Here is a 117,335-nt window from a genome sequence, read left to right as displayed (position 1 = left end):
GTGGAGCAGAGGTCCTCCCATTTCTGATCCAAGTAGAGTTCTCACTGTCAAAATGGGGAATGTTCCCAGTAGGGAATTGTTCCAATGGAGAATTCCCCAATGTGGAAATTTTTAACATTCACAAGTCTGAGAAATTTCAAGATTTACAATAGTCACTTAAATCCCTTTGCCTAGCCCTTACTGCTTGTCTGCCTTGGAATTAATATAAAAAACTGATTCCAAGACAGAAGGGACGAGTTAAAAAAACCAAAAAATCTTTTTTAAGAGCTGCTAAAAATATTTTTGTACAAATGTGTCCTTTCTCCCTCTCTCTGATTTTATTGGGCTATAGTCCCTGTAGTGGTATTGCTGGATCAAAGGGCATGCATGCATAGTTGGGCGGCAAAATTAGGCCCTTGTCCAAAGAATGAACAGCTCAGACAATCTCCATGGTGAGGGAGCAAACTTTATTGAGAGAGTGAGAAAGGTGGTGGAAAGGCCCTGGTGATGGAAAGGCTTGACAGTGGAAAGGCCCTGAGAGATTTTCAGAAATATTTTTTTTATCAGCCTGGGATGTTTCATTTCATTTGGAGTACAATCAGTCTTTATTGAACCTAGAGGTGGAGAAATTTATTTGCCCCCCCCCAAAAAAAATATATATATATATATAGTTGCTTATATTTTCATCCATAAGATTAAATCCCTAATAGTATTTGATCCTTCTAAAGGAATCAGAATGAGGAGATTCCCCCCTGTTGTGATATGTGACATTATTATAACTATGTCTCTCCTCTTCCTTTCATAGCAAATTCCTATCATCAAAATAAGTGGTAGGGACTTATGAAAAGGAATGATATCCACATCCAGAGGAAGAACTGTGGGAGTAGAAACACAGAAGAAAAACAATTGCTTGAGCACATGGTTGGATGGGGATATGATTAGGGATGTAGATTCTAAATGATCACCCTAATGCAAATATCAATAATATGGAAATAGGTCTTAATCAATGACACAAGTAAAACCCAGCGGAATTGTGCATCAGCTACTGGAGGGGGTTGGGAAAAGGGGAGGAAAAGAACAGTAATCATGTAATCATGGAAAAGTATTCTAAATTAATTAAATAAACGTAATTTTTAAAATAAGTAAAAAATAAGTGCTAGATGTTTTATAAGTACAAATATTAAACATATTAATTAATAAATTGATACCAGAATATCTCTGAGTTAATCTGTGCTGAAACTATAATATAAGGATGATATTCTCCTCCAAATATCTCTAGTATAGAAAACCCTAAAGAAAGTGAAATTATTTTCCCATTTTTAAAGTACTTGTACAGAAGATTTTTATGTCAGGTAAATAGCAAATGGTATGTAAAACTGAAATTCTCTGAAGTTTCAGGGTTAGACAAACACATTTAAGAGATCATACTAAATGGTATTAAGTCTTGTTACTGGAAAATTTTGGCAGATTTTAATCTGGGAACCTCGAAAAGTGATTTGGAACCAGAGAAACAAAGCCTCCTTCACAGCTGTCCTGAGAATGAAGCCAATTCCAGAATGCCCAAGAGAAGATATCCAAGCCAGACCCAGAGATACTTTCTAGATGTGTGACCCTGGGCAAGTCACTTAACCACCTCCATTGCCTATCCCTTACCACTCTTCTGCCTTGGAACCAATACACAGTAGTGATTCTAAGACAGAAAATAAGGGGGAGAGAGAGAGAGAGAGAGAGAGAGAGAGAGAGAGAGAGAGAGAGAGAGAGAGAGAGAGAGAGAGAGAGAGAGAGAGAGAGAGAGAGAGAGAGAGAGAGAGAGAAGATATCCAAGAGGCACACTCAAGAGAATTCCTACTATCTGAATTGTTTTCTTTCTCTAGGCTAAGCATGCAGTGCATTTGGTTCTCTCTTCTTTTATTTGCGTCCCTACAGACCGCAGTGGGCCTGAAATGTCATTTTCCAGCTTTCCAGAGCTGTGGCTCATGAAGAGAAATTTAGCAACTCCTGGCTATGCCACAGCAGCCCTCAACTGTGCTCAGTATCCCTTTGAGACTCTCCCCTCGGGCACCTGGTAGTATTCCCTCATATCCTCTTTGCTCCTTTGGCTACTTGGCCCTTGCCTATTTAATGACTTCATTAAATCTGCAGCCTCTCAACTTTCCCAGTTCCATCAGGGATGGCAGCTATCGAGCAGCACAGGGACACCTCCAACCACTGGATGCCGCTGCTGCCCCCTTCCATTCCCAGAAGCCACTTGGAAACCCCGGCTCCACCACCTGGTACGGGACCCCATGCCCATCCCCCACCCCGTGTCCCTGTTTAGCATGCGGGCCTGGCCCTGTGCTGTTTGACATGGGGTTGTCATGATGGGGGTTGCCATGCAGGCAGTTTGGGGTAAGGATGCAGACGGGCTGCTCTAAGAATGTAGAGGGGGCTCTGCAGACAGCCAGTGGGCCAGGGGCCTTCCCTCCTTTGCTTAGAATCCGGTTCCTGAGCGCAGTTAGCATATCTATAGCATTCTTTGCTCTGCAGTTTGCTCCCTTTCTCTAGGGCTGGCTCTCAATCCACTAAGCTACCCAGCTGCCCCCCAAGCATCACTTCCTACATGAGGCCTTTCCTGGTCTCCCTGCCTGCTGGGAGCTGCTTCCCCCTCCTAATTTACCTTGTATTCCACATCAATATGTCTGTGTAAATAGACATGCAGACCTGTATGTATACATGTGCACAAGTACACATACATGTACAAGTTGTCTCCACTGCAAGAATGTAAGTTCTTAGAGGATGGGGACTTTCATTTTTTTTAAGCCCTTAACCTTCCATCTTAGAATCAATACTGTGTATTGGCTCCAAGGCAGAAGAGTGGTAAGGGCTAGGCAACAGGGGTGAAGTGACTTGCCCAGGGTCACACAGCTGGGAAGTGTCTGAGGTCAGATTTGAACCCAGGACCTCCCATCTCCAGGCCTGGCTCTCATCCACTGAGACACCCAGCTGCCCCCAACTGTTTCATTTTGGTCTTAGTAGCTCACTACAGTGCCTGGCAGTAGTAGATACTCATGTTGATTTGTTTTGTTGTTGTTGTTCAGTTGTTTCTCAGTTGGACCCAACTCTTCATGACCCCATTTAGGGTTTTCTTGGCAGAGATACTAGAGTGGTTCACTATTTCCTTCTCCAGTTTATTTTATAGAAAAGGAAACAGAGGCAAACAGGATTAAGAAGCTTATCCAGGGTAATACAGCTGGTACATATCTGAGACCAGATTTGAACTCAAGAAGATGAGTTTTCTTGACTCCAGTTCTAGCACTCTATCCACCTAACTTCCCCTTAATAAATTCTTCTTGGGGGGCAGCTGGGTAGCTCAGTGGATTGAGAGCCAGCCCTAGAGACAGGAGGTCCTAGGTCCAAATCTGGCCTCAGACACTTCCCAGCCGTGTGACCCTGGACAAGTCACTTGACCCCCAATGCCTAGCCCTTACCACTCTTCTGCCTTGGAGCCAATACACAGTATTGACTCCAAGATGGAAGGTAAGGGTTTAAAAAAAAAAGATAGAAGGTAAGAGTTTTAAAAAATAATAATAAGTCTGTTAGGCAGGGAAAGGAACCAGAATTTATTAAGCCCCTTCATCCGCTATGTACCAGGCACCACTTTACCAATATTTTCTCATTTGCTATCTTAAACTAAGTGGTCAAGGGATGAGAATTCCTGAAATACTGACTTTCTGGAGGAGGGTATAAAAATTAAATTAGTTTTTCTACTAAAAGTATTATATTTTTAGAGGTTTATTAAATATTATTAGTATTAAGAATTAAAGAAAAAATAAATAAGTATGTGCTTAGAGCACAGAGCCCATTCACAGCCACTCACATCTTGTCATGTGTGTAGAGAGACGCATGTGCTTAGAAGCAGAAGCTGAGAGACCAAGTAGGTGGTATAGTCAGTTTAAATACAATTTTTGTTCTCGGCCCAGATAGGAATTCAGGTGATATTATAGGGAATTCTGGGAACTTTCATGGACTTCTGGGGATTGAAGTCTGGAGTTCAAATCTCCATTTTTACAAGGGTCCAGAGTTCCTGGACTGAGGATCTAACACAAGGCCCCACTACCCACTGTACTATGGTGCCCTAAAACTATATGAGGAAGGGAAGGGACTGGGCCTTGGTACATGGCTGAACAAATTTTAATACAGAATTTAATGGAATATTATTGTACCAGAAGACATGACAGACTTGGAGAATTCAAAGAAACTTGCGAAGACTCATACAAAGTGATGCTGTGTGAAATAAGGAGAGCAGGAGAGCCATTTACACGATGCTCTTTTCCATCCTGTCACATACTCAGTAGATCTGGTGGGAAAGGGTCTTCAATCCATTACATTCCCAAATTTCTCTTCTGAGGGCAGAGCCAAGATGGTGGCTTAGTAGTGGCAAAAGCCAAGCTTCTTTTCTAATTTCAAAGCCTTAAGGATGCTGGAGGCCTGAACAAACCTGGGCTAAAAGAGGGACACATTGGAATAAATGGAAAGAGGCTGCCTCTTTAGCAACTCTAAGTTTACTTTTCTTCCTGGGATAATCTAATGCTTAGATTCTAAGCCCTTGTCATAATTATATAAAATTTTTCAGGCCTGTCTGACTCTTTATGACCCCAGTTGGGGTTTTCTTGGCAAACATCCTGGAGTGGTTTGCCATTTCCTTCTCCAGCTAATTTGACAGATGAGGAAACTGAGGCAAATGGGATTAAGTGACTTGTCCAGGTTCACACAGCTGGATTTGAACTTCCTGACTCTATGCACAGCACCATTTAGCTGCTTCTATAAACTACTAGAAAATGGGACTCAGTTAGGGATTAGGAAAGGGAGGGAGTAGAGTTGTTTCATTAGTAATCATAAGTTCTTTTCTTATCTGAGGAGGGTCTAAACCTTTAGTCAATTCAAAAAGTATTTAGTAAAGACCTACTATGTGCCAGAATCTATGCAAAGCTCTGGGGAACGGGGGATAAAATAGTACCTGTCTTCAGGGTTGTTACAAGGAACAAATGAGAAAATATTGGAAAAGTGGTGCCTGGTACATAGTGGATGTTTAAGGGGCTTAATAAATTCTGGTTCCTTTCTCTGCCTGATAGACTTATTATTATTATTATTATTATTATTATACCCTTACCTTCCATCTTAGAATCAATACTATGTATTGGTTCTAGGGCAGAAGAGTGTAAAGGGCTAGGCAATGGGGGTTAAGTGACTTGCCCAGGGTCACCCAGCTAGGAAGTGTCTGAGGCCAGATTTGAACCCAGGATCTCCCATCTCTAGGACTGGCTCTCAATACACTGAGCCTCCCAGCTGCTTCCTATTATTATTTTTAAAAAACTCTTACTTTCTATCTTAGTATCATCTCTAAGGCAGAAGAGTGGTAGGGACAAAGCAATCAAGGTTACATGACTTGCTCAAAGTCACACAGCTAAGAAGTATCTGAACCCAGGTCCTTCCAACCTCAGGGCTGGTGCTCTTTCCATTAGGTTACCTAGCTTTCTCCCTAACAGATCTATTACAAGGAAAGAGCTTTGTGAATTTTAAAATAAAGATGTCTCCCAAGTCTTAAAATTGCACTAAGACTTTTGGAATACCATATAATAGAAAAATTCACGTAATTATAAAATTGATTCCCATTTGGAGGAGTCTGCCTGGAGACTGGGGGATAGACTAAATGACCTCTTTGGGGGAGTTTTTCTTTTTTCTTTTTCTTTCTTGTAGGAAAGCTGATAAAAGTCTTGTTTACCTAGGTAGGAGGAGCAGGGGTCACCTGGCCCTGGTGACCCAGGTGACGTGATCACCTCTGCATTCTCTTGGATTAGGTAGGGTGGAGACTGTCCTAGGAACTAATTCTGGAAGGAGGTGGCCTCTGGAGTGTCACATAACCATGGAGCTGGCAGAGGCCTTAGCTTGATTCCTTTTACAGGAGAGGAAAGCCTAGGTTGGCCAAGATTCTTTGCAGTCCGTTCTGTACCCTCTGCACACATGACTGCCAGCATTCTTTCATAAGGCAGCTGACAGTGGAAAGAGCTCAGGCCTGAGAGACAAGAGGCCAGAGAAGGACCTTGTGTTCCTGCTCTAACATAAACTTCCTTTGTGATCCTGGATGAATTATTTCCTCCCTCTAGGCCATATCTTTTCCTCTATTAAATGGGTTCACCCAGTGAAACCAAAGACATGAGGAAAAGAACCAGATGTATAAAAATAGTTATAGGCCAAATAAAGAAAAACATGTATTAAATGCTTATTCTGTGGTCAGGCATAAAGTGCCAGAAACACTTTTTATGATATCAAAGAACTAGAAACCAGTGGTGCCCCCACTGATTGGGGAATAGCTGAATACATTTAAAAAAATATTTTAATTCATTTTATGAAACATTTCCCAATTACATTAAAAATTTTTAATAATAATTTTTTTAAATTATGAATCCCAAATTCTTTCCCTCCTTCCCTCTCCTTCTCCTAACCCTTGAGAAGGCAAGCAAATATGGTATTGATTGAAATGTGAAGATGTACAAAACATATTTCCATATTTGGCTGAATAAATAGGGGTCCACAGATCTAACAGGATATTATTGTATTATTTATAAATATATGTATATATAAAGAATTCAGAGAAACTTGGGTGCTGGGAGGTTTGTATGAAGTGAACCTGAGTGAAATTGTGGTTGCTTGTCCTTGAAGAGAACCAATGATGTCACAGACTGATATCTTGACTTAAACTTGAATTGAATTTAAGTGAGCTGCACAAATTTGTTAGCCTTACTCTTTCTTCCAGAGTTATTGAAGTCCAGTGGCAAGACAAAAGTAAGACTTACGATGGCCTGGGATACAGTTCATGACCTTAGCTTTTTCAATGTCTGACCAAGCTCTCATTCTTCATGGCCTTTGGAATAAATTATTTTCATCCACCTATTTTTATTTTTATTTTGCTGGGAGATATCTTCACATGCTTTGGGTAGACATCTCACTAACTCATTGTACCCTCAACCTGGCTTAGTTCATCAGTTGAGATGGTTTATTGGATGTGACTACTGAGTATGCTATAGCTTCTTGAAGTCACAGGTGAGAGTTGAGTGCCAGGTGGACCCCAAAGGTTGATGAACAGCCCTGAAAAGGGCTCTGTGAGCCCTCCCATTAGAGGAGTTAGTCCTCCTTGAACACTCATACACCCCTGAGTAAAATAAGGAGAAGCAGGAGAACCATTTACTTACTTTGTAAGTTGAGAGGAAAAAACCAAGGTAGGGAGAGGGATGGGGAGTATCAAAAGGGAGGGAACGGGAGGGGGGAGAATTTAATAGAATTTAAAGAAAAATAAGAGGGGAATAAGAAGGGAGGGGTGGGAAGGAAATTAAAATAAGGGTGGAGAATAGGGAGGTTGATTAAAAGCAAAACACTGGTGTAGAAGGAAATAGTGAAAGAAGAAAGGGCAGAATTAAAAGAGGAAATCAAAATGATGGGGAATGTACAAGTGGTAATCATAACTCTGAATGTGAATGGGATGAACTCACCCATAAAATGGAATTAAATAACAGAGTGGATTAGAAACCAAAATCCTACCATATGTTGTCTACAAGAAACACACATGAGGCAGATAGATACACATAGGGTAAAGGTAAGAGACTGGAGGAAAATTTATTGGGCTTCAACTGAGAAAAAGAAGGCAGGAATCACAATCATGATATCTGACAAAGTCAAAGTAAAAATAGATCTGATTAAAAGAGATAGGGAAGGTAATTATATCCTAAAAAAAGGCAGTATAGATAATGAAGAAATATCAGTACTCAACATGTATGCACCAAATGGTATAGCATCCAGATTTTTAAAGGAAAAACTATTGGAGCTTAAAGAGGAAATAGATAGTAAAACTATACTAGTGGGAGACCTGAACCTTCCTCTATCATATCTAGATAAAATAAATAAGAAAGAGGTAAAAGATGTGAATGAAATCTTAGAAAAATTAGAATTAATAGATATGTGGTGAAAAATAAATAGGGACCAAAAGGAATACACCTTTTTTATAATAGAACATGGTACATTCACAAAGATTGAAAAAAATAAAAATATGGCAAACAATTGCAAAAAAGCAGAAGTAGTAAATGCAACCATTTCAGATCATAATGTAATAAAATTATAATTAGTAAGGGTACACAGAGAGGTAAATAAAAAAATAATTGGAAATTAAAATATATGATTCTCCAAAATTGGTTGGTTACAGAACAAAATAATAGAAATAATAATTACAATGAAAAGAATGACAATGAGGAGATATCACATCAAAATCTATGGGATGCAGCCAAAATCAGTACTCAGGGGGAAATTCATAATCTCAAGTGCATATATCAACAAATCAGAGAGGGAAGAGGTCAATGAATTGGGCGTGCAAATTAAAAAAAAAACTAGAAAGAGAACAAGTTAAAAAATTCCCAGAAAAAAACTAAATTGGAAATCCTAAAAATCAAAAAAGAAATTAATAAAATTGAAAGTAAAAAAATTATTGAACTAATAAATAAGACTAGAAGCTGATACTTGTAATAAACAAATAAAATAAAGTACTGGATAATCTAATTTAAAAAGTACAGAAGAAAATCAAATTAACAGTATCAAAGATGAAAAGGGTGATCTTACCTCTAATGAAGAGGAAATTAAGGTATTTACTTTGTAAAAGAAAGCATCTTTTGGAACCAGGAAGAATCTTCCTCCTGGGGTCAAAGCTGGCCTCAAATACTTCTAGCTGTGTGACTCTGGGAAAGTCACTTAACCCTATATTGCTGCAGTTTCTTCATCTCTAAAATGATTCAGAGAAGGAAATGGCAAACCACTCTAGTCTTTGCCAAAAAAAACCCCAAATGGGGTCATGAAGAGTCGGACATAAATAAAAAATGACTGAACAACAATAGGCTTCACAATATTGTGGAAGGCATCCATAACCCCCCAAAAGATTAAGAAACTCTTCTTTAGACTAATATGGAAACTGACCAGTGTCACTAGGGAGAAGAGTAGTTGAGGGAAAGCAGTTAGCTAAGGTTTTGTAGGCTGTGCCATATTTTTTTTTGTAGTTATGTTTTAATTTTTATTAGTTACATGTAAAAACAATTTTTTACAATTGTTTTCTGACATTTTGTGATCCAAATTCTCTCCCTCCCCTCTCCTCTCCCCAGATGGTAAATAATCTGAGAGTTTATACTGGTGTAGCCGGGAAACACACACTTCCATGTTTCTCAGGTTGGGACAGAAAACACACATTGTGCATACAAGAGAAAGCTCAGGATGAAAAGAAAACGAAAAAAGGGATGCTTCTAGTGAAATAGAAATAGGAAGTCTGTGTGACACTATTACTCTTTGTTGCTGCAGTGACTGATGTACCCTGGCTTATGACTAGAGGGCAGCTGCTGGTATGGGGACACACCTGATGGTACTTAGTTACAATGGAGGTAGAGGTACTACAGAGATAGGGAGAGATGGAGCCACAGAGGATACTGCTACAGGGGAATGCTCTGGTGTTTGCCTACTGATCTCTACTGATGGCTGATGGATCAATCTATTTCCTAACCTCTTCCTCCCTCGATCCCTCGCTTAACTGCCCACTTCTGGAAGCCTTTTGGCTTCCTCCCTCCCCCTGATTGGACTGTAAAATACTCTAGTTTTCTTTCTCAGGTAAGTGGTTTATTGTGATAATAGGATGGGAAACTGAGGTAAGAGGGATGAGAGTTTCTCTAAACTACAAAGAGAATTTAGGAGGGTTATGGAAATAATCGGTCTTATCACAAACTGACAGAGAGACAGAGAGATGGATGGAGGACAACTGTTTAAAATCTTCTTTCTTTTTCACAAAGCCACCAAGAAAAGTCTCTTTCAGCTTGGCTTTCCTCCAACTCTTGTTCAGTCAAATCTCAGAGAGAGCAGAGGTTTCCCCTTGATCAGAAAGCCCAAAGTCAAGCCAGCCCTACAAGGGTCCTTCACTCATGGACTTCAGAAGCTAACCGGGATTAAGTTCCTGCTTCTTCTCCTCTCTCTCTTCATGCCTCTACCACACTAGCTACACTGGACTCTGCCAATTTGAGGGTCCTCTTCTGACCAGTGGGAAACCTGGGGCTAGAGAGACTGATGGGAAGCGCTGGCTGTTGAGTTGGGAAAAGCCCCACCTAGTGGACAATCCATACATATCACACAGGAGATGGGATAATTCAGTGAGTGTCTGTGTCTGTGTCTGTGTGTTCTGTAGGCAAAAAGAAGGCAGTGTGAGGGCTGACTTGGGCTTACACTACTGAAATACTCCTAGAGTTATGTAAGGTACATTTAAAAGGCACTCAAAGCCCACCAGTGCCACGTTATTTGTTTATTTTAAACCCTTACCTTCCATCTTAGAATCAAAACCATGTGTTGGCTCCAAAGCAGAAGAGCGGTAAGGGATAGTTTATGGGGATTAATTACTTGCTCAGAGTCACACAGTTAAGAAGTGTCTGAGACCAGATTTCAACTCATGACCTCCTGTCTTCAGATCTGGCTCTCTAGCCACTGAGTCACCTAGCTGTCCCTTCACATTATTATTATTATTATTATTTTAAAGCCTTACCTTCCATCTTAGAATCAATAGTCTGTATTGGTTCCAAGGCAGAAAAGAGGTAAGGGCTAGGCAATGGGGATTAAGTGACTTATCCAGGGTCACACATCTGGGAAGTATCTGGGGACAGATTTGAACCCAGGACCTCCTGTCTCTAGGCTTAGCTCTTAACCCACTGAGCCACTCAGCTGTCCCCCACATTATTTTTTAATGGGAATATTCTGTGACTTTAGGCAAGTCACTTTACTAGTGCAGTATGGCACAGTACACTTGGAATGATGAATTTGGAGTCAGGAACACTTGAGTTTGAATCCTACCCATAATACTTCCTTGCCTAGGACACAGGTAAAACCCAGTGGAATTGGCATCAGCTACAGGAAGGAGTGGGGGAGGGGAGGGAAAGAATATGATTCTTGTAACCAAGGAATAATGTTCTAAATTGACTAATTAAATAAAATTAAAAAAAATATTTCCTTGCCTTATGACCATGGATAAGTCATTTAACCTCTATTCGTCTTAGTTTTTTCATCTGTAAAATGAGATCGTCGTATCTATAGCACCTATGTCACAGGGGAGAATATTTATCAAGAGTCCTAGGTATGGTAGCTAGGTGGCTCACTTAGAGATGGGAGGTCCAAGGTTCAAATCTGGTCTCAGACACTTCCCAGCTATGTGACCCTGGGCAAGCCACTTAACCCCATTGCCTAGCCCTTACTGTTCTGCCTAGGAACCAATACACAGTATTGATATTAAGACAGAAAGTAAGGATTTTTTAAAAAGTCAGAGGTATGATTACTTATCTCTGAGTTTCTGTTTCTTTTCATCTGTAAAATCAAAAAGATAATGCTCATAATACCTACTTCATTGGGCTCTTGTGAAAATCAAATAAGATAATGAATGAAAACATTGTTTACCAAAATTAAAAATGTGAATATTGAATTATTAAAATAAAACATTTATAAAAACAACACTGATGTCCATCTTTACCAGTGTACATCATCATCATCATCATCTTCTTCTTCTTCTTGGTTATTAGTGTGGTTTTCTGTGAGTTCCCTTCACTTTTGTCCTCCGCAGTGGCACAGCCAAGCCTTGGGTACTGGGCTAAGCATACAGTAGGTATCTAAGAAATACTTAAGGAATGAGTAAATGAAGACGGGACTTGGAGTCAGCAGAGCCGGGATCTAGGCCTAGCTTGCCTGGGACCTTGGGGAAGTTGCTCCCTCTCTGGGCCCGTTTCCTGCTCTGGGGATAAAAATGGGGATAATATATACTTGTGCTACCTACCTCACATGGCTGTTGTGAGGAAAGCCCATTCTAAACCAGAGAATGCCATAAGAATACGAGTTGTGCCCCAGGACCCTGGCCCCTGTCCTTATGGGTAGTCTCAAGATCTTTTCTGGGCTTTGGCTTCCCCAAGGTGTGAATGGTTCCAAACGGGAACTTGCCCAGGCCCCTTCCCTCTGCCCCAGCCTGGCTGATGCCTTATTTAGTCTGGCTTGACTGCTGATGCTTTTCTTGGGAATGTCTATATATAGGGGAAGAAGCCAGCACCATTTGCTGCTGTCCATCCTGACCTCTCCTTGGCATCTGAATCCCCTGACCCCCTCCTTTTCCCACCTCCCCATACCCTGCTCAGCTGCTTTATGGGGCCCTCTTCATTCTTCTCTCCATTTGTCTTGATCCCCAGTGGGCTGGCGGTGTCACCCAATGCTAGAAGCCTGCTACTTTCTAGTCTGTGGTGTGTGGATAAGCATGAAGCTGTCAGTGCTGCTCTCTGGCTCCCAGGCCAGGGTAGGACTGACTTCTGTCACCCCCTTAGCTCAATGTGTGGTCTGGGAGAAGAGAGGACCTCCCCTTTGGCGGGGAGTTTTCTCCACTGTAAAATGAAGAGGCTGGGGCCAAATGATCTCAAAAATCCCTCCCAGCTCTGCCATTCCTTGTTCTGCTCTCTCTGGTGCCCTCCATTCTGAAGTTCTGAAGGTTCCTTTTATCTCGCTCATTCTCTGATTTTAGAGTTTCATTCCCCTCTCACCCCCAACAACTCTTAGCCATCAGTAGTGTCCGCAGAACCCAACAATATGCTTCCACTGAGAAAAGAGAGGGATCCCCTGCTTCTTGTGCTCCCCTCCTTCTCTGTCCCACCCCAGCTTCGCTCTCTGGGGCAAAGTTCTTTTTTATCATGGCTAGCTATAGTCAAATCCTTCTCACAGCTTGTTTTGCCCCAACATGGGACAGGTCGGGGGTCCAGAGTGAAGGCTCCCTGCGTGGGAGGAGGGGTGGGGCCTCCCCAAAAGGGTCTTGGAACATCAAGGCAGGCACCTGCTTGAAGGTTTAAGTTTACCCAGGGTGCCTTGGCTAAATTAGGTAATAGGATCAGACTTGGGGAGGGGCAGGGGAGGCCACTGAGCTCTGGGAGCTAATTGGATTGGGGAAGGCTGGGGTACAAGGGTATCCAATCCCATGGAGCGGGGGAGGGAGGAAAAGCAGGAGCCCCTACAAATATTGGGGACTGAGGTGGTGGGGAGCCTTTGGGTGTGGAGCGGAGAGGAGTTGGGACTGTCTGCAGCAGGGGACAGAGTGATCAGTCACCATGGTAAGTGGGGCCCCCCTATTCCCCATCCTGAGATCTTCACCTTCTACCAGAAAGTCTGAGGGGAGAACTGGGCCTCATCCTTCTCTCCCTGGACTTTGGGGAGAAGCCTAGGCAGCCACAGGCTACTGGCCCAGATGATGGGTCAGGCAGGGCAGATTTAGTGCCCTGAGAATTCCCCAGCCCCCTTCCCACCCCACCATCTTCCCAAACCCAAATCATTGAACTTCTTTTCAACTGTCAAGTGAGGAGACTGTACTGCTAAGGCCCTTTCTAGCTCTAAGCCTCATAGATTGAGGAACATGTTAAGAACATGGCTATCCGGAGAGAAGGGGCAATTTCCCCAAAGTGTCCCTAACTCTCACCTGCCCTTCTCAACATAGAAGCAGTGTGCTAGAATTGGAGCTGGGGGACTTGGGTTCATCTTCCAGCTTTGGCATCTAAAATGTGAGTGACCATGGTCAAGTAATGGAGCCTCTCTTTGCTCCAGCTTTTCACCTGTAAGATGGGGCATTAGAATGTAGGACTCTGTTTCCTTCTCTTTCTAAGCCCATGATTCTCTTTCTGAAATTTTTCTTAGAATGAGAGATTAAAGTCATCTTGGTCTCCTCTTACCATGGAGGAAAGAGACTCTTGGGGATTTAGGACCCAGAGCATCTGCCCCCTTTTGCCTTTTGGGGGCATCAGGCAGCATGGGGTCTCTTGCCCCAGTTTTCTCCTCTGGCTTTGACTATTTTTGAGCAGGGAATCCCCAGAGATTTTGGATCATCTTACAACTGTGCCTGGGGGGCAATGAGACTGCCAAGATGAAGGCAGAAGGAGCCAGAGCCAGGGGGCAACCCTAATCCTTGGGCAGGGGCTTTAGGATATGAAAAGGCAGAGCTTATGATAGAGGTAGAAGAACTTTAGGTTTGAATGAAAGGACCTGGGATCAAATTTTAGCACAGCTTGTTTCTATTAGGACTCAGTTTCCTCCTAATCAGGGTAGGGGGCTAAAGTGTTGGGCTCTGTTGGTCCTTAAGGTTTTATTCAGCCCTAAATTCTCTAGGCCTTTAAAGGACTCCTTCTTTAGTGTATCATACCCCCACCCCCACCCCTTCCCTTCTTGTCCTCCTCCCCCTTCTTTGAGGAGTAACTGGAGCCTGGGCCCAGCTGTTCTTACTGCCTTGGCCTAAGAATAGCCAAGTCCTCTTGCCTAGGGTAGGACGTGGTGGGGGGAGGGGAGTTGGGAAGGGTGGACGAAGGGGTCCTTTGAGTCCTCATGCTCAGGAGGGTGGAGATCCCGGGTATAGGACTAGGGTTAGACTTCTTAAATCCCTTTAACAGACAATAGCAATAAATGAATACATTTCTGGAGCTAGAAAGGACTTTGGCGATCTAGTCCAATTCTTTCATTTTTACAGATGAAAAAACTGAGGCCCAGTTTCTGTGCCTAAGAGCCCCACATCAAGTCAATGTCAAAACTGGAACTCACATTCGGGCCTCTAGACTCTAATTTCAGGACTTTCCCCACTAAACTGAAATGCCTCTAAGAGCCTCCCAAAACTCCTGGCAGGGATATGGGGTGATCCCCATTTAGCAGAGGAGTTAACTGAGACCCCTCAAAGTTAAGCATTTTAATTAATTAGACCCCATTAAGGCAGAATGGGATAGTGCATATGTACTGAAGCCAGAAGTCCTGGGTTCAAATGCCAACTCTTCTACAATATTTCCTTATGATTTTGGGCAAATCACTTAGTCTCTCAGTTTCTCTTCTATAAAATAAGGGGGCTAGGATTCAACGATGGTGAGGACTCTTTCAACTCTAATACTGTCATTTTTTTCAATAGTTGGCAGCTGAGATCTCTTAGTCTCCACTCCCAGTTCTAATCTTTACTGCCCTCAGCCTCAGCTTAATGGATGAGGAAGGGGTCGGGATGAGAGTATCAGTTAGTTCTCTGTTCTGCTGTGTTAGAGAACAGTGGTATGGCTTGACCCTTCTGAACAGATGGAGTCCTTTGGAGTCTAGCATGGCATTTGTATGGGGTGGGAGGGAGTGGCAGTTGTGGTGAATTTGTATATAAATGCCTCACAACGGTGAACTAAAGACATGGCAGGACAAAATGTCAGATGCTGCCAAATTGGGGGAGACTTTGAGTATAGTCCCAGAAAGACCATACATCTTTGTCCAAGGACTGGTCTAACTACTAAGTAAGCAGAAATGTCATCATCAAAAGATTGGCCACCAGAAGGGGATTTTGGGGGCCACAGAAACTCATAGGGTCATAGAGTTTAGACCTAGAAAGGACCTTGGAGACCCTTTAGTCCAATAGCCTCCTTTTACTGATAGGGAAATAGGGACCCAGAAAAATTACACAGTGAGCAGTAAAATAGGGACCTAGACCCAGGTTCAAGAGTGGGATTAGCCCTTTTTCTTGGGAATTCCCATTTTCCTTTTTTCTTCCCGTTCTCCTTCCCGGAGGATCGGTACCTGACTTCCCTTGTATCTTGCAGACGGACCAGCAGGCAGAAGCCCGGTCCTTCCTCAGCGAGGAAATGATTGCTGGTGAGTGTGTCCTGGTGGGTGGGCAGTGGAAAGGACTGTTTTTGCCTGGGGAATAAGCTTTAGGCTGTGCCAATCCTGAGGGTAACATATCCTTCTTATTTATTCCTCTGCCACTCCTCCCCTCAGAGTTCAAGGCTGCCTTTGACATGTTTGATGCTGATGGTGGTGGTGACATCAGCACCAAGGAACTGGGCACAGTGATGCGGATGTTGGGCCAGACACCCACCAAAGAGGAGTTGGATGCCATCATAGAAGAGGTGGATGAAGATGGTGAGCCGGGGCTCTCCCAGGGGAGTTGTGAGCCCTGGGCGACTGTGTCTGAGCAGGGCTCTGATGCTCACTCTCCCCCATCTAGGCAGTGGCACCATCGACTTTGAGGAGTTCTTGGTCATGATGGTGCGCCAGATGAAAGAGGATGCGAAAGGGAAGAGTGAAGAGGAGCTGGCCGAGTGCTTCCGTATCTTTGACAGGTCAGGCCTGGTGCCCATTGGCCAGGATTCCCTGGGAAGGTATTTGTAGAGATGCCCCAGAGTTCAGGCTTGGCCCCAGTGGGGCAGGCTGGGTGGGGAAGGTATAGTGTATACATGGGGGATTGTGGGGATGGGAAGAGAAGGGGCTGGAAAGGAAGTAGAGTGACAGGCTGGGCTGAAGTGGGCTGACTGCTCTTGGGGGATGTGAATCAAATGATCTTTAAGAGCCTTTTGAGCACTGCAACGTATGTGTGGGCAGTTCCCATGTCACAGCTTCTTGAGGGGCTACCTGAATGGGCTCCTGGTTTCCTTCCCCCATAAAGGAATGCCGATGGCTATATTGATGCTGAAGAATTAGTGGAGATCTTCCGGGCTTCAGGAGAACACGTGACAGATGAAGAGATTGAGTCCTTAATGAAAGATGGAGACAAGAACAACGACGGCCGCATTGACTTTGATGGTGAGGGCATCCCTTCTCTGGGGAAGCAGCTGGACAAGACAGGGTCAGGGTGGGAGAGTATAGGGGAAGGGAGGAATGAGGAAAGAGGCATCGACGAAGTATCTGAGGACAGACAGGGAATGGGAAGCTCAGAGACCCGAATTCAAATCCTAGCTCTATCTCCCAACTTGCCCTGTGACTTGGGAGAAGGCATTTTCCTTCTTCAGGCTCATTTTTGTTTTTTTGGAAAACGAGAGGAGTTGGACTTAATTTCTAAGGTGCCTTCTAGCTGTGACATATACACACTGACAAGCACACATTTTCACTACGAGGAGTTTCCAGTCTAGAAATGGGTCCCAGAGTGATGGAGTGTGAAGGCTACTGGATTTGATAATGTGGGCCTGAGCTGGGCACTGCCACTTACTGTCAGACCTGGCTGACGGGTCGGACCCGAGGCAGATGAGACAGAGAGATTGAGTTATGCAGCAAGAAGTGCAGTGAGAAAGGAAAGGAGATGGCCAAAGGTTCCCACTGCAGTGGAGAAGGAGGCAGTCTTTTATGGGGTGGTAGTCTGGGATTGTCTGTGTCCAGATGATTGGATAGCCCTAAGGGGCTTGGCTTTGGGGCAGGGGGCTTGAATCCTTAGTATGGTACAGACAGAAGTCCAGAACGTCAATCCATCACAGATTTGTCAGGCCACAGCATGGGAAGTAACAATGCTCTCTGCTGTGGAACTCCTTGCTTTGTTCTGGAGTTCCAGCAGGTGCAGGGGAAGAGGGTGCTAACAGGGGTCCCAGAAGCTATCACTTCCTAAGTGCCCTAAGGAGAATCACTCCACCTCTTTGGGCTTTGGTTTTTCTGTAAGCTGAAGGACTTGGACTACTTTGTCTAAATTGTATGAATGGATAAACCTGGGCAAACCAGGTCTGTGTGGGCAGTGCAGTCGGGCTCTGTGGCCTTCCCCTCCACTCTGTGCTCACACTCCTGCCTTCTCTGATTCCTCTCCTCTCCCCTTTATCCTTGCAGAGTTCCTGAAGATGATGGAAGGTGTGCAGTAAGAATCCAGCAGTGTTCACGGGGCTCACTCTTGTTTTGCACCTCCTTCCTTCACCCCCAAGGCTTCAGCCAGAGATTCAACTGGCTGGCTCCTCTCTCCCTGCGACCATCCAGGGCTCCCCCAACTCTTCCTCCCCATCCACCACCCTCTGCTTCCCAGTCTGTCCCTCATGTGATGTTCCTTCTCCACTTCTCCCATCCTGGGCTGATCCTGATGTGTAAATGTCATTCACTAATAAAGGAAAAAGATTTCAATCAGAGTGGGGCTCAGGGCTCTGGGCTGCTCGATCATCTTCTAGGCATAGAGAACACTGGGCACATCTAATTCGAGTCACAGTCTCTCTCTGCATCAGTTTACTCATTGGCAGGGTGAGATCCATAGCACTGGGGGGGACTGGGGGAGGATAACACAAAGCCCTTTGCAAATCCTAAAGGCTTTCTTTATCATAGAAATGTCAGCTATTGCAAAGAGAGCAAGTTGAGGTTTCTTGCAAGGAAAACCCCTCTGGGTTAGTGCTGTCCCTAAGCTCCAGCTAAGGGCATTAGCAAGCCCAAGGGGTCATCTCTGGAGTTCTCAGAGTCCTCTAGAGAATCACTGATCCCAGAGCAGTTCTGGGGTCTGGGCTCTAAAGCTAGTGTCAAAGGCGGGATCAAACCCAGGAGGGCCGGGGGATCGGGAGGGGGAAGAGGAGGAAAGCAGGCGAGTCACACCAGCCAGCCAGCACAGAGGGAGCTGGTGGGCAGGCGCTTTGTGGCTGTCCCCGCCTTCTCCCCCATTCCAGGATGGGTAGGGAAGGGGCTGGCCTCTGGTAAGGGCGGAGGCTGATAGCTGGAGAGCCTGGGCTTTGGGACTCCAGGCCGAGGCCAAGGCCAAGGCCAAGATCGCCAAGAGTGAGGGAGGCATGCGGGGCGGGGGGGCAGGGGAGAGGGCCCGGGAAGCCCGGGAGGCTGTGGCCGAGTGCAGGGCGGCGTACGAAGCGCTCAACAGGTTCACCGCGAGCTACAGGCAGTTGGTCCTGGGAGTGGGCAGCTCGGCGGACGGGAGGAGGCTGCGCCGGGCTCTGGAGGAGAGCGGTCGCAGGGGCTTCGAGCTCAGTTTAGGTGAGCGGACCCGGCGCGGGGGCTGATGAAAGGGACAGGAGCAGGCGAGGCGCGGAGCCGGGAGAGGGTGGCGGGGCTTCTGAGCCTCGGAATGGGAACGGCGCAGCGTTTGGAACACACTGAGTTCGAATCCCTACTGCTGCCTGTTGCTCCGCTATCCCTTCTGTAAAAGGAGAGTGGACCACACGACCTTTGTAGGATACTTGGCCACACCTACTGGTCCTTCTCCGGGTCCTAGGACCGGGTCCTTCCAGACTATGAAACTGAGGCCATTTGTTAAGTTCTCCCCATGGCCACAGCGCCCCCCCTCCCCCTCTCCTTCTCTAACTGTTGCTGCCCCTGCTGTTTGCCTTCTCTCGCCCTCTCTCTCCCTGTCCCCAAATAGGCCTCCGGAACCAGCTTTTGGCCGAGTTCACAGAACCGGGAACCAGGCAGGAGGAGGTGAAGATGGAGCTGGAGCGGATCTGGGTGCTATGTCTGTCTGCCCTGGAGATTTTCCTGCAGGATCTGGGTCGGGCCCATGACCTCAGCCAGCTCTTCCCCATGCCTTCTCCAGCTCCAGGGATCCAGTTGGTTAATACTGGAGTCACATCCTTTGGGCCTAAGGGATGGAGCCTGAGAAGGCCCAGTGGGAAGGCCTCTGAAAGGGCTGGGGAGCTGCCTGAGGAGCTGGCCCAGTGGGGGCAACGCCTGGAAGAGATGCTTTTGGAGATGGAGACCAAGGTCAATGTACCAGTGTGGAGTGTTGAGGCCACAGTGGGTGGTCCTGGAGCAGAAGAACCAAGCCCAGAGGGCTCAGCTAGGAGGAGTCCTCCGGGCTGCTGTGCCCAGGCTCCCCCTGGGCTTCAATGGCATTGTATAGTGGCATGAAGGAGCCTGGCTCTAGTGAAGGGGCATCTCTCCCCTTTCCCTTGAGAGGTCAGTAGATGTCAGTCTTCTACATCAGGGGAACCACTTTCAATGTACTTTCCTTCCCAGTTCAAATCCCATGGCCATCAGGATGTATGGCAACCAGGGGGCATTAGAAAGATCTCTTAAGCCCAAGGGAAAGGGCTGAGGTGCAGCTACAAATATAAAACAGCTGGGAGGCAGGATAATGATGAAAGAGCATAAAAACTACACAGTAAAAGACCCAGGTTCTGGGTCCATTGATTTAACTATGTTTGGTTTTCCCTTTCCCCATCAGTGGTATAGACCGGCTGATCCAGTTCCAGGATTCCTTCTAGTTCAAAACATTTCATGGCCTATGTTCTAATGTACCATCTAGCTCTGACATTATGAATGTGTTTGCTTGAGACCAGCCCAGACCCTTGGGAATTGTCTCCTCTAGGACTACATTTGGTTTACAGCTCACCAATTTCCCATCCTGCCTCTGGAGAATCAAACAACACAAAAACAGCTTTTAAAAAACAAAAACAAAATTTATTTATACATTAATGTTGAGGGCTGGTCTAGAGTTGAACAAAGAAAGAAAAGAAAAACATCAGAAGAAAAGGAAAACAGTCTGTGATAAAGAATTAGACAGAAGAGAGAAGACAGGCCTTGAGGAAGGAAAAGGCTACATGCACACACGCACGCGCACACACACGCACACGCGCGCACACACACACACACACACACACAAGATGAAGGCGAGGGAAGCTGGGCAGTCAGGGTCAGGGCTCTTGGCTGGTCACCTGCTTCATGTAGGTTTCCAGCAGGTACTTTTTAAAGGCTGGGGAGAGAAGATGAGTAAGTAAGCAATTGGCTCTGGGGTTCCAGGAACATGCTAGCGATTTTTAGCAAAAAAGGAGTTAACATGAAATCCAAGTTTTAGAAATGGACGAATCTGGCCCTGATCTCCAGTTTCTTCCTTGTTCTAGACTGCTCCTTTCCCCTCTTGTCCATTTCTAAGGGAGCTGCCTACAGTAAAGGTGTCATGTCTGTACTCTACCTTTGCCCTATGAGCTAACCAGACTAAAGTCGGTTTTTGATCCCATACACACCAAGCTCCCTCCCCTAAGGTTCTTTTATTCCATTTCCTTAAGAGGATAAACATTTTTGTTAAAAGCTCTCCTGGGATTCTTGTGACATCTTTCTTTTTTTTTAAACATTATTTTATTTGGTCGTTTCCATACATTATTAACATCTATTCTTAAAATACCACAATGGTGAGATTAATCATTTCATCTAATTTGCCCAAAGTTCTCAAGGAGAAAGAGTGAAATCTATATAGGGCAGGGTTTTTTTCCCCTTTAAATCCTCTAGGGCCATGTTAGCAAAGACATGGCATTCATGCCCTGGCAATCCTGAGGGTGTTGCTTTGTTCCGCCTCTACACCTGGGGACAATGTTTACATGCCCTGCCCCTCTGTACAGCCACCCAAAGTGAGCACTTCCTCCCTCCACTCTCTGGGGAAATTGGGGGGCAGGGGAGGAAGGTGGAGGTGCACCTCGTGGGCACCTTGGAGGTACAGTTTGGGCACAAGATCTCTAAAAGGTTTGCCAACACTGCTATAGGACAAAGGTTGGAATTCCTGTTTTAGCAGAGGACCTACCTGTAGGGTTTGTCCAAAGCTCAGCAGCATGTGTGTTCAATGGGCTATCAATATTGGGTTCTGTAGGTAGAGACAACATGTTAGGATGGAGGGCCCAGAGAAAGAACTGTTAGGGAAATTGGAGATCTGTGGGAACCATGCTCAGAAGTGTTAGTAATGGTTAAACTAACTAGCTTCTGACATTCTAAGAGTTATAAGATGATAAAAGGAATTAGGTGGCTCAATGGATAGAGAGCCCAGAAGTCCTGGGTTCAAATCTGACCTCAGATACTTCCTAGCTGTGTGAACCTGGGCAAATCACCCCCATTGCCTAATCCTTATCACTATTCTGCCTTGGGACCAACATACAGTATTGATTTTAAGATAGAAGATAAAGATTTTTGGGGAAAAGATAAAAGGAAATGATGGGAAGGGTAACCCTAAACTTCAGAGGAAAGTCCAGGGTGGGGCAGGGGAACATCCTCACAAGCTAGCAGGCATCACCTCCCAGCAGGCTCTGGATAGAGAGTAGGATGGTCCTGACATCATACAGAGCTGACCACTTGTCTTTGAGGATGTCCAAACAGATATTGCCTTGGGTGTCCACATTTGGATGGTAGCAGGGTGTGACAAATTTCACTGTGGGAGCATTATATGGATAGCCACTGGGGAACTCCAGAGAAAGCTTGTACCTCAGATCTTCATATACCTAGATGAAGAAACACCCAAGTAAATTAATGAGTGGACTGGAATGAGGGATATTTAAGCTTCAGATGGCATTCTGGTATAGTGGGAAGAACACTTTAAAAGTCCAAAGGCTTAGTTTTAGTTGTTCCCCCCCCCCCCCCAGTTCATGGAAAAATTTGAGCTTTAGTTTTTCATCTATAAAATGGGGATAAACATGGCATGCCCTACCTAATTCACAGAGTTGATGAGATGATCAATTGAGTTAAAGGATGTAAAAGCTCTTGAATTACAAATTTTATTTTAATATTTTATTTAAAAAAATATTTTCCCATGGTTACATGATTCATGCTCTCCCCCCTCCCCTTTGTGGGGCCAACAAGCAACTTTATTGTTGAATTACATATTTTAAGAGATCATTCACTATTTTGGGTGGGGTTTTCTCCTCTACCTCTTCAAGGGGTTCCCCACACCCAACCCTTCAGTTTAGCTGTATATAGCACAAAGCAAATGCCACTGTGTCCTGTTCATTTTCAATCTTTGGTACTCACTGTCCCAGCTGCACCATGGATGGTCCCAACCCATTTGAAGAGATTGTCTGACTCTGGGAAGGCAGAAATTCCTTTATCTCCAGACATCTGCAGATGAAGAATAACCAGGGTGGGGTTGCTGAACATGCAGCCTTAGATGATCCCAAGGGTCCCCTTCTAAAGGGGAGGGAGAATAGTTGGGTGAAGAGGCAGCAGCCCAAGGTCAATTTGCTCATAGCTGATCCCAATAAAATACAATCTGCCTGATTAGGGTGTTTTTGAAAGAGTGGGGTGGTAGAAACAGGAAGAGCTGGGAGATTAGCAACCAGCCCTTCTGGGGAAAGCTAATGGTAGAGTTGGTGTTATAAAATCCCACGTTTTCTCCAGGTGCTCCCCTCTAAAAAATGGGAGCTTGAAATTCGAGGTCCCTTTTCAGTTGAGTATCTTTCCCTCTATGACGGAGGAGGAAGAAAGGGCAACAGCCTTTTCTGGGTGGGTTTGGGTTGGAGCCAGGGAGATTGGAAGGGGCCTCCTGGCTGCAGGGACTGACCACGGGAGGCACTCACCATTAGGGTCATCAATTCTTGTTGTAATCTGCGGGGAATCCGCAAAGGAAAGGGTTCGGTTACTGAGCATTAAGACTAGAACAGGCTTACCCCACTACCTTGTTCTCCCCGCACCCAGTCTGAACTTCGGCTGAATGGAGTATCCACCCCTCACGCCAACCTCCAGCCTGCCTTCCTCTTCCCCCTCCATCCGACCCCCCGAATCTGCCTCCCTCCCCTTCCCTCACGCCCCAGTCTTGCCCTTCCTCTCCCTCCGCCTCCCAGCCTGTTCTCCCATCGGACTACCCAATCTGCCCTCCCTGCCCCCCACTCTACTCTCCAGTATGCCCTCCTCCCTCCCCTACTCCTCATCCTGCCCTCTCTGCCACCTGCCCCTAGCCCTCCTGGTTGAGGGAATAATTCTCACCTCTTGCCCACGGACCCTCGGGCCGCGCCCGCCCCAGGCTCGGCTCCCTTACGGGAGGCGGCGGCGGCGCTGGCAGCAGCCGGGTCGCGGTTCTGCGAGGCCATCAGGGACTGGAGATAAAGGAAGAGAAAACTCTCAGGCGGTAACTGCGGGGCTCCAGGCCCGCCCGCCTGCGTTTGAATTGTAACCCTCCGGCGGCGGCAGCCAATCGGACATACGCTTGGGTTTGATCCAGCCAATGAATCACTCCGATATGCTTCGTCACCTAGAAACTGGCAAACCCACCCACCAGAACGACAGGAATGGCCAGCAGCGGCTCATTTCCAAGAAGACGATTGGTCGCTGAAACTGTCTACTAACTGATGAACTTATGGATGATTGGTGAATTCTGGAGGAGGCGGACCCTTAAAGGGCTACAGAAAAGCACACGTGGGAAGCAGGCAATTCAAACAAGTCCTGCCTGGAATGTACAGTCTGTTTGGGCTCCTAATTTCCTGTCCCACAGGGCAGGGTATGGCGTTCTGGAAGGTACTCAAAGGGTCATTTAAAACAACGCCCTCCGCTACCCACGAAAGTTATTAATTCTGGAGAGGGCTTTAGTTTTTTCATCTTAGGATGTAGAGTTGGAAGAAGCCTTAGAAATCAACCCAGATTGACTCCTTATGTCTGATGTTTGTGTGTGTGTAAGGTGGGGGAGTTGGGAGAGAAAGAAGTGAAGAGGGTGGTAGCAACTAGGAGCCCTTGGTCCTTTTTGTCCAGATGATACTCTCTACCCCTCAGTTAGTTCCTATTCTAATTGCCCTCCTCATTCTCAGTCTAATCATCCAGAATCTTTGAGCCTCCCTCTCTCACTCCCCTTCCATTCAGTGACACTAACCTCCTAGCTATCCCCTGAATAAGACACTTCATCTTGGCTCCAGGAATTTTTACAGGCTGCTCCTCATGCCTGGAATCCTCTCCCTCCTCATCTTAGGCCACATGGCTTCTTTCAAGACCCAGGCTAAAACTCACCTTCAACAGAAAGTTTTTCCCAAGTCCCTTTTTAGTGCTCCCCTCTGTGGCTCTCATTTGCAGTTTACATGTTGCCTACCCCAATAAATTGTGAAGGGTACACTTCCAACACTTTCATTTGTCACAGCAGTGGCCCCTAGATTTAAGCTGGAGAGGCCAACATGACATGGTACATAGTGCTAGAATTGGGAGACAGAAGACCTGTGTTCCTATCTTGCTTCAGAAACTTACACAAACTATGTGGTCCACAGTATGTATATCTCTAAAGCTAGTGTCTCATCTGTAAAGTGTCCATCATACTTGCACTACATCCTAGGTGATGGAGGAGGAAGTACTGGAAACAGGATCCTCATACTGAAATTTTACATTTCTCACCAAGTAGCACTTGTTAACTATGAACTGCTAGATCTGTGGTTTCAGCATTAGTCAAGTAGGGACTGCAGAATCTGTTACCCATTCTGTATCATTAATCACCTGTACTGGGTCTATAATGTTCTATCTTGGGCATCAGCTTTGTGCCTGTTCTATATTATTAATTACTCATATTGTTCTTTACTTTAGTTCTGAATTGTTAAGATATTAATTACCCACAGTGGACATCTACCATGCTGTACCCCCTCTCTCCCTCATGTTCCCATTCCAGAAGGGTAGTGAGATATCTCCCACATTGACAAATGACAGGTGAGACCATGGGGAAACATGGGACAGATTCACTAAAGGCTCCGGTAGTCCAGGGAAATCCCCTCAAAACTGCACATGCTCCTTATTTCCTTTCTGGTGCCCTCAAATTCACCTCTAATACCCAAACCACACCTCCACCTGAATTCAGCCATGCCCATTTTCCAGGGTTTTCAGGAAAGGTTGTGACTTCTCTCAAATGGGAGATAACTGGCCCCTAGTCCCTAATAAATATGCAAAACCTGATCCACACCTCAGATTGTGACCCCACACCTGGCGCTACTATTCTATCAGTTCTAGAGCTGCTACTCCAACAGCTCCAGATACTAGGCTACCCTACTAGCCCTCAGCTAATCCATCAGTCCCAAGGCTATTGATTAGCCCCCAGGCTATCCAACCAGTTATTAGGCTATTTCATCACCTTAAACCTATATAGATAAAATTCTTTTCTTGCTTCAGGAGTTTGAGCCTCCCATTCTTTGAGCCAGACCCTGCTAAAATGTGGGTGTTTCTCCCACAACATAGGGTTATGAGGAAAGGGTTTTGCAAATCTTAAAAGCATTATGTAAATATGAATCGAGATCTTAGAAATTCCTTAAAACTGTAGAATGGGAGTTGGAAGGGACCACAGATTGGTTTACAGCTCAACAAAAATCCCCTGTTCGGCATTCCTGAGAAGTGGTCATTTGCACTCCTCTTGAAGACTTCCAGTCATGGGAAACTCATTTCATAGATGAGAACACTGTATGAAGCCCAGAAGGGAAGTAACTTACCCAAAGTTATAGTTACTTAATGGCAGGAAAAAGTGCTGTATCTCATGAACCATGGCTAGGTTTTAAGTGTGTATCCAAATTCTGCACTTTGAGGTATCTTGTAGAACTACTGAGTGTTTATACCTGCAGGGACCTCAGAGATCATCTAACCTAATCTCCTCATTATACATATTGGAACACAGAATCAAGAGGGGAATTGCACAATCACACCCACACCCACACACTAATAGAACTTGGTTCTGCTGCTCAAGATCAGTGATTAATGTTCATACAGTAAACAAAAATAATTTTTTAGTTAGGTACCCAGAGACTGGGTTCTGTGTCCTTCTAGTTACCCCTGATTCCTATTCACAGCTTCTTTTTTTTTTAAACCCTTACCTGCTAATATAGAATCAATACTGTTCTAAGGCAGAAGAGTAGTAAGGGCTAGCAACTGGGGTTAAGTAACTTGCCCAAAGTCACACAGCTAGAAGTATTTGAGGGCTGAATTCAGGATCTCCCATCTCCAGACCCAGCCCTCTATCCACTGAGACACCCAGCTGCTCCCCTCTTCATAGCTTCTTTAGAGAGGAAGCACCTCATTTTTATGGACCATTTCTAGAACAGCAGAATCACTCCCTTGTTACAATGGAGGGCAACCCACCAGAGATACCCAAAATTATTCCATAGGTTTATTTGACTAACAAGTTCTTGCATCTGGACCTCCTCTCTGTCCTCTATCAGAGGAATTAGGAATCTGTTGTTTGTCAAGTGCTCTGGGGAATGGGTTAATGAGGCAAGAAGGAATACCCATTTTCCTTCTGGCCTGCATTCCTATGGGGTAGAAGTGGGAAGAGACAAAGTAGGCCATGTCTTATTGCAGTTTGGTATAGTGCAAAGAGCATGAGATAGATCTGAGTGAGGACATGTGAGTCCCAGCTATCATTTTCAAGTTGTCTTTCCAGGCCTGTTTCCTCATGGAAACTACCCTTACCACCCATCTTAGAATCAATATTGGTTCCAAGGCAGAATAATGGTTAAGGGCTTAAGTGACTTGTCTAGGGTTACACAGTTAGGAAGTGTCCAAGGCCAAATTTGAATAGAGATTCTTCTGACTTCAGGTCTGGCACTTTTTACTGTGCTATCTGGGTGCCCCAAAATACCGCTATTTCTACTACCTACTGTATAGGGATAATGGACCTGACATAGCACTTGATTTTTGTATGTCTCAGGTATTAGTTTTATCATAATTATCTGTGTATGAATTAAACAAAATATGTTTGAGAAAATGTGTCAGGGATACAAAGACAAAAAAATTCCTGTCTTCCAAGAATGTACACATTATATGGGGGGGAGGGAGAAAGAGTATGGTGAGAAACCTATGAATAGTAATGCATCTCTGATTTCATTACAGTATGGGTAAATGCTGGAACTCATCCAGGACTTAGAAATTACTAAGTCCTATCTAGTGAAGAGGTAGGATTTGAACCCATATCCAAGCCCAGTATTCAGTCCATTATATCATGATACCTATACTGAAAATAAAATTTGAGGAAAGAGAAAATACTAATAATTAGGGGGATGAAGAAGTCAAGGAAAGCTTTGTGGATAGTGATAATCTTAGTGTCTTAAAGTAAGAGAAATATTACAAAGGCTAGATATGGTTTTTTAAATGCCCTTCTTTAGACTGAGCTTCTTCTGGTGTCTTATTTAAACAGGTATCTGGCCCAGCACCTCCACAGTACTCTGCAGACAGGGAGTACTTGAGAAATATTTATTGAATGAATGTAAAGCACTACAGAAATGTAAGCTATTTACTATTACTAGTATTGCTCTAGAGCCAGGGCCTCCACTAGCCTTCCTTTCAACACCCACCTTTTCTCCAGAGCATCTGGTGGCTCTTGTCTAGACATACTATTCTCAACAGCATGTTGTACCATTTGCATTTATTACAAATCATTCAACTTTCCAACCCAATAAAGTCACAAAAACAGAAAACCAAGTATGCCTTTCTGGGGGTGCTGAACAGTGACCAGCTGCAAACTAGTTTGGGTCCTAAGTTTAAGATACCCTTGGAGAAAAGGCTCAGGAGCAGCTGTGTAGCCAAAAGTCAAAGGTGGGGGCACCTGTCTGAGTCCCATCTGAGGGCCACTTGAGGAAAGCTGCCAGGGGCAACCAAGAAGTTGGCATCATGTCTCAGGAGGCACTTCACTAGGACGATGTTCATTCTCAGTCCTGAGTGTTTCCATGTATTTCCTCATCTTCTCTGCCATCCACGAAGGAGGGACAAAGGGTTTTAGTTCTTCCATCTTCAGGTCCAGGCAACCCCTGGAGAGGCATTAATTAGGGGAAGGGAGGGAAGAAGAAGGTAGTAAAGATGAGGGATCACTGTCTGAAGGTGGGGTTGGCCATTGGGGACAACACTAGGAGGATCCTGAAGCTGGTTCTAGGGGTTTCTCACCTGTAGTCATCACTGGCAGCTAGGTCTCTAATATCTTCTTCAATGAGGAGATAGGCCTGTAAGGCACAGAAGAAAGGAGAATGGTCAGAAATAACAAGGGCTGTTGGGCTTCCCTCACTGCTTTCAAGATGGCAGAAGGGAGCTCTCTGGAGAAACTCTAGTCTAGTGAAAGGCAGCCACATAGGTTATATCATACAAGAGAAATTAGATTCATTCTTCTTGATCCTAGAAGGAACGAGAATACCTATATGTGAAAATTACATAATTAATTAAGTAAAACCCTTCCCTTCCATCTTAGAATCAATACTGTGTATTGGTTCCAAGGCAGAAGAGGAGTAAGGGCTAGGCAATGGGGGTGAAGTGACTTGCCCAGGGTCACCTAGTTAGGAAGTATCTGAGGCCAGACTTGAACCTAGGACCTCCTGGTTTCTAGGTTTGGCTCTCAATCCACTGAGCCACCCAGCTATCCCTGGGTGTATCCCCTATAGATACATTTTAATTCAATGTAAGGAAACCATTTCTAACAAATTGGTTTTTTGTTCTGGTCTTTTTCAGTCAAGTCTGACTCTTTGCATGACCCTTTTGGGGTTTTCTTAGCAAAGATACTACAGTGTATTTTTTGTATTGGGGCATTTAAGTAGCCCAGTGGATAGAGCACTGGGCCTAGAGTCTGGAAGATCCACGTTCAAATTCTGACTCAAATACTGTAGAAAGGAAAACTGTGGATCAAACTTTTGCATTTCTGCCCACTGAGTTTGAGCAACCATCTTTTGGAATGTGATGGGAAGGGGAGTGACAGCTGGAGTAAGAGAAGAGGATTGTGGGAGAAACTGCTAACAGAAAGGGTCTTTGCCCTCTGAACTCCATTGAGTATGGAGCAAAGACCTGGAGCTCTAGATCCCAACCTGTGGAAAAGCCTTGCTTCCATTTCCCTTACCCCCTCCCCCTCCCATCACAATCCAAATGATGGCTGCTTGATTCACAGTTTTCCTTTCTGTAATACTCACTAGCTCGGTGACTGTGGACAAGTCACTTAACTTCTATCTGCTTCCGTTTCCTCAACTGTAAAATGGGGATAATAAAAGCACCCAACTCCCAGGGTTGTTGTGAGGATCAAATGAGATATTAGCAAAGCACTTAGTATGATGCCTGGCACATGGTAAGGATCATGTAAATGTTAGTTGTTTTATATGTGTGTGTGTTTTCCTTCAAAGAATTTAAATTCTTCAATGGCAAAGGCTCTGTGGTTTTCTGTCTGTGTCCCTAGCATGGTATCCAGAACAGGTATTTAGTAAATGCATGTTAAGTGACTGAAAAGCTCTCATTCTTTAGCACTTTAAGGTTTCCAAAGAGCTTTATGAGGTGATAGTACAAATATTATTATCCATATTTTATAGCTGAAGAAACTGAGGCTCTGAGAAGTAAAGCGACTTGTCCAAAGTTACCAGCTACAAAGAGCCACAATTCACAAATGGAATTAGTCTATATATACAATAGTGGAAAGAGCACTAATTTTAGAGATGGAGGACCTGGGGTCAAATCCCACTTCTAATGATTACTATTTTTGTGGTTTGTGAAAGTTACTTACATTGCTCTGGGCCTTAGCAATCTATAAAAAGAGAAGCTGATATGAAATCGCTTCTAGAATTCTCTTCTGGCTCTAGATGAACAATCCTATACATACCAGCTGGAAACTTAAGACACCTGTCTTCTCCAGTCAGAAGCCCTTCTTTCACCTCCCCAACCAAGACCTGAAAATTGATCCCCATTCCTGAGACCCTTTCTAAGGAGCCCCTGGAGACACTTACCATTTTGCCACCAGTAGCCCTCATGTGGTGTTGTTCAGCTAGCCAGTGCTTGTCCTGGGGGTCAGCTGCATACTGTAGGGAAGGGAACCACAGGGTGGGACAGATCAGCCTGGTCTGGCCTGCCTTTTCCTTTTTCATGTCTCCCAACCCCTTTTCTCTTTTTTGGATCTCATGGATAAACAGAGCTGTATCTTGGTCTCAGATAGCAGCAACACATGGTCTTTGGGATTAGCAGTTTTCATCAACTACTTTTTTTTAAAAAATCTTACTTTCAGTCTTGGAATCAATACTGTGATTTAGTTTCCAAGGCAGAAGGGTAAAGGCTAGGCAATGGGGGTTAAGTGACTTGCCCAGGGTCACCCACCTAGGAAGTGTCTGAGGCCACATTTGAACCCAGGACCTCATATCTCTGGGCCTGACTCTCAATCCACTGAGCCACCTAGCTGCCCCCTTCAAAGCATAAAGATCAGATCCAGTGGGGACCAGGTCACATTTTCCCTTCAGTCCATGTCCACCTTTTCTAGCACGGGTGGTCTCAAGTACCAGGTTGCCTGCTGAGGTAGGATGGGTTGCTGCTTCTGCTCACTCCATTTCCATGAAGGTTCTGGCCTGTGTTTTGCTATGGGTGTGATAAGTTTCTCAGGTGTGCTATGCTAGAAGGGTTTTTCTGCCATGCTTAAGCATTGCCAAGTCCAAACACATACCTATATAAACTGTATAAAGTGCGTTTCTAAAGTCATTCAGTCACACAAGAAAATTTTAGGTAAATTTAAAGATAAAATAGTTAAGAGGGAGGGTTAAAAAGGAAATATAAATACTTATTCAGCTTTCTTTGAAGAATAATAAAATTTCATTTCTATAGTATTAAGGTTTGCGAAATGCTTACAACTCTATGAGATGATTAGAGTAAGTATAATTAATCCTACTTTAGTGATACAGAATTTGGTGCTCAAAAATAAAGGAACTTACTTACCTATGACCACATAGCTAATGTGGGAACTGGGATCTGAATTCCTCTCCTAATTCTAAATTTCTTTTTTATACTACCAGGCTGCCTTTCCATCCATTAAAACAACAACAACAATTTAAAAAATACCTTACCCTTTTTTTAGAATTAGTTTTAACAGAAGAGGAGTAAAGGCTAGGCAATTGGGGTTAAGTGACCTGCCCAGGGTCACAAAACTAGGAAGGATCTGAAGCCACATTTGAACCAAGGACCTCCTGACTCCAGACCACATGCTCTATCTGCTCTGCTATCTAGCTGCCCCATGTCTTATTATTTTCATAGAATCTTAGACTTGGAGCTGGAAGAGACATCAGAAGTTAACTAATCAACTCCTTTTATTTTATAAAAAAACCAAACTAAAACAAAACAAAAACTTTTACCTTCTGTCTTAGGAACAATTTTTTTAATTTTTTAATTTTTTATTTTTCAAATTTATTCAAATTGCATGGAATCTGTATGTCATTATTTTTTTTTTAGTTTTTTTTTTCCTTAGGAACAATTTTAAATTAGAAGAGTGGTAAGAGCTAGGCAATGGAGGTTAAGTGATTTGTTCAGGGTCACACACCTATGAAGTGTCTGAAACCAGATTTGAACCCAGGAGCTCCCACTTCTAGGCCTGGTTCTCCATCACTACCCAGCTGCACCCTTTTCATCCATTCCTGTGAGGTTTGTAAGGCAGCACATACTTACAAGGTATCAGTGAGAGTATCTCCTATGAGATGATGCTAGTGTCAAACCTTATAGCTCTCCCTTTTTCTCATCCTTTCTCTAGGAATCCCTAAACCCTTTATAATCCCATTCACAACACAAACTAAACCCAACTAGATTAAGATAAACAAAATAAATATTTTCTAACCACTATGTTTTACCTTTGTCTTATATTTCCAATAGGATCAGATTCTCACCTGAATTTAGTTTTCCATCCTGTAGATAGGGTTGGGGGAGAACAGGTGATAATAATGGCAGAGAATAAGTTTTGAGTGAAAAGATACTGGCCAGGAACAAAGTAGGGAAGTGCCCAGGTTTTTTGGGTATGTTCAACTGAGGCATATGCTGACAAGTTGTTGAACTGAAGAAGCTGGCTCTAGCCATTCAACATTTTCATAAAAATTCTAGATCAGAGCTGAGACCTTGGAAGTTCAATGTAGAATTTCACTGATAAGGAAACTGAGGCCTGGAGTGTGAAGCAGCTTGCCCTAGGTCCAGTACTGAGCTGATAGCAGAGGTTGATCTAGAAGCCAGGTTTTCTGTTCAGAATTCTTTCTACTGTAACCTGTGCTGCCAGGATAGCAAATGCTCCATTGGTGGCTCCCTTATGTCACCTTTCCTGGCAACTGTTTCCTCCTATTCCAGAAGGGAATGTTTCTAGGTAGTCTTGATACTTACCTTAAAGAGGTGTGGATGCTTGATATAGATCCGCCCTCGGGTACCTCCCATGCCAAGGGCCCTGAAATAATACCAATGGAGAGTCAATTTTTTTAGCAAGGTAAAGAGAGGTCAATGTCCTTTTCCAAGACTGTGCCAGTTGTGGGACAATTGTGCTGCTCCCACCCAGAAACATCAAAGACCAAGTTCTTACTTGTTGGCCCTAGAGCCCAGCACAAAGGTAGTGGATTCATTCAGTCGGGCCGGATCCCACTGGGTAAAGAGCAGAGAGTTAGGAGGTGAGAATGTTAGGCGGACAGATAATTGCACCTTGACCTTTAATCAATCAATTACAATAGATTACAATAGATCTTTATAAAATCACAAGCCTGTGAAGTAGGAAGATGTAAATATTATTAGGGCCCACATTTTAAGGATGAGGAAACTGAACCTCAGAAAGGAATTGATCAGTTCCACAGCTAGTAAGTGCCAAAGTTAAAACCTGAATCCATGTTCAGTATGTTTTATTTTGCTTGTGGTGCTTCTTGAACCCAAAAGGGGATCGACTTGATGTTTTCTAGCTAAAGGTTGTTCTCAGGAGATAGAGGAAACTTCCCTCTAGATCAAAGTGTCCCTGTTTAGTGCAAAAGAGACTAATTTATTTTTAATAACCTTTACTTTCTGTCTTGGAATCAAAACTATGTATTGTTTTGTATAGTAGTAAGGGCTAATAATGGGGGTTAAGTGACTTGCCCAGAATCACATAGCTAGGAAGTATCTGAGATCAGCTTTTAACCCAAATTTTCTTGTTTCTAGGCTTGGCTCTCTATCATCTGAGTCACCCAGCTGCCCTCTAAAAGAGATTTTAGATAAGAGATCCTCTACTTCACCTTCTTTAGCTTACACAGGAAGAAATCAAGGCCCAGAAGTGAAGTTATTTTCCCAGGGTCACCTAGCTCTAAGAACTGGGATTTGAACACAAAGTCATGTCACTTGAAGTCTAGTGTTCTTTCCACTGAAGTAACCATTAATTGTAAAGCATTTATTCAACAAATATTTTTTGAGCATTTCCCAGCCCTGTGAAGGAAGATTCATAAACACATTGGTTTCTTGTCTGAGAAGAATTTACAGTTTTGTTGGAGAAATAAGATATGCATAGATAAGACATCACAATAGCAGGCTGGTTTATAGATAAAAATCCTGATTTATAGACAAAAAGCATAGATAACATTCCTCTCCAGAAAAGAAGATATTAATGAAGGTTGAAATAAATCACAGAAAGCTTCCTGGAGAAGACAGAATTTAAGTTGGATGAGTAATTTAGATAGGCAGCCAAGAAAAAGGAAGACATTTTGTGGACTGTCTAGAATTTATGGAGACCATACATTACTAAGCCAGTGAGCTTAAGGTCTGTGGAGTAGACAGTATTCTCAATAGGGAACCAAATCCTGTTCTTGATTTCCACTCAGGATGGTGTACTGGAATGAACATTAGATTTGGAATCAATAAGACTCGAGTTCAAGTTTGGCAACACTATGTAACCTGGGTCAAGTCACTTCTCTCATGGCTTAGCTATGCAACCAATAAAATGGTTAGACTAATATCCCCTACTTACTTGCCTCATAGATTTCTGTGAGAAAAGCGAGCTGTAAAGTGCTACAGAAATGTGAACTATTGACCCACCTCAGACACTCACACATCCCATAGAGGAAAACAAGATTCCCCATTTATCTCCATGTATTGTAGGTCAGAAAGTAACTTTCCAAAGTCTGTGAGGACCAGGAAACAGGGTCTAATTCTGAGCAGACCATCACTGTCACAGTCAAATACTATACCTTAGGACCCTCCCTCCGAATTGGTTCACAGGATTTTGGTTTCCACCTGGAAGGGAAAGAAAGAAGATTTGGTGACTGTTCAGAGAGGTTGCAAAGTCAGTGGTTAAGACTTTAGAACATTACTTTAGCTCAGAGTGGCAGACCATTTCTATCACTATTTAGCCTTGTCACCAGGGTCAACTCTGTTGTGTACTGTCAGTTTCCCCATTTACAAAAGGAGATAAAATTCCTGTACAAATTACAGCCTGAACAAATGGTTGTTGGTACTAATTTCTTCAAGTTAAGCATTTACCTTTCCTTTCTTTTAACAAACAGAAAACTACTCAATTGTCTGGTAGTATATACTACTATAAATAATCTCTTTTTAATGATGTCTTCTATGACTGTTTTCAGGGACTGGGGGGGAGGAATGGGGATTAATTTTGCATTTACTAGTATCTGCATAATGCATCAAAATGTATTATTTATGAAGGGCTTTTCTTTTACCTTCGGTCTTAGTATCAATACTATGTATTGGTTCCAAGGCAGAAGACTGTTAAGGGCTAGGCAATGGGAGTTAAGTGACTTGCCTAGGGTCACACAGCTAGGAAGTGTCTGAGGTCAGATTTGAACCTAGGACCTTCTGTCTCTAGTCCTGGTTCTCAATTCATTGAGCCACCCAAGCTGCCCCCCTCCCCCAATGTATAATTTAAAATAAGAAAAATAATACTTTCTCCTAGGGATATTGTGAAGAGGAAGCAAGATAATCTACATAAACATGCCATTAAAAGTTTAAATATTACAAACAGAAGCCAAGGAGGAATATTAATCTTCTCACCTAATTCTCTTCCCCAATTACTTAAGACATTTGGGATTTTCATTAGCACTGCCCCTTGGATCCAATTTAACTGTGTGGAAAGTCCTTGCCTCCTCTTTCTCATTTGCTTCAGATTGTGATTACTATTAATAGCTGATATTTATATGGCACCTTCTACATTATAAAGTGCCTTACATCCACACTCTGAGTTGATCACCAAAGCAACCCTGTGAGGCAGGTAAAGCAGGCTTCATTAATTTTCTATTTTATAGATGAAGAAGCTGAAGTTCAGATACTTTGATCTGCTCAGTCACAAAGCTAGTATATCCAGAGCTCCTGACTGCAAATCCCATGTTCTTGCATCCAGGCAACAGTTTCCCTCTCCTTCACTCATGTAGTAACACCCCACCTCATCCCCCCTCACTAGATGCCAGCTGGAAAGCCTCAGACCCCAGTTCTTACTTACACCATGCCAGAAGTTGACCTGTCATTTGAAAGGATATGTCCTGGAGGCCGTCCCTTCCTCTGAAATAGAAAATGGCCTGTCAGAAAGGGATTTTGCCTTCAGAGTCTGAGCCAGGTGGGATCTCCTCTGCCCACTATTCAATCCCGGGCAGGCTGCTATGAGATTTTGAAGGTTCCACTATTAGGGATAAGGTCCAGATTCTCTGGGAAGCCTAGGATTTCCCATTTAGGCCTCACTGATTTCTTCCCAGCTACCAGATGGAATAGGGATGGACACACAAATTTTTTTTTTACCTTTTTTGGGATAGGGCTTCCTCGATGGGCACATTCTTCATCTGCTTGCCGGCCTCTCTGGGAGAGGAGAGAGAAAAGTCAGTGGGCAATGAAGTCTCAGGAGAGTCCACCTGACTTCTTGACAATGGTGCAGAGGATATACCTTACAGGCATATGTTATTGACTGGCACCTCATCCTCTCGGAGTTTGGTGGCATCCTCCTGAGGTCCCAGAAAGAGATGCAATCTATCTTATGCTACTCAGCTGCAATGCCATTAAAGGATAGTCAGATTGAATCCCCAGTTGCTGGCACATGCTTAACCCTCCCTGAAACTGGACCACTCTAACCCAGTTATGTTCCCAGGACAAAGCAGCTCTGACCTTCATCCCAGGAAGTTCATGAGTCAGTCTGGGTATCGCTTTTTCCCCGTCTGAAAACAGCAGCTTAGCCTAAGAGGAGATGGCAGAGGTTAGGAAAAAAACCTAGCAAATGAACTATAAAAGAGGTGGAAACTCACTTCTTGCCTAGTTTATATGAATTTTTTAGCACTAATATGCTTTCATTCATCTCTCTGGAACATCCTACCTTTGACTAATACCTCTAAATGATGCTTTGAATACTATTAATAACAACACTGGGCCTAAGTAGGTCCATTCTCTGAAGAGCATACAGATTTAGACATGTCATTTCTTTCTCTCCAAAGAGACAGGAAAGGGAAGAGGACTATAGTCCTTATGAGATGCAATATAAAAGGTTCCTAGACTGGAGTTAAGAGACTTGAGTTCTAGTTTCAATTTTAAAATTAAAAATAACAGTATACATTCTTAATAGCAACTTAGTCTTTACAAAAGATTTTCCTTATAACATGCTTGTGAAGTAGGTATTTCATGTATTATCACTCTCATTTTGCAGATGAGACAACTTATTAGAGAGGTTAAATGACTCCCCCAATGTCACATATAGTGCGTGTGTGGGATCAGGATTAGAATCATTTGATCAAGTCTTTGATTCTAAGTCTAGTCTTTCCATTACATTGTGCCTGATAACTTGTGTGGCTTGTGAAAGTCACTTCCTTTCTCTGTGCCCCAGTTTCCTCATCTGAAAAATTAACAGATTGGCCCAAATTGTATTTTTCAAACTGTGCAATAGTGTTTAGAATGATGATTCTCATTTATTCTCTCTCCCCCCATCCCAATGGAGAGATACATGGTCAAAGGATATAAATAGGCAGTTTCAAAGGAAAAAAATCCAAGCTATCAACAACTATATGAAAAAAATGTTCCAAATCACCAACAATTAGAGAAATGAAAAATGTTGGAAGGATTACAAAGAAACAGGCACATTAGTACATTGTGTAGCTGGGAAATTGGTTCAGCTATTCTGGAAAGTCACTAGATTGTGCATACAAAGCAACATAACTATTAGGCCAATGAAGAGATCAAAGAGGAAGAAAAGGATTGATGTACAAACATATTGGAAACTAAAATATTAATTGTGGAATGGCTAAACAAACTATGATTTATGAATATAATGGACTATTGTACCATAAGAAATGATGAAAATTTCAGAAAAAACTGGGGAGACTTGTATGAGATACAGAATGAACAGAAGTAGAATAAATAATCTATGTAATAATCATATTGTAAAGACAAACAACTACTTAAGATTTAAGAACTGATCAGCTCTAGTCACAATTCCAGAGGATTTGGATGAAGCATGCTTCCTACTCCCTGACAAGAGAGGTGGTGAACTCAAGATGAAGAATTAAACGTATTTTTGAAGACAGTCAATGTGGAAATTTGTTTTGTTTATGTGTAGGGCAGAGAACAACAAATGTCTTTTTTAGGGGAAAAATACAATTTAAACAGTTTAAATAAAAGAAAAACTCTGATGTTACAAGAAATGAACAAGGGTTTTACTGGAAAAGCATATATACTATTTTCTTCTTTAATATGTTAAATTTAACTTATTTACAAATCAAAAGTACTTATTCAACATGATTAACTTTTTAGTTTGAAGACTAGCTTAATTTCTTTTATTCTGAGTTAAGATTCACCTGACCCTTCTATCTCAGGATTATTTCACACCTCCAGGATGTCCAAATTGGTTTTTTAACATTTTTAAATTTTAAAGTGTTTGGAGCCCACATTGGTTTGAAAATTCCCATTTAAATGATCTCCATGGTCCCATGAAGATCCAACATTTCATGGCGAGGCAAGGCAGAAATTGAGGCTTTGAGAGGAGAGGTGAACATTTCAATATTATCCACTAAGCAGTAGCAAGAATGATGAATACTTCAGCTATTCAGAGTTGAAGTTCAGTACCTTGATGGCTGCTTCAGAATATATAAACTACTAGCTTCAGACCTTAACTGAAACTTGTTTGTTTTTGGCTGAAATGGCTTTAACATGTATCATCAGAAAACTCTCAGATGATAGACTTTCAGCATTCAGAAAGGCCCCAGACAGCTGAGATTTCAGCCTCTAGAGTCTCTGCCTCCTTAAGTTCCTACCTGTTCCAGACAACTTCGGCAGGCTTCTTGGATCAGTTGCTCTGCATCGACATCTTCTCCAACATTGTCTCTGACGTTAAATGCTGCTTTCTGAAAGAACTAGGGAGAGGACCAAGGAAAAGGTTAAAGACCCTGCCATTCAACTTGTTTATCTTCTTGCCCATCATCAGTCAGGGTAATAATTGTAAGCAACGGTTCTCCTCACCCATTTCAAGAAAATAATTAACAGAGCTGGGAAGGATGAGAAGTCAATAGAAAAGGCTTGCTCTCCCATGACAAACTGACAAGACTTGAGATTCTTCAAATTTTATTATTTTTTTAAACCCTTACCTTCCATCTTAGAACCAATACTGGGTATTGGTTCCAAGACAGAAAAGCAGTAAAGGATTGGCAATGGGGGTTAAATGACTTGCCCAGGGTCAGATAGGAAGTGTCTAAGGCTATACTGGAAACCAGGACTTCCTGTCTCTAGCCCTGGCTCTCAATCCACTGAGCCACCCAGCTGTCCCTGGCACCTGTCCTTTGAGGGTAGAGGAGTGGGACCCTCTACTAACTGGAGAGCATTCTCACACCTGATCCTGGTCATACCCTTCACATCCCAGTGACGCTGAATTCCTATTAATCATCATTCAAACCTCATTCTACATCCCCCATCACCTGATTCCTCATTCTCATGCCCTCAATCCTCTCATCCAAAAGTTTCAACCTAATTCCATCTAGTCCTTCCCCTATGCTCTCTGGAATGGCTATTCTCTAGGCAATAGACTTCTCTTTATCTTAAATCTTTTCCTCTCTCAGCCCTTCATCTACTAGTTTTCACTGAAACCTGGCTTCTCCCTGATGATATACCCTCCCTGGCCAACCTTTCCAGTACAGGCTGCACCTTTACTCATTCTCCTTGGTTCACTGGTTGAGGAAGGAGTTAGAATACTCTTTATTCCTCATTGCCACTTTTAGGTTTTCCCTCTACTTTCATCATTCTGTATGTAACCTCTTTTCCTTTGAGGTCTATCCACCATCCAATCAAAATCCTGGTAGCTGTTGTCTTACAGATTTCCAAGTAGATTCTCTAACTTCCTCAATGAATGTGATACCTAGCCCATGATTTTTCTTTCCTCCTCAACTCTAGCCCTCATACTGGGGCCATTAATATACATATTAATTCTCCTTATAATATCCCAATCACTCAGTTCTTCAATCTAATTCACCTTCCAGAAGTTATATATAAAGATTGTCATATCCTTGTTCTTGCCATCATCCACAAATGTACCACTACTGTGTTCAAGAATGTGCAATCTCCTTATCCTACTGTAACCTATTGTCTTTTAACCTCTCCCTCTGCCTTTCCTTACAGAAGCTATAACCTTTGCCTGCACTGTTACTCAGAACCCTTTTACCCCATAATTAGCCACTCTCTCTTCTTCCTGTCATGATTCCTTGATTCAATTCTCTACTGGCTTCCTTTCTATTTTGAATTCCTAGTCCTCTTATCATAAGACCAATTATGCTCAGCCAAGGATTTTTCCTATCATTTGTTGCTTCCACTCCTACACATGTGCTGTTGAACAAAGGTTAAGAAAATCATGTACCATTCTGCTTAGGACCACTACAAATTTATGCTACACAACCTCAACAGCAACAATGGGCCCTCATTATTGCTCGGCAATCCTAAAATATACCTCCCTTATCAACTCTTCACAGTGGCTCTTCTAAACCTTTTCATCCCTTCTCAAATTTTCTAAGGTTCCTCCTCCCCCCATTCTATCAGCTGAGAACCTTGCTGTATATTTTAAAGAAAAAATTGAGGCCATTAGCAGATAATTCTCTATTCTTCCCACTTCATCTCTTATTACTCAGTAGCCTTCTACCACTTTCTCTTCTTCACCCATTTCACATAATGGAGTAACTTTACCCCACAATCAATGGTAGTTCCTCTATTAGTTCAAGTGATTTTTCAACCTATTTCAACCATCTCCTCCAACAGACTGCCCTCTCTGTCATCACTATTTCTTTCACTTATTTTCAATCTACCTCTCTGGGTTATTCCCTATTGCCTACAAACATGTCCATCCTCAAGAAACCCTCACTTGATCCTTCCATCCCTGCTATTGGTCTTTATATCTTCTGCCCTTTGTAGCTAAACTCCTCAAAAAGACCACTTACAGTAGGTTCCTCTATTTCCTCTGCTTTTACTCTCTTCTTAATCCCTCATGATCTGGCTTCCAACTTTATTGTTCCACTGAAACTGCTCTCTCCAAAGTTATGAATGATCTTTTAGTTGCCTTTTCTCAATCCTTATTCTCCTTACTCTCTCTGTGGCCTCTGACACTGACTCAACTTTGATATTTTCTCTCTAGGTTTTTGGATCAGCAGGCTTCTCCTGATTCTCTTACCTATCTGACTGCTTCTTCTTTGCTGGATCCTCTTCCAGATCACAATCTCTAACTAAAGTATCCTGACCTGGATCCTCTTTTCTTCTCCTTCTACCCCTTGGTGAATTAATTAACTCTCATGAATTTAATTAGAGTTTCTATGCTGATTTCTCAAAACTAGTCATCCTGCCCCCAAATCTCTATTGACCTCCATCCAATTTTGCATCTCTAATTGCCTCTCAGACATCTTGAATTGGATGTTCATTAGACATCTTAAATTCAATGTATCCAAAATGGAACTCATCTTTTCCCTTAAATATTACCCCCACCCCTTCCCAATTACTATAGAGGATAGTAACATCTTCCCAGTTCCTCACAATCTGAGAGTCATCCTGGACTCCCCATTCTTGTTCACCTCCCATATCCAAGCTGTTGCCAAGGCCCTTTGATTTCACCTTTCCAACATCTCCCAAATACACTCCCTTCTTTCGTTTGACATTGCTACCACTCTGGTATTGGCCCTAAAGTCACCTGAACTATAGCAGTAGTGTGTTGATGGGTCTACTTGCCTCATGTTTCCCATTTCTAAGCCACAAAAGTGATGTACCTAAAACATGAGTCCCATCGAGTCACTTCCCCCACTCAAACTCATGTCTTCCTCCTGTATTCAAGAACAAATAGAAAATGCCATTTGGCATTCAAAGCCCCTTACTGACCTAGTCCTCTCCTACCTTTACAGTTTTCTTATACCTTATTTCCTAATACATACTCTTCAATCCAGTGACACTGGTCTCCTGGCTCTTTCACAAACAGCTTGGGATATTTTCTCTGGCTGTCCCTCATCTCTACCTATTGATAACTCTGGATTCCTTAAGTCCCAACTAAAATTCCACCTTCTATAGGAAGTATTCCCTATCTCTCTTAATTCTAGGTAAGGAAATTACTTAAATACAGAGAGCCTTCCCTTTCTTTATTTTTCTATTTATTTTGTATAACTATCTTACTTTGTATATTTGTTTACATGTTGCCTCCTCCTTAGATATTAAGCTTTTTGGGGATAGAGACTGTCTTTTGTCTCTTTTTGCATCCCCATTTAGCACAATGCTTAGCACATAGTAGGTGCTTAATTGATATTAGACCTTCATGAATGCTAGGAAGTGGAAAATGACATGTCCAGTTCAGAGAATAGCTGGCCATCTTGTTTGGTGAAAGGCTAGAGAATGATGGTGGGGTGAGATTATAGATGGGAATTATTATTTCATACTCAATGTTACACTAAAGGTTTCTGAGAAAAGACATGGTCAGATCTGTGCCTTAGGAAGATGATTTTGGCATCTCAGTGGAGGATGAAGGAGAGGGGAGGCACTGGAGGCAGGAAGAATAGTCAGGAGATTATTACAATCACACAAGTGAGAAATGAGTTCTTGAACCATATTGGTAGCAGAGTGAGTAGATAGAAGGTAAGGGATATAAGTTGTGATAGACTCAGCAACAGATTTTATATAAGGAAGAGATAAGAGACTGAAAAATGCAATGGCTAATATCTATAATTTCACAAAGAGTTTGGTAGGATCTGTTCTTTCCCTATCTTTATAAACAATTTATATAATACTGGAATTAATTGTTCTTTGAATGCATAATAGAATTTACTTTTTAAGAGCATCTGGTCTGAGGTTTTTTCCTTCAGGAGTTCCTTTATGGATTATTTAATTTCATTCCTGAGACTGAGTTATTTAAATTCTTAGTTTCTTTCTTGTTAATCTGAAAATTTTATATTTTTTGTAAATATTTATCCATTTATTAACTTTATTGCTACATAAAAGAAAAATTACTTTTTAATAACTTCCTTTATTTCATATTAATGTATTCTGCATTCTCTTTTTTCATTTTCTATACTGGTAATGACAAATACTGAAGGGGGTATGGAAAAATAGGGTGCACTGTTAGTGATGCTGTGAATTAGTCCAATCATTCTGGAGAACAATTTGGAACTATGCCCAAAGGGCTATAAAACTGTGTATACCCTTTGACCCAATGATACTATAATTAAATCTGTGTTTCAAAGAAAAAAGTAAAGGAGCTATATGTACAAAAATATTTATAGCAACTCTTTTTGTGGTGGCAAAGAACTGTAAATGGAAGAGTAGTCTACCAGTTGGAGAATGGCTTGAACAAGTTGGGTATATGATTAAAAAAAAAAAACAAAAACAGATATATTCTGTCTTAGAATCAAATCTAAGTATCATTTCAAAGCAGAAGGGTAGTAAGGTCTAGGGCTAGGCAACTAGGGTTCAGTGAATTGCCCAAGGTCACACAGGTAGATAGTATCTGAGGACAGAGTTGAGCAAAGGATCTCTCATCTCCAGATCTGGTTTTTTGTCTACTAAGCCACTTAGCTGTCCCTATGGTAGATGTTTGTGATGGAATATTACTGTGCTAAAAGAATAATGAAGGAGATAGTTTCAGAAGGATTTGTCAAGACTTAAATGGGGAGGGGAGGAAAGGGTGGGGCAGCTGGGTGGCTAGGTGGATTGAGAACCAGGTCTAGGGATGGGAGTTCCTGGGCTCAAAACTAACCTCAGACACTTCCTAGCTGTGCGACCCTGGGAAAGTCACTTCACCCTCATTGCCTAGCTCTTACCACTTTTCTGTCTTAGAACTAACACACAGTATTGATTCCAAGACAGAAGGTAAGGGTTTAAAATAATAATAATAGTAAAAAAAGTAGTAATATAATAGTAAAAAAAAGGGGGTGAAAAGTAAAATGAGCAAAACATTGTACACAGTGACAGCAATATTATATCAACTATGAAAAACTTAGTTATTCTGATCAACACAACAATCCACAATTCCAAAGGATTCATGATGAAAAATGCTATCTACCTCTAATGATTCTGAGTATAGATTGAAGCCTATTTTTTTTTCTTGAAAACCCCCTTTAGCATTAGCAACATGGCTAATATGGAAATATGTTTTACATTATTTCATATGTAGAGTGGATTTCCTATTTCTTACCTTCTCAATAGGTGGGAAAGGAGGTGGAGAGAGAGAATTTGGAACTGAAAATTAGAAAAAAAAAGGTAGTACAGAGGGGAGAAGTGTGAAGTGGTATATGATGGCTGATTTCAAATAACTAATGGGCTATCAAGGAAAGAAGAAATTGAAATTCAGCTTAGCTCTAGAGCAAGAATTAGAATCCGTACCTGGAAGTAATAGGGAGATGGTTTAGCCAAATATAGGGTAGACCTGAAACTCAGTATGCCCAAAACATTAGTCATCTTTGCCCCAAAACTTACCTCTTTCTCAAATTTCCCTATCTCTGTTAAGAGTACTACCATTCGTCCAGTCCCTTGGGTTTGCATCCTTGGAGTCCTCCCTGGCTTCTTACTCTCTTTCACCTCACATATCTAATAAGTTGGCAAACCTTGTCAATGCTACCTCTGCATCATTTCTGGCATCCATTCCCTTCTCATTACTCATATGGTCATTACCCTAGTTCAAGTCTTTCCCCTCTTGAATCCATTATCCACAAAGCTGTTGAAGAGATTTTTCCTAAAGCACAAGATCTGAACTTGGCAGGGGCTCAGTAAACTCTAGAGGCTTCTTATTACCGTTATTATATTTTAGTAAAAACAAAAACAAAAAACAACCAAACTCTAACCTTTCATCTTAGAATCAATGCTATGTACTGGTTCCAAGGCAGAAGAGTAGTAAAGGCTAGGCAATGGGGGTCAAGTGACTTGTTTAAGATCATACAACTAAGAAGTGTCTGAGGCCAGATTTAAATTTAGGACCACCTGTCTCTAGATCTGGCTCTCAATCCTGAGTCATCTAGTTGCCCCTTCTCATTACCTTTAGGATCAAAAATAAACTTCCCTGACATTTTTTAAAGCCCTCATAAACTGTTCTCAACCTACCTTTCTAGGACTAGTATTTATTACTCCACTTCAGAGAACCCACAATCCAGCCTTCATTATTTCTTACACATAACACTCCCTTTCTTCTTTTTAGGACTTTGCATGGGCTGTCCACCAGCTCTAGATGAATTCCCTCCTCACTTCTACTTCTTAGAATTTCTAGCTAGGTTCCTTCAACTTTCTGTCTAGGTATTATCTTCTTTTAAAAAACAACAACTGGGGGCAGCTGGGTAGCTCAGTGGATTGAGAGCCAGGCCTAGAGATGGGAGGTCCTAGGTTCAAATCTGGCCTCAGACACTTCTCAGCTGTGTGACCCTGGGCAAGTCACTTAACCCCCATTGCCTAGCCCATACCACTCTTCTGCCTTGGAACCAATACACAGTATTGATTCCAAGATGAAAGGTAAGGGTTCCAAAGAATAAACAAACAAACAAGTAAATTAAAACAACAACAACAAAAACACCCCCCCCCCCCCCAACCATCAGTTTTAAAATCCATAATAAGTATCAGTTCCAAAGGCAGATAGCAATAAGGGCTAGGCAATTAAGGATAAGCACCTCGTCCAGGATCATAGTGTTAGGAAGTGTCTGAGGTCAGATTTGAACATAGGACCTTCTATCTCTAGGCCTGGCACTCTCTCCACTGCTGCTAGGTAGTATATTTTGGGAAGGACATTAATTAGCTAGACAGTGCCCAAAGCAGGGCAATGAGGACAGTGAAAAGTCTAAGTTCATGCCACAGAAGATCAGCTGAAGGAACTGAGTATATATAGTTTCAAGAAGAAAAGACTTAGGTGGATGTGAGAGTTGTCTTCAAGTTCCTGAAAAGCTACCATTCTAAAGAGGGAGTAGATCTGTTTAGCTTGACCCCTGAAAGTAGTACTAAAGAAATGGGTGGGGGGGTGGGGCAGCTAAGTAGCACAGTAGATAGAATGTCAGTCCTGGAGTCAGGAAGATATGGGTTTAAATTTGGCCTCAGATACTTCCTAGCTGTGTGACCCTGAGCAAGTCACTTAACACTGCTCTTCTGCCATTGAACAACACTTAGTACCAATTCTAAGACAGAAGGTTAGGATTTAAAAAAAAAGAAGAAATAGATACAAATTTAGATGTGAGGCAAGGCAAAATTTCCTAAAAGTTATCAGAAGATGGCTGGCTTGGAGGGAGTGGGTTTCTCTTCAAGCAAGAGTTTAAGCAAAAATTATAGAGAATAAATTCTTTCTCAGGGATAGACTATACTAGACAGCCTGAGCTTCCTTCACTGATATTTGGTAACCTCTATACTCTGTGATTCTCTTATGCCAAGTCCTACTTTATGTAATATGTAATAAAGTTATGGTATTTATTACCTCAAGAAGCTATAGAAAGGGCTTATACAAGTGAATCAATGACAGAGGTATAAAAAACTGGGTGGTGTGACTCGTCAAAGAATTTAAGAGTTGAAAGGCATCTCTGATTGCATCTAATGCAATCTATTCCTAAACAGGAATACTTATTACAAGAACCAAGTGCTCCCTCAGTCTCCTTTGAAGACTTCCAGTGATACATATCTCACTACCAGTGGAATCCATTCTACTGCAGGATAGTTCTAATTATTATGAACTTTTTCCTTCTACTAAACCCAAATCTGCTCTTGCAATTTCTATCTGATGCACCTAGTTCTGACATCAAGGGTTCAGGGGTTAATCACAACATGTCTTAACTCCTATTCTTCATGATAGTTCTTTAAATATCAAAGACAGCTATCTATCATGCCACCTCAAAAGACTTCTCTTCTTTAAGCTAAAAACCTGCAGGCTCTTCAACTTGTTCTTTTATGGCATGGTCCCCAGTCCTTTTGGAGGAGGAAATGGCAAATCACTCCTGTATCTTTTCCAAGAAAACTTCATATGGGTATTACGAAGAGTTGGATATCCTTCTTCAAATGTGACCTGCCTAAAACTGAATGCAGAGGAAGCTGGGTTCCTCAATGGATAGAGAGCCAGACCTGGAGATAGGAGTTTCTGGTTTCAAATAACCTTGGACACTTCCCTAGTGATCCTGGGGCAAGTCACTTAAACCCAATTGCCTAGCCCTTACTGCTCTTCTGTCTTGGAACCAATACACAGTATTGCTCCTAAGACAGAAGGTACAGGTTCACAAAAATAATAAATAAATAAAACTAAATGCAGTACTACTATACCTATTATCTGACTAGGGCATGGTACATCACCTTTATTAGTGCTACCTTTTAAGGCTGATGTCAGAAAAGACAATCAAATCTTTCTATGAGACATTCCTTAGCGTTATTAGCAACAGAATATTAGAATTGCTGGACTGAGAGTATGACCCAGTCTAGAGTATTTAATATCCCGTCATGGATTTAGGGAACCCAGGAGGACTCAGATTCTGTGATTCTGATGTAGAAGATTAGATCTGAGTAAACAGAGTACACCTGTTAGGATTTCCCCCGCCTATTTTCCCTCCAGCATCACTTGCCTTCATATACTTGTTGAAGACTGTCTGAATCTCTTCATTGATGCTTGGTTGTAGGACGGCTCGAAGCAAGTCCATAGAGATGGCAGGGTCTGTAAAGCTGCATTTCAAAAAGGAGAAAATGCCACATTGGTTCTGATGCTTGATTCATCTTTGTCCTGCCAGGGTCACTGACTCGTTATGGCTTCTCTTACTTTAAATAATCCTTAAATAAATACCTAATCCTTAAAAGGAAGCAGGGCAGGGGCAGCTAGGTAGCTCAGTGGATTGAGAGCCAGGCCTAGAGATGGGAGGTCCTAGGTTCAAATTTGGCCTCAGACTCTTCCCAGTTGTGTGACCCTGGGCAAGTTAACCTCCATTGCCTAGCCCCTGCCTTGGAGCCAATACACAGTATTGACTCCAAGATGGAAGGTAAGGGTTTAAAAAAAAAAAAGGAAGCAGGGCTTATCAATTTTCAAAACTGTCATTCAAAAAGTCAATCAAACATTTACAGTATCTACTGAATTTAAGGCATTATAAATTTAAGACAAAGTTTCTGCTTTCAAAGAGTATAATCTGGTTTGAGAAGATAAAAGATAAAGATATATTTTATCAGCCTAGGACCTATATCTATCAACTTTTTAGTGTTACTGGGATGTGTTTTGAGAGGGAATTGGTACTAGAATATAAATAAATGAGGCCTGATTTCTTCCAAACCCAAAGAAATCTAAACACACACATGAATACTGGTAAATCATTACCACAAAAATCTGGCAGAATCCAGATTTATGGAAAAGTAAAGGGTTTAGGCAATGGGAAGACTGTGACAGACTTGGCTAGTTCACTAGCTGGATATCAACTAACCCCTGCTTATCTCATAATCTTACATTTTTGGGCAATATTGGGGGGAAAACATGTTAGAGTGGAAAAGTCCTTAGAAGCCATCTAATCCTCAAGTTACAGAGGAAGAAATAGAGCTATAGGTAAGGAAACTGACTTGACTAAAGTCAGAGGCTCTAGAAACTAAATAGTACAAGTCCTTCACTTTACAGAGGGAAAAACTGAGGTCCAGAGAAAACAAGTGTCTCGTCCACCGACACATACAGGATTACATAATTTGGATTCAGAAGGGATTTTGGAGGTCACTTAGGAAACATTTCATTTTTTGAAACAGAGGAAGCATGTTTTCTGGACCATCTCACTCTACTTATCTCTTTCCTTACATCATCTGCCCTCCTGATTTCTTCACGGTTCTCCAGCAGAGAAGACACCCCGCTCCCCTCCTCCCTTAGTAGTAGGAGGCTCCGGGCAGCTGCTGCTAGTCCCGGGCCTGGCAGGCTCACCTCGTCGTCATCTGGGAGCGGCGGCCCCTACGCTGCACCTGCCGATGTTTAATCATGATGTTCCAGGGATTCTGCAGGGACCAAGGCGCTGGTGACCCTCCGCGCTCCCGACCCCAGACTCCAGAGGAAAGGTCTGGGCTGAGCACAGGACCCTTTTCAGTCCTGGCCCCCACCCCAGTTCAGCTCCCTGCCCCCAGGCCTCAGCTTGGCTGGCTCGGCCCGAGGGGCCCGTGCCCCCTCCCCGGCCCGAGGGGCCCGTGCCCCCTCCCCGGCGCCCCTCTCTCACCGTGACCACTAGCTGCCCCGCCGAACCCTCGTCCCCGGGCTCTGGGCCGCCCCGCTCCGCTCCACTGGGACCCCGCGGCTGCTCTGGATCCCGAGTGGCCCCCATGGTCAATCCCTTTTGCCCTCAACGAGTACGCCACCGCCAACCCAGCAGCTGTCCCCGATAAAGCCGGTGGTCCAGCCCAGCCCCTCAGCCACTGGCCGGAAACCAGTCCGTCACACGTCATCATACCGCGTCGCACCACCACCCGGAAGAGCGACGCGGCAAGTTGCGGGCTGTAGGGTTGTCATGGAAACATTCCTTACTCCGGTTGCTTAGGGCTGAGAGATAAATGCGCTGAGCTGGAGAAAAGGGGAGAGAGCGACTTCATAATGTGGTGAGAGTGAAGACAAGTCTAAGAACAGCTAAGGGTGGTGGGCTTTCAGACCAGATGTGGCTTTCACTGCGGAGCCAGATGTTAACTCCCCCCCCCCTTCCCCGTTAAACTTAAAAAAATATGCATTTTTATCTTATTTTATTTTTTACCAATTACATGTAATACATTTCCACGCAAATTTTCCCAAGTTATATGGTCGAACTTATCTCCCTTCTTCCCTTCCCTCTCTCGGTGCTGCCAGGCCATTCAATCTGGATTATGCATGTGTTATCATGTAAAACATTATTACCATAGTGTTTATTTTTGTGAGTAATCTTATAAAACCCAAACCCTCAAAACATAAGCCCAAATAAGCAATCGAAAAATCGTATGCTTTCATCTGCATTCTGATTCCAACACTTCTTTCTCTGGAGATGGACAGCATTCTTTGTCATAAGCCCCTCAGAATTGTCCTGGATCATTGTATTTTCAAGAGTAGCTAAATCTATCACAGTTGATCATTCCACAATATTGTTGTTATTGTGTACAATGATTTCCTGGTTCTGGTTATTTCACTCTTTGTCAGTTCATGTAGGTCTTATCAGCTCTTTCTGAAATCATCCTGCACATTCCTTACACCACCATATACCGCAATTTGTTGAGCCATTCCCCATTTGATGGACATCCCTTTAATTTTAAATTCTTTGTCACGACAAAAAGAGCAGCTATAAAAAATTTTTTTTGGTACAAGTATCCCCTTTTTTAAATCTCTCTGTGATATATCTACTGGATCAAGGGTGTGGTTCTTTTATAGCCTTTTGGGCATAATTCCAAATTGCCCTCCAGAATGGTTGGATCAGTTCACAGCTCCACCAGCAATGCATGGGCTTTTAATTGTTTGAAAAGGTTCCTGGCATCAAGCTTAGTGGTTATATGACTTTTTCAGTAAGTCTCTTTCTTTCTCTGGACCTCTGTGTCCTCCTCTGTAAAATGAATCAGGTTAAGCTAGATGATCTTTTTGCTTTTGGATGAAACCTTGTTAGACTGGGTCTCTGCATCTTTTTTAGTTGTTTCACTTTTTAGCTATTTCTTTTAAAAATATCTTTGTTTCCTGTACTGTGCAGCATCAGAAACTGAGAGAGTGTACTAGGTTTGGGACATGTCACGAGTTTTCTTTAGGTACAGCCCCATTGCTAAAGTGTACTATTTCTTTGAATATGCTTCTAGGCTTCTCCTTGACTTTTTCTCTCCTCATCCTCAGTCATATTTAGTGCCTTCACCTACTGTCCGTTATGCACTTGGAAAATGTGTCAGGTTTTGAGTCTGATAAAACTGAGCTACCTGTTATTCCTACTACATGTCTAGGCCTTGTAATGACAGAATTTCCTATTCAGTCAGAAACCAATAATTTTTTTTTTCCAACTAGGAGATTTTCCTCTGGGTGTGAGTTCTGGGAAGTTGCTAGGTCCTGGTCTCCTACTTAATTGTTCCTTTGTAGGAAATATAAACCTCTGGACCATACTGAGCTCCCACACTTACTCTAATATTTGGTATTGTTGTGTACCAGGTGACTAGAGGTGAGTGCTCCAACAATTTGTGGCCTCATTTTGGCTACAAGATCAGTTTCATGCTTCTCTAAAAAAAAAATTTTTTTTTTGCAAACATTGATTATCCCTCCCCTCATTGTCTCCTACCCCCATCTCTCAATTAAACAATTTTTTAAAAGCCTCAACTGAAGAGCCAGCTCCCAAACCCCTTCTTTCCCCTCCCTGGCCCCCTAACTCCAGGAGTTCCTGTCACTCCCACTCCTGACATATGCCAGGAGCCATAATGACCCCCAACTCCAGAAGTTCCTCTTGACATATGCCAGGAACTGATAACACCCTAGCCCCAGGAATTCCTGTGCATTCCCTCTACCACAAAAGTGTATAAAAAGCCTGCAAGCCTCAGACTCAGGGCTCCAGCCATTTTTAGAGTACTGAGCCCAAACTGCAGTTTGTTTAATAAACTCTGTCCTGTATGTTACATTGTTGGTCATTGTTTTATCCTTGGGATCGATTAACTGGGCACTTTATATGGGGGCTCATTCCGGGATCCCATGAAGGAAATGGAGTCTGACTAGCAGATGGAGGGGACCCCTGTCACTGGGGCAACTAAAGATGATGGGATCCAGAACATGTCACATCTCGGTGGAGGATGGTAGGGTCCAATGAGTAGCCTCTGGAAGTGTTGAATGAATGTGCGGAGAATGCTGTGTGAGAGTGAGGGGGTAAAGTCTCCTGAGTCATCGACATATGGCTAAGTGGCTGACCACTGGTCACTTTTCCCAGGGGTTATATGGGGACAGCCTATTGCCAAGTGTAAATCTTGAAATCTCTCAGACTTGTGAATGTTAAAAATTTCCCCATCGGGGAATTCTTAATTGGAACAAATTCCCTACTGAGAAACATTCCCCATTTTGATGTGAGAACTCGCCAGGATCAGAAATGGGAGGACCTCTACTCCACCTGTACTTAAGACTGCTTTAGGGAAGAAAACTCCTTGCTATGGGAGGACCCCTACTCTACCCGTACTCAAGACTGCTTTAGGAGAGAAAACTCCTTGCTAAACAATGAAAGTACTTGAAAACAATACTTAATAAGGAAAGGAGTTCTTTGAACCAGGCCTGTTTTTAGAATTGATACAATGGGATACTAGGTACCTCAAAGGGTTGGGCAAGTTTTCTCTTGATGAGATTAGTTGACTCAGCTGTGTTTTCTCTCTTTCAGACTTACTGAGGAGATTGGTCGATTTAGTAGGAATTTAGATGGGCAGTCCTTTGGAAAGCGTCTACAGTGATTGGTAGATGTAGGGACTTAGGGGAGGTGACATGGGAGAAAAATCCCTATATAAGAAAAAGCAGAATCTCTTGAGGATAGATCCTTTTGGAGGAATTCCTTTTGGAGGATCTCTGATGAGGACCGCTTGGGAAGAATCTCTTGAGAGAGGCTCTGGAGAAAGGCCCTTTGGAACAGTCTCTGGCTGGAAGGCTCTCTGGTGAAGTCAGCTGAGATGAAGCTGGCCTGGTGTCACTAGAATCCTTGTTTAGACAGACCTTGTGGTGAGTGTTAAAAAACTGACTGATTTCTCTCTTAAGACTCAGGTCTAGGCCATATTGGCTTGAGGCCCTTCATACTTATTCCTTTCTTACTCTCTCTCTCTTTCTTTGATTACTCATTGTATTGTTAATTAAAATCTCTATAAAACCCAATTGACTTGGGTATTTGAATAATTGGGAATATTTCCCTGGCGACCACCTTATATTTGATTTAAAAACCAAGACACTGTAGTGAAACATATTTTCTGCGGTCAAAATTACTCACCCTCCCTTATATCTATCACAATTTATATCTTCCACTATTTTAATCACTACAATTTATAACCTCAACCATTTTAAATATCACACAAGTCAGACTCATTCAGGAGAACTGCCCACCTGTTTCTGAATGTGGACTGGAAAATTATACAGTTCCTATTTCTCGTGAAGGGAGAGGTCGGAAATCCTGAGATGTGTGTGAACGAAGACTGTGACATCCCTCTTGGGTACCTTCACCTAAGGTTCCCTGACTCCCTCTCCCTTGGTTAAGTCATGGGAAGGACCTGTTGGATTTGACTCTCTTAAACAAGGTATTCTGGCCAATTGATTTTAGTCGACTTTATTTGTGGGGTCAGAGTCCCCACTGCAGGGATTAAAGGCCCTTGCCTAGGGTTCAAGTCCCTGTTTTAGGGTGGTTAGAGGACCCCCTGGTTGGAATTCTGGGTGGTTAGAGCCCCCCCCCCCCCATTGGAATTAAAAAACCCAGTGGATGCACTGGAGGAAGGGGGTGTGGCCCCAGGGTAAGCCGGGCCATAGCACTGTGTTTTTGGGACCACTCACCCCTATCCCCTTGGGGTGAGTAGAGGAGCACATCCAATACAACGGTCATATTTTCTGTGTCTGTCTTGACTGTCCAGTCTGTCACGTATTGCCCTGTCTGCTTTCATGTTCACCGCCTTTGTGTATTGCCTACTAACTCCTTTCATTCTATAGGACATTATGGGACAGGGAGAGTCCACCCCAGAGGTCCACTATGCTTTCCCTCATGACCACCCATTTCTCTGTCTTCAAAGCGAGGGCCCACAATCTCATTGGCCATTTTCTTCCAGTGACCTTTATAATTGGGGGAAATTAGCTCTAAATAGTTTGAAAAAACTATTTTCTTTTTTAATGTTGAATGACCATGTTACACCTTTGATAAGCAAGAGGCATGGCCTATCCATAGCACCCTAAAATTGTAATACCATTCTCTATTTGGGTAGTAGCTGTGCTGGACTTCTCCCTTTTCAGTCTGGGAAGCCTCAGGTCTGTGAGGTCCAAGAAAGCTAGGGACTAGGCAACCCATTTAAAACAAAGGGAAAAGCATCCTCCCAGGCCCCTCCTGTTGGGAAGAGATCAAATCTAATCAGCCTGAAGGAAAATTCAATTGGGTGTTTTGTTTGTTTGTTTCCTTTCTCTCATGTTGCATAGCTGAGTAACATCAAAGAAAAAAATGATGAAATTAACTTTTTGATACCCTAAATTCTAACACCAGGTGGCAATTGGACATATTTTGCAGGAAAGAGGGCATAATATGGACAGAAGCTCCTTACTCTTTGCTTGGATTTTAAGGCAAGGGCCTGCTGAGAAATCCAGGCAGATATGATAAAACAAAACAAAACAGGAAACCAGGAAGCTATCAGTTCATTGATCAGATCTGCCTTCCTCCTCTGCTGCAGGGAGGAAGAGGGTTGATTCTGAACAGAAAGACAACTGGTGAGACACCCCTACTTTTGGGATTTTTAAATGTCTTACACTTTTAAAACTAAGGTGAGTTTTTTTCAGCTTGTAGAACAACCTGTTAATTATTCCATTTTTGAGTAAACAAGTATAGATAAGAAGTCCTGATAAGTCTCCTTTCCCTGTCTGCTAGTCAGAAGGAAGTAATGCTTAAATCTCTCTATTAGAGTTATTTATTGACATTTTATTTCAAAATTGTGATCATGTGTATATGTGGGTTTAGAAAATAACATCCTAATTTTAATTTTGTCGGACAGTAAAATTTCAGTCTGTATAGAAAAGCCACAGGCTAGTTTTGTAAAACAGGTTTTTTTTAGCAGTATAACCTCAAGAAGACAGCATTCTATCCTTATCTATCTTTCCATCATAAGAAGTTTAAGGGAAAAAAATGGGTTTAAGTGTTTAAACTTACCAAAAATGGGTTTTTGTTTAAAATTATTAAATGGTTTTCATCCAATATATTAAAGTTGGACTAACTTTATTATTACATTTAACTTCTTGGTCTTGAAAATAGATAATCAGCCTGCTTGTCAAAAGGCTTGCTTTAAGGTTTACCGTCTTAAAAGGCTTCAAATCTCTGAATTGAACATAGATACTAGGATACTAAATGCTTTATGAAATTTTTTGAAATATGTTATGTGAGTTCCTGCTAAAATGTGTGTTTTAAGTATTGTTTGAATGTAAACAAAAGCTCATTGTAAACCTGACTGTACTGTAGATTTTGTTCAATACTCAGTGGTTACCTCAGTTTACCAATTTGTACTATGAACTGAAATTTATAACTGATGAGTACTATGCTAAAGATGCAGTGTTTCAATTATATGATCCTTTAAATCAGAATTCTTTTGTGCCACGGGCAAGGTCCAGCCTCACTTGTGACTCCAGGGGTTCCTGACAGGTGGCGAATGATCAGTCAAAAAAATAACAAATGGAAGACAGCTGTATCTTTATGGCCATGGGAATGCTTTGCATCTGATAACTGCTCTGCCATCCCCAGGCTTGGTTTTTATTTTTATATCCATTTTCTTGGCACACACATACATTACCTAACACACATGTCTAAATGGAGATAATTGGAAAAGTGATACATTAACTTTTAACAAATCACTTGATTAACATTCTGTATTTTTGTATTGTAATTCCAGATTCTTGACAGCATAAAGGTTTCACACAAGAGAAATGATTTTGTCACAGGTGGCTTAATTTTCTCATTACCCTGTGAGAATTTTTTGAACTTACAAATAATCAAGGAAATTTACTTATTAGAAGTAATCAATCAGAAGTTTTTAAAGACAATTCAACAATCTTATCATTGAGGTTGAGGGGTACTGGGAACACAATTCAGATTTAATATTAGACTGGTCATTTTTCAGGGTTTACTAGGGAGTTACTGGTTTGTGAAATTGAGTCACTGAGGCATGTTGAAGCTTAGTGTATCTGTACATTTTGTATGGGCCTTTATGATTGATTTGTGTGTTGACTTCATGAGAATAAATTTCTGTGAGTGGGAAAGTTTTGGGCTTGGCCTGTAGCTGTGGTTTTAATGGGGATTATGTGTCTAAGTAAAAGTGAACCCATAGTAGTCTTTTGGGATTGGGTTTGAGGGTCTGATCTTTTGGTGATGTTTTGGTGAATTAGGGTATAGGTATTTTGCTCTTGCATTATTCCTTCTGAGACTAGGGGGAATAATAATCATGTCAGTTCCATAGATAAGGGACATTGATGAGAGATGTCATGCAAGGGGGACTGAGAGGGCAGTCACATCTTGCCAAGGGCCACTCTGTGGCCTCCTTAGCTACCATGCATGACTTTGTCAAGGCGTTGTGTCCTGATGGCTCTCAGCACTTTTGGATTACTGATTAGCAGTTGAAGTGATACCAATGGAATGCTTGCTTGACTTAAGCAAGTCAGAGAAGGTGGGAAGGTATTGTGAACCTTAAAAATTCTTAGACCCTACTTCATAAGGTTGGGTTAAGACCATTCCCCACTTTAAACAATGAAGTAACTTAGATCAGGAATGTGAGAATTCTACTTCACCATACTTAAGCATGCCTTAGGGGAAAATAAAGTTGTAAACTCTTTGCTGAACAATGAAAAGTACTTAAACCCATACTTATAATAAGGCAAAAAGTTCTTAAGCTGTGCCTATTTTTAGGACTAATACAAAAGGGTGCTAAGTACCTATAAAGGTCAGGCAACTTGTGAACTTACAAGGAGCAAAGATGTGAAAACTTACTCAGAGATTCTAGTCTACTCAGGTGTGAATTACTCAAAAGATTAGTTTTCTTAGGTGTGAACTAAGAATGGTCTATCCTTTGAAAAATGTCTACTGTGATTGGTAGATGAGAGAACTTAGGGGAGGAGACCTAGGAGAAAATTCCCTTTATAAGGAGATGAAAATCTGAGAGCAGGAACAGGCTCTTGAGACAGTCTCTTGAAGTCAGTCTGAGGAAGGCTGACTCTGGCTGGAACTCCCTCTGAAGAGACTCTGTCCCTCTGAATCCTTGTTTGGACAGATCTTGTGGTGAGTGATAAAAGACTGACTGATCCCTCTCTTCCTAGGCTGGCTCATGCTGCCTAGACTGGTATAGCCCTTTTTTTATTATTTCCTTTTTCTCTCTTTCTCTCTTTCTTTAATTCCTCATTGTATGAATTAAAATCTCTATAAAATCCAGTTGGCTTGGTTGTATTTCATAATTGGGAATATTTCCCTGGTGACCACCTTATATATTGATTTAAAACAAGACACTGTCTTGAAACCATATTTTCTGCGGTCACAATTTACTCATCCACTCTTTTATCTATCACAATTTAAGTCTACCACTATTTTAACTCTTACAGTATGTTGGATTTGAATTCAGAAGAAAAGGACTTTGATCTAAAGTCCATAAAGCTTGAGTGCAGATTTGTGAAGGAAGAATGGAAGTCTTGCTCTGCTTTTTAAGCAGAGGGTTTTGAAGGAAGAGAGAGAGAGAGGGAGGGAGAAGGAGACACATAGGGAGGTGATAGAGAACAGATAGATGTTCTATTCTTATAATTGGATCCTTGACCTAGGGATAATTTCTAAAATTAATGTATGTGGTTTTTGAAAATCACAAATAATTTTGGAATTTTTTTGAAATTCTTAGAGAAATTCCTGACTGATCTTGTCTTAGTTCCTTCAGATGGCCGAAGGCCAGCATGTGTTCTAGCCCTGATTTGTATTTACTGTAGAGCTAATGAATTCAACATTCCTGTTAGGGCTTTGTGACTAAATTGTGATTAATTAGTTATTGTTAAAATATGTAAGAATAACTGCTATAATGTAGACTCATATGCTTTAAGGAATCCTTAGAGAGGGTAAATGATCAAAAAAGCTTGTTTGAGATATATGGAAATTCTTATTTGCTGATAAGCAGAACTTCTTTCAGCTGAAATGGGTGCGACTTGTCTTTTAAGGAAAAAGAAGGCTTCTGGGATCTATTGGTGACAAAGTACACAAAGGACAGAGAACATCCTGGGATGGTTACATAGGCATATTCTGGGCTCATCTGGGAATGGATCTTTTCTGACCATCTAGGCTGCTAATCCTTGAGTGAAACAGTAATGACAAGAGCCAGTGATAGCTTTGGTCTGTAATTGAAGCCCTCACTATGTTTCCCTTGGGACATGAGGAAATATTTTCCCTGTCTGCCTTTCCCTTTGTGACAAATTCCCATAATCAGCACATAATACAAATTGTAAAATTAAAGTTTCCATTTCCCCAAACAACCTATTAGACTAATAATTGAAAATTCTTAAATTGTTAGGGATTGTACTTTGAGAAGTAGGTGAAGTTTATTAATAGAGTTGAAGTTTGGATCTTGAGCTTGGAACTATAGCTCAAGGATTTCTTGAATTTCCCCCAGAATCTGGGGTAAAGAAATTCATCGGTAAAATATTGTTACTCAAGTGTTTATAGATGTTTATAGTTAACGTGTACTTTGCAAAGGAATATTCTTTAACAGAAACTTTACATACCAACTCTGCAAACAACTCAGGAATCCAATTTCCTAAAGGGATCTATTCCTGTCAGAACATGATTTCTGCAGATGGAGTCTGTTGGCTAAGATACCCAAATGCAAATGTGTAATATTAACTAATTTTTCTCTGTTTCTTTCTGGTGCTTTCTTTCTGGTCCCCCAGAAACTTGGGGAAATTCCTTTGCTCCCTTACATCCTCGTGACTCCTAGCCTAAAACATCTAATGACCCCTATAGGACCCTGAGATGATTGTGCTCCTTTGATCCTCCTTTAGATTTAAGATGAACAAGAGAGATGCATCTCCAGGCTATACCTCGATTCTACTGGACTTTATCTCACACACCTGTCTGTTCCCTAAAACCAAAGAATCTTTTATGAGGGTCATTCCCTATGTCTCCAGGCAGACCCCAATCAGATGACCAAACCCCTGACCAAATGCCCGAGGGTTTACCACTCTAGGTATAGGAAGGGTAACCTCCAGCCTTTCTGGAAAGGACACTATGTTGTTCTTTGCTTTTATGCTGATTATATGGGGCTAGTTCCATGCATTCTTAATCACCTAGTAGCCTTTGTCAAGGATCACATTAATACTGTCCAGCTATGGTCCTTCACCAGCAATATCAAACCCTGACTTCTATTGAATACCCTTATGATGATACTGTCGCATGAGGAAGATTCCTCATATACAGCAGAAGAAGTGGGGAATGAAGAGCCAGCTCCCAAACCCCTTATTTCCCCTCCCTGGCTCCCTAACCCCAGGAGTTCCCGTCATTCCTACTCCTGACATATGCCAGGAGCCATAATGACCCCCCAACCCCAGAAGTTCCTCTTGACATATGCCAGGAACTGATGACACCCCAGCCCCAGGAGCTCCTGTTCACTCCCCCCACCCCAGGAATTCCTGTGCACTCCCTCTACCACAAAAGTGTATAAAAAGCCTGCAAGCCTCAGACTCAGGGCTCCAGCCATTTTCAGAGTGCTGAGCCCAAACTGCAGTTTTTTTTTCCATTTGAATAAGTTTATTTAGTCAATTTAGAACATTATTCCTTGGTTACAATAATCACATTATTTCCCTCCCTCCCCTCCACCTACTCTTCCTGTAGCCAATGCGCAATTTCATTGGGTATTACTTGCTTCCTTGATCAGAACCTATTTTCATGTTGTTTACACTAGGATATTCATTTAGAGTCTACATCCCCAACCATGTCCCTTTGACCCATGTATTCCAGCAGTTATTTTTCTTTGGTGTTTTTACTCCCACAGTGTTTCCTCTGGATGTGGATAGTGGTTTTTCTCATAGATCCCTCCACGTTGTTCTGGATCATTGCATTGACACTAATGGAGAAGTCCATTATGTTCGATTGTACCACAGTGTATCAGTCTCTGTGTACGATGTTTTCCTGGTTCTGCTCCTTTCGCTCTGTATCAATTCCTGGAGGTTGTTCCAATCCCCATGGAATTCCTCCACTTTATTATTCCTTTGAGCACGATAGTATTCCATCACCAACATATACCACAATTTGTTCAGCCATTCTTCAATCGAAGGACATCTCCTCATTTTCCAATTTTTTTGCCACCACAAAGAGCACAACTATGAATATTTTTGTACATGTCTTTTTCCTTATTTCTTTGGGGTACAAACCCAGCAGTACAATGACTGGATCAAAGAGCAGACAGTTTTTTATTGCCCTTTGGGCATAGTTCCAAATTGCCCTCCAGAATGGTTGGATCAATTCACAACTCCACCAGCAATGCACTAATGTCCCAACTTTGCCACATCCCCTCCAGCATTCATTATTTTCCTTTGCTGTCATGTTAGCCAATCTGCTAGGTGTGAGGTGATACCTCAGAGTTGTTTTGATTTGCATCTCTCTGATTATCAGAGATGTAGAACACTTTTTCATGTGCTTATTAATAGTTTTGATTTCTTTAACTGAAAATTGCCTGTATGCTACATTGTTGGTCATTGTTTCATTCTTGGGATTGATTAACTGGGCACTTCACAACAAATATATATAGTCCAGCAAAACAAATTCCCATATTGGCAAAGTCTCAATTTATGTCTTATTCTGCAATTTTAGTCCATTATCACTCTGGTACGAGGTGGGTCCATGTTTCATCTGCTGTCTTTTGGACTTTTGGCTTAACATTGTATTGATCAGAGTTATAAAATGTTTCAAAATTATTTTAAAAAATAATTGTTGTAGAAATTGTTTTATTTCTACTCACTTCATCAATTTCCCCAGTTTCCTCTGAGATGGTCTATTTTATCATTTTTATGTCACAATAAATATTCATTATCTTCATATACATTAATGTTTTATCATTCTCCAATAAATGGGTACTGTGAAAGGAAATTCTTGCTTCTCTTTGTGTATTCTGAGTTTGCACTTGTGAAAAGGGAATCCTTTGTTCTCTTTGCATAGTTGGAGTTAGCACTTTGGAATAACCTAAGTACCCTTACTTAGTACCTCACTAGACTGAAGACAGGATTAACTCTCTTTTGTCTACTCTTGAATTAATCAAAAGTGAATATACCCATACTTAACCCTAAAGTAAGGGAAGTCCACAAACTCTTAGGAGGACAGTTAACACCTTTAGAAGTAAGAAGCCCACAAGATACTTGGAAGAGCTCCACCCTTTTTTTCTAACTCAAAGAATCAGAAACTTTTGAATTCTTTTAAATTCACACACTCAGAAACCTGTGGTCTAAAGGTGTGAATCCTAGGAGGAGAGTTGCTACCTTCAGAGGCTGAGAGGTGTGACAATTTTGGAAACTGTGATTGGCCTCTATGAAGAGCTGTGGGGATAGGAAACCACCATAAAAAGCCACAAAAATCCTTGGGCTGGGAGTCTGGTGAAGTTGGGTCTTGTGGAAATTGGCTAGTGGAGATAGTCTTTGAGGGACCTCATTGGAAACTACAGCATGGATCCTGACTTCAATTTAGACTCCTGGACTACTTGGTTGGGTGAATGAAAAGACTGACTCCCTTCCTAGTTTTCTAAGAGACTAGTTTCCATTTTGGAGGAGGCCAGCTGATTACTCACTACTGGCCCTCCTTGCTGAAGACTAGTATAGGTACTTTCTCTAACCTCTTTCACATTTCTTTACTTTATTGTTTCTCCTCTATTTTGGTAAATAAATTGCATCCAACCATTAAATTTAACCTTTATAGTACCTACTTAATTTCCAGTTTTGGACTATTATGAAAGAGCTGCTATAAAGTTTTTGTATAGATGGATCCTTTTCTTCTATGTTCTTTTTGTAGTATAGACCTAGTATTGTGATGGCTGGGTTATAAGAGTTTAACAGTTTAATGTTTTTCTTGTGCTTACTTCCAAATTACTTTCTAAAATAACTGAACCAATTCATAGCTTCACCAACAGCTAATTAGTGTGCCTGTTTTCCCAAAATCCTTCAAACATTTGTCATTTTCTTTTTTTGGTCATCTTTGCCAATCTGATGACCATGAGATAGACCCTCTGAACTGTTTGAATTTGTATTTCTTTAGTCATTATTGATTTGGAGAATTTCTTAATTGGGTAAGGACATGGTCAGATGTATGATTAAGGAATATCAGTTTGATAGCTTGTGAAGATAGTATTGGGGAGAGATTAGATATAAGGAGACCATTTAGGAAGTTACTGCAATAATCTAGGATTAGGTGAGAGATGGTAAAGCCCAGAGCTAGGGTAGTTTTAGTTTCAGTGAAAAGAAGGGGGAGAGGTTTGAGAGCTATAAAGGAGAGAGAATCAATAAGACTCTGGACATGGGAGGTGAGAGTGAAGAACTGAGGATAACTCCTGGGTGATTAGAAGAAGTATCCTTAACAGAAACAGGGATGTTGGGAGTGGGGCAGGGAGCAACAACTAACATTAAGTGCCTATTATGGGCTAGGTACTGTGTTAAGTGCTGGGAATACAAAGAAAAATAAAAACAGCACCTACTCTCAAGAAGCTTATAGTCTTGTCAACATGGAAATCTAGAGATCCCCAGTTTATTTAGTTTGAGTATAGAAACCCCAGGTTTTGACCTTGTCACAGGAGAGGTTTCCCCCTGAGGGAAGGCCCCTCTTCATCAGACAATGGACTTCCTGGTAGTTTGGGTGGGAACAGCTAATCCCATCCAATATTAAGCATCCCTTTTGTCCCAATGCTTTCTCCCCCTAGGCTAAGGTCCATTACCAAGGTGACCCAGCCCTGGGCTGAGTCTTTCCCTTTTGTGTCCATTGTAGGGCACCAGCCCCTCACTATTATTCCTGTCTGGAACTCCTCATTTTCCTTTCTCACCATTGAAAAGTCAATCAACTGTCCCTCTAATCCTAAACCCCCAGGCCATCTAGAGTGGTATATAGGTTCCCCAAGTTCTTTTGTTCCTCAGAGTTCATCCTGAGTCAGTGGCATAGTGACCGGGCATCTTGACTCTGTGCAGTCTTGGGAAACAGCTCTGTTGTCTTATTAGTAGAGCTAACCCCTTTTCCCTTGATTAAAGAGTGATTTTTGACTATTTAATAGTTCTGTGTTTTTTCTAGTTGACAGTCTAATAGGAGAATCAATATACAACCAACTATGTACAAACAGAAGAAACAGACATATATATATATTCTTCTACATAAATATCCATATAAATATATTTCTATGTATAATCACATCTATATGCATATACATGTATATATATATATATGTCTATATGTATGTACATATATATACAGGATAAATTGGAGATAATCTCAGAGGGAAGGCATTAAGGGGGATTGGGAAAGATTTCTTGCAGATGGTGTGATTTTAGTTGAAACTTGAAGAAAGCCAAGGGAACAGATAATGAATTCCGTTTTGGACATGTTGAGTTTGAGATACTTTCAGAATGGTTACCCAAACAGAGATGTCCAGTAAGCAGTGGGAAATGTATAATATAATCTTAGGAGAGATGGGGACTAGATGAGTAAGTTTGGGAGTCATCTTCAAAGAGATGATAATTGATATACCTGAATCAATGGGAGTTGATGAGATTATAGAGAGTATAGGAGAGGATATGAGAGTTCAACAGCTTTCCAGGGTATGTGCACATAGGGGCAGAACATGAATGTGGATCCTTTGAAGGAGACTGAGACAGAAAACCATGATAGATCAGTGTCAGGACAACCTAGGAAGTAAAGGGTATTAGAAGGAGATATTGGTTAACAACATCAAACACTGTAGAGAGGTCATGAAGGATGTAGACTGATGAAAGACCACTGGAATAACCAATAGATTATTGTTGACCTTGGAAGGGTCAAAAGCTTCAGTTGAATAATGGTAACAGAAGCTATATTGGAGGAATTAAAAATGGATTGAGCGAGGGGTGGCTGGGTAGCTCAGTGGATAGAGAGTGTAAACCTTAAAATTCCTTAGACTTATAAATGTTGGAAATTTCACCATTGGGAAATTTCATACTTGGAAAATTTCTTACTGATAGTCTATTGGAATGTGAACCCCATTGGCATGGGAGGTTCCTCCTCCTCCCTTCTTAAGATTACTTTAGGACAGAAACCTTTTGCTGAACAATGGAAAGGACTTTGACCTATGCTTAAGCATAGAACAGGAATTTCTTTGAGTCATGATTGATTTTAGAATTGATACAATGGAGATACTTGGAATCAATCTCCACCCTACTCAGTCCTAACAGGATTGAGGAAGGGCTGCAGCCTAGATCAAAATGTAATTATTCCAATCTCTACCCTACTCAGGTTAACAGGATTTAGGAAGGGCTGTAGCAAAGGATCAAAGATTTAATTATTTGAGAATATGACCTTCAACAGACATGTGCAAAGCCAGAGACCTCTGGGCGGTCCTGGGTTAAGCTAGAGCCTCCATTGGCACAGGGAAATTGATGGACAGTGATTGGTAGATGTGAGAACTGAGGGGAGGGAACTTGGATGGTTTCCTTAAAAATAGAGGGGTCTGAAGACTCAGGGTGGTGGTTGAGGAGTTGGTCTGAGTGGTTGGAGTGTGCTCTGAGAAGCTTGCTCTGAAGGAAGCTGAAGGTGGGGGACTTTGAGACTGTTTCTCCATTTTGGTCACGTGAGTAATAGGGACTGATCTTTTTCTTTGCCTCAGTTATCTAAGGGCTTGGGCCTTTTGGCCCAGCCTAAACAGAAGGGGTATTTAAGCCCTATTCCCTTCTCTCCCCTTTCTCTCTCCCTCTATCTCTCTATCTCTAATTCCTTTCTTCCTCCTGTTTGTAATTAAACTCCATAAAAGGTTGACTGCTGACTTGAGTTTTCATTTAGGAATTACATAACTGAATTCCTTGACGACCTTAAATTAATATATATCAGTCTTTTAAAAGTGATTTCCTTGTCACAAGAGCCAGGCCTAGAGATGGGAGGTCCTAGGTTCAAATCTGGCCTCCGACACTTCCCAGCTGTGTGACCCTGGGCAAGTCACTTAACCCACATTGCCTAGCCCTTGCCACTCTTCTGCCTTGGAAACAATATACAGTATTGATTCTAAGATGGAAGGTAAGGGTTTAAAAAAAATAATTAAAAAAAATGAATGGAGTGAGAGGTGAGAAGTAAAGGGCAAAGAGCATAGATAACTTTTCCTAGGGTTTGGATATGAAAGGAAGGAAAGATAATGGACAAAAGCTTGGCTATTGTGGCAAAAAAAACCCCAAACTCTGTACCTAAAAAGGACAGATTCAAGTCTCTCCAAGCCACAGCGCAGGGTGAGATCAGGAAGATACAAGACCGATGGTGGGAAAAAAAGGCAGAAGAAATCCAGCGCTTTGCTGATACGAAAAACTACAAACAAATTTTCAGTGCCCTCAAGACTGTCTATGGGCCATTAAAACCTACCACCACTCCCTTGCTATCCTCTGACGGTGACATTCTCATAAAAGATAAAAAAGGCATCAGCAATAGGTGGAAAGAACACTTCAGTCAACTTTTCAACTGACCTTCTTCAGTCGACCAAACTGCCCTTGACCAGATCCCCCCAAACCGCCCCATTAGACAACTTGATGTCCCTCCTTCAATAGAGGAAGTCCAAAAAGCCATTAAACAAATGAGTACAGGCAAGGCACCCGGTAAAGATGGGATCCCAACCGAGGTGTACAAGGCCTTAAAGGGAAAGGCGCTTCAGGCATTCCACATAGTGCTGACCAGCATATGGGAAGAGGAAGATATGCCCCCAGAACTCAGAGATGCCTCCATCATAACCCTATACAAGAACAAAGGCTCACAAGCAGCCTGTGACAACTACAGAGGCATCTCACTACTCTCCACTGCTGGAAAGATCCTCACCCGTGTCATACTCAACAGACTCCTGTCATCTGTTTCAGAGCAGAACCTTCCTGAATCACAATGTGACTTCCGACCAGATCACAGCACCATTGACATGGTCTTCACAGTGAGGCAAATGCAGGAAAAATGCTTTGAGCAGAACCTGAGTCTCTACATTGTCTTCATAGACCTGAAAAAGGTGTTCGACACAGTGAACAGGGACGCTGTGGGTGATCCTTGGCAAGCTCGCCTACCCAGCAAAATTTGTCAAACTGATCCAGCTCTTTCATGTCGACATGACAGGGGAAATCCTATGTGGTGGAGAGACTTCCGATCCCTTCAACATCTCCAATGGTGTGAAACAAGGCTGTGTTCTTGCTCCAGTGCTATTCAACCTATACTTCACCCAAGTATTATGACATGCTGTGATGGATCTAAATCTGGGCATCTACATCAAATGCCGACTGGATGGCTCACTATTCAACCTTTGCTGCCTGACTGCAAAAACAAAGACAACAGAGAGACTCATCCTGGAAGCTCTCTTTGCAGATAACTGTGCTCTCATGGCCCACCAAGAAAATCATCTTCAAACCATTGTGGACAGGTTCTCTACCACAACAAAACTGTTTGGCCTGACTATCAGCCTCAGCAAAACAGAGGTGCTATTCCAACCCACACCAGGGAGGCCAACTAACCAGCCGTGCATTACAATCGATGGCATGCAGCTTTCTAATGTCAACACTTTCAAGTACCTGGGCAGCACCATTGCCAATGACGGGTCCCTAGACCATGAGATCAATGCCAGGATCCAAAAGGCCAGCCAGGCACTCAGGCGGCTGCGCTCCAAAGTCCTCCAACATAGAGGTATAAGCAGTGCGACGAAGCTCAGAGTGTATAACGCAGTGGTCCTCAGCTCGCTCCTGTATGGTTGCGAGACATGGACACTGCACTGAAAGCACATGAAACAGCTGGAGCAATTCCACCGACGCTCTCTCTGGTCAATCATGAGGATCCGATGGCAGGATCGAATCACCAACCAGGAAATCCTTGACAGAGCCAACTCCACCAGCATCGAAGTCATGGTCCTCAAAACCCAGCTACGATGGTCTGGACACATCATCTGCATGGACCCACAGCGAATACCAAGATAGGTGTTCTATGGTGAACTGTCAGCTGGACTCAGGAAACAAGGCTGGCCAAAGAAAAGATACAAGGATCAGCTAAAGTCAAACTTGAAGTGGGCTGGCATTACACCAAAGCAACTAGAACTCTCTTCCTCTGTCAGAAGCAGCTGTTGAACCCACATTAACCATGCTGCTGCCACCTTTGAAGATGAACAACGTCGACATCTTGCTGTTGCATGTGAATGCCGACACCAGGCCACAACCACACCTCCTGTAACAACTGGCATCCCATGCCCCATGTGCCACAAACTCTGCGCCTCAGTCTTTGGACTTCAAAGCCACATGAGGGTACCCTGTAGATGAAAACGCACAAAGACAATTGTCATTCTCGGACATCGAGAGACTACTACTACCCAGGAAAAGGTAGTGCAGTGGATAAAGTGTAGGGCCTAGGGTCAGGAAGATTCATTTTCTTAAGATTGTATCAAGCCTATGGCCGAGTTGGGGTTATGCCTAGAAGGCTTCTTTCCTTCTTTGGCTCTAGTCTTGAATTTGGGTATTAATGCAAGTAGTAGTTATTATTTTTGTTGTTAAACTGGTAATCATAAATGTCATTATCTATGACTTTATTGCAGGTAGGACTGGTGTCCTGAGATCATTCTAAAGTCCATATACATATAAACCCCTTACTTTGCATCTTAGAATAAGTACTGTGTATTGGTTCTAAGGTAGAAGAGCAGTAAGGTCAATGAGGGTTAAGTGACTCGCCCAGGCTCACACAGCTAGGAAGTATCAGAGTCAAGATTTGAACCTAGGACCTCCCATCTCTAGGCCTGGCTTTCAGTCCACTGATTCACCCAGCTACTCCTCCCTTGCCATTTACATTGCATTTTTAATTGGACCTGTCTTGGAATAAAGAAATGCTACAAATTTGGCTGTACTATCATTATGCTTGGCCAGTCTCAGGTGAGAATTCATGTAGCCTATAAAAGACTTGGGTGATGTTTTTGTGTCTCCTTATACAAATGCAGATTAACTTGTTGTTAAGATGAAGCATTTATGAGGTTTGACAGCTTTTTTTGGTTGTCAAACAGCCCAGGCCATTAGAAGATTTCCTTAAAAGGATAGTTTCACTGATTGTTTACTTGAATATCCTTATAAAAACTATTAGGCAGTTTCCTTACTTATAAATGGAAGGATTTAGACTAGATAATCATTCTGAGATTCCATAGTCCAAGTGCTTTTTATAAGGAAGCTTTATTTTCTTAAAAATCTTGAGTGCCTAGTAGTTGCCTTAATTCTAATTTCTTCTAAAGAGATATAAAAATAAAAGTTGATAAGGGATTAGCACTGGGATATGAACTTTACTGGGGACCATAGCTCTTGCTGAGTAATTTTAGAAAAGAATCTGATTACATAGGAAGTTGAGACCCTGAGCAAGGCCTAGATGTGATATTTCACAAAACTTCAGTGAAACAAGTGTCCTCTACCTATTTCTTCCTAAACTGATTGCTTACCTTCCCTGAGAGGCAGCATGGGCTAATTAAATGTCAAGTGGCCTTGGAGTTGGTGGAGACCCATCTGGAGCAGTTACAGGAATATAGACATGATAGGACCCCCCAGTAAAAGAGCCACATACCTTTCCAGAATATCTCCAGTCTTCTCAACCTAGGACATGTCCCAGCAAGCTTTTGTATGTGTTTTCATGCAACCCATGGATGGAGGTTCTCTGTTAACCATTACCTGTTCCCATGTAAATATTTATCTGTTTTCCATATAAGACCTATAAAAGATCAAACACTATTATTATTATTTCAGTCATCTAATTTGATAGCGTTCAGAAAGAAATGGTCATGGGACATGTTGCTCTCTTGATATTTGCTTTTTTCATTTAATATTCTGGGGACTATTGCACAAATATATAATATAACTTGTTTTTGTAGTTCAATAAAATTTATAAACTCATCTTTTGGAGATTCACTAGAAGCATCCTTTTCCCAATTTCAGTAGAAGACTGGTGATGGGTATTATATATACTTTGTCCTGTTCCAACACAATTTTGATTTCTTCTGCTAGGTTTTGAAAGTTTTTTTTGTTTAAAAAAACTTGGAGCTGTAAGGCTTTTTTATGACAAGAGCTATTGTTATATTTGGGACAGTGATGACTCAGTGGATAGAGAGTTGGGTCTAGAGATGAGGGGATCCTGGGTTTAAATGTGGCCTCAGACATTTCCTAGCTATATGATCTGGGCAAGTTACTTAACTTCAATTGCCCAGTCCTTATCATTCTTCCTTTGAAGCTGTAAGAGTTAAAATAGTTGATGCCTTAAACTGTAGTGATTAAAATAGTGGAAGAATTAAATTGTTGTAGATAAAAGAGTGGATGAGTAAATTGTGACCGCAGAAAATATGTTTTCACTACAGTGTCTTGTTTCAAATCAAATATAAGGTGGTCACCAGGGAAATATTCCCAATTATGAATATACCCAAGTCAACTTGGTTTTATAGAGAATTTAATTAATAATACAATGAGGAATTAAAGAAAGAGAGAGAGAAAAGAGAGGAATAAGTGTGAAGGGCCTTAGCCGAAAGGTTTAGACCTGAGTCTTAAGAGAGAGATCAGTCAGTCCTTAATCACTCACCATAAGATTTTGTTCAAAGAGACACCAGGCCAGCTCCATCTCAGCTGCCTTCACCAGCTGAATCTGGAATCTGAATGTCTCAGAATGAATCTGAGCTCCTATTTAAAGGAAATTTTCTCCTATGTCTCCTCCCCTAAGTTCTCACATCTACCAATCACAGTAGATGTTTTTCAAAGGACAGACCATTCTTAGTTCACACCCGAGTAGACTAATCTTTTGAGTAATTCACACCTGAGTAGACTAGAATCTCTGAGTAAATTTTAACATCTTTGCTCCTTGTAAGTTCACAAGTTGCCTGACCTTTATAGGTACTTAGCACCCTTTTGTATTAGTCCTAAAAATAGGCACAGCTTAAGAACTTTTTGTCTTACTATAAGTATGGGTTTAAGTACTTTTCATTGTTCAGCAAAGAGTTTACAACTTTATCTTCCCCTAAGGCATGCTTAAGTATGGTGAAGTAGAGTTCTCACATTCCTGATCTAAGTAGAGTTCTCACATTCTTGATCTAAGTTCCTTCATTGTTTAAAGTGGGGAATGGTCTTAACCCAACCTTATGAAGTAGGGTCTGAGAATTTTTTAAGGTTCACAAAGCTCAGGGAAGATGCCTCACCTAAACCACACTACAGAACCAAAATGCCACCAGTACACCAAAACACCACTCAGAGCTCCCAACACCCCCCAAGGGAGAGCCAGAGAGAGGAAGTGACACAAAATAAATAGGCAGTTCTTTATATCACTTCCTGCGTCTCACATGCACCAATGGTAGCCTAAGCTTGGCTTAGGACAACCCAGGAGAAATAACATGAGAGCAAATACTTATAGGATCAATAAATATATACCCTACTTTAAGCCCCCTAGGTTATTGCCCCCAAAAGATTGAAATTTCAGAATAAAAGCCCAAAGACTATTGCCCATGACCCCTCCTTTCTTAAGCACAAGATACATTCCAAGGCCCTACAATAATAAATACTATAATGTATCTTGTCCTACAGTTACCACACTCGAATGAGTTTATTGGAACAGAAGCCAAGCAACATCGCTAGGCATTTCAAAGCAACACAAGAAAAACAGAACTTGTAAATTGAGGAAAACCCCAAAATTAGTCTGCCTAAAGTCCTCACACCTAGATACGAATATGTTTTGTTGTTCATCTCCCAAGCAATTATGATGGATAGTGAAAGCTGACCAAAAGCACAATGATCCTCTCAGCAGGTCAAGGGGTACTAACCTACAAACGGCTTTATTCACATCAAATCATATCTATCACAGAGTATTGTAGAAACCTAGTAAATGATCACAGAATTCTTTGTTGTAGTAACATCACAAGAATGTTGTTTAGGTGATTTTATACTATCCAATCAAACTGTAGAATGTCACATATATAGAGAATTGATTATATGTGTGTACCAAAAACCTATATAATAAACATCCCATGGTACTATGGCAGAGCACTGTGTGTGATGCCTGTGTAGGTGGACTGAATGCATGGTGTGTCTTATCTCATTTATCAGACTGTGATGATCATCCTTGGGCAGACAGACCCTCGTCCTCAGTGAGGCCACAGGATGGACCTTTGGAGCTGAGCTAGATTTAATCTTCTCAGAAGGCCCCTTGGCTGAGGCCTCTGAACTTCCCTTGGTTTAGGCTAGGCCTGAGAAATCTTATACCTTTTCCTCTCTCTCTCTCTTCTCCTTAATTTCTTCCTTCTATTTTAATTAAACCACCATAAAAATCCCAAACTGACTTGAGTATTTTATTGGGATTGAATTAAAAAATCCCTGGTGACCACTAAAATAATATATTCAGTCGACAACCCTAATTTTACCCCTTACCACCTTTGCATTGATTTTGCCCATGCAAAAGCTTTTCATTTTCATGAACTTAAAACTGTCGTGTGTGTGTGTGTGTGTGTGTGTGTGTGTGTGTGTGTGTGTATGTGTGTGTGTGTGTTTCTTAAGAATTCTACTCCATCAAACTGTAAAACCTTTTCCCTTTTGATTTTCCTCCAATTTAAGTTGTTTATCCATTTGGAACTTATATGGTATATGAAAAAAAAAAGATGTCTAAAAAAACAGGATGAAACCTGTTTTTTTGGTCAAACTGCTTCTTGGTTACTATTCATAACCTTTTAGGTGCCATAATTAGGACCCAGAAATTGACCAGATGGCATTTATTTGTGGGTCTGTCTAGGTCAGTGATGGCGAACTTATGGCATGCATACAAAAAAGGGCATGCAGAACCCTCTCTGTGGGCAAACCTGCAGTTGCCTACCAGTTTATTACTAGAAAGTGTTAAGAGAGTTTTCTTAACTTCTCCCTTTTTCTCTTTAAGAGGCAAGGGAACAAAAAGATTTCTGAGTAAGAGCTCCCCTGATGCGCAGGCTGTCAGTTGGTGACGGGTGTGGCTAAGAGTTGGTTAGTAAGTTTCAAGCAGTTGGAAAGAGGCTTTTGTCTCTGGGTCCCCTGGGGAAAGGAGTGTGTAGCTCTCTCTCTCTCTCTCTCTCTCTCTCTCTCTCTCTCTCTCTCTCTCTCTCTCAGACTGGCAGTTTTTCTAACTGACAGTTGGAGATAGAGAAATGGCTTTAAGGCCTTAACCATCTTATTGATTGTTGATTAACTTGGGTAGATAGGTAGATAGATAGTGGGTAAATTATTAGATAGACAGAGTAGGTAAGGAGGCCAGGTTTGGCCTGGCAGAAGACACTGCCTTTGAAGGCAAATAGACAGGGTTTTTTAGAAATTTTTAGTTAGGATTAGGATCTTAAATATAGTTATAAGATATAAGGTGATTACTCTCACTTTCCTCCTTTCTATTTCCTATCTGAACTTTCCTAACAATAACCCAAGTGTTTTGTGTTTACCAAACTGCTCTCCTGACCTTTGTTCAAACTCTTATCCCCCAAATTTTAACCCTTAATTGCCTGGAGAGCCAGCTAGGAGTTTGATTAATCTATTGATCTTCTGTTCTTTCCAATATTAGGAAAAAGATAGGAGTGTAACCATGGTACTTGATATCATAGTACAGTTAGTGAAGGAAGAGGTGCCACTTTACCTCAAACAACTCCCAGTACTTGGGACCTTCACTGAAATTTTAAATCTCAGTTTTTTTGCTGGGAGCCATCAGACCACGACACCTTGATAGAGTCATGCCTGGTAGTTGGGGAGACCACAGAGTGGTCCTTGGCGAGATGTGATTGCCCACCCAATCCCCCTTTACATGACCTCTTTCATCAATGCCCCTTACCTATGAATTGACATGATTATTATTCCCCCTAGTCTCAAAAGAAATAATGCAAGAACAAAACACCTGTACCCTAATTCTCTAAGACATCACCAAAAGACCAGACCCTTAAACCCAATCCCCAAAATACTATCATGGGTTAACTTTTACTTAGGTACACAATTCCCAGCAAAACTGCAGCTACAGCCAAGCCCAAAAAACTTTTCCACTCATAGAAACTTATTCTCATGAAGCCAGCACACAAATCAATCATAGAGGCCCTTACAATAAGTACAGGTACATCAAGCTTCAGTATGCCTCAGTGACTCGGTTACACAAATCAGTAACTCAGTAACTCCCTAGAAGCCACAAGTCTAAATTTGAATTATGTTCCTAGTACCCCTCAATCTCAATAATATGATTGTTGAATTGTCTTCTAAGAACTGCTGATTAATTATTCAATTTTATTAAAAGCAATAAGTAATTTTCCTTAATTGTTTGTAAGCTCAAAACTTCTCACAGGTAATGAGAAAATTAAGCCACCTGTGATGAAATAATTTATCTTGTGTGCAACTTCTGTCTTTAATCACAATACAAAAATATAGAATGCTAATCAAGTGATTTGTTAAAAGTTAATGTATCACTTTTCCAATTATCTCTCTTTGATTTTGTGTACCTGCATGCCAAGAAAATGGGTATAAAAATAAAGACCAGACATCAAGATGGTGGAGCAGCTGTCAGATGCAAAGCAATCCTATGGCTGTTATGATTAAGCTGTCTTCCATTTGTTATTTTTGTTGACAGATCGTTTGTCACCTGTTGGGAAACCCTGGAGTCGTGGGCAAGGGTGGACTTTGCCCGCAGCAGTTTTTGATTGTCTCCAGTTAGTACCACTTATGGGAATATTTGTGCTGTCTGTGTTGTTTCAAGGTTACCAACTGTATCAAGTATTTAGTTGAATTCTTACTAAGAAAAGGAAACAACTGAGAGATTAATGGAGACTAGTGTTATGGGATAGTTTAAGGGGAAGAGACAAGCGGTAACATTTAAATATTTTAAGTTTATTGATGGGGAAAAGAGATAGGAATGAGGGTAACAAAAGGAGGAGGAAAAGTTCTTAATCTTGTTCTCAAAACTAATTTCCCTTAATATTGTCCTATTGGCTAACTTATCTAAACTAAATAAGTTAAGTTTCCCCCCAAACAGAACCTCACAAACTGATTCAGAAAGGAGTCAAGATCCCAGTCCAAATTAGGTCCAGTAGAGCTTTGATGGTTCTTCTTTGGTCTTCAGTCCAGCTGCCAGCAGCCTGTTCAAACAGTCTCTCTCCTCTCAAGCTAGTATCTCACAAAGGGCCAGATATCTTGTAGAATAGGTGGAAATCACAGCTACTTCCAAAAATTCACCAAGAAGTCTGGTTTCAGTTGGAATCACGAACCCCTTGGAATCTTGACCCAGGCTCTCATGTGATTCTCATGTCACATGCTCCCTGTCATTCATTTTGCAGCAAGGAGTCTTTGCTTATTACCCTAGAGTTTCATATCTTTAGGATTACATTTCTAAATTGACTGAAACTATTATACAACATAATGAAATTATCTCTCACTTGACTCAAACTAACTCTCCTACCAAGGCAATTAAAACCAAAAACCAAAAGAAAGAAGATATTAACCCTAGCCTAGTCCCTTTAAGAGAAGTACCAACTTTTAATCACAAAAGACAGTGAAGATAAGACAACAAAGATCATTTACCTCTCAAGTTATGGAGGGATTTAAGTGCAGCACTCCTTCATTTGAGGAGGAACCCATAAAAAAAAAGACCATTTGAAAACAATTTGATCCAACTTGGACTGATTTTGAAAAAATTTTAGATGAATTATTAACTAAAAGGTGTGTCAAGGAAGCTAATCTCTTCCCCTTCCTGAGTAACTTTACCTGTCTATCAAACATTCCTGACGTGCCACAGTTGAGCCAGGGTTGCGTCGGTGTACATTCTGTACATGAATAAAAGTTAAAGTTTGGAGTATGATCGGGGGAGACCAATGAGAGGATGATGAGTAGAACCATGAGGAGAAGAGACAGAGCAGGCAGGTGAGGGGGAATGAGGAAGAGACTGGTAGGATAGGCACCATATGGTCAGGTTACTTATAGGAACATTGTCTGCCCTTCCAATAAACTTTATAAAAATATATATATGGGTAGAAATATTATTTTTAATTATTACAAAGGGAAAGGGATAGATTTATCAAACTTATTGATGAATCTTGGCTTCTTCAGAACTCTTGGTGGGGTTTTAACTAGAAAGCAGACTATGCAAGATTATGCCAAACTAGGGAGGCTACTTAATGCAGTGAGAGCATGTTCAGATAGACCTGGTACCTGGACAAAATTTGAAAAGCTAAAGCAAGATATAGGAGAAAATCCTTCACAGTTCATAGATAAACTTATAGAACTGGGAGGAAGATACATAGACATTGACTTAACAAGAGAAAGAGATATTAGACAACTGAAAAGGCAGTTTGTAAAAAAATTGTTGCAAGGTGGTCAAGGACTGTTTCAAAACCAGTTGCCCTAACTGGACGAATATGGACCTTGATGAATTAATGAGTGTGGCTGTTTTTATTTATAACAGGCATGAAATAAAAGATGCCGATGATAGTGATTTAGTGGATGCATTAAAAAAGGAGATAAAAGTTTTAAAGGGAAAATTTGAAAGGTTTGAAAAAGGAAGTTCAAATTTTGGGTTAGCTATAGCTCTAGTGTGGGAATATACAACCCAAAGAAAATATGGAAACCAGAGATCAATGTGTTACTTGTGTAGAAAGAGGGGACACCTGGTGATAAATTGTAGCTGCTAGAATCAAATATTCACCAAATTTAGAAATAATAGTGGGAATTTTAGGAATAACTGTTCTAGGAACAATAACTAGATTCTAGTTCTTTTTCTAGAAATAATAATAACAAAGAAACAATTTCTGAAATGGAAATTGTGGGAATGATAGAGGCAAATGACTTGTTACAATATATCCATAACAGAGCACATCCACACAGTAACCAACATGTAAATCCTCCTCAATGAAAGGAATCTCTGCACATAGACCTTTATGAAGGTTTGCCAGGGCAAAAAGGACTCTGAAATCAAATAGTGAAACATTTGATGTTCCAGACACAGATATAATTTCACCAGTTATCCCAGTCCATCATCCCTCAGATAGCACTGAACTATATGTAACACTAAAAGTAGGGAATATGTTATAGGATTATCTTCTAGATACTGGAGCATCAAGATCTGTGCTAATGAATAAACTTGATCCTAATTGTAATTAGACTGACTCTATTAATGTTGTTAGGGTGTCTGAAACTCCTTTGGAAGTCCAAAAGCTTTCACCACAAATGGTGTCTATGGGACCTTAATCCATGGAGCAGTTGTTCCTGCTAATGCCTAACTCCCCTATGAATTTATTGGGAAGAGATCTATTGTGTAAATTAAGAACCACAATAATATGTACTGAAGATGGAGATATTACATTAGAACTACCTGAAGAATCTCTAAATTTATTCCCAGTACTCTTTTTAGATAATCAGGAGGTGGATAAAACTCCAACCTTTAAAATACCAACAGATATATCCAAATCTCTCTGGGCTATGTCTTCTACTGATGTAGGCCTGCTTAAATCAACTGTTTAGGTTCAAATTAGAACAAGAGATGGTCCACCTCCATCTATTTCACAATATCTGTTATCAAAAGAAGCAATTGAAGGAATTACCCCAGTGATAAATTCCTTAATAAAACAGAAAATAACAATTCCATGCAAATTAGAATAAAATATACCTATTTTGTCTATTTAAAACTAAAATTAGACAAAAAATGGAAACCCTGTGTATTGATTTGTCCAAAATTTAAGGACTATTAATGATCACGTTATCAAGTTTCCTTTATTCCTAGTACCACAGAATATTTCACAGTAATAGGTCTGTGTTCTACTTTTTTTCAATACGCATTATAACAACCCGGTCCTGCGGTTGCTATATAATTTTTACCTGTGGGTAATAACCTGAGAAGGAGAAGGGATACTAAGGAATGGGTGAATAAAAGAGACTCAAAGACAAGTTAAAAGATATGGGGAGAGTTGCTGTCTCCTTAATGTCTTCTTTGGATAATTAATTAAAGGAAAACATGAGAAATAAGAAAACACATGGGGAGTGAGAACTCCTAGTTAGAAAGCATGTGGGCGACAGTGTCGCAAGGAAAGATAAGGATCAGCAGGAAAAGGTTAAGATAGAGAGACTCTGAAGATCCAGGGAAGTAAGAGAGAGATCAGAGCTCTTTCCCCAGTATTTATTGGTAGTGGATTGGAAGGTGATCAATGAATATGTAACATGACATAGGTTTTTTATTTTTTATTTATTTTTTAAAAAAACATTTTATTTGGTCATTTCCAAACATTATTCATTGGAAACAAAGATCATTTTCTTTTCCTTCACCCCCCCCCCCCCCCACCTCTCCCACAGCTGACGCGCGATTCCACTGGGTATCACATGTGTCCTTGATTCAAACCCATTTCCATGTTGTTGGTATTTGCATTAGAGTGTTCATTTAGTCTCCTCAGTCATATCCCCTCAACCCATGTAGTCAAGCAGTTGCTTTTCATCGGTGTTTTACTCCCACAGTTTATCCTCTGCTTGTGGATAGTGTTTTTTAGATCCCTACAGATTGTTGAGGGACATTGCATTGACACTAATGGAGAAGTCCATTACGTTCGATTGTACCACAGTGTATCAGTCTCTGTGTATGATGTTTTCCTGGTTCTACTCCTTTCACTCTGCATCACTTCTTGGAGGTTGTTCCAGTCTCCATGGAATTCCTCCACTTTATTATTCCTTTGAGCACAATAGTATTCCATCACCAACATATACCACAATTTGTTCAATCATTCCCCAATCGAAGGGCATCCCCTCATTTTCCAATTTTTGGCCACCACAAAGAGCACAGCTATGAATATTCTTGTACAGGTCTTTTTCCTTATTATCTCTTTGGGGTACAAACCCAACAGTGCAATGGCTGGATCAAAGGGCAGACAGTCTTTTATTGCCCTTTGGGCATAGTTCCAAATTGCCCTCCAGGATGGTTGGATCAATTCACAACTCCACCAGCAATGAATTAATGTCCCTACTTTACCACATCCCCTCCAGCATTCATTACTTTTCTTTGCTGTCATGTTAGCCAATCTGCTAGGTGTGAGGTGATACCTCAGAGTTGTTTTGATTTGCATCTCTCTGATTATCAGAGATTTAGAGCACTTTTTCATGTGCTTATTAATAGTTTTGATTTCTTTGGCTGAAAACTACCTGTTCATGTCCCTTGCCCATTTATCAATTGGAGAATGGCTTGATTTTTTTGTACAATTGATTTAAGTCTTTGTAAATTTGAGTAATTAGACCATTGTCAGAGGTTTTTGTTATGAAAATTGTTTCCCAATTTGTTGCTTCCCTTCTCATTTTGGTTACATTGCTTTTGTTTGTACAAAACCTTTTTAATTTGATGTATTCCAGATTATTTATTTTGCATTTTGTAACTCTTTCTAATTCTTGCTTGGTTTTGAAGTATTTCCCTTCCCAAAGGTCTGACATGTATACTATTCTGTGTTCACCTAATTTACTTATAGTTTCCTTCTTTATGTTCAAGTCATTCACCCATTCTGAATTTATCTTGGTGTAGGGTGTGAGGTGTTGATCCAAACCTAATTTCTCCCATACTGTCTTCCAATTTTCCCAGCAGTTTTTATCAAACAATGGATTTTTGTCCCCAAAGCTGGGGTCTTTTGGTTTGTCATAAACTGTCTTGCTGAGATCATTTACACCAAATCTATTCCACTGATCCTCCTTTCTGTCTCTTAGCCAGTACCAAATTGTTTTGATAACCACTGCTTTATAGTATAGTTTGAGATCTGGGACTGCAAGTCCTCCTTCCTTTGCATTTTTTTTCATGATTTCCCTGGATATCCTTGATCTTTTGTTCTTCCAAATGAACTTAGTTATGTTTTTTTCCAATTCAGTAAAGAAGTTTTTTGGTAGTTCAATGGGTATGGCACTAAATCATTAAATTAATTTGGGTAGTATTGTCATTTTTATTATGTTAGCTCATCCCACCCATGAGCAATCCATATTTTTCCAATTGTTTAGATCTAGTTTTAACTGTGTGGAAAGTGTTTTGTAGTTGTGTTCATATAGTTCCTGTGTTTGTCTTGGCAAATAGATTCCTAGATATTTTATATTGTCTAGGGTGATTTTAAATGTTATTTCTCTTTCTAATTCTTGCTGCTGAAATGGGTTAGAGATCTATAGAAATGCTGATGACTTATGCGGGTTTATTTTGTGTCCTGCAACTTTGCTATAGTTGTTGATTATTTCGAGTAACTTTTTGGTTGATTCTCTAGGATTCCTTAAGTAAACCATCATATCATCAGCAAAGAGTGATAGCTTGGTCTCCTCATTGCCAATTTTAATACCTTCAATTTCTTTTTCTTCTCTAATTGCTACTGCTAGTGTTTCTAGTACAATGTTAAATAATAGAGGTGATAATGGGCATCCTTGTTTTACTCCTGATCTTATTGGGAAGGCTTCTAGTTTATCCCCATTGCAAATGATGTTTGCTGATGGTTTTAGATATATACTGTTTATTATTTTTAGGAAAGGCCCTTCTATTCCTATACTTTCTAGTGTTTTCAATAGGAATGGGTGTTGTATTTTATCAAAGGCTTTATCTGCAACTATTGAGATAATCATATGATTTTTGTCAGTTTGCTTGTTAATATGGTCAATTATGTGGATGGATGACATAGGTTTTAACATTGGTTGAATTGACAATGACAAGATCAAAGAGGTGGAGATTAACCTGACATGAGCCTTTCAAAGGAATGTGGTTTGATAAGGTGAGGGCTAGGCCTTTGTGAAGGCTCAGGAATTTACTTGCCCTTTGTACTGTCTATACAATGATTATTAACTGATCTGACCATGTATCTGGTAAGTGAATATATATGTAATACATCAATCATACTTTCCCAAACGCCAACATGCCTGGTATGCTACACCCATCCATGAAGATTCATTGCAAGCTGGAACCATAGACTTTTTGTTACATAATTTACATCTTGGAGATACAGTGGATATAAAGTACTTTCAGCAAACTGGAGGAACTCAGCCTATCTGGGAAGGTCTGTTCCAAGTACTTTTTTTTAAAACCCTTACCTTCCATCTTGGAATCAACACTGTGTATTGATTCCGAGGCAGAAGAGTGGTAAGGGCTGGGCAATGAGGGTCAAGTGACTTGCCCAGGGTCACACAGCTAGGAAGTGTCTGAGGCCAGATTTAAACCTAGGACCTCCCATCTCTAGGCCTGGTTCTCAATCCACTGAGCTACTCAAGTGCCCCCCATTCCAAGTACTTTTAACAACCCCTATAGCAATCAAGATAGGAGAGAGGACATCTGTATCCATTGTTCACATGTGAAAAGAATACCTCTCTTCAAAGAAGATTAACTACATGCATAAAAAAAAAAAGACTAGAAATACATTGGACATTAGTATCAAAGACCTAAAAAAGATTAACTGGATGCATCAAGAAGACTACAAAGACAACCACAAAGACATTATTTTTAAAGACATGGAACTCCTGAACTTATATTTTGATGTTCAATAAAAAGGTTTGATTTTCTTATACATAAAGGTTTAATTTTAAAATGGAAGAGTAATATTTAATAGATAAGTGTATAATATATGTTGATATTTTATGTTATGTTATTATTGTAAAAGTTAAATTTAGTCTCTACTGATAAAAATATATTTTATGAGGTTTATTAAAGATGATTAGAAATAAAGGATACAAATTAATAAGCCACGTGCCTAGGGCTGATTAGCTCATTCACAGTCTAATTACTACATGTTGCAATGTTTCAAGTTGAGGAAGAGAGAGCCTGAATTAGGCATTTTAGCCAATTTAAATACAATTTGTGTTCTTGCCCATATGGGGACTCAGGTGAGATTATAGGGAATTCTCGGAAGTACCAAGGACTTCTGGGGATTGAAGTCTGGGGTTTGTAATACTTAAAATAGTTGAGGCCATAAACTGTAGTGATTAAAATAGTGGAAGATATAATTGTTGTAGATAAAAGAGTGGATGAGTAATTTGTGACTGCAGAAAATATGTTTTTACTACAGTGTCTTGTCTTTAAATCAAATATAAGGTGGTCGCCAGGGAAATATTCCCAATTATGAATATATACCCAAGTCAACTGGGCTTTATAGAGATTTTAATTAATTAATACAATGAGGAATTAAAGAAAGAGTGAAAGAGAGAAAAAGAAAGGAATAAGTATGAAGGGCCTTAAGCTAACATGGCCTAGACCTGAGTCTTAAGAGAGAGATCAGTCAGTCCTTAATCACTCACCACAAGATCTGTCCAAGGGAGGATTCTAGTGATCAGAGAGGCACCAGCTGCAATTCAGACTTCCCAGCTGACTGTCCTGAGAGAGAGACCCAGGAGAGACAGAGTCTCCTTAGAGGGAGTTCCAGCCAGAGTCCTCCTCAAAGGGAGTTCCACCCAGAGACTCTTCCTAGAGCCTGTTTCCAGAGCTCTCTCCCAACAGCCTCCTTAGAGACTGTTTTTTTTAAAGAGCCTGTCATCTCCTTATATAGGGAATTTTCTCCTATGTCATCTCCCCTAAAACCTCCCGGCCCACGAGAAGTTTTAAGGAAGGAAAATAGAAACAGGATAGAAGTTTTGGATCCCGAGAAGGATGTGAAAGAGCCGGCTTTAGAGATGTAAATAAACAAGTCAGTAATCAATTATTAATATTTGGGAGCCACAGCCTGCTCGCTATTCCCATCCAATGATCCCAATTTAACACTGCACTGATCAGAGGATAATGCTAGCTCAGTAGGAAAGGAGATTAGAAACTAAAGGAGTTAGATAACACTAGGTATTAGCATTGGAAAAGAGAGAAAGACAGGAAGGCCTGACCGAAGGGCCAGGCCTCAGGGAGAAAGATAGAGAGGAGAGAGAAAGGGGAGAAGTTGCTCCTTTGCAAACCTGTCCACGTCCTCCACGTGGCTGAGCTGGCTGTGTCCCGTTCCTTTTATTCTCTTTGATATACAAATGAGCTCAATACATATTGATCAGTTACATGATGCCTCAATACATATGGGTGAGTTACCTAGTGTATTGCCATTGGATAATTGCAAATTATGACAAGGTGAAGGTGGGGTTATTATCCTTAGGTGAGTGAGACAGGAGGAAGCAAGGTTTCGCGCCTAACCTCAGCCACACTGGGAATAGAGCCCATTGCCATGTGCAGGATGGCCATGTGCTCACTCACAATCCTTGTCTCTCCATAATACCTATGGGCTGGACTGCTACATCCCCTAAGTTCTTCCATCTACCAATCACAGTAGATGTTTTTCAAAGGATAGACTTTGTCCAACCTAAGAAGGTGTAAATTTTTGAGTAATTCACACCAGGAAAGCTCTGAGTAAGTTTCTCAGCAATTTGTTCCTTGTAAATTCACAAGTTGCTTGACCTTTATAGGTACTTATCTTAAGAACTTTTTGCCTTATTATAAGTATGGGTTTAAGTACTTTTCATTGTTCAGAAAAGAGTTTACAACTTTATCTTCCCCTAGGGCAGACCTAAGTAGGTGAAGTAGAGTTCTCACATTCCTGGTCTAAGTAGAGTTCACTGCCCAAATGGGGAATGGTCTTAATCCAATCTTATGAAGTAGGGTCTGGGAATTTTTAAGGTTCACAGGTTCAAATCTCCATTTTTACATATCCCCTTTGATCATTATTGGGAAACCAGTTTCCCCCAAAGGATCATGAAAACATAATCAACTTAAAGGTTTTTTATATATAAAATATATAAAATAATTTGAGGATGAGGATAAGAGAAAAAAAGAAAAAAACCAATAATTGCTAGATGTGTTGACAAAAAACCAGTTAGGGGCCAGTCCCCTTTGGCATGAAAGTATACATACAAATAAATATTCAATCAACCACACCCAAAGTTCATTCTTGATCTTCTCATGCAGCTTGCGGTCTAGAGGCATCTTCATGGTGTCTTCTCCAGACCTTTCAGTTTCTGGATTCAGAGAGGTATCATGTTTCTTCACCTAAAATTCTTCTCAAAAGGAATTTAAACTTTGCAATTTAAAATAATAATATTTTTACATTCCCCCTTGAAGAGGGTGAAGAGGGTAATTGAAAAACACACGGATGATTTATGGATTTATGGCTGAGTTATGAAGTATATGAATCAATTGGCAAGAGAAAGTAAAAAGACATCAGAAAAATCCAAATAAAAATAATAATTTCTGGGTGAAATATAGACTATCAAAGTCTTATGTGTAAAAATTCTAAGTAAAGGAAAAATAAATCTATAACAGGTCCTTGAATCAGGGCCCAATTAAAATGATATAAGCAAGTAAGCATTTACCCAGTCAGTAGCCAGGACTACAGAAAGTTGCTACACTAGAAAAGACAGAAAAGGAACCAGATTATAGGAGCCAGGTAGGAGCCAAGTTTAAGATACTCATCTGTAAGTATTTTCAGAGTGTGGATACAAGGAAGGCCTATGTCTTAATGTATGTTAAGCATTGCAACCTTGAGTTTTCACACTAGGTTCAAGTCCTTTGTATTGGCTTAGAAGTGCAGCGATCCTTCTTGGATTGGTTTCTTCTTCTTCTTCTTCTCTTTTTTTTTTTGACCTGTGTGCTCTTATGGCACAATTCATGTTTATCTTTGTGCTTCTTTGGCCCTAAGCAATGGCTCTTTTGTATATCTTGTCCTGGAATCAGACAGAATCATTAAGCAAAGTCCCATAATTTTTTTAAAACAATTAGTGGCATCATTTTTATAGTCTCAAGCTTTTGGGGCATGCATTGACATTATAGCAAATGCATTTTAAATTTATATTACTGCAAAATCAAAAAAGTTAAAGAAAATCTTGTCACTGGTGACCTGTGCTTCAAATATAAAAAGGAGAGAAAAAAATGGAAATAGTATATATTGTACTTGCAAGAAAAATATAATAAAAGTTTTAAAATAAAAAAATATAGCTTATAATCACACACTGTGTCACCTAAGGAAATATAGAATACAAGACTTTCTCACCAAAAATGAGATCCATTTCCTCTTCATATCTGACCATGATCCACTGTGAGTACAAGCAAATGAATTTTATAAGGTAACAGTTTTTTAAAAAATAAAAAACAGTAGTACAAATATGTAGGTATCAATATCCCCCAAATTCTCAATAATCCAGTTAATTACAATAGTAAACAAAAACCACTATAATTTTTTTACATAAGTTGTATGACATTTAAAGAAAATTGGATACTTGTCAGAAGTTTTTCAGGTGTAGCAATGTTTCAACCTTGGCAAACATTTTTAAACAAAGTAAAACTTATTTTGGATCTAGAACATCATCAAGAAATCTAGATATCATTACAAAAATGTGGCAGAGGATTCTAGGAAAAACTCAAACCTCTGTACTGTTGATGTTGGGTAAAGTGAGCTGAAGAGTTATAAATGAGAGATGCTCTTCTTTTGGGAGTGCTCCAAGGGTACTATATGCCCTGGGATTAACTTCCCATCTCCTTGGTATGAGACAGTGATGTCCCATCCTTTCACATTTGTATAAATGTGTGAGGTGGGGATTAAATTTGTATTTCACTTCAGCTACTAAAATGGATCTTACCTCCTGTTAGGGGCAGGCAAAATGGCCAGAGATTGTTAAAAAAAAATTCTAAAAATCATGTCTAAAGACCCCTTAAAATCAATTTGAGATATTCAGCTCATTAAATTTTCCAAAGGTTGTTATACAATTGTAACCAGTTCTGATGAAGTCCATCTATCCTCTATGTGACAATTTACAAATTCAAAAATAGAAAAAGCTGTTTTTGTATATGGGCTTAATAATATTTGTTCAGTATAGTTATAGGGGGAAAAGCAACAGAATACGAGTAGTTAAAACCCAGTACATTAAAATGATTCAGTGTAACAGAATAGTATTGAATACATTAATATATGAACTTAAAACCAACAAAATTAAATCTTAAATAAAACAATCATTAAAATGCAATAAAATACAGAGATTTTTATAATACATTTGAGTCTGAAATGCCTTAAAAATACAACCTCCAGTCTCTTTAAAGTTCATTGTTTTTTTTTAATTATCCATTTAGATGCCTATTGTCAGAAGGCAGAAGAATGGTAAGGGGTAGGCAATGGGGGTCAAGTGACTTGCTCAGAGTCACACAGCTAGGAAGTGTCTGAGGTCAGATTTGAACCCAGGACCTCCCATCTCTAGACCTGGCTCTCAATCCACTGAGCCACTGAGCTGCTCCCCCATAATGAGGGTGGGTTTTAGGAATCTCAAATTGGGCCAAAGAATTGCAGGGAGCTGATTTTTCCCCCTGAAGTAATAGAATCAGTGCACTCAAAAGATATCCTTTGAAATACCCCATTCTTGTAATCAACTTCCTGTTTGGAAAAGTCTCTTCCTTCTCCCATTTCTCCCCCCCTCCCTCCCCCCCCCGCCCCGTTGTCCCCTGCCCCTTGCCCCCTGCCACGTGGAGGCTAAGGAAAGAACACCTCTATTTTTACCAGCTGGTTTTTGATCCTGAAGACATTGGGGCAGCTACCAGCAAGGCCTGGGGCGATCTGGCTCAGAGGCTAGAGATCAGCTGGGCTGAGTCTGGGTGGGTCAGGATCGGGAGAGCTATCTGGGTCTGGATTCCAGGAGCGCGGAAGCAGGCAGTAGGAGCTGGGCTACAGGCAAGTAAGCAGGAGCGATCTGAGTCAAGAGGCTTTGTTAAAAAGCCTTGGAGAAATGTGGCTTAGAAATCATTATCTAGGCTATCTTTAAAAAAAAATTGAGAGTTTTTCTCTTGTCCCGTTTGGTCGCCAGACTGTAAAAGTTAAATTTAGTCTCTACTGATAAAAATATTATATTTTATGAAGTTTATTAAAGATTATTAGAAATCAAGGATACAAATTAATAAGCCACATGCCGAGGGCTGATTAGCCCATTCACAGTCCAATTACTACATGTTGCAATGTTTCAAGTTGAGGAAGAGAGACCCTGAAGTAGGTGTTGCAGCCAGTTTAAATACAATTTGTGTCTTTGCCCAGGTGGGGACTCCGGTGAGATTTGTAGAGATTAAAATAATGGGAGTTTTAAACTGTGGCAGATAAAAGAGTGTTTTGGCTTAAATTGTGACTGCAGAAACATGGTTTCAAGACAGTGTCTTGTTTTAAATCAAAATATAAAGTGGTCGCCCGGGAAAAATTCCCAAATATGAAATATACCCAAGTCAGCTGGGTTTTATAGAGATTTTAATTAATACAAATGAGGAATTAAAGAAAGAGAGAGAGAGAGAAAAAGGGAATAATGAGAAAAAAGGCTAGACCAGCTTAGGCCAGCCTTAAGAGAGAGATATCAGTCAGTCTTCAATCCACTCACCACAAGATTTGTCCCAAGCTAGATTCTAGTGTTCAGAGAGACACCAGCCAGCTCCATCTCCAGAGAGAATTCTTCTGAGACAGTCCCTTCTCTCAGCTTTTCATTTCCTTTTAAAGGGAATTTTCTCCTATGTCACCTCTCCTAAGTTGTCACATCTACCAATCACAATAGACAATTTCCAAAGGACAGACCATTCTTAATTCACGTAGGCTTATACTTTTGATTAAGTTCACACCTGAAAAAACCTCTGAGTAAGTTCTCACCTCTTTGCTCCTTGTAAATTCACAAGTTGCCTGACTTTTATAGGTACTTAGCATCCTTTTGTATTAGTCTTAAAAATAGGCACAGCTTAAGAACTTTTGCCTTACTATAAGTATGGGTTTAAGTATTTTTCATTGTTCAGCAAGGAGTTTCTTCCCCTAAAGTATGCTTAAGTAGCGGTGGAGTAGAGGTCTCACATTCCTGATCTAAGTCCCTTCATTGTTTAAATGGGGAATGATCTTAACCAAACCTTATGAAGTAGGGTCTGAGAATTTTTTAAGATTCACAGATTATTGGGAATTCTGGGAAGTACCAAGGGCTTCTGGGGATTGAAGTGTGGAGTTCAAATCTTCATTTTTACAATTATATAGGATTTAGTAGTTCTATGTAGAAATAATTATTATTTATATAGTTTTATGAGATTATAGAAAAGTTATAGATATAATATGCTTTTATGGAAAAAGTTAAAATTAACTTAAATGACATGTAAATGGTAAAGTGTTACAAAGTGTTATAAGTGTTGATATTAGATCCATTATCCCTCCCTCTCATAGCTCCCTATTCCTAACAAGATCAAATCCAAATTCCTTAGTCAAAATGCAAGGCACTTCACAATCCATCATACTTCCCTGTCCTCAGTTCCCCAAATGATATATGTGTCCCAAGTTCTATTGTTCTTTGGAGAATCATCTAGCATGGTGCATTTTCCCAGGGATAGGTCCCTAGAGCCTCAGGATATTGACTCTGTGTAGTTTTTGGAGCTTGGCTCTGTGATAATTGCCAATTACTGGACCTTTCACTTTCCTAATTAAAGATTTGTTTTTTTCAGACTACTTTAGTAGTTCTGTGTTATTTCCAAGTTAACACTAGGTTTCTCTGAATTCATTCCTGTCATCATTTCTTATAGCATAATAGTATTCATTGCATCCATATATCATAACCTGTTCACTTATTCCTCAGTTGATGGATACTTGCTTAGTTTCCAGTTCTTTGTCTCCACAAAAATAGCTGCTAAAAATAGTTTTATATACCTGGGTCTTTCCCTCTTTCTTTGATCTCTTTGGGACACAGGCCTAGGAAAGGGCATTCTAGGCATTTAGCTGGGAACATGTCTATTCTACCCAAGTGACAAGGAAATCCTCCTGATTAGAACAGAGAGTTTATCTAGGAGAATTAGTTGGTCATGAAGCTGGAGTGGTGGTGGTGAGGATAGGGGTAATGTAGTATTTGAAAAAGATACTTCATTGCTTAACCTCAGTGGTAGGGAATCAGTGAGCTGGGCAGCTGGGCTTGGAAGGTTGATCCCTCAGAAACTTCCTTGCCCTATGTGAAGATATACCTCTGCCATTTTCAGGGATTCAGTGCCCTGGGTATTCTGATATTACAGAGATTCTTCATCATTGCAGCAATGACTGGACCTTTAGTCTCTTGGGGTCCTTGGCCATGGGAGATGACCCTACTCACTGACTCCTCTGTTTTGTCTCCATCCCACTGGTTACCTGAAGCAATCTGCAGTGAAGGTGACATGGGCACTGTACCCCAGAAACCCAGGAACTATTATCAGGGAAACTCCCTTGCCCTTGCATCCTTGTGACTCTTAACCCAGAAACACCCAATGACCCTACCCAGGGTTCTGAGATGTTTACCCTCTTTTGTCCTCTAGATTTAAGGTGGACAAAGAAATGAATCTTTATGCCTCCAGGCAGACCCCAGCCAGAGGACCACCTCACCACACCAAATGCCTGAGGGACTAACATTCTGGTCACATCCACACCAGGACATAGCATCTAAAGAGTATGTAAGCCCCAGAGCTGATGTCGTCTGGGGTACAGCCTCTCCATCCATGCTGTCCCCATGGAGGAACAGCCTTTCCTTTCATGCTGTCCTCCCAGGAACTGCTCCCCACCTTGCTGTTCCACCTTGCTATCCTCCTGGCCACTCTCAACATTACTTTCTAAATTAATAAATCTCTTTTTTGTTTTTAAGCTAAGTTTTGGAGTCTTGCATTCTTGCAAAAGGTATCCTTCTCGAACCCCAAGGTATCCTTCCTGCCCATAACAAAGGGATGTCTTGGCCTGACTTCTTTCCAATGAAGCCCAACAAATGGAGTTTGTTCTTCAGGGGAAGGCCGGGCAAAGAGTTATATGTGTTGGAATGACTTTGAGTCAAGGGCATTAGGATTTCTGGTACCAATGTGAAAAGATTTCCTTTCTATTCTTCCTAAGATATTTCCAAGAATAGACCCAAGTCCATGGGGAGCTGCTTAGGTCCCTCTGTCAAGTTCTTCCATCATTTTCCTGATTGGGTGAAGTAGCTACTCGGACTGGATTTAAAAGTCTTTTTGAGTTTATGATCCTCCTGAGAAGTTAGGAATGGGGCTGTCAACTTTGAAAAACACAGAACCACTAAAGTAGTCAGAAAGAACAAATCTTTAATCAGGACAACAGAAGGTGCTCAAGATTTGGCAGCCAGAGTCAAGCGCTTAATACCACACCTAGCCAAAGCTCTGGGACTCTGGGAACAGTGTCTCTGGAAAACCACTCCACTAAAAATGATTTTTCAAAGAGTAATAGAACTTGGGGATCTTATATGTATGATGGATTAACTTTACAATGGACACAAGGAAATGAGGAGTCCAGGGCTGAATTATGAGGGAGAGGCTGATGCTCCACAATGGATACAAAAGGAAGATTCCTGCTAGGAGCTGGGCTACCTGGGCAGAGGTCTCTGATACAATGGGAGAAACTTCTAAGACAAAAAGGAGTACTTAAGATTTGATTATAAACTAATCTTACTTAAAATGGGATCATTAAGTACTTTAAGGCTTATTGTTCAGTCAGAGACAAGGTCAGTCTGGGACTTCCCTTAAGGCAAATTCTCAAGGGACAGAGACAAACTTGGGTGTTCCAAAAAACATGGTTGACAGGGCTTATGGAAGGAAGACTAAGGACAGATGGAACATTGAGTTTTCTTGTCCAGTGGAGGCTGCTAACCTGTAGCACACCTAAATCCTGGGCTCACAGTGATAGCATTGTTATGGGCATGGAAAGATACCCTTTTGGGTTCGGGAAGGATACCTTTTGCAAGCATGCAATGACTCCAAAACTTAGCTTAAAAACAAAAAGAGATTTATTAATTTCAGTTAGAGGGACCCACTTTGGCTACTGCTTCCAAGCTGAAGCAGAGAATTAAATGTCCAGCTGGCTGAGTATGCATGATTTGAAACATAGAAGAAGACCCAAATTTTAAGGAAAGAAAGTTATGGTCAGGTAGTTAAAGGCTAAAGTAAAAGGGGTTAAGATAGCAGGGATGGAAAGGCTGTGGGCACAGGGTCTTAGGGACATGTCCTCAGTGAATGCCTGTGTCCTAGGTAGCTGGAAACCTGCTTCGAGATGTGAAGGATGGCCAGCGACTGCTTCCCCTGATGGGCAGACAGGTCACAAGGTGTAAACCTTAAAATTTCTTAGACTTGTGAATGTTGGAAATTTCACCATTGGAAGGTTTCATGCTTGTAGGGAATTTCATACTGATAGTGGGAACTCTATTGGAATGTGAACCCCATTGGCAAGGGAGGTTCCTCCTCCTCCCTTCTTAAGATTACTTTAGGACAGAAACCTTTTGCTGAACAATGGAAAGGGCTGCAGCATAGATCAAAATTTAATTATTCCAATCTCCACCCTACTCAGGGTAACAGGATTTAGGAAGGGCTGCAGCATAGATCAAAATTTAATTATTCCAATCTCCACCCTACACAGGGTAACAGGATTTAGGAAGGGCTGTAGCAAAGGATCAAGATTTAATTATTTGAGAATATGACCTTCAACAGACATGTGCAAAGCCACAGACCTCTGGGCGGTCCTGGGTTAAGGTAGAGCCACCATTGGCACAGGGAAGACATGGACAGTGATTGGTAGATGTGAGAACTGAGGGGAGGGAACTTGGATGGTTTCCTTAAAGAGAGAGGGGTCTGAGGACTAGGGGGGTTGGTTGGAGAGTTTTTTGCTCTGAGAGGTGGTTGGTTGGAGAGGTTGTGCTCTGAGAAGCTTGCTCTGAAGGAAGCTGGAGGTGGAGGCCCCTGAGACTGTTTCTCCATTTTGGTCACGTGAGTGATAGGGACTGATCTCTTTTCTTTGCCTCAGCTATCTAAGGGCTTGGGCCTTTTGGCCCAGCCTAAACAGAAGGGGTATTTAAGCCCTATTCCCTTCTCTCCCCTTTCTTTCTCTCTCTCTCTCTCCCTCTCTCTATCTCTAATACCTTTCTTTCTCCTGTTTGTAATTAAACTCCATAAAAGGTTGACTGCTGACTTGAGTTTTCATTTAGGAATTACATAGCTGAATTCCTTGGCGACCTTAAATTAATATATATCAGTCTTTTAAAGTGATTTCCTTCCCACAAAGGGGAGAGTCAGTCCCTAAGATAGAAGTGTAGAAACAAGGACTGGGGGGATAGAAACAAGGACAATTACTATAATAGCAATTGGCATTACACATTTGCATTTGGGTATCTTAGCCAACAGACTTCTTCAGAAACCATCTTCTGACAGGAATAAGATCCCTTTAGGAAATTGGATTCCTGAGTTGTTTGCAGAGTTGGTATGTGATGTTTCTGTTAAAGAATATCCTTTTGCAAAGTACACATTAACTATAACATCTATAAACACTTGAGTAGCAATATTTTACAGATGAATTTCTTTACTCCTGATTCTGGGGAAAATTCAGGAGAGCTTTGAGCTATTCCAAGCTCAAGATCCAAACTCCACTTAAGGCTGCAAATACAAGCCATCAATTAATAAACTTCACCTACTTCTCAAAGTATGTTCCCTAACAATTTGAGAACGCTCAATTTTTAACCTAATAGGTTGTTTGGGGAAATGGAAACTTTAATTTTCCAATTTGTATTATGTGCTGATTATGGGGATGTCACAAAGGAAGAAGGTCCAAAAGGGAAAATATCTCCACATGAGACAAAGGACACAGTGAGTGACTTCGTGTACCAAGCATGGCTGGCACTGCCATTATTGTCTCACTCAAGGATTCGCAGTCTAGATGGTCAGGAAAATTCAGTCCAAGGTGAGCCTTGGGCTGCCTTCTCTATAACCATCCTAGGACTTTTTCTCCTTAGAGCACTTGCCACTGGATGCCAGAGGCCTTCTTTTCCTTAAAGGACAACTCACCCATTAACAGCTCAGAGAAATTCTGCTTATTAGCAGTCCAAAAACAAATTTCCATACCCTCAAACAAGCTTTTCTGACCATTTGCCCTCTCTAAGGATTCCTTAAAGCCTATGAGTCTACATTATAGCAGTTATTCTTACATATTTTGGCAATAATTCGTCACAATTTAGTCATAAAACCTGAACAGGAATGTTGAATTCATTAGCTCTACAGTAAATACAAATCAAGGCTAGATCATATCCTGACCTTAAACCATCTGAAGGAACTAAGACAAGACCAGTTAGGAATCTCTCTAAGGAATTTTGATTTTCCAAAACTACATACATCAATTCTAGGAATGATCCCTAAGTTAAAGATCCAATTATGAGAGCAAAACATCTACCTGTTTTCTTTCACCTTCTTTCTCTCTCTCTCTCTCTCTCTCTCTTTCTCTCTCTCTCTCTCTCTCTCTCTCTCTCTGTCTCTCTCTCTCTCTCTCTCTCTCTCTCTCTCTCTCTCTCTCTCTCTCTCTCTTTTCCTTCAAAACCCTCTGCTTAAAAAGGCAGAACACAACTTCCATTCTTCCTTCAAAAATCTACATACTCAAGCTTTATGGACTTTAGAGCAAAGTCCCTCTTTTTTTAAAATTCAAACCCAACATAACTCTTCACCTTCTCTGACTTGCTTTTACCATCATAAGTCAAACAAACATTCTATTGATATCACTTCAATTGCTAATTGGTAACCCAAAGAATTCTGATTCAAAGGATCATTAGCATAGTACTCATCAGTTATAAATTTTAGTTCATAGAACAAATTGGTAAACTGAGGTAACCACTGAGTATTGAACAAAATCTATGGTAGAGTCAGGTTTACAATGAGCTTTTTGTTTACACCCAAACAATATTTAAAATACATATTTCAACAGCAACTCACATAACATTAAAAATTTCATAAAGCATTTAGTATTACAGGGTCTATTTTAAATTTAGAGATTTGAAACCTTTTAAGGACTATAAACCTTAAAGCAAGCCTTTTGACAAGCAGGCTGATTATCTATTTTCAAGATCAAGAAGTTAAATGCAATAATAAAGTTAGTCCAACTTTAATACACTGGGATGAAAACCATTGAGAAGAAAACCATTTGATAATTTTAAACAAAAACCCATTTTTTGGTAAGCTTAAACACTTTAAACCATTTTTTTCCTTACATCTTTTATGGTAGAAGGGTAGATAAGGATGGAATGCAGTCTTTTCAAGGCTATACTGATAAAAACTTATTTTACAAAGCCAATCTGTGGCTTTTCTATACAAACAAATTTCACTGTCTGACAAAATTAAAATTAGGATGTTATTTTTTTTTAACCCATATAAATACATGATCACAATTTTGAAATAAAATACCAATAAATACCTCTAGACAAATTTAAGCATTACTTCCTTTTGGCTAGCAGACAGGGAAAGGAGATTTATCAGGTCTTCTTATCTCTCCCTGTTTACCTCAAAACAAGATAATTAATAGGTTGTTCTACAAGTTGGAAAAAAAAAACACCTTAGTTTTAAAAGTGTAAGACATTTAAAAATCCCCCAAATAGGGGTGTCTTACCAGTTTCTGTTCAGAATCAATCCTTCTTCCTTTCTGCAGTAAAGGAAGGCAGATCTGATCAGTGAACTAAAAAAGCTTCTCCGTTTCCTTCCCCCTGGCCTGGGTTTCTGGGGGTACAGTGCCCATGTCAGCATAATGTGTGAGGAACCTCAGTGCTCTGAGAACTGTAGCTGACTAGTGAGGAAGTGCTGAAGGGATGGTTGGGCTGGGTCTGGGGCACAAGCCCCTTCCTTACTCAGGTGCATCCTGCTGTAATGACCCAAACCTCTGAACATTTTCTTCTTTTGGGGAGTTGTCTATAAATACTTTTCTTTGCCAGCACTTCATAAACTGTCATCTTTTTTCACTCGTGCCTTCCTATATTCTAATTCAGACCTCAGTTTATTGTTGAAGGGAATCTGCCTTTTGAAATGAACAAGTAAGATAAGACAGGATGTTTCCCTCATCGAACCCTGGCATCTTCACTCCTAGGAAGGAGTTTAAGGGCTGGGCATTTCAGAAACTCCCTATAGGCTTGTTAAACTGGAAAAAACACAGAATTATTAAATAGCCTCCTCCTTGCAGAGCTGTTTGCTACAAATCCAGCTCTGGTCACTGAACTCCTGGGAAGGCCAACTAGGGGAGAGGACAACTCCAAAGAGCCATTAAAATTGGGAAGCCTATATACCCCTTGGGGAACTGTGGACAGGAGAGTATAGTTGATTGACTTCACAATGGTAACAGAGAAAATGAGGAGTCCTAGACAGGAAGTTTTACAATGGACACAAATGGGAAAGATCCAGCCAAGGGCTGGACTACCTTGGTGAGGGACTTCGGCCTAAGGAGAGAAACCATTGAGACAAAAAGAGATACTTAATACATGATAGGATTAGACATCCCCATCTAAACTACTTTAGGGTCTATTATTAATCTGAGACTGGGTGAAGTTGGACTTTCCCTCAGAGAGAAACTCTCTTGTGACAAGGTCAAACTTGAGGTTTTCACCCTCAAGCTAACTAGACTGGGGGGAGGGGGGTATTGGATCTCACTAGGCTACCAGTTTGGGAGTTTCTAGATTTCATGTGGACTGTAGAATCAAACAATGTGGATAAAACAGACTCTTTACAACTTCAAAATATATACACATAGTATACTTTGTGTTCTGAACAGTATTGTGAACATCATGGTCCTTGTGCAAAGGCGAGGGTCCCTGAACCTGGAACCCAGAGCTGGCCAGGGCACTGGCCTCTCCCTAACTGGGGTAGATATTTATGCTGTAATTTTAATGTCTTATTTCCTTAACATGTAAACTCCTCCAGAAGAATGTGAATGAATTTTACACCTGAGAATACTGAAACCCAGAATCCGTGTACTGCCACCCAGGTTGGGGAGCTGGGGTTCAGGTGTTAGGGTCCGTTTAGAGGTCCAAAGGAACAGAACAGACGATGCAATCGGCACAGAGAGGTAGTTTATTGTAACACACTTCACACGTGCAGGGAGGAGCCCAAAGGGAGTTCCTCCTCGAAGCAATTTTTAAGGCAGGCTTATATACCCCTGGGGCTGACCATGGAGCTTACCGAGGGTCAATATGGTTATCACACAGGGTGGAGAGGTCAATGTGGCTATCACACAGGGTGGAGAGGTCAATGTGGCTATCACACAGGGTGGAGAGGTCAATGCGGTTATCACACAAGGTTCGTTGGCCTAGGAAGGGTGCTTATCTACACCGGGTTCGTTGGCCTAGTTCCCTTTCATTCCACACTTTTTTTTTCTCTTCTCAGCGGCTTGGAGTCCCTGGGGTCCGTGGTTGTTGGGTGATTATCATGGCTGGGGGTGGTTAGGCCTGTAAATCTTTGGACAGTGCCTGCGCTAGGAGTAGTGGTACTTGTCTTCTAAGGAGGTTGAGTATCAGGGTGACTAGGGGTGGACCCCCGATAAGTAGGAGTAGGACGACGAGTAAGATGCCCCCGATCGTGACAATGAGGCTGGTTAGCCATGGGGAGAACTCGAACCATCTAAGGGAAGACAGTGTAGCCCACGGGTTAGACTCTATCTCTCTGCCTCTTTTCAAGGTTTCTCCTGATGGCGGCTAAGTTACCACGAATCACTCCAGAGTGATTAACATAAAAACAGCATTCTTCCCCCAATGCGGCACAGAGGCCTCCTTCTTTAAAGAAGTGGAGGTCCAAAATAAACCCACATAAATCATCAGCTTTTCTATATATCTCCAACACAGCTCAGCAGCAAGAACTAGAAAGAGAAATCCCATTCAAAATCACCTTAGACAAAATAAAATACCTAGGAATCTATCTCCCAAGACAAACACAGGAACTATATGAACACAACTACAAAACACTCGCCACACAACTAAAACTAGACTTGAACAATTGGAAAAACATTAACTGCTCATGGATAGGACGAGCCAATATAATAAAAATGACCATCCTACCCAAACTTATTTATCTATTTAGTGCCATACCCATTGAACTACCAAAATACTTCTTCACTGATTTAGAAAAAACCATAACAAAGTTCATTTGGAAGAACAAAAGATCAAGGATATCCAGGGAATTAATGAAAAAAAACACATATGATGGGGGCCTTGCAGTCCCTGACCTAAAACTATATTACAAAGCAGCAGTCATCAAAACAATTTGGTACTGGCTAAGAAACAGAAAGGAAGATCAGTGGAATAGACTGGGGGAAAACGACCTCAGCAAGACAGTATACGATAAACCCAAAGATCCCAGCTTTTGGGACAAAAATCCACTATTCGATAAAAACTGCTGGGAAAATTGGAAGACAGTGTGGGAGAGACTAGGAATAGATCAACACCTCACACCCTACACCAAGATAAATTCAAAATGGGTGAGTGACTTAAACATAAAGAAGGAAACCATAAGTAAATTGGGTAAACACAGAATAGTATACATGTCAGACCTTTGGGAGGGGAAAGGCTTTAAAACCAAGCAAGATATAGAAAGAATCACAAAATGTAAAATAAATAATTTTGACTACATCAAACTAAAAAGCTTTTGTACAAACAAAACCAATATAACTAAAATCAGAAGGGAAACAACAAATTGGGAAAAAATCTTCATAGAAACCTCTGACAAAGGTTTAATTACTCATATTTATAATGAGCTAAATCAATTGTACAAAAAATCAAGCCATTCTCCAATTGATAAATGGGCAAGGGAAATGGATAGGCAGTTCTCAGATAAAGAAATCAAAACTATTAACAAGCACATGAAGAAGTGTTCTACATCTCTTATAATCAGAGAGATGCAAATCAAAACAACTCTGAGGTATCACCTCACACCTAGCAGATTGGCTAACATAACAGCAAAGGAAAGTAATGAATGCTGGAGGGGATGTGGCAAAGTAGGGACATTAATTCATTGCTGGTGGAGTTGTGAACTGATCCAACCATATTGGAGGGCAATTTGGAACTATGCCCAAAGGGCGACAAAAGAATATCTACCCTTTGACCCAGCCATAGCACTGCTGGGTCTGTACCCCAAAGAGATAATGGACACAAAGACTTGTACAAAAATATTCATAGCTGCGCTCTTTGTGGTGGCCCAAAACTGGAAAACGAGGGGATGCCCATCAATTGGGGAATGGCTGAACAAACTGTGGTATATGTTGGTGATGGAATACTATTGTGCTCAAAGGAATAATAAAGTGGAGAAGTTCCATGGAGACTGGAACAACCTCCAGGAAGTGATGCAGAGCGAGAGGAGCAGAACCAGGAGAACATTGTACACAGAGACTAATACACTGTGGTATAATCGAACGTAATGGACTTCTCCATTAGGGGCGGTGTAATGTCCCTGAACAACTTTCAGGGATCCAGGAGAAAAAAAAACACCATTCATAAGCAAAGGATAAACTATGGGAGTGGAAACACCGAGAAAAAGCAACTGCCTGAATACAGAGGTTGAGGGGACATGACAGAGGATAGACTTTAAATGAACACTCTAATGCAAATACTATCAACAAAGCAATGGGTTCAAATCAAGAAAACATCTAATGCCCAGTGGACTTACGCGTCGGCTATGGGGGGTGGGGGGGAGGAAAAGAAAATGATCTATGTCTTTAACGAATAATGCTTGGAAATGATCAAATAAAATATATTAAAAAAAAAAAAAAAAAAAAAAAAAAAAAAAAAAAAAAAAAAAAAAAAAAAAAAAAAAAAAAAAAAAAAAAAAAAAAAAAAAAGAAGTGGAGGTCCAGTCCCCGTCTATTCTGCAGCACTACTTCGGCTAGGGAGCTGTGTGACTGTTCTAGAAACTTAATGGAGTCCTCAAGGCGCTTAATGTCGCTATCCATTGAGGCCAGGACCGGTTGTAACCCAACTTGTTGGTAGACGAGGGCCCCTACTCCTGTGGCCGCTCCTGTTGCCCCTAAGATAGCTGCTATAGTCAGGCCTACGGCTGCCCTTTTCTGGCGGTGGGTTGCATGTTCCGGAGCTGTGGGGATCTCGTCTTCTGGGTGGTAAATGACTTTAGGGATAATAACTACTGTTATGCAGAAATCCTGGCCCGTGCTCAGGTATGCAACGGAGACACATTGTTGTAGTCCGGAATAATAACATACCCATCGCGTATCGTTGGGAGGTCGGAGAAGTGAGTTGGAACGTGAAGGATCCAGGGTCATGTTAGTGGCGCAGAGAGAAGTGTAGGTCCTATGGTTGGTGAGGTTGGATTGGCCTACACAGAGTCCCCTTCCTTCCACTTCCACCGTTAACCCAACGGTGGTGTCCATCCAATTGCAATTAGAATCTTGGTCGGAGTGGTTTGGGTCGAGTATGGTTATGTTGGAGGGGGCTAGGTGTTGGCCATACCCAGAGAGGTACGAGGATGGGGTAAGGCACAGCCAGCAGGAGGAAGTAAGATTCGGCCGAGTGTTATTCAGGGCCAGGAAGGTACCATTGAGTAAGTTGAGGTACGGGTCCAGTCTGGGGTTCAAATTACCAGCCGCGAGGGTGAGGGGTAAGGGAAGTATCAGGATGGTCGAAAACCAGGTCCTGGTTATGACAAGGAAGGGGATAGCCGCGAGGAGCAGAGGGGGTAGGGACCCAATATCCGTGGCGGTGGACCTCGGGGGGTAGGGGTCCCATGGGGGGGGGCGGCGGGCATCCATTTGGCCAGTATCTTGAGGAGCCTTTGGCTTGACTCCGACGAAGATCCTACATAGGGGCGGATGTAATGCCCCGTAAGGTTTCTGATAACGGCTACAGCGGTTCCCGTGCATGAGGAGCTGGCATATTGCCATAACGTGGCTACCTTGCAGGTTGGGGTGGGCATTGGTAGGTCCCTCCATTTTAGGGGACCAGGTGTTGCTTTCCTAAGTCTAATCTTGGGCTTCGGTTGCCGGGGCTGACTCTGCAACGGCCCTATGCTGTAAGAGGTGGTGACCAGTCTTTTTGTAATCCTGAAGGTGGCCCCAATATCTCTTCCCCACCTTGCATATTTTCTGATGCCCCAAGTTTGCCCAGGGAACCAGGATCCGGTTGTCGGTTGGAGGACCGTAAGGTTGAGGTGGGTACAGTGGTGGGGTAGGGGTGACAGGCAAGTCTGATAAAGGGGTCCTGTTCTGGTGGGGCCCAGGAGGTACTATCACCAGCTACTGCAGTTTCACAGCCCCAGTAATGACAGTAAAACTGGCCAGGGGAATTGCAATAAGGCTTTCCCGGGTTGTAACTAGGGCATACGTAAAATGACCCACCGGCGCTCCACTGGTTACATGGGGGGCCCTTGGGCCCGCTGATTCCATAAGGGAATAGTTTGCACACCTCGATTGTAAAGGTCGGGGTCAGTGGTGTGGTGATGGTGGCAAGGGTGACCCACTTGGTATGGGTGGTGGTCCACCCGGCTGGCCGGTAATAAACATATAGGCACGTTAAGGTCCAAGTGACCAGCCTGTGGGGGTTCGCGTCCCTCCGTGGTCTGGTTCGGGTGGAAGGTTCGGGTACGGGGGTGCCGTAGGTCGCGATAGTAGGCGTGGTGATGGTTCCAAGGGCAGGGGTGTTGACCCCAATGGGGATAATGGCGCCAACCAGTTGAACAGTAGTCTCAACAGAAACGGTAGTTTCAACAGGAACGGTAGTCTCGACAGGAATGGTGGTCTCGGCAGGAGTGGTGGTCTCGGCAGGAACGGTGGTCTCGGCAGGCCCCACCCAGGCGACGCAACTTCCCGAGGTGTCCCAGGTCAAGCAGGAAGCATTGGGAAAGGGAGTCTAGGTGATTAAGGGGGGGCATACTTCTGGGTAGCGAACAAGCAACATGGAGTTCTGGGTGCTGCACCACACTGCGCAACTTGTGCCGTGGTCTCGACTGCGTATGAGAGTGTATCCCACTGGGCACTGCGTTAGGGATGGGGAGGTGAATGCAATGTTACGGAGGAGGACTATGGTTAGCGAGAGGAGGTAGGGCCTCCCAGCCATTAGGTTCGGCTAAGCGTCAGCTTCAGGGGATTGTGAGGGTGGACCTTGGCTTGCCAGTCTGGGTCCGGTGCTGCGGTCGGTCTAGCGTGCGAGTGGTGGATCCACGGGCCTATCCAGTCTACCTTGATAGCTGAGGGAGTAGTCAGCAAGATCACGTATGGTCCCTTCCACCTGGGTTGGAGGGTTTCTTTCCGATGTCTCTTGACCAGCACCCAGTCGCCTGGCTGGAGTTTGTGTGGCTCAGCAGGGGGCGGCTGGAACCTGGCGCGAAGACGTGGCCACAGATCTGTATGTACCTGGGACAGGGAGAGAACAAATTCTCGAAGGTGGGGAGGCGCCTTCTTGGGGGATGGTGCGGAGGGGAGTATAGGGGGTAGGGAGCCATAAAGGATTTCGTAAGGGGTGAGGGATAGGGGGCCTGGTGTATTACGGGCTTTAAAAAGGGCAAGGGGAAGGAGAGTCACCCAGTCCCGGCCAGTCTCCCAGGTGAGCTTAGTAAGAAACTCTTTTAGGGTCCGATTCATTCTCTCCACTTGCCCTGAACTTTGGGGCCTATACTCGCAATGCAATTTCCAATTTACCCCCAAGCCTTTCGCTAAGAGCTGAATGGTTCGGCTGACAAAGGCCGGACCGTTGTCCGATCCTAGGGAAGCGGGCGACCCGTACCTGGGGATGATGTCTTCTAGGAAGTGTTTGGCCACTACCTGGGCGGTTTCAGTTTTTGTAGGGAAGGCTTCTGGCCATCCTGTAAAGGTGTCGATCATGACAAGGAGGTACCGGTACCCGAATTTCCCTGATTTTACCTCTGTGAAGTCAAGCTCCCAATGCTCGCAGGGTCGCGTTCCTCGCAGGCGGGTTCCGGGGGCTGGGGTTGGTTTCCCAGGCTGTACAAGCTGACAGGTGGTGCACTTGCGGACAAGTTCCTTGAGGAAGGAGTCCATGCCGCGGAACCTTATCCGCCCCTTGTGCAGAAGCTCCCGGAGGTTGCGGTGTCCTAAATGGGTGAGGCAGTGGAGGTGGGTAGCCAACAGACAGCCTGCTAAGTGGGGCAAGAGGAGGTTGCCCTCCTTGTCCCGGGAGAACGCCTCGTGGTCCCTCGGAGCTGCTCCCTCTTGTTTCCCTACCCATATCCGGTCTTCCTTTGAGTACTGGGCCAGTTCCGAGGGAGGGGTCGGGATCGGGAGGTCATCGGGGGATGAGGTAAGGGTGAGGGCATTGGGGCTTGAATTGCTGCCTTCCTGGTGGCCTCATCCGCCCATCTATTTCCCAGTGCCGGGTGGGAGTCTCCCTTCTGGTGGCCCGGTGTGTGTATAACGGAGACCTGGCAGGGTTCCCATACGGCCCCTAACAGTTCCTGAATGTAATGTAGGTGTGCTATTGGCTTCCCGGTGGATGTTATGTATCCCCTCTCGCGGTAAATGGGGGCATGAACGTGCAAGGTGGCAAATGCATAGCGGCTGTCTGTGTAAATGTTCACGCGTTTCCCTCTCGCCGCCCGTAAGGCTGCTTCTAAGGCGAGAAGTTCGGCTCGCTGAGCTGATGTCCCTTCCGGGAGCTTGGCCGCCCAAACAACGGTTCCTTCATCATCGACCACTGCTGCCCCTGCTACCCTGGCCCTGGAAGGAGTGATGAAGCTGCTCCCATCAGTAAAATAAACAAGTTCTGGGTTGGGTAGTGGTGTGTCCTTGAGATCTGGCCTGGCCGAGATCGCCTTCACCAATATCTCCTGACAGGAGTGGAGGCTTGGTTGCTCCCCCAAAGGTAGTAAGGTGGTTGGGTTTAGGGCTGTTGTAACCTTGAAGGTAATTTGGGGTTCATTGAGGAGCAGGGACTGATAATGGGTGAGTCTGGAATGGGAGAGCCATCTGACCGGAGGCTGTCGTAGGACCGTCTCTATAGCGTGGATCATGGCTATCGTCAGTGCCTGGCCGTGGGTCAGCTTGTCTGCGTCTTTGACCAGTAAGGCAACTGCCGCAATTATGCGGAGGCACGCTGGCCACCCTGACGCAACTGGGTCCATCTTTTTGGACAAGTAAGTGACCGGCCTATCCCATGGTCCTAGCCTTTGGGTGAGGACTCCTTTGGCCACCCCTTGCCTTTCATCCACAAAGAGGAGGAAAGGCTTCTCAGGGTCGGGTAAGGCTAAGGCTGGTGCCTTCAGCATGGCCATTTGGAGTCTCCGAAAGGCAGAGTCCATTTCTGGTGTCCAGGTCCATTCTCTGGACTCCCTAGCAGCCTGGTAGAGGGGGTTCGCTATGGTGGCAAAGTCGGGAACCCATAGACGGCAATACCCTACTGTGCCGAGGAATTCCCGGACTTTTCTTGGAGAAGAGGGGGTGGGGATTGCCAGGATGGATTGGGTCATTGCTGGTGTGAGCCACCGGAAGCCCCCCTTGAGGCGATACCCTAGGAACGTTACCTCGGTTCGCGCTATGTGGGCTTTCTTGGCACTGACCCGGTACCCGGCATCTTGGAGGCACTGTAAGAGCGCACGAGTGGTTTCTTTACATTGCTCTTTGGACGGTGATGCGATGAGGAGGTCATCTACGTACTGCAACAGAGTCACGTCCGGATGGCTGGAGCGGAATTCTTCCAGATCATGCGCTAGTGCGTCGCTGAAGAGTGTCGGGCTGAGTTTCAGTCCCTGGGGGAGTCTGGTCCAGGTCATCTGTGAGACGACTTGGGAGGTTGGCGAGCGCCACTCAAAGGCAAAAATGGGTTGGCTTACAGGGGCTAGGGGCAGTGTGAAAAAGGCATCTTTTAAGTCCAGAGTGGTATACCACATGAGTGAGGGGTGTAGATTGCTGAGTAGGGTGTAGGGATTGGGGACAGTGGGGTGGATGTCCTCCACTCGCTTGTTAACCTCCTGAAGGTCCTGAACTGGGCGGTAGTCCCCGGATCCGGGTTTCCTGACTGGCAGGAGGGGGGTATTCCATAGGGACTTGCAGGGAATAAGTATCCCGGCTTTCATAAGTCTCTCAATATGTGGTTGGATGCCCTGTCGCGCTGTTAGTGGCATGGGATACTGCTTAACCCGCACTGGCGTGGATTCGGCCTTCAAGGGGATCACTACCAGGGCGTGGTGAATTGCTATCCCCACACCGGAAACTTCTGCCCATACTCCTGAGTAGGCTTCTACCCAGGGTCTGATGTGTGGAGGAATGTCTCTTGAGATGGGGGCGGAGAAAAGGCGGTGCTCATCTTGGAGGGCCATTGTAAGGATGGTGAGGGGAGTCCCTTCGGCATCTGTGATTGATACTGAGTCCTGGTGGAAGCGTATACAGGCGCCGAGTTTGTGTAGGAGGTCCCGGCCCAGAAGGGGTGCGGGGCTATCGGGGATGACCAGAAAGGAGTGAGAAACGGTGTGGGAGCCAAGGTCCACAGTCTGTTCAGTGGTCCAGGGGTATGGGCGGGAGCCGGCTACCCCCTGAACCAAGGAAAACTTAGAGGTGACATCCCCGAAGGTCTGCTTGAGAACTGAGTGTTCTGCCCCTGTGTCTACAAGTAAAGGAACGGCAGTCCCCTCAATATGAGCAGTTACCCAGGGCTCGGGGAGGGGGCCCGAGTCCCGTCCCCATCAGTCCCTATCGCTAAAGGACAGGGCCTGCCTACCGGGTTGGTTGTTCATAGGTGGGGGCTTCCTTCGCCGTCCTCTGGTGCCGGAGGTTCTGTGAGGGCACTCACGTTGCCAGTGACCTGGCCTCCCACAGATATAGCAAGAATCCCCTGGAGTGGTGTTTGCCTGGGTTGGTGGGGGCTGAAGGACCGCTGCCAATATGCGGGTGGTATCTTGTTGGGCCTTAAGCATTTGTCTATGTGCCCGGTCTTCTCTGGAGCGTTGCTCAGAGAGTTTTCGGTCTTGCCTAAGCAAATCTTCCTGCCTGAGCCGTTCCGCCCTCTCTTTGGGGGTTTCCCTAGAGTTATAGACCTTTTCTGCCACCTTTAAGAGCTCCTCCAGGGATTGTGCTGTGAAGGCATCTACCCTTTGTAACTTTTTCTGGATGTCGGGAGCTGACTGGTTAACAAAGGCTAATAAAATGGCGGTTTGATTGCTGGGGGCGGTGGGATCCATAGGGGAGTAGATCTGGAAGGCATTCTGCAATCGTTCTAGAAAGGCTGCCGGGGTCTCCTCTGGCCCTTGTCTAACTGCCCCAATTTTGGTCAAATTAGTAGGCTTCCGTGCTGCTGCACGGAGGCCTGCTAGGAGATTCTGGCGATAGGACTGAAGACGCTCCCTACCTTGTTCCGTGGAGAAGTCCCAGTCAGGTCGGTTAGAGGGGAAGGCGGCCTCAAGCCGCACGTTGTCAGTGGTGGGGCGGCCGTCATCTTCTAAAATCAACTTACGCCCTTCTACTAGGATTCGGTCGCGTTCCTCACTGGTAAAAAGGGTGCGAAGGAGCTGCTGACAGTCATCCCAAGTGGGGCTGTGGGTTAAGAAGACAGACTCCAAGAGGTCTATAAGTTTCTGAGGGTGTTCCGAAAAGGGGGGTTCTGATGTTTCCAATTATATAAGTCAGAGGAGGTGAAGGGCCAGTATTGGTGCATTAATGGTCCTCCCGGGACCATGGGCCCCACTGCCCGGACAGAGAGGGCCACCGTGGATGGTTGTGCAGCTTCCTCCTGCGGGGGAGTGCGTCCCCTCATCCGGTGGGCTGGGGGAGGAGAGGGTGGTCCCAGGGGTGGTGCTTGAGCTTCCCCTGGGGGATGGGGGTAAAATGGGGCTGGTGGATTATAGGGGGGTGGTAGGGGAAGACCCAATAGAGGCTCTTCAGGGGCTGGGAGGACGGGGGGTGCCGAGGGGTCCGGCTGTTTGCCCCTAGCGGTGGCGGCAGCTCGTTGGTCTAGGGTGAGTGCCAAGGCCTGTATCAGGTCCGTGTAGGGCTGGAGCCAAGGCGGGGGATCTTGGGCTAGGGATTGCCATGTGAGGATGTACGGCATTTGGTCAGGGTGCCCCTCCTTCCCAGGAAGGAGGATCCTCGCCCTCACGGCTGAAATTACGGCCCTATCCCACGTACCCCCAAAGGGCCAGCCTACTCCAAATGTGGGTCATTCCACGTTAACGAAGGTTTGGAGTTTCCCTTTCTTCACTTCTAATCCCATGCCCGCCTCCCTCTTTTTAAAATCCCCAAAATGCTGGAGGACCAGGTCGATAGGCTGGCTTTGAGAGTTTCCCATTCTTGTTTAGTGAAAGTAGTAAGAAAAATGAGAAGGCAGATAAGGAGAGAAAGGAAGGTAAGAGATATAAGGCCATGCGTGGTGAGAAAGAATTCAAGGGGACCGTCAGCTGGGTTAGTGTTCCTGCGGCGGGGGAATAGCCCAACAAATTAAGGTTAAGATTGGGCTTTCCCATGTGCTGGCGGTCGAGTGAGGCGTCCCTCAGTCGATGCGCCGGCGTACTACAACGAGTGGGACTCAAACCCACTGAAGGACTTGAACCTAAAACTGTGGTCCCACAACCAAAATAGGACTCGAACCTGGGGCCAGTACCTGCAGGGTTTTGTGGGGTATGCGTTGGGAGGGAAGGGCACCTCTTCCCGTATCCAACACCCCGTTTATCGTAGCATCGAGATGAGACTCGAACTCAGGACACTATGAAAGGACTCGAACCAAGATTTGGTAGAAACCGAAACTAGCGGGTAGGGTTGGGAGGGGTAGCGGGAGGGGTGAATGAGATGGCTCTTGCTTCCTCGGTTTCCCGGCTGGGCCCCTCGTGGGGAGACAGAACCGTGGTACTGCCAAGTCCACACTCAGAAACAGGTCTGGAGTTCAACCGAGTCGCGGGCAAGCCCTCACCCCGGAACGGAGTGGACCCGTGAAGCTTAGGACAGGTGTGTCGTATAAACCCTGACCAGGAGCACAGTGTACCACCCTTTGCCTGTATGCATTTCACGGGGTTTTCCTCCAGCCTTAAAGTATGCCACGCTCTCTCATTCACTCACACACTCAATCCCAGAACCCCGCAGTTTCGGTTTCAAAAAAGCCAATAGGGGTCCCGGAGGCTTACCTGCTCGGCGTAGGTCTCCTGCTCTCCGTCTGTGGTTCCTGGACTCCCTGAGGACGAGCCCCCATATGTTAGGGTCCATTTAGAGGTCCAAAGGAACAGAACAGACGATGCAATCGGCACAGAGAGGTAGTTTATTGTAACACACTTCACACGCGCAGGGAGGAGCCCAAAGGGAGTTCCTCCTCGAAGCAATTTTTAAGGCAGGCTTATATACCCTTGGGGCTGACCATGGAGCTTACCGAGGGTCAATATGGTTATCACACAGGGTGGAGAGGTCAATGTGGCTATCACACAGGGTGGAGAGGTCAATGTGGCTATCACACAGGGTGGAGAGGTCAATGCGGTTATCACACAAGGTTCGTTGGCCTAGGAAGGGTACTTATCTACACCGGGTTCGTTGGCCTAGTTCCCTTTCACAGGCACAGGTTTTCTTTTACAAAATCTATTGTCCTTGTGCTGCTTCCTGTCAGAGGGGTAAGTTCAGAGCTCAGAAAGAGTTGGGCTATAAAAGGTGGGAATGAAAGTTGGGGACAGGGATAAGTTTGCTAAAGTTCGCTATTTGACTGGTGGGGAAATAGCTGACAAAGTATTGAAGTATGATGGTAGCCAGAGTGAGACCTACAGCTCCACAGAGAATGTAGTTTACGTTGAGTAAATGTGATCAGCAAGGAGAACTTGCATATGACTCTGGGCCATTCCTTGACACTATGCCTTCTTTGTTCTGTTTCTATATCATATCTGACCTGGTCTGGGGTTGGCATGGGGATCTGCTATGTTACTTTGCCCTCCTGCCACCCTGGACTAGCCTCTTGTGAGTGAGTTTCCCCAAAGAAACCTAATTAACCATAACAAAACCTATTAATAACTAAATTGGCATAGACCCTTCTTGGTATCTCAGTATTCTCTGGAGGATATTGTTATGGTGAAAATCACCTTTAAAGATTGTTATAATATTAATTTATGGTCACCAAGGAATTTACTTATGAAATTCCTAAAATGAAACATTCAAGTCAGAATGGAGTTTATGGTGGTTTAATCACAATGGGAGTAAGAAAATGGAGAGGGAGAGAAGGAGAGAGGAGAAAAGGGAAAAAGGTTAACTCAACCTTCTGGCAGAGCCAGAGGGAGTTTAGGCCTGAAGGCCAAGGTAGAGAAGAGAATCAGTCCTTGACTCACGTGACTGATCTGAAGGAAAGCTGTCTGTGGGCCTCCTCCCTGTTCCAGCTCCTAGCACGAACTGGCACCCAGCTCTGTCCACAGGAAGTGAGTGAATTCCAGAGGCTGTTCAATACCTCACTTTCTGTGCCTCACAAGTGCCAATGGTGGTTCAAGCTTGGCTTAGGACAGCCCAGGTGGGCAGTTAGTTATTTCTGATTTGTCATTGACTAGCACATGCCCGTGTAGGGTGGGTGTGCACAATCCTGGGTGCTAGACAAAGCAAGATAGGGATTTTAAAATTCACAATCCCCCCTGATTATGATTGGGGGACTAGTCTCCCCAATTGATCACTAAACATAAGTGTCCTGTACCCTGAAAAATTCTAACTGCAAGTGTATAGAAAAATTTACCCACTAAGAGGAAAACTACAATAGTTGTAGATTAAGGGAAATAGAGGAGAGAGAAAGACAGCAAACCAATGTTTTGCTGGGCTCATTGACAAAAGCCAATTAGGGGGCAGTCCCCTTTGGCATAAGAGTGTACATTCAAAAAATGTTCAATCAACCGCACCCCAAGGTTCATTCTGGATCTTCCTGTAGTGAAAGGGTTTAGATATCTTTCTGCAAACAGTTCATTCTCTGGATTCAGTCAGTTAGCAAGCTTCTTCTCTGAAGATCTATCTTGAACAAAATTTAAATCTTGGATTTTATGAAAATACAATCCTCCCTGAAGAAAGTGTGGAAAAAAAAAAACATCGAGTCCAGCTAAGGATGCAAGGTTTAGTTGTGGGGGTGTGTGAGTTAATTCAAAAGGAAAACAAAAACAAAAACAAAAGAAAACAAAAGGAAAAAATTAAGGGAAAAATATAAACCCTTATATATATTATATATATGTAAATATATACATATATTAAAGAAGAATTCAAAATCAGTATCTAAATATAAAAAAATCTATGTATACAAAATTTTGAGACAGAAAGAATAAATTTTTTCACAGGCCCCTGTATTAGTAATTAAGTAATTACTAATCCCAAAAGTCTGTAGGACAGAATGCAGTAAATTTTACTTACCCATTTGCAGCCAAGGCTACAGGAAGTTGCCATACTATAGGAGAGAAAAAGGACCAGATTCTTATTTTTATGGGGAAGTGTCATTCCCTCATCTGATTTTACCTTCATTCTCAGGGATGGAGGGAGCCAGGATGATAGCCAACCTTAGGTACTTGTCTGTAGGTATTTTCACAAAGAGTGTGGATGTTGCAACCCTGAGTCTCACACTAGGTTCAAGTCCTTAGTATTGGCTTAGAAGTGCATCAATCCTCCCTGGATTGGCTTTTTTGATTTTTAGACCTGTGAGCTCTTTTGACATTATCCAGGTTATCCCTGTGCTCCTTTTTTTTTTTTTGATCCTGTTCCTAGAATCAGACACAAACATTAATCACAGTCCCACAACAATTATCAATAAATGGCAGGTTCCCATAGTCTAAAGCTGTTTGGGTACGTATTAATAATATAGCAGGTATATATTTATATTTAAACTAATATTATTGTGGAATAAAAATTAATATTGATTGTATGTACCTTAAGTACATAGAAATGAGAAAAAGGGAAAAAATAAAATATTATAATAAAAGAACAATAATAATAAAATAAGGAAAAGAGAAAAAGGAAAAAAGAAAAAATAAATTCAGGAATTCAATGTGTCAAAAACAAAATAAAACAGTTCCACTTGTCAATGGGTAGTTATCTCCAATAGGATACAGTCAATCAGTCTCAATAGAGGATGCTCTCTTTACATGTGAGCAATGAATCCAAGAGTCCTTTTCTCCAACCTTTATAGATTTTGGAGTAGTTAACAATATTTGGAATGGTCCTTCCCAGGAAGGCTGGGTTGCTCATGTGGAGGCTTAGCCCAAGGGAAAAGTACCCCGTTTGTTATCAGCTGGTTTTTGATCCTGAAGAAACTGGGTCTGCTACCAGCAGCTTGGGTGATGAGCTGGCTGGGGTTGCGTGCATGGGTCTAGGGTGTGGAAACAGGCAGGCAGCAGCCAGCAGATGGTTGCAGGCAGGAACACAGGCAGGCAGGGCCGGGAGAGTGGGCACCAGGTGAGAATGGAGAGAATACCGGGGTGGGCAGGGCTGGGACAGGAATGCAGACAAGCAAGACCAGGAGCTGGAGCGGGCAGCCGGGGTGGGCAGGTGAGCTGCAATCTGGGTCAAACAGCAAACTGGTCTGGAGTTGATGGCTGCCGGCAGGAGCTGATCAAGATGGTTTTCTAAAAAAGCATCTTGGAGAAACGTGGCTTAAAAAAAATTTTCTAGGCTAAAAATTTTGAGAAGTTCTCATCCAATCTAGTGGTCGCCATAACTGTAACAGTTAAAATTTAGGGAAAGCTGGCAGGTAGAAATGAGTTTCTCTCTGCAAGGAGTATTATATTTTTAGAGGTTTATTGAAGATTAAAATATAAAGAGAATACAAGTAAGAGAGGCATGTGTCTAGGCCCAAAGAGCCTATTCACGACCACTCACATCTTGCCTGCTAGGTGGAGAGCCACGTCTACTCCCAAGCGGAAGTAGGAAAGAACGCAGAGCCTTTTTACAACCAGGTTAAATTCCCCATCTCGATATCAGCCCAGGTGAGAATTCAGTGATATTACAAAGCATTCTGGGGAAGTGGAGCAAGGACTTCTGGGAATTGAAGTCCTGGATTCAAGTCTCCATTTTTACATTATGCCACCCTACAATTGGCATAATCAGTGCAGAACAGATCTGTCCCCTTATACTTGGCAGTGTTGGCAGGATCATCTGCCCCTCTCAAATCTTGTGATCTTACAATCCATTGTAAAGAGTGCATACTTATGCATTGGCACTGGTATGGGTCTAGGGTAGCCTCAGGTCCTTTTCTTTTTGTCTTCCAGTCTGACCCCAGGGAGCAGTTGCCAGCTGATATCAACATGATTCACAGAGAAATATGTTTTTTTTGTTCATATCTGCTAGCCCTGTCCTGCCCTCCCCATTCTGTCAGGTCACTGTGTTACCTCTTTATCTGATAGGAATACTTTTATTGTTAGAATCAATACTGTGTATTGGTTCTAAGATAGAAGAGTAGTAAGGGCTAGGCAATGGGGGTTAAGTGACTTGCCCAGGGTCACGTAGTTAGGAACTATTTGAGGACAATTTGAATCCAAGATCTCTGGTCTTTAGGCCAGGCTCTCAATCTACTGAGCTCCCTAGCTATCCTCTCTGCTTATAGTACTTCTGATCTTACCTCCTTTCACCAAAGCCATTGAGACTCTTTCCCCCTGCTACTTTACATTATAGGAAAGACAAAGAAGATGTGGAACTTGGGGTATGATATGATGGGAGAGAACAGAGATTGGGTAATAGAACCCAGTGGTTCTGGGGCTGAGGGGCTGTCCCTCTTCCCAGAGATCCAGGGATAAGGACTTCGAGTGTGCAGAAGAAGAGCCCAGATATGGCTGACCTTGCCCCTGGGTAGAAGGACAGTGCTTCCCCCTAGGCTTTGAAGTCTGAAGTGGGTAAATGCTAGACCTGCAGGTTAAGGGTTGCAGGGAGCATCCTGACCCTATGGCAGGCCTTGCCTTTATTCCCAGAGCAGCCACCAGGGGGAAGCAGCAGCATGCTAGCTACTTTTATAAAGAGGGCATCTCCAGGCAAAGAGCCCCTTCTCCTCTAAACTAGTTCTCTTCCTCTGGGCAGGACCAACCCTAAAACCAATCAGAGATGTTTCATGGTCCTGTCAGTTCTGTGTGCCCAGCACCTTAAGACACTTTTGTATATTTGGGCTAAGAAAACTTCCCTGCCCCCTTAGAAATTTACCATGGGGGCAGTTAGGTGGCTCAGTGGTTAAAGAGCCAGACGTAGAGATGAGATGTCCTGGGTTCAAATCTGGACTCAGACACTTTCTAACTGTGTGACCCTGGGCAAGTCACGCAAACCCCATTGTCTAGCCCTTTTTACTCTTCTGGCTTGGAACAAATACACAATATTGATTCTAAGATGGAAGGTGAGGGTTTAAAAAAAGAAGGAAATTAATTTATACCAGTTTATTTGTGGCTCACAGGTGCAGAGGGGGCTGCAGTAGTGCATGGACTCTGGAGAATTAGAACCCTTACCCAGGCACAGTTGACTTATTTGGAATAGGGAAAGGGTCACTGGATTTTAGGGCTGATTGGTTCTTAAGCTCTGTAGCCAACTGGAGTTTGTGCCCATGGGCTTCAAAGGATATCTTTGCCCCATGCTGGATGAACTGTCTGAGTGATGAGGAGTGCTTTGGCTTCCAGAAAATGCTATGGCAATGGTTGTGGCTGGGTCTGTGTGGAGCATTTAGCAGGTAAGACCCTACATTGCAATGTGAGAAATGGAAGGCATTTTCTTTGCCCTCTGGACTCTCCCCTTCCTCCTTCCATTAGACAAGGAGTAGATGGGTTGAGGGTTAGGAGGAGGGGACAACCAGGCAAAACTGGACTCTAGACCAAAGGAAGAGTTGATCTTCGGTGCCCAATCCTGGCAGCCAATTTCCCTAAACCTATCTTTGCTGGTCTGAGATCACTCTGACCTTGTGTCTGCCATGTTTAATCCTTCTTCTCTGCTCTCAAGCATCCATCTTGCATTTTATTTACCTCTGCATTGAAGGAATTGTATTAGTTTGGTATAGACACCTTGTCCCTGTTAAAGGGAGAGGACTAGAAGGAAACTCTCAGACAACACCTGTACATTTTAGTTGAGGCCTTCTGGAGATTATCATCACCTCCTTTTTGCCCAGCTGAGAGCTATGCCTCTCAGAATGGGGATTATAGATCAGGTAGGAAAGTAGGCAGTTGAAGAAAATATTTTTGGATCCAGGTATGTCCTGGCACCTCTTAAATGACACTAATTTCACTTTCATTTGTAGGCAAAGTCCATTTAGTATAGTGGAAGGAGCATTCAGTTAAGTAGAAAGTAGTAAATAGTAGAAGAGTCTGAATTAGAATCCAGATCCTTTGATTCCAAATTCTCTCCCGATAATGGCCATGATTGGTATTCAGGGATCTTGAATTCCTACTTTGTATCTTGAATCTTAGAGCTAGGAGAGACTCTATTTGATATTGTGTCCATTAGGACCTAGGAAAATTTTTCTAACAACTGGAGTTGTCTGGAAAGGAGCCAATAGAGGTTTCTAAGTTGTGGTTGGATGATTACCTGTCAGAAATGTTATAGAGGGGATTCAAGTTCAGGCACTAATTGGGCTAAAGGTCTCCTGAGGTTCTTTCCAACTTTGAGATTCTTCAATTATGTTGGGGTCTGGATAGAAGCCTGGGTAAGGGATTGGATTAAGTGATGAAGGTGCTCTATAGTAAGACCTTTTGATGGAGAACTCTGCCTTATCCCTATCTTGGAAAGTTTGGGGATAGAAGCTAGAAAAGGAAACTTGGAACTCTCAAGGAACACTGTAGTTAGGCTCAAACCAGTACACGGTTTCCATGGGATTTTGCAAAAGAATGGGAATTATTTCCTTTTGATTAGAGGAAGCTTAGAAGGCGTGTATCCCTTTTATGTCTATTAGTTCAGTCTTGTTTTTGAATTATGAATGGTATTTGTAGAGTATACATTCACTGATATTCTTTTCTAAGAAAAACAGGCCAACCAAAAATTCTTTTTTTTTTTAACTCTTACCTTCTCTCTTAGACTTGATATTTATCAGAAATGAAAAGGGTGAATTCACAACCAATGAAGAGGAATTAAAGCAATCATTAGGAACTATTTTGCCCAATTATATGACAATCTGACAATTTAGGAAAAATGGATGAATATTTACAAAAAACATAAATTGCCCAGATTAAGAAAGGAGGAAGTAGAATATTTAAATAAACCAATCTCAGAAAAATAAATTGAACAATTCATCAATGAACTCCCCAAGGAAGAATCTACTCAACCAGATGAATTCACAAGTGAATTCCATCAATATTTAAAGAACAATTAATCCCAATACTATATAAACTATTTGGCAAAATAGACAAAGAAGGAGTCATACCAAATTCTTTTTATGATACAAATATGATGCTGAAGACCCAAAACAGAGAAAATTACAGACCAATTTCCTTAATGAATATCAATGCAAAAATCTTAAATAAAATATTAGCAAAGAGACTTAAGCAACATATTACAAGGATCATTCATTATAACCAAGTGGGATTTATACCAGAAGTGCAGGATTGATTTAATATTAGGAAAACTATCAGAATAATTGATCATATCAATAATAAAACTAATAGAAATCATATGATTATCTCAATATATGTAGAAAAAGCCTTTGACAAAATACATCCATTCCTATTAAAACACTAGACAATATAGGAATAAATGAGCATTTCCTTAAAATGATAAGTATTATCTAACTAAAACCCATCAGCAAATATCAGCAAAAAAACCCCAAATATGCAATGGGGATGAGTTGGAAGCCTTCCCACTACAATCAGGGGTAAAGCAAGGATGCCCATTATCACCATTATTATTTAATATTGTACTAGATATACTAGTGTTAGAAATATGAGAAGAAAAAGAAATTGAGGGAATTAGAGTAGGCAGTGAGGAAACTAACTATCACTCTTTGCAGATGATATGATATATACTTAGAGAATCCCAGAAACAAACTGGGAAAATTTTTTAAAAACAAATTTCTCTGATAAAGGCTCAATTTCTCAAATATGTAGAGAACTAAGTCAAATTTATAAGAATAGAAGACATTCTCTAACTGCCAAATGGTCAAAGGATATGAACAATTTTCAGATAAATCAAATTTATTAATAATCATATTAAAAATGTTCTAAATCACTTTTGATTAGAGTCAGGCCTGGCTCTCTATCCAGTGAACCACCTAGGTGCCCCTCCAACCATAAACTCTTGGCAGGTTATGCCATGTTGGGAAGATTGCATATGGAAGGTGGACAGGCTCCTGCCACAGACAAGGTCTAGCCTCACTCACAACTCTAAGGGTTCCGGATAGGTGGCGAACAATCAGTCAAGAAAATAACAAATGGAAGACAGCTGTATCTTTATGGCCACGGGAATGCTTTGCATCTGAAAGCTGCTCTGCCATCCCCAGGCTTGATGTTTATTTTTATACCCATTTTCTTGGCACACAGATACATTATCTAACACACATGTCTAAATGGAGATAATTGGAAAAGTGATACATTAACTTTTAACAAATCACTTGATTAACATTCTATATTCTTGTATTGTGATTACAGACAACATAAAGGTTTCACACAAGATAAATGATTTTGTCACAGGTGGCTTAATTTTCTTATTACCCTGTGAGGAGTTTTTGAGCTTGCAAACAATAAAGGAAATTTACTTATTAGAAGTAATCAATCAGAAGTTCTTAAAGACAATTCAACAATCACACCATTGAGGTTGAAGGGTACTGGGAACACAATTCAGATTTAATATTAGATTGGTCATTTTTCAGGGTTCACTAGGGAGTTTCTAAGTTACTGGTTTGTGAAATTGAGTCACTGAGGCATATTTTTTTTAAAAATATATTTTATTTGATCATTTCCAAGCATTATTCATTAAAGACATAGAACATTTTCTTTTCCTCCCCCCCACCCCCCCATAGCCGGCGCATAAATCCACTGGGCATTACATGTTTTCTTGATTTGAACCCATTGCTTTGTTGATAATATTTGCATTAGAGTGTTCATTTAGAGTCTCTCCTCTGTCATGTCCCCTCAACCGCTGTATTCAGGCAGCTGCTTTTTCTCGGTGTTTCCACTTCCTTTGCTTATGAATAATGTTTTTTTCTCCTAGATCCCTGCAAATTGTTCAGGGACATTACACCGCCATTAATGGAGAAGTCCATTACGTTCGATTATACCACAGTGTATTAGTCTCTGTGTACAATGTTCTCCTGGTTCTGCTCCTCTCGCTCTGCATCACTTCCTGGAGGCTGTTCCAGTCTCCAAGGAACTCCTCCACTTTATTATTCCTTTTAGCACAATAGTATTCCATCACCAACATATACCACAATTTGCTCAGCCATTCCCCAATTGATGGGCATCCCCTCGTTTTCCAGTTTTTGGCCACCACAAAGAGAGCAGCTATGAATATTTTTGTACAAGTCTTTTTGTCCATTATCTCTTTGGGGTACAGACCCAGCAGTCACTGAGGCATATTGAAGCTTGATGTACCTGTAGTGTACCTATACATATTATATGGGCCTTTATGATTGATTTGTGTGCTGGCTTCATGAGAATAAGTTTCTGTGAGTGGAAAAGTTCTGGGTTTGGCTTGTAGTTATGGTTTTACTAGGAATTATATACCTAAGTAAAAGTTAACCCATGATAGTCTTTTGGTGTTGGATTTGAGGATCTGATCTTTTGGTGATGGTTTAGAGAATTAGGGTACAGATATTTTGCTCTTGCATTATTCCTTCTGAGACTAGGGGGAATAATAATCATGTCAATTCCATAGGTAAGGGATATTGATGAGAGAGGTCATGCAAGGGGGACTGAGTGGGCAATCACATTTTGCCAAGGGCCACTCTGTGGCCTCCTTAGCTACCACACGTGACTCTGTCAAGGTGTCATGGCCTGATGGCTCCCAGCAGGCTCCATGTCTATTTTCTGAGGATTAGTCTTAGTCCAGACAGGCAATGTGATTCATTTTTTGGATCTATCAGCTAATAAAAAATATCTGTAAGAGTTCTTCACTTTTTTTTGTTTTGTTTTCATTTTTGGATTCCAGACTTCTTTTGTAGGCTGGGAAAGCCTAAAAGCCTCTTCTAGAATATAAAGGAAATCAATATGTTGAAATAAAGTTATCAAAATAGTTTTTAAAATTGATAGTGAACCCCAGGTTTAGAACTAATTTGATCTAGGGCACAATGATTTTCAGTGGGGAGAGAATCCATATCAGTGAAATGAGAGACTTCAAAATATCGAATAATTTATTTTTTATTTTTATTTTTTAAATAAAATAAAATAAAAATAATTTATTTTATTTTATTTGTTTTTATTTTTGTGTCACACATACCTAACACACATTTACAATTCTTTTATGAGTACATCAAAAATAATTTTTATCATTCTCATTTGTCATAGGTATAATAAAACATAGAGCAGTGAAAAGACTTAAGATCTTCTTTTGGATCTAGTGGAAGCCTAAAATTGATGATGAAGAAATGATGATATAAGGGAAATTGGATCCTGCAGGTGATACCTGAACTCAAAGGTACCATGTAGAGGAAGATGATACATACCTTGTTTCCCAGCCCAGTCATGAAAGGGGAGTTATTGGTATGGACAGATATGGGAGGGAATGTTTGCTCCAAAAATAAGTTGGAATATAGCGGCAGTATAAAAATGGAGGATATGACTCAGGAGTGGGATATGGAAATCCTCAAATCTGGTAACTCTTATGAGGAGTGTATCTAATTTGTGTGTCTGAGCCCCAGGAATGTCTGGGATCTTCCTTGATGTGCCCATAGGAACAGTAGGCGTCTCTATCTTGCAATATCATACTGATCAAGAGTGCCTAGGAGCCTGAAAGTGCTACAATAATAGCTATGGTCTGGTTGCAAGGTTCCTGTCTATGGTATGTCTCTATTGTTCCTCATTTATTGGAAATCCTGGCATCCCTGTCTTGGCTTCCTTCTTGGAACTATGGGATAAGTAAAAAGGAAATGGGATGGCTAGGTGGCTTAGAGGATTGAGAACCAGGTCTATAGTCAGACAATCCTAGGTTTGTCTGGCCTCAGACATTTTCTAGCTGTGACCTTGGGCAAGTCACTTAACTCCCATTGCCTAACCCTTAACAATTCTTTTGCCTTGGAACCAATACACAGTATTGAGTCTAAGAGAAAAGGTAAGGGTTAAAAAAAAAAGGAAATTTGGCATTTGGCAGCAACCTAGTGTCAAGGAGCCCCTTCCAATGAGAAGTCATTGTTTATAATTCAACGAGTGATATGAAATAGAATATCGAGGCCCTTCCTACCTGGAACTCTTTTATCACTATTTTCATCTATTTTTGCCTGGAATCTCTGTCCTCATCTGTCATCACCTCTTTTTCTTTTGATCTGCAGTCCCTGTTACTATATTTTCTCTCCTTGACTTCTTGCTTTTTCTAGCATTCTAGGCTGAGTGTAGCATAAATTATTGTTATTTCTCCCCAGAAAAAATTTTGAAAAAAAGTTGTTTTACAAAGACCACTGGACAATTATTCCTTTGCTTTCATTCTTCTTCTCTTTTGCTTCCTGGGATTGCCCTTGGAGCTTACTCTAAAGACTCTGACTCTTCTTAAGGCTGTTTAGATTTGAGAACCTCAGAGGAGGCATTGAAAATCATCTGCTCAAGAAATCCTCTCTCCATGGTGCTCCCTACTGCCTCCAAAGCCTTTCCTTGAGGTAATGTGAACCTGATCTTTTCCTCAAATTTCTCATAGCTTTTTATCTAGATTTCTCTTACATCCTTCATGTTCTACTGTCTACCATATTTATTATTAATTACAACAATAGGCAATTGCATAGTGTTTTAAGGTTTAAAAAATTCTTTTATATGGAATATGGTATTTGGCTTTCCCAACAGCTTTCTGATGTAAGTCCTGTACTCCTATGCCTCATTGGATCTGTGAGTTCACCAATATGGACACTCCTTTGGTATAGATTGCTACCCATTCAGGTCTTTTCATCTTGAAGACTTCTTATCTATAGGTTTCCATAGATCCTTTGCAGAGAGCCCATCTAGTGTGTGGGGTTTGTTTCTCATCAGTCTGTCTATTCATCTGTTATCTCTTGATCTCAGGACTTGAATATTTTCTTTCCACTTATATATTTCTCAAGAGATATACTATAGACTACCTCTTGAACCTCATTGGGAATATTCAGGAACTTACTTGGCCCTACTCTCTCTACCCCCATTGGTCTTTGGTTACCTGCAAATTTGGTTCTTGCCAAG

At 42.1% G+C, this 117,335-nt stretch overlaps 4 protein-coding genes and 2 long non-coding RNA genes across 8 annotated transcripts; 4 read left to right on the top strand and 2 right to left on the bottom strand.

Annotated features, from left to right (window-relative positions):
• The first annotated feature begins 12,997 nt into the window (after window positions 1-12,997).
• TNNC2 (troponin C2, fast skeletal type) lies at window positions 12,998-17,921 on the top strand. The gene is made up of 6 exons (XM_007474915.3): window positions 12,998-13,154; window positions 15,645-15,696; window positions 15,823-15,966; window positions 16,052-16,166; window positions 16,490-16,626; window positions 17,632-17,921. The coding sequence occupies exons 1-6, from the start codon at window positions 13,152-13,154 to the stop codon at window positions 17,661-17,663; spliced, it is 483 nt and encodes a 160-aa protein (XP_007474977.1). The 5' UTR covers window positions 12,998-13,151; the 3' UTR covers window positions 17,664-17,921.
• Window positions 17,922-18,389: 468 nt separating this feature from the next.
• LOC103098546 (regulator of G-protein signaling 9-binding protein-like) lies at window positions 18,390-20,815 on the top strand. Its single transcript, XM_056812352.1, has 2 exons — window positions 18,390-18,762; window positions 19,148-20,815. Exons 1-2 carry the CDS (start codon window positions 18,564-18,566, stop codon window positions 19,630-19,632), a joined length of 684 nt encoding a protein of 227 aa, XP_056668330.1. The 5' UTR covers window positions 18,390-18,563; the 3' UTR covers window positions 19,633-20,815.
• Window positions 20,163-23,651, bottom strand: UBE2C (ubiquitin conjugating enzyme E2 C). Of its 2 annotated transcripts, none has more exons than XR_008915318.1 (6): window positions 23,464-23,651; window positions 23,058-23,085; window positions 22,513-22,599; window positions 21,765-21,986; window positions 21,299-21,358; window positions 20,163-20,476 (listed from the first exon to the last, which is right to left on the bottom strand). XR_008915318.1 is itself a non-coding variant. In XM_001365852.4 (6 exons), exons 1-6 carry the CDS (start codon window positions 23,565-23,567, stop codon window positions 20,418-20,420), a joined length of 543 nt encoding a protein of 180 aa, XP_001365889.1. In that variant the 5' UTR covers window positions 23,568-23,645; the 3' UTR covers window positions 20,163-20,417. The 2 variants fall into 2 exon arrangements, 1 of the variants encoding a protein (XP_001365889.1); XM_001365852.4 differs by having other exon boundaries at window positions 21,782-21,986; window positions 23,464-23,645.
• A 70-nt stretch (window positions 23,652-23,721) lies between these two features.
• Window positions 23,722-27,902, top strand: LOC103095415 (uncharacterized). The gene is made up of 2 exons (XR_008915320.1): window positions 23,722-23,991; window positions 27,623-27,902. It is a non-coding gene; the product is annotated as an uncharacterized LOC103095415 (long non-coding RNA).
• On the bottom strand, window positions 27,834-49,041 carry DNTTIP1 (deoxynucleotidyltransferase terminal interacting protein 1). Of its 2 annotated transcripts, none has more exons than XM_001365793.4 (13): window positions 48,798-49,041; window positions 48,512-48,582; window positions 47,193-47,289; window positions 38,427-38,525; window positions 36,295-36,363; window positions 35,935-35,991; window positions 35,642-35,700; window positions 34,380-34,425; window positions 32,759-32,817; window positions 32,566-32,626; window positions 30,174-30,245; window positions 28,366-28,421; window positions 27,834-28,232 (listed from the first exon to the last, which is right to left on the bottom strand). In XM_001365793.4, the coding sequence occupies exons 1-13, from the start codon at window positions 48,900-48,902 to the stop codon at window positions 28,094-28,096; spliced, it is 990 nt and encodes a 329-aa protein (XP_001365830.1). In that variant the 5' UTR covers window positions 48,903-49,041; the 3' UTR covers window positions 27,834-28,093. The 2 variants fall into 2 exon arrangements, with proteins under 2 accessions (XP_001365830.1, XP_007474974.1); XM_007474912.3 differs by having other exon boundaries at window positions 48,512-48,549; window positions 48,798-49,026.
• Window positions 49,036-88,019, top strand: LOC130456451 (uncharacterized). Its single transcript, XR_008915321.1, has 2 exons — window positions 49,036-49,173; window positions 87,693-88,019. It is a non-coding gene; the product is annotated as an uncharacterized LOC130456451 (long non-coding RNA).
• The last annotated feature ends 29,316 nt before the right edge of the window (window positions 88,020-117,335 follow it).

The sequence above is a fragment of the Monodelphis domestica genome, chromosome 1 (assembly GCF_027887165.1).
Source record: "Monodelphis domestica isolate mMonDom1 chromosome 1, mMonDom1.pri, whole genome shotgun sequence".
Lineage (NCBI taxonomy): Eukaryota > Metazoa > Chordata > Mammalia > Didelphimorphia > Didelphidae > Monodelphis > Monodelphis domestica.
This window is presented reverse-complemented; position numbering and strand designations above follow the sequence as displayed.

What these genes read in the sequence shown, in the direction of transcription:
- TNNC2 (XM_007474915.3), top strand. An exon ending in CAGCGAGGAAATGATTGCTG is followed by an intron (nt 15,697 to 15,822) that starts GTGAGTGTGTCC and finishes TCCTCCCCTCAG; the next exon opens with AGTTCAAGGCTGCCTTTGAC. An exon ending in CGGCCGCATTGACTTTGATG is followed by an intron (nt 16,627 to 17,631) that starts GTGAGGGCATCC and finishes TTATCCTTGCAG; the next exon opens with AGTTCCTGAAGATGATGGAA.
- LOC103098546 (XM_056812352.1), top strand. Translation starts at nt 18,564, where the DNA reads ATGCGGGGCGGGGGGGCAGGGGAGAGGGCCCGGGAAGCCCGGGAGGCT. An exon ending in GGGCTTCGAGCTCAGTTTAG is followed by an intron (nt 18,763 to 19,147) that starts GTGAGCGGACCC and finishes GTCCCCAAATAG; the next exon opens with GCCTCCGGAACCAGCTTTTG.
- UBE2C (XM_001365852.4), bottom strand. Translation starts at nt 23,567, where the DNA reads ATGGCCTCGCAGAACCGCGACCCGGCTGCTGCCAGCGCCGCCGCCGCC. An exon ending in CGAGGGTCCGTGGGCAAGAG is followed by an intron (nt 23,086 to 23,463) that starts GTGAGAATTATT and finishes GATTCCCCGCAG; the next exon opens with ATTACAACAAGAATTGATGA. An exon ending in AAGAATTGATGACCCTAATG is followed by an intron (nt 22,600 to 23,057) that starts GTGAGTGCCTCC and finishes CTTCATCTGCAG; the next exon opens with ATGTCTGGAGATAAAGGAAT.
- DNTTIP1 (XM_001365793.4), bottom strand. Translation starts at nt 48,902, where the DNA reads ATGGGGGCCACTCGGGATCCAGAGCAGCCGCGGGGTCCCAGTGGAGCG. An exon ending in AGCATCCACACCTCTTTAAG is followed by an intron (nt 30,246 to 32,565) that starts GTAAGTATCAAG and finishes CCTTCCCTACAG; the next exon opens with TATGCAGCTGACCCCCAGGA. An exon ending in GGGCTACTGGTGGCAAAATG is followed by an intron (nt 28,422 to 30,173) that starts GTAAGTGTCTCC and finishes TGTGCCTTACAG; the next exon opens with GCCTATCTCCTCATTGAAGA.